This window comes from Cololabis saira, chromosome 16, assembly GCF_033807715.1.
Source record: "Cololabis saira isolate AMF1-May2022 chromosome 16, fColSai1.1, whole genome shotgun sequence".
Lineage (NCBI taxonomy): Eukaryota > Metazoa > Chordata > Actinopteri > Beloniformes > Belonidae > Cololabis > Cololabis saira.
Window position 1 is genome coordinate 4,861,510 of NC_084602.1, and position 111,493 is coordinate 4,973,002.

General features: G+C 43.7%; 2 protein-coding genes and 1 pseudogene across 17 annotated transcripts; 1 reads left to right on the forward strand and 2 right to left on the reverse strand.

The window, feature by feature from the left end:
- The first annotated feature begins 3,743 nt into the window (after positions 1-3,743).
- On the forward strand, positions 3,744-7,727 carry ckba (creatine kinase, brain a). Its single transcript, XM_061742817.1, has 8 exons — positions 3,744-3,897; positions 4,341-4,542; positions 5,305-5,459; positions 5,533-5,665; positions 6,657-6,828; positions 6,921-7,044; positions 7,125-7,314; positions 7,398-7,727. Exons 2-8 carry the CDS (start codon positions 4,350-4,352, stop codon positions 7,574-7,576), a joined length of 1,146 nt encoding a protein of 381 aa, XP_061598801.1. The 5' UTR covers positions 3,744-3,897; positions 4,341-4,349; the 3' UTR covers positions 7,577-7,727.
- Positions 7,728-8,521: 794 nt separating this feature from the next.
- On the reverse strand, positions 8,522-97,438 carry mark3a (MAP/microtubule affinity-regulating kinase 3a). Of its 16 annotated transcripts, none has more exons than XM_061742801.1 (19): positions 96,835-97,438; positions 89,134-89,316; positions 84,698-84,751; positions 70,349-70,397; positions 67,603-67,668; positions 59,399-59,469; positions 56,977-57,033; positions 55,443-55,679; positions 52,707-52,826; positions 50,055-50,154; positions 41,279-41,391; positions 40,062-40,209; positions 35,845-36,062; positions 34,120-34,223; positions 33,737-33,916; positions 28,689-28,958; positions 24,468-24,494; positions 11,131-11,175; positions 8,522-9,352 (listed from the first exon to the last, which is right to left on the reverse strand). In XM_061742801.1, the coding sequence occupies exons 1-19, from the start codon at positions 96,883-96,885 to the stop codon at positions 9,007-9,009; spliced, it is 2,439 nt and encodes an 812-aa protein (XP_061598785.1). In that variant the 5' UTR covers positions 96,886-97,438; the 3' UTR covers positions 8,522-9,006. The 16 variants fall into 16 exon arrangements, with proteins under 16 accessions (XP_061598785.1, XP_061598783.1, XP_061598784.1 ...); XM_061742799.1 differs by having other exon boundaries at positions 52,686-52,826; XM_061742800.1 differs by lacking the exon at positions 96,835-97,438 and adding an exon at positions 92,263-92,402 and having other exon boundaries at positions 52,686-52,826.
- A 2,869-nt stretch (positions 97,439-100,307) lies between these two features.
- Positions 100,308-104,465, reverse strand: LOC133462435 (eukaryotic translation initiation factor 5-like; annotated as a pseudogene).
- Positions 104,466-111,493: the final 7,028 nt, after the last annotated feature.

A 111,493-nucleotide genomic window follows, 5' to 3' on the forward strand; every position in this document is an offset into this window, starting at 1 on the left:
TTAACTAGAAATTAAAATGTGCTTGACACAAATGAAAGTTCAATTGAAACACGTGGGAAAAACACCTAACCTTTTAAGTGATGTGTGTTATCAGGTGTAATGGCATTTTTAGGTTAGAAATAAGAACATTTCTTGGTAAGATCCTTAGTTTTTTGAGTGAAGGCAGTGAATTTGGTCAACTGGTGTAAGTTCAGGGTTTTTAAATGCACAGCCATGAATTTTCAGTAGAATACTCGATTACTAAAATATTCGATAGCTGCGAACCTAATGCTATTGCACCCATATATTATTAGAAAAAAAATCCATCAGCTCAACAGTGATTGACAGTTATTCACACCACATTGTGATAAACTTAATTTAATCTCTTCAAAATATCTTACAATGACATTACATCTTACAAAATGAACTGTAAGATCCTTCTATGTGAACTGTAGGGTCAACTTTTGGGTCATAGATTTTCCCTGAAACAATGATTCCTGTAGTGTTTGACTTTAAATCTTGGTTACTTAAAAACTGTCATGGTCAACTAATTATTATTGAATTATTTGAAGGGAAGGGGTTTCTTTCCCTTTTAAACAGCGAAAAAGGTGGATTTACTGATTTTACGAATTTATTTGATGTTCAAAAAATACATAAAAGAGAGGGAGAACGCAACTTCTGTTACTATGAACTTTGTTGTGGTATCATTCAAACATAAAGATCATCTCCCGTTGACTGCCGGTGCCGCGGTTACCATGGTGACTGCGGGAGCCGCGGTTACCATGGCGACCGCTGCGGCCGTTACCGTTAGGATCAGTTAAAGTTAAAGTTAAAGTTAAAGTCAGTCTAACTGGACAAGAGACGACGGTGCAGTAACTTACTGAACAAGGAGAAAAACCAACAAGACTACTTCATTATCATTCATTATGTCTGATAACATCGAGAAAATGTAAGTCAGATGAATTAGTCGTTACAGTTTTCATGTTTTATTAAGAATATCGTATTTCAGTCGATGAAAAGTAGCTCCGTTCTTGGAGGATTTTATAGTTACAGTTACTGTTAGGTTTAACTAAATCCACCGTTTGGATACTTTTAGGTGATACACAGGTAAAAAAGTACTGATTTACAGCTGATTAACGATTAATTAAGTACAGTTTTTGAAGTTTATACACAAAAACTTTTGCAATTTAATATACAATATAAAATGATATATGTATAAATTAATAAAATAAAAATATCTATAAATTAATTTAGTTTAATCAAGCAAGACAGAAAAAGTCCTCTCTAATATAACAATGTGTGTTCGCTCTTTTGGTTTGACATACGTTTAAGGGAGTCCATTTATAAATTAAAATCTCCAAGGAAAACGTTGAAATTTGGGAGTGACTTTGAGAATTTTAGGATTTACTATGTAACTTTATGTTTTTTTGTCAGATTTAAACTGAGTTGATAACATCTTTAGCCATAATTGTTATAGAAAAGTTAGTTTTACTATGTATAAAATTCTCCAAATCAGTCCAAAACGCAACAAATTTGGATATTAATTCGTTACAAGGATAGATAGTGTAAATTTTTTTAATGAATTTCTGTTATCTTATTAGAGATATAATTTTAAAAGGGACACAACCGAGCTTTACGCCTGTTAATGTTGTCTAATTGTCAGTTGGCTGAATGTTCTAAATCTCTAAAATGTTCAATAAAAAAAATCTGTTTTTGACGTTAAAAAACAGCAAGGTTTACAAATTCAACCATCGCAACGGGTCACAGTGGAAACAGCAGTCAAGTGTTGGTACAGGACCGAGATTTTAACGTTTAAACGGTTCCAGCTCCAGACGTTTGTGCTAAGCTAACGCAGCTAGGTTCCCTGACCGTTGAGCCTGATTTATGGTTGCACGTTAAATCGACGACGTAGCCTACGGCCGACGGCGTAACCGTTCTTTGCGCGTCGCCGCGTAACCTACGCCGTAGGCTCTGCGTTGGTGTGACGCGGAACCATAAATCAGCCGTTAAAGTGAACGGAACCCAGCTATGTGCTAAGCTAACGCAGCTAGGTTCCATGACCGTTGGTGAATGGAACCAGGAACCGTTAGGAACCGTTAGGAACCGTTGGGCTGTGGCCGGGACCTCGCGGGCCCTGGGCTTACCTACTCCAGCAGGGCTCGTTACCCGCCCAGGTGAAGCCGGTGAACCATACACGCCGGTGCTAAAGCTGAAGCTGCAGCTCCACGTGTGCTGCTACACACGTGCGTTTGTTTTGGGAGGAAGTGAGGAGGCGGATGGGGAGGAGCAGATGGAGAAGCTGACCTGCCCACACCCCCCCGGACCCCGGACCCCAGACCCCGGACCATAATAGATCCATGCCCCGGACCCGGCCTGGATCCTGGACCCCGGATCCGGCCTGGACCCTCCCCAGCAGGGGCGGCTCCAAAACTGTTTCCTAGGGGGGGCAGATGGGGCCACTTCAATTCTCGGGGTGGAACCAAAACTAAAAGCCATCAGGACAGGACTTTATTATTCTGTTGTAGTATACAGGCTCAGAAATACTTTTTATTATTTTATATATATTTATATATTTATATATTTTATTTATTTATTTATTTATTTATTTATTTATTTATTTATTTATTTTTTACTTTCTAACTTGTCTGCATATATATTAATGGTTAATACCATGTTGGTAAAAACCTAAGGCATATATATATATATATATATATATATATATATATATGTGTGTATATATGTAATATATATCATATATATTTTTTATATGTCATATATATTTATTTTATTAATTAGTTCCAGCCGGTCACTAAACCAGCTCCTCTGCAGGTAGATGGTCGTTAGTGAAAACACCTGTCCTAAATGTACAGGCTGATCCACAGGTGTATGTTTTAATGAGCAAATATCAGCTTAATGTAAAGAAAATTATTTGACTAATGGTGCTTTGAGACTGACCCCATTTCAAAATTGGTCTTAATTTAAGATTGATTCAAAACTATTTTTTATTTTGTAAAAAAAGAAAAAAAAAACATTGAAGCACATTCCAGAGGTGTATAATCCAAGTGCCATAAAGTAAAAATGCTGCTGTGTTTCTGGATCAGCCTGCCTGTACATTTAGAACAGGTGTTTTCACTAACAACCATTTACCTGCAGAGGAGCTGGTTTTAGTATCTGGTTGGAACAACTGTTGGACAGGATTTTTACTTTATGGATTATACACCTCTGATTTAAAATGACTCTGATTTAATTTCTCCTAAATCTGAGAAATACCTTGGTGAACCACTTTCATCCTGAAACTATGGAAGCCCATTTCCGCCAGTAAAAGAAAAAAATAAGACGAAATCTTAGCCTTAAAAATAAAAATATCCGAAATTATGAGATAGAAAGTCGAAATTATGAGATAGAAAGTCGAAATTATGAGATAAAAAGTCATAATTATGAGATGGAAAAGTCGAAATGAGATAAAGAGTCATAATTATGAGATAGAAAAATCGAAATTATGAGATAGAAAGTCATAATTATGAGATAAAAAGTCCTAATTATGACTTTCTATCTCATAATTTCGACGTTCTATCTCATAATTATGAATTATCGTGGGGATATTTTTATTCTTAAGGCTACATTTTCATCTTATTATTATTTTTTTCTTTTACTGGCGGAAATGTGAAAGAAACTGTACGTTTAGTTGACAGAAATATGAATGAGTTGAGTGAAGCGCAGAGGGAATGTGCGTCCAATTGGCCGAATGGGCTCCCGGTCCCGGCCAATGGGAGCGCGGCTGGCCGGGTATAAAGCCCCGCTCCGCTGGGACCGGCCCGGAGAGCTGCTGGACCCACTGCTGACTCTCACTCCTCCGGCGGAAACATAGGGATCTTCGTCTCATCCCCCAGTAGTAGTAGTAATAGTCCGCAGGAACAGGTAGGGGCTTCCAACCAGCTTCATTCATTTACCTTCATGATTACAGTCTGGCTGAGCGGTACAGGCAGAGTGTGTGTGCATTTAAAGGCTGATTTATGGTTCCGCGTTACACCGACGCAGAGCCTACGGCGTACGGTACGCGGCGATGCGCACCGTACGGTGCGCGTCGCCGCGTACACTACGCCGTCGATTAAACGCGTAACCATAAATCAGGCTTTAAATGTAACCGATGACTTCCGTAACTATTTGTGTAGTTTAAAAAAAATCAACAATCGAGAAAATGTTTTCCGGACATGTTTTTGATAATTTAACGTTTCGTGAAGGCGGTGTAATCGTTAAGCTGCTCTATGCAGCCCTAGTCGTCGGTGATCGCTGCAGACTCGCTGCTTTCTTTCTTTTCCTCTGCCAGTCTTTTCACCGTGTCTCCCTCCATCACCGCCCAGGGCGCAGTCATGCCGTTCGGTAACACGCACAACCAGATGAAGATGAAATACGCTTCGAAGCAGGAGTACCCGGACCTCAGTAAACACAACAATCACATGGCGAAGATCCTGACTCCGGCCGTGTACGAGCGGCTGAGGAGCAAACAGACTCCCAGCGGATTTACCCTGGATGATGTGATCCAGACCGGGGTGGATAACCCAGGTAAAAACCCAACATCAACTTCTAGATCTGCTGTTCAGACCACGGCGGCTCCCAGAGCCCAGACCAGAGTCTCTGCAGGGAAACACTTGACTGCTTTCTGCACTGTGACCTGTCATCATGGGGATGAAATATTCCCAGCACTGTCTTCCACACACATGGAGAGCTGAAGCTGCTGATTCTGATCCCCTGAACGGGCCTCTATAATCGGAGCAATATTGCACAACTTCCCAGCAAATGCTAAAGATTATCAGTTACATAATAATCCATGAAATGCAGCAGCTGATAATCCTCTGCTGCTTTAAGGTTTCTTATGTTGGTTGGTATAACTGCAAGTGTGGACTAATGTAAACTTGTGCAGAACTGGGCTGTAATCTGTTAAGTATGGCAAGCGGCTCACCTTACTGTGTAGACCATGTTTGTGTTCAGCTCTGAGAGTATGGCCAAGCTGACTCTGAAGAGGCTGTCAGCTGAGGATGAGTATCCAGACCTCAGTCTGCACAACAACCACATGGCCAAGTACTTGACCCTGGATATGTACAAGGAGCTGAGAGAGAGGGCCACGCCCAACGGCTTCACCGTAGACGGTGTCATTCAGACAGGGGTTGATAATCCTGGTACAGTAACGGCTCCATCCTGAGACTTGATGACACTTAAGTTGGCACATTGTGGTCGTGTGCGTGTGTGTGTGTGTGTGTGTGTGTGTGTGTGTGTGTGTGCGCACTGTTCAACGTTCCCTCGTGAGCCGGCTGACTCTCTGTGCAGGCCACCCTTTTATTATGACCGTGGGCTGCGTGGCTGGAGACGAGGAGACGTACGAAGTGTTCAAGGAGCTGCTGGATCCCGTGATCGAGGACAGACACGGAGGATACAAACCCAGTGACAAGCACAAGACTGACATCAACTCAGACAATCTGAAGGTACTGCAGTTCTTCATCTGCAGATCATAAGAGGTGAACCTGAACTGACCCTAATGTGCTCGTCTCTGCTCAGGGCGGCGACGACCTGGACCCCAACTACGTCCTGAGCTCCCGAGTGAGAACTGGCCGCAGCATCCGTGGCTTCTGTCTGCCCCCACACTGCAGCCGGGGAGAGAGGCGGGCTGTGGAGAAGCTCTCCATTGAAGGTAGGGACCAGGGGGAACTGGGGGGTTGTCTGTTTGAACAAAGTGCCTCCATTCTGAGAAGGAAACATGGCTGCAGAAAGGGAAAGTAAAAGACACGGGTCTGGCCTGAGATCAGTGAGGTAAAAGCTCATCCTGGGGCAGTGGATTCCCTCTAGTGGCAACAGATGGAAGAACAGCCATTCATGGGAGCAGTAGAAATATACAACATCTGCAATTAATGTTTAGATCAGAATTGAAGTTATTTTCAGTGTTTTTTGTTAAGTTATTTATATTTTAACACTTTTCTTGGCTCCAGAACAGGGAGACAAATGGTTAATTAATAAGATTTAAACTTTGATGGCTTTAATATTCAATGTGAACTATTTTATTTCTTTTGTGTTTTTACGGAAGAGTATTAGGGCCACGCAGGAGAAAAAATATTTGGGGACATTTTTTTATTTTTTTATTGAGCACTTTGAGAAAAATGTAGAGATGAAGTACAATTTCAAGAATAAAGTTGAAATTTCACCTTTTTTTTCAACATTTCAACTTTCATACTCTTCCGTAGTGGTTTAAAGTCTTAATAGCAGTAAATTAGCGATGTGACGGTCTTGGACTGGGATGGCGCTCGCTCAGGACGCAGGATCAGATCAGAACAGGCTCTGATGCAAACCTGCTGGATTCCTTAGCGACGCCATTAGTAGTTATTTCATCTGCTTTGTCTTAACTGGACTCATTTGGAGTTTAATTTTTGTTTTTAAGCTTTCTGTGTTTTTCATAGATTATCCAGAAGTTCTTTGTTTGATAAAATTTCCAGGGATGTAATCCCAATTTTATATTCTAAATCCATAGTACAAAGAAAAGCACGTACTGCAGTTGGAAAGGTGAAGCCAGGGATTACTGTGCAGTTTTCCAACAGTTATCATACAATATGCTGAAGTTGCAGCTTAGCTTTGTCTTAAGACTTATTTTTTTTTATTGTATATAAACATGTGTCCTTCAAATGTTCCAGCTCTGGACTCTCTGAGTGGAGACCTGAAGGGGAAATACTTTGCACTGAAGAACATGACTGATGCTGAGCAGCAGCAGCTCATTGATGACCACTTCCTGTTTGATAAGCCCGTGTCTCCCCTCCTCCTGGCCTCCGGGATGGCCCGGGACTGGCCCGACGCCAGAGGCATCTGGTACGACTCGATTAGGATGGTTCTGTTTCCACAAGTCTCTTTGCCTTGCCATTGTTGAACCTAACGTGGAAGTAAACTTGTATTTCTTCCAGGCACAACGATAACAAGACCTTCCTGGTGTGGGTGAACGAGGAGGATCATCTCCGTGTCATCTCCATGCAGAAAGGAGGCAACATGAAGGAAGTGTTCACTCGCTTCTGTACCGGACTCACCAAGGTGACCTTTTCTTTTATAATTATTAACTCTGACTATCCATTTGCATGAATAAAACTAAAATGGTCTCTAAACTGTCCTAGATCGAGACCCTGTTCAAGGAGAGGGGCCATGCTTTCATGTGGAACGAGCACCTGGGCTACGTCCTCACCTGCCCGTCCAACCTGGGCACCGGCCTGCGCGCTGGGGTGCACGTCAAGCTGCCACACCTCAGCAAACACGCCAAGTTTGAGGAGGCTCTCAAGAGACTGAGGCTGCAGAAACGTGGAACTGGTGAGTGCAGGCGCCGCCGTGTGGAGCTGCTGCTCCTGCAACACTGCTCCACAGGGAGACTAACTTCATCCATCTCTTCTCAGGCGGCGTGGACACGGCTGCCGTGGGCGGAGTGTTCGACATCTCCAACGCCGACCGGCTGGGCTTCTCCGAGGTGGAGCTGGTGCAGATGGTGGTGGACGGCGTCAGGCTGATGGTGGAGATGGAGAAGAAGCTGGAGAAGGGCCAGGCCATCGACGACATGATGCCTGCCCAGAAGTAAAGTGTCCCAAAACCATTCCTGCCCCACTGTTCCCTTTTCCCCTCCTCCCGAACCACTGCCCAGGAATGCACTTACGGTCTGGATTTGTGTATTTAAGATGAAAACCTTCCAGTGATGAACATCTGAAATAAAAGTTATGGTTCAAGCAGAACTTGGTAGTGATCTTTGTGTTGGAGCTGAGCATTAAATGTATATATATTGTTGAAGTATCCAGATTTAATACATATTGCAGATTAAAGTTTGTTTTTTTTCTGCTATAAAATGTTCCTATTAGGGCTGTGGTTCCATTGAAATCAATTTGGTTACAAATTATACAGATTATCCTTAAACCTGAGCAATAAGCCAACCTGCACTGCAGGTGTTAACTTGTGCAAATGTGTGAAAACTGGTGATGAAAAATACTGGAACATTAGTTTAAACCTCATGTGAGATGTTTGACCAGCTGGAATTAAGCCAGATCTGATACTCGCACCCATGAAGAGGTTCCACTTCTACAGGACTGTCTCAGAATATTGTGATAAAGTTCTTTATTTTCTGTAATGCAATTTAAAAACTAAAATGTCGTACATTCTGGATTCATTACAAATCAACTGAAATATTGCAAGCCTATTTTAATATTGCTGATTATGGTTTACAGTTTAAGATTCCCAGAATAATCTAATTTTTTGAGATAGGATATTTGAGTCTTAAGCTGTAAACCATGATCAGCAATATTAAAATAATAAAAGGCTTGCAATATTTCAGTTGATTTGTAATGAATCCAGAATGTATGACTTTTTTTAATTGCATTACAGAAAATAAAGAACTTCATCACAATATTCTAATTTTCAGAGACAGTCCTGTATACTGGATGCTACATAAAAGTACAGTTGTCCCATTTTAAAGTTTGGAAACATGTTGGGCCCGACTCCAGAGTCTTATGTAAATCCAGTACAAAGCAGACGGTTTCAAGTCGACAGACACTTTAATCGAGACATGAGTGACCCTTAACCATGTGGGCATTTACATGGACTCATCTCTACTTTTAACAAAATACAAAAAAAAGGGAAAAGAATTAGTATGGTGAAGCCATCTTGAAAGTAACATACATTATTTACAAAGAAAACAGAACGCTACATCTTCCTTCTTACAGGAGAGAGGAAAAATAATGAAATAAATAAGACCAGAATTTTTTTGTCTTTTTGTCAACATTCACAGCATGACAAATCATACTCGGCTTGTTAATGCTGACCCGCGTGGTCAGAACAGATATTAGTAGGTAACTCAGTGATTATTGCCAAAAGCCATTATCTATACATTATAATATTCAATACATACTCTGTATCTTGTTTAAAAAAGGAGACATTTGGAAACTGCTACTTGGATGATTGTACAGCTTAAATACCTCTCAATATATATATTTATAAATGTATAATTTTAAACCCTTTTGTTCATAGCTTTAACTCGTTGGCAACTTTGGAAGCAATATTTTTGAAAGCGATCGATGATCCTGATATCCTTTTGAACCTGACGCCGTTGAGGGAGAGTCTGGGCAGCTTGCAAACCTCCATCTCCCACTGCACCAGGTTTTCCGCTCGCCCGTCTCCGTGGACGCAAAGAAGCAGGAAATTCTCTTGCTGTTCGTAGTCGCAGTTGTTGGCGTCGAGGACCTTGCGAATCTCCCGCATGATATCGCAAGGCTCCATGGAGCTGGTCGTCCTCATACTCCAAGTGAATCTGAGGGAGCGGGGTTTACCGTCTTTATTTTCCCCTTTTTGATCCCCAGGTACATGGCGACTGTGGAGAGGAGGGAAAAAAAACAAGGAAAAGTTTTCAGAGCTGCTGGACGATGTGGTGAAATACAAGTAGTGTCTCGTGGATTCGTGCGACAGCCGATGCAGCTGGTAGTTAGTCAGAGTTAAAATAAGGAGGAAATAAGGCTGCAGTGTTTCCACCGGAGACGCCATTCTAGCTCCAGTTTTAGACATTTAACAAACTGACAAAATGTAGTGAAAAGGTTGTGAATTAATTCACCTGGATTAAAGTAAGATCTAATTCTGCTCATCTTGTTTCTAAAACTTATTTAAGGGGACATTTGAGCCATCTACAGCTTCTTTTCATTGACCTGTTACATTTTAACGTCTGGTTTTTACTACATTTTGTCTGTGATTTCAAACTTAATGTTTTTTTTTTTTGGAGAAAAACAAAAAGTTATCTTTGAAAAACCCAGAAGATTTCAGGAACTCTCTCCGTCATCATCATTTACGTACTATTAATCTAAATCCTCTCAAATATCTAAATGTCTGATTCCTCAAACTTTCACATGCGTTTCTCATCGTTTTTGTTCAAATGTTTTGAAACATGCATATTTAATTATTCTTTTTAACATTTTAATTTCTTAAAATCTGTAAAATATGTATGGAACAGTTAGTAGAAATATACAACTTATCTGCAATTAATGTTTAGATCAGATTTGATGTTATTTTCTGCATTTTTATTAAAAGTTATTTATATTTTAACACTTTTCATGGCTCCAGAACAGCGGAGACAAATAAATGGTTCATTTGTAGGATTTAAACTTTAATGGCTTTAATATTCAATGTGAACTTTTTTGTTTCTTTTGTGTTTTTACGGAAGAGTATTAGGGCCATCCAGGAGAAAAAATATTTGAGGGGAAGTTTTTTTTTTATTGTGCACTTCCAGAAAAAAGTCGAAATGTCGAGATTAATGTTGAAATACAATTTCAAGAATAAAGTCGAAATTTCGTGAATAAAGTCGAAATTTCACCTTTTTTTCAACATTTCAACTTTATTCAAGAAATTGACTTTTTTTTTTTTTTTTTTTTAAATTGTACTTCAACATTAATCTCGACATTTCGACTTTTTTCTCGAAGTGCATAGTGAAAAAAAAATCTTTCTCCTAAAATATTATTTTTATTGTTCTCCTGCCTGGCCCTAATACTCTTCTGTAGTGTTTTAAAGTCTTAATACCAGTAAACTAGTGATGTGACGGTCTTGGACTGGGATGGCGCTCACGCAGGACGCAGGATCGGATCAGAACAAGGCTCTGATGCAAACCTGCTGGATTCCTCAGCGAGGACATTAGTAGTTATTATTTCTACCTGCTTTGTATAAACTGGACTCATTTGGAGTTTAATTTTGTTTTTAAGCTTTCTGGGTTTTTCATAGATTATCCAAAAGGTCTTTATTTGATGAAATTTCAGGTGAACTGGAGCTAAACGTCTCCGCTCCGCCAGGTTTCAGCGGGATTCTTAACGCTGGTGACATCACAGACATGCCATGCTCAACAGAACAGCAGACGAGCAGAGCCATGCAGCCGGGAACACAACAACAACAGCCACACGGGTCAGACAGGCCAAGCTGGGAATGCTGGGAAATTCAGACACCTCAGGAAAAATAAAACACCAAAACATTACAAACAAAAACAAAAAAAAGGGATTGAATGCACCAGTCTGGGTGAAGCAACTACAACGAAGCACGGTGGAGGAAGACAGACTGAAGCCTACACACACCCCAGCGGGGAGGGGGGGGTACTGGGGGGGCCGGCAGCCTCACCTTGAGCCCTCAAGTCTCCCGTTTCTCTCAAACTCGGTTGAGACTCTGAAGTGTTGGAGTAGATGGACACGGACGTGAGGGAGCGTGGGGAAGACAGAGCAAAAAACAAAAACAAATGTGGATTTGTGCACAACATTACCAACTTTGATCAATCAAGAGGACGTGAACGACGGCGTGAGCCACCACCAAAACAAGAAGAACAGATGGAGAGGAAGGACGTCCAGTGAGTGGTGGGGAGAGAGCAGCGGCGGCGGAGGTCGCTCGTCCCCGACCGGGACGGCAGAAGGGAAATGCGGCGACGGCGTCTCAACCCAAACAGAGCCAAGCAGCAGGAGGACAGAAGCGGCGCCCAGATCTGCTGCGTTTCCTTCACCCGAACATCTAGATGCAGGAGAGCTGCTCGCCGCTCATCCTTTTATGGAGCTTTTCCACCAGTACCTACTCAGCCCGACTCCAGTCGGTTTGGTTCTTTTCCACTAGGGGTCTAACGTGCCGAGTACCGGTAGATACTTTTCTGTAACTACTCTGTCATTGGACCTCCTTAAAGTCGTGAGATTCACAAAGAAGTATAGTGAATAAAACTAAATAATAAAACTGAGACGTATCTAAAGCCACATTTCCAGCTTGTGGGTTCTTCATTGGGTTCATGGCAGAAAGTAAACTCTTTTGCATAAGAAAGAAAAACATTGTTTCACATCGCTCAAATAACTTCATAACCAGCCCTGCAAAAATGACTATTGGCGCTTTTCCACCAGTACCTACTCAGCCCGACTCGACGCTCCTCTAGGGGTCTAACGTGCCGAGTAGATACTTTTCTGTAACTATTCTGCAGAGGTTCTAAGCTGCTGAGTCGGCTGTATCTGACATCATCACACTACAGACCACCGATTGGTCGGGGGGTTGGAGTCAGACGTCTGAGTCAGGAGGAGGAAATCAGAGAAAGAGACTCTGACGGATTCTGGTTCATTTTATTCAACAGCAATGGCAGCAAAAGTCTGTTTCTGATCCAACTCTGAGGGTCAGATGTTCATAAACCTGGTGCTGAGGAGAGAATTAAAAAGACCTAGACGGAGATAAGGAACGACCAGATCTACCAGGAGCTCTGTCTCTTCATAGCTGCTCACGGCTCCAGCTGACTTTTCAGCAGTGCTAAAAAAAAATTAAAAAGCGTCGCCGCTTGAAGCTTCTCTCACTCTCATTTTTTAACTTGATATCAAACACAAGCCACAGATCCAGCAGCACATCTATCATCTCCTCCAGGTTCTACATCTTTAGTGTTGTTGTCTTCTTCATTTAGATACACAATCAAATACGTCACAGCAGCTTCTCCAACCTCCTACTTCTGCTCCAGGTGCTGAATTGTTGTGGAAAAGAAACCAGGCCCAGTTGAGATGAGTAGAGCAGAGTAGGTGCTGGTGGAAAAGCTCCATTACAGAGGTCAGCGTTTGGACCAGGATAACAACCTTTTCATACGTTTCATGTCATTTAAGAGAATGTGCCCGACCTCCAGGACGACGTCTGCACTTCACTAGATGTACTGATGCCCGTCTGTTTCAACTATTTCTGTGATGAGTCTCCGTCTGTGAGGATGTTGATGAACCTCAGATACGAGGTCAGGCTTTTACACACGCTGGATTCGGTGGAACAACCACCCTAACACACGCTGCTCCTGCTCCTGCGGTGAGCGGCTGACAGGACCTGATCACCGGCAGCTGGAGCTCAACTCCATTTAACTGAAACGAGAGAGGATCAGTCACGGTTCAGTTCTGGATCCTTCTTGGACCAACTTTTCACCAAGTCCGGGCCTCTTTTACCTGAAAACTCATCTATTTTAGGGTCAAACTGCAATTATCACAGAGAAACTGACGCTGTCAATCACTCGGCAGGTCAGTTTTATACTTTCCCGTCTGATTGTGATGTCAGCTGTAATATCTGATGTTTAATACAAAAGCATGCAATCCCCTTTCTGAGTTTAAGCACAACGATCCTGGTGAAGTCTGAGATAAAACACGTCTGTGTTGTAGTTCAGTCTTTTTTTTTAACCCACTGTGCCTCTAAGTAACTAACTGTTCCTCATCTAATTGTTTTATTCAAACCATTTTGTTAAAAAAGGAATAGTGTGTGAGACTGTAGGTTAAAGTATCCAAACGTACCGTGGAAACACCAAGACAAAGAGGAGAAATACAGGACTGTGTCAGAAAATTAGAATATTGTGATTTTCTGTAATGCAATTAAAAAAATAAAAATGTCATACATTCTGGATTCATTACAAATCAACTGAAATATTGCAAGCCTTTTATTATTGTAATATTGCTGATCATGGCTTACAGGTTAAAGGGGACCTCTAATACCTATTTTAAACAGGCTTTGAATGTCTTAAAAACAAGCTTTTGATTGTTTTTGCTAAATAAATTAGAAATTCAGCCTCTGATCCATGTCTTTATCTTCCCATTCTCTAACCTCATTATCTATGCAGGATTCTGAGTGGGCGGGGCTATGATAATGAGGCTCTGTGCTGATTGGCTGCCTGACGCGATGATGCGATACACCGCTACGAAAAAATGGCGGAAGCTCCGGCCGGCGTAGTTAGTAGTGGGCCTGGTTTTAAGCATCGCTCCTGTCGTTACGTAACGACGGGAGCAGAATCTTATTGTCTCGTAGATCCACATCACACTGGACGGCTCATCCGGGCGGCTGTACAGACACTGCAGAATTTGGTTTCTTTCCTCCTTCTCTGAGTTGGCAGGCTGAGGGGAGACCACTTTATATATGTTAAAGCAAGAAAAAAACCTGTTTTTCATAATAGGTCCCCTTTAAGAAAACTTAAATATCCTATCTCAAAAAATCTGAATATTCTGGGAATCTTAATCTTAAACTGTAATCAGCAATATTAAAATAATAAAAGGCTTGCAATATTTCACTTGATTTGTAATGAATCCAGAATGTATGACATTTTTTTTTTTTTTTTTTTTTTTAAATTGCATTACAGAAAATAAAGAACTTTATCACAATATTCTAATTCTCTGAGACAGTCCTGTAAGTGCAGTCATGTCCCAGAACTGCTGAGACAGCTACAGAGTTAGGGTGAAGCAGACCCAGCCGTGCAGCACCAGCTCCTGCCATGTGTGGCGCTAGCGAGCAACTGCTGGGGTTCCTGTCAGTCACGTGGGAACCGCCCAACACCAACCATCTTACTGCTGGGTGGAGGTGCATGCACAACTAGGCATAGCTGCAGTTCCCCAACTGGCCACTAGAGGCCGCTGTTAAAATGCCCAACTTCAGAGCAGAGAAATAAACATTTAACAAATGTTTTGGTTGGGGTTCTGGATCGCTCAGTGGGTTGCGCCGGCGCCATTTGTAGAGGCTATAGTCCTCGTGCGTCTGTCCTGCAATGCCCCCCCCCCTCTCTACGACCGTTTACTGTCTACCTACTTTCTCAGTAAAGGCCACTAGTGCCACAAACACCTTCAAATAAATGTTTTGGTCTCAATCGTACAACAACTCTCTGGGGGGTAATATGTTTGGACCACACCGGGAGAGTTTACAGCAAGCAGTAAATATCTTTCTAATAAGACTGATTGGCAGTCAGCTCGCCCAATTGCTAACCGCCATCATGTCCTCATCCGTAGTCTTCATGCCAACCCCCTTGGTGAAGCAGCTGCCGCTCTATTATGGCACTTTTCCACTAGTACCTACTCAGCCCGACTCGCCTCGCCTTGGCGCTTTTCCACTAGGGGTTTAACGTGCCGAGTAGATACTTTTCTGTATCTATTCTGCTGAGGTTCTAAGCTGCTGAGTCGGCTGTATCTGACATCATCACACTACAGGACACTGATTGGTCGGGGGGTTGGAGTCAGACGTCTGAGTCAGGAGGAGGAAATCAGAGAAAGAGACTCTGACGGATTCTGGTTCATTTTATTCAACCAGCAATGACAGCAAAAGTCTGTTTCATGATCCAACTCTGAGGTGCAGATGTTCATAAACCTGGTGCTGAGGAGAGAATTAAAAAGGGATCTAGACGGAGATAAGGAACGACCAGATCTACCAGGAGCTCTGTCTCTTCATAGCTGCTCACGGCTCCAGCTGACTTTTCAGCAGTGCAGAGACAAACAAAGAAAAGGAGCGTCGTCGCTTGAAGTTTCTCTCACTCTCATTTTTTAACTTGATATTGAACACAAGCCACAGACCCAGCAGCACATCTATCATCTCCTCCAGGTTCTACATCTTTAGTGTTGTTGTCTTGTTCATTTAGATCACACTAGGGGTGGGCGATATGACCTAAAATTAATATCACGGTATTTTTCATCTTTTGAACGGTGACGGTATAATATCACGGTATTTTTTGGTACGTTTTGGGAGGAGTAGCCTGTCCTGTCCCTTTATGTGAATAAGGTTAATATTTTTATAATATAATAAGTAAATGGTAGTATCCTTATCAAAAAGAGACATGGGAGAGTATTATGCATTCTCAACATATTTATTTGGCAAAAAACCTAAAGATCATATATATATATATATATATATATATATATATATATATATATATATATATATATATATATTATATTATATTTATTTTTATTATATTATATTTTAAATATTTTGTAAACCTGTCTTAAAATGTAATACTGGACCTCGGTTGGGCTGGTTGGACAGAGGGTGGTGGAAAATGTCCCTTAATTTTAAATCCAAAACTTGACAGGTTTATGCCATGAGTATTCATATACAGTAATCCCTTGTTTTTCGAGAGGGTTACGTTCTAAAAAGAACCCGTGATAAGTGATATTCACATAGTAGCAACCTTTTTTTTTTACAATTATTATACAAAGCTTCAGATTGCGGAGATCAGCACCGCCTCGCACGTATTTCACTGCTGTTCTGATGCTGCCCGACTCGCGCTGCAGCGTCTTTTTCTTCTAAAGCCCGCGGTACAGGTGTGTTTTTTCGAGAGAAGAACATGGTTATGGGTATTTTTTTGTCACTCTTTTTTTTCTTCTGGGCAAAAAGATTCTTTTAAACCGACATTCATTAATTTTTTCTCCATCTTGAAGTCGGTGATTCGTATTCCGGCAGGTTGAAACAGCGCTCTGCGCTCCGCTGCCGTCAAAGACCCGCCCAGCTCTACTTCTGATTGGCTGGTGTTAGTTTGGTTGAGCGCCAGAGCTGCTTTCCTCTCATTCCATTGGTAGACGAACTCGGTTGACTCAAACTTTTTTTTCTCTCTCAAACCTTTTTTTTTTTTTTTTTAAAGCAGTCAAACTCGCACGCCGAGAAAAAAACTCCGTACACCGGAGATCCGGCACGGTGCCGGAATACTTTAAGCCCTGCATTTCTTACTACTCTTGTCGTAAGGTGTAGCAGCAGTAAACGATGCCTGCATTGAAAGCTGTAGTCTTGGGACGTGCTCCGCTCAGCAGCACCAGCGGAGCAGCGGTCCCAGCGGGACCAGCTGCTGGTCCCACTTGCGCTCGTTTTGGCCCGGGTTGCCTCTTCATATTCACGGGCGTGCGTGTTTTTTAAGTGATGAAACAGGTTGCTTGTGTTTCAACCTCTTGCTGTCACAACACGGCAGCAAACCTTGCATATCACCGACGTTTTTAATGCCTTATTTAGGCTTATTATTTTATAATTGATTTATTACGGTATTGACGGTATTGCAAAATCCATGTCGTGGCGCAGTGTCACACCGGTGATGACTATGACACCGGTGTACCGCCCACCCCTAGATCACACAATCAAATACGTCACAGCAGCTTCACTCCAACCTCCTACTTCTGATCCAGGTGCTGGATTGTAGTGGAAAAGAAACCAGGCCGAGTTGAGTTGAGTAGAGCCGAGTAGGTACTGGTGGAAAAGCGGTCAGCGTTTGGACCAGGATAACAACCTTTTCATACGTTTCATGTCATTTAAGAGAATGTGCCCGATCTCCAGGACGGCGTCTGCACTTCACTAGATATACTGATGCCTGCATGTCTGTTTCAACTATTTCTGTGATGAGTCTTGACTAGGTCACGAGTTGAGTCGAGCTGAGCTGAGCTGAGTCGAGTAGGTACTGGTGGAAAAGCTCCATATTAGTCCAGCATCGGCTAACTGCCATGGTCACCTTGGTTTCAGCGTCACCACCTTAGACGGTGAACCTGCTGGGACGTCTGAGGCAGCTCTGCACGGATTGCGGCGGGTTAAAGATGTTGATGTCTTGGCTAGTGTTTTGATCCGCTGTACGTTTATGGTTGGACTGACGAGGAGGGAGTCCACGTTTTCTCGGGGAGAACAACTCTGCAGTGTGGAGCCGTTACACATAGCTCCTTCAATGTTTTACATGTTTACCTCTTTTGTGCCTTCCAGGGCAAACTGACAAAACAGAAGAACTTGTGTTGGTGTGCGTCTGTGCTCACTGTCTGGTGGGGGGTTACGACACAAAAACAGACCACTGAGGACAAAAACTCCATCACAACAAAGGAATAGTGCCACCCTGATGTCACATTAGCAGTTTTTAAAGAAGCGTCATCCATAAGTTCCCTGCTCATCTGACAAAGTCTGGTGTCATGCTCCCATCATGCACTGCAGCTTAAACAACAGAGAAACACAGGAGGGTGGAGGAGCAACACACCGACACCTGGTGGCTCCAGACACGACGACAGGGGGACGAGTGAACGGACAGGACTGACAGCAGGACCCGGGTCACCTAGAGGGGGCCTCCTCCCGGGTCGCCCCCAGAGGGAACCTCCCGGGTCGCCCCCAGGGGGGACCTCCCGGGGGGGACCTCCACAGGTCCCCCGTGGGGGCAACCCGGGAGGGGTTGCCCCCACGGGGGGACCTCCCGGGTCCCGGGTCGCCCCCAGAGGAACCTCCCGGGTCGCCCCCAGAGGAACCTCCCGGGTCGCCCCCAGAGGGGACCTCCCGGGTCGCCCCCAGAGGGGACCTCCCGGGTCGCCCCCCAGAGGGACCTCCCGGGTCGCCCCCCAGAGGGGGGGCCTCCCGGGTCGCCCAGAGACCTGTGAGATCCACCAGACCTCCCGGGTCGCCCCCAGAGGGGACCTCCCGGGTCGCCCCCAGAGGGGACCTCCCGGGTCGCCCCCAGAGGGGAACCTCCCGGGTCGCCCCCAGGGGGAACCTCCCGGGTCGCCCCCAGGGGGAACCTCCCGGGTCGCCCCCAGAGGGAGCCTCCCGGGTCGCCCCCAGAGGGAACCTCCCGGGTCGCCCCCAGAGGGAACCTCCCGGGTCGCCCCCAGAGGGAACCTCCCGGGTCGCCCCCAGAGGAACCTCCCGGGTCGCCCCCAGAGGGGACCTCCCGGGTTGCCCCCAGAGGAACCTCCCGGGTCGCCCCCCAGAGGGGAGCCTCCCGGGTCGCCCCCAGAGGGGGCCTCCCGGGTCGCCCCCAGAGGGGGCCTCCCGGGTCGCCCAGAGACCTGTGAGATCCACCAGACCTCCCGGGTCGCCCCCAGAGGGGGGCCTCCCGGGTCGCCCCCAGGGGGAACCTCCCGGGTCGCCCCCAGAGGGGACCTCCCGGGTCGCCCCCAGAGGGAACCTCCCGGGTCGCCCCCAGAGGGGATCTCCCGGGTCGCCCCCAGAGGGGATCTCCCGGGTCGCCCCCAGAGGGGGCCTCCCGGGTCGCCCAGAGAGCTGTGAGATCCACCAGACCTCCCGGGTCGCCCCCCCAGAGGGGACCTCCCGGGTCGCCCCCCCAGAGGGGACCTCCCGGGTCGCCCCCCCAGAGGGGACCTCCCGGGTCGCCCCCCCAGAGGGGACCTCCCGGGTCGCCCCCAGAGGGAACCTCCCGGGTCGCCCCCAGAGGGGATCTCCCGGGTCGCCCCCAGAGGGGATCTCCCGGGTCGCCCCCAGAGGGGGCCTCCCGGGTCGCCCAGAGAGCTGTGAGATCCACCAGACCTCCCGGGTCGCCCCCCCAGAGGGGACCTCCCGGGTCGCCCCCAGAGGGAACCTCCCGGGTCGCCCCCAGAGGGGATCTCCCGGGTCGCCCCCAGAGGGGATCTCCCGGGTCGCCCCCAGAGGGGGCCTCCCGGGTCGCCCAGAGAGCTGTGAGATCCACCAGACCTCCCAGGTCGCCCCCAGAGGGGGTTGTGAAAAGCACCAGACCAGGGCGTGAAGCGAGCAAGGAGGCAAGTGTCCAACCAGACTGTTCTCCCTCTGGAGAGAAACTGAAGGATTCAAACAGCCCTTACTCTAGATCTTCATCTCTTTACAACTCTCTATATCTTCTGCTCGTGAATCTGAAAGAAAAAAATGGGAATCTGAGGAAACGGCGGAAAATCTCAATGGATTTATGAGAGAAAAAAAGAGAGAGGGGAAAAGAATATCTTAATGAGTGGCATGAGGACAGGGCAAAAGAGGGGGAAACATGGAAGGAGGATGAGAAGGAAGGAAGGAGGGAAAGGTTGATAGAAAGTGAAGGGCAGAGGACTTACTAAGGGTCTTTCCTCCCTGGGCAGTAGGGTTGGCAGGCCCCGTTTTGGCCGCCTGCCGTTTGGTCGGGTCAATAGTGACCCTGAGCAGAGAGGAAGAGCAGCAAGAGGTAAAGGTTAAGAACACAAGAAGGTAAGAAAGACAAAAAAAAACAAAAACATACAAACTCTGAGGAGAGGAACAAAGATGGGAGTGTGAGGTGAGCGAATCCAAGACGTCCTGAAGAGGACGGAGGTGACAAAAAGTGGCTGATGAGGTCCTGGGATGAGGTGGGGAGTACACACCAGAAAGACACGGAGACCCAGAGGGGACAAAAATGTAGTAAACGCTTCCAAGAAGAGTTGGAAAGTAACATTAAAAAAACCCAAATGTTTCCATGAGGACGAATGGTGAAAGTATGACGATGTTTGACACCTTTTACAACATCTCTTCATGTCGGAGGCTCCACAGTGAAAGAACTCAGTGAGATTTGGAGACTAGCTCACGACCACGCTGCTGCATGAAAAGGAAAACAGAACGGCCACCAGAGGGCGCCGTGGAGCTCCAGTGAGGCCCTCACCCGCGCCGCGTCACTAGTGACACCACGGACGCTTGACCTCAGTCGTCTTTCCTGAACTCAGATTCCCGGAAAACAAAACAGACCCCTGCCTCGTGCTCGTGTCGCTTTGCTGCACGTATGGAAGAGTTCCAGTGTCTTGGTTTTCCAAACCTTGCTGCAATAGCAACAACAAGACCTTCCTATTCCATCTTTTTATACTTAATACTTTCGTGACCATATGAAAATCTGCCATCAAGCCGGACTCACATGACTGACAGAAACATCTACTAATAATTCATCCATGTGTCATTTAAGTAGCACAAGAGCTCAAGTTAAAATAAGGTTATTTACCTCGTGAAAAGGGGCGGGACGACAAGATATTTTTAGTGCTTGTTTATGGAGCAAAACCTTGTGAATTCAGTCAACACATATTTCTAATGAAGGAAATAAGAACAATACCTTGACCAAGGCTCCCTCAGTTTCACGGCTGGACAACGGCAGCACCAGGAAACCATCTGCTAACGATTTCCTTCCACACAATCCGCTCGCTGCTCGGCTACATTTCATTTAACATCCACCATTTCCTTCAAAAGCAAATGTTGTTGCGGGAGCCTCGGGACGCGCGCGGCGTTCCAGGCGTCCGCACAACCCCGCCGTCATCACAGCTCCGACCCCGGCGCGATGCAACACCCCGCACGGACACAGCGCCGCTTACAACACACAATCCATCAGGAATAATGACCTGAGCCGGCGCTGAGGATGGAAACTCACAAATAAGCCAAAAACAAAGCCCACTTCGCTTCCACTTCACTGTATTTAAGCACGGTTACACTTGTACCACTTCTGGGGCTTTTCTACTTGTAAAATAAATAAAAAGGTGAAGCGGATTTTCCAATTCTAAATCGATTCTCATATTAATTCCTAAAAATCGATTTTTCTTTCTTCATTAGAAATGTTGGTATTTTTTTGTTTATGCCCAAAAAAAGGAATGTTTTGTTGGACACAAGAATAACTGGTGCCATGTTTTTGTCTTTTAATATGTTTAAAGGTATGAAAACATTAAAGTTTTCAGTTATAATCGCATAAATTGTCTATATTTCATTACTTTATATACTGTCTTGGGGTGACATTTGCATAAAATGCTAAAAACCAAATTTTCAAAAATTTAAAACTGAAATAGACCGAAAATGGAAAAAAATAAAACGGAATGTGTTAAAAAATAAAACCGATTTCATACATCTCTGTTTGGTAATTCTGCCCCACGATGTTTCTGAAAGCAGTTCTATCAGCATTCTGGGAGCTGATTGGTCCTTACAGCATCATTAGCTGCAATACTTGCTGTTGAATCTCAATATAATACTAGTATTAATATGTTGCAGAACTACAGTCATATAATTCATGCAACAGCTCAAAAAAACAGTTTTAATAACACTAACCCAAATCAATAACGGAATCGGATCTAATCGGATCAAATCTTGGTAATCGATTCTGAATCTTAAGAATCAGAATGGAATCGATTCTTGACATTTGAATGGATCCCCAGCCCTGGTTGTGGGAGCAGACTGAACCTCCAACGTCAGCCCAAGGCCCAAAACGCTCAGCACAAACTTCCTGTGGGAGGTTTTCAGTTTCAGCAAGATCATCATATTTAACTGGATTGTCCATCGTTAAAGATTAAGTTCAACACAAACAATTCTACTAATATAAAAAGGTTGTTTCTACAAATTAAAACACTGATTTCTTAATTGATCAGAAATATAGAAGGAAAATATTCTGAACTTGGGCGAAGGTACATCTGAGCCAAAAGAGAGAGAGAGGTTTGTGAGTAATGAATGAAGCAGCAGAACGATGCTGGAGCATCTATCAAGAGAATAGTTTAGTCATTAACAGTCGTCGTGGCGACGAAACAAACATGACCAATGGCAGCCGAAAGAAGCAACCCGCGCATGCAACGGCAGCCTGGCAGCTGATTAGTGGCGCGCTGCTCCTCGTGGCGGTTCCTGGTTACACCCCGGTTGATTCCCTTAAATATGAAGCCACAACGAGCTCATCGGGACGGTGGTATCAACTATCACTCTGGGTCAGAACCTGCAGCCTGGTCCAGCCAGTACTGGAGTTGAGGGGGGATGAGGGGGGATGGCACGGATTTTCACTTGAAATGAGTAGAAAAATCTGCCAGTGGGACAAGATTTATCTTCTCATTACAAGCAAAGAAATCTTGTTCCACTGGCAGATTTTTCTACTTATTTCAAGTGAAAATCGACTTGAAAAAGGTGAAAATTGTTGTTTTTTCCAGTGATGTTGTTTTAAGTGTAACGAGATTTTTTTTACTAAAATGAGACATTTTAACTAGAAATAAGACAAATATTCTTGTTAAGATTGTGAGTTTTTGCAGTGATCCATGTTACTTATCCTGTGAAGGACAGAGTCATATTGATAAGTTCAGAAAACAGTTTTTTATTGTTGTGTTTTGATGTATTTGATGTAAGCCCAGTGGATATTTAAAGCTTACAGAAGGCTGCATTTAACTGCTGCTATGTCATTCCTGCAGTATTTCTGCAGCTGTTTTGGTCACTGCTATTATTTGTAATATATTATATTATTTGTAATCAGCACAAATTATCTGTCCCCATTTCAACTTCAGTACTGGCTACAGGTCTCAGGTGGGTTTGCAGTCAAAGACCCGACCCGACCCCCCCTTAAACCCTGAGCTGAGCGTCGCCCACCCAAGTGCCCGGCTGGTTCTGTCCGGCTCAGACACATGTGCGTGCTGTCAGATCAGACTTGTGTGTTGGTCAAATAAAACCATCCTCCAATGATCCAAACGTTGGAAGAAATCTTCCCAAGTGGTTGATGGTAGGGGTGCAACGGTACGGACTCCCACGTGAGCAGCCGTAACGGCTGCTGCCAACACCAGGCCGGAGCTGGAACACCCTCCCTCTTCTTTGATGAACAATGGACAAATGGTGCTTTTCCACTAGTACCTACTCAGCCCGACTCCACTCGCCTTTGTGTTTTCCCACCAGGGGTCTAATGTGCAGAGTAGATACTTTTCTGTATCTATTCTGCCGAGGTTCTAAGCTGCTGAGTCGTCTGTATCTGACATCATCACACTACAGACCACCGATTGGTCGGGGGGTTGGAGTCAGACGTCTGAGTCAGGAGGAGGAAATCAGAGAAAGAGACTCTGACGGATTCTGGTTCATTTTATTCAACAGCAATGGCAGAAAAAGTCTGTTTCTGATCCAACTCTGAGGGTCAGATGTTCATAAACCTGGTGCTGAGGAGAGAATTAAAAAGGGATCTAGACGGAGATAAGGAACGACCAGATCTACCAGGAGCTCTGTCTCTTCATAGCTGCTCATGGCTCCAGCTGACTTTTCAGCAGCGCTAAAAAAAATTAAAAAGCGTTGCCGCTTGAAGCTTCTCTCACTCTCATTTTTTAACTTGATATCAAACACAAGCCCCAGACCCAGCAACACATCTATCATCTCCTCCAGGTTCTACATCTTTAGTGTTGTTGTCTTCTTCATTTAGATACACAATCAAATACGTCCCAGCAGCTTCTCCAACCTCCTACTTCTGATCTGGGTGTTGAAAAGAAACAAGGGCGAGTCGAGTCGGGCTGAGTAGGTACTAGTGGAAAAACGCCAAAAGACAAGTAGATCAGACGAGAGCAGGGTGCGACATTGTTCACCAGCAACCGGCATGTTTCTGGCACCACCCAAACCTCCTAACGCATCTGAAACCAGGCGAACATCGCTGCCGCGAGGAAAGACAGCACCGTGTACACGCTGCTACTTGTGGCATCTACACAGGCTTTAAACACATTTATATTTTTGTTTAATTTGAGACTATTTTATTTGTCAGAGGAGTTGGTAATAGATTTAATACTCAATTTTACTCTTGAATTTTTCAATTTTGTAAGAAAATGTATAAACCGTTGTTTGCAAAAGTTGAAAATTAATGGAAAAGCAGTTTTGATACTAGTTGTTTTTTCCCTTACGGTACCAAAAATGAACCGAACCGTGACCTTAGAAGCGAAGTCCGTACCAAACCCAGATGTGCGTGTACCGTTGCACCCCTAGTTTTAAACAGGAAGTGCTGCGGCCGCAGCAGCGTTTGCTACGTAACTCGTTAACTCGTTGTGGCTTCAAGTTTAATTGAAATATGTGACTCTTTTCAGACTTGAAGGAACCAGTTTGTGACAGCAGTTCCCGTGTGAGTGCGCCCAGAGAGCCGTGCTCCGGCAGCAGCGTGTTAGTTAGTGGGGTGCCAGCAGCGCCGCACGTCTGACGGGTCCACACGACACCGTCAGTGTGGCCGTTCCGGTTATTCTCCGGTACGGAGAGCGGAAGTAGCAGTACAGGAGTCCTACCTTTTGGTAAACCTGAATGACATGTTTCTACAACAGAATCAGACAAAGAAACAGTGAGAATGGTGAAAGAAGAGTGGGAGGAGGAGGAGGGGGTGGGGGGCATCATGAGGAATCAATGGATGAACAAAAATGGGGTGATTGGAATCATCAACAGTGGTGATTCAGTTCTGTTTGTTCTAAATCATCTGATTTGACGTCGATGTCGCTGGCCTGGCCGCCGCCTCACAGCTCTTTATTTGTGGTCTCGTCAACATCCAACATCTTATGGTCAGAACCGTTTGCTGGACCAACGGTCCCAACTGCAGAACATAGCTTAAAAACAGAAACTTATCATTTGTATTTTACCTCCTGTTACCACTTTTCTCATTTATTACTAGAGGTGGGTGCAATTCATCGATGTGTCGATGCATCGCGATGCGTCACGTGACGATTTGGAATCGATTAATTAAAAAATATATATATATATATATATATATATATTTTTTTTTTTTTCTAGTTATCCTATCCAGATTCCAGACTGAATAAGCTGCTGAATCATTTCATTTTCAAAAATGCACATTTCTTATTTTTCACTTGAAATATGGCAGATATGTTTACACTAAATACATTTGATGGAAGTACATATATCTTGTTTACTTGAATTAATGAACTCATTAAATCCAGGGCTTGACCGTTTTCAGTGTTTTCCGCCAATAGAGGGCGCTCTCATGCAAGTGCAGCTTTCTCTGGTCAAAGTTAAGTAAGTCAAAGAGCAAATGTTTACATAGTCATAAAATACATTATTTCGTGTCTTTGAAAAATACATGTCAAATGTTCAAAAAAACCTTGTTATTTACTTAATGAGTGTTGTTAGAGGAACTGAGTTCATTGATTGGCTATTTATTTACAAATGTAGCCACAGATGAAGACAAAATCAATCTTGTATGGAAAAAAGCATTAAAAATCACAATAATCGAAGAATCGTGGCACCAATAATCGAATCGAAAATCGTTATAATCGAAGAATCGAAGCTCCAATAATTGAAATCGAATCGAATCGTGAGGTACCCTTGTTTGCACACCCCTATTTATTACGTGTTAACGCAAAGAAACAGGGACTAAAGCAAACGGCCGTTAAGTATATACTTCCCCCAGCCGTCACTGATTGTACAAATGTGGTATTATTTCAGACTAGAGGCTTTTTGCGTTTTTTTTTTAAATCTCTTGTTCTCGCCAGAAACCCTTTATATCAGGGGTGTCCAAAGTCGGTCCTCGAGGGCCGGTGTCCTGCATGTTTTACTTGTTTCCCTGCATCAACACACCTGATTGTAATTAACGGTCGTCACCACCTTGTCATCAGTCTGGATAGTTCTGTGGATGACCAAGCTCCTTGTATCACAGTTTAATCAAAAAAGGGACACATTAAAACATGCAGGACACCGGCCCTCGAGGACCCACTTTGGACACCCCTGCTTTAAATGCTCTTCAGCACCTTCAGCTCCAGTGGAAGCTCCTCCTCCAAGAGATTTGGGGGAGGAGCTTCAACTGGAGTCGGCCCAACTTCAAAAAGGTTCCCAGTGCGTCCAACGCCCTCATCAGCTGACTCTTTGTTCTATGTCCCAAGGTTTAGACCTATTGGTTCAATATATTCAGTTTAATATCCAAAATACTTCACATACAGCTAGAGACCAATCCATTCATTATTATTTTAGGAACATCGAATTATGTTATAAAGTTGAGCAACTTCCAACAATGTTTCCTCTCCTATAGTATTATTATTGCAAAAAAGTTACTTCTCATGCACTGGAAGGAAAAAGATGTTCCCACCACAAAGATGTGGCTCAGTGACCTCACTAACACACTCCACTTAGAAAGAATAAGATATTCTCTTCTGCATAAACTCACTTACTTTGAAAAGATTTGGTCCCCTCTCATTGATTATCTCACACCTCCTATCAGAAATGGACATTTCCCCTTCACGTTAACAAAGTAGTGAACAGACGGAAGAGTAAGACTGGCTGGGGGGGGCTGTTTATGTATTTTTATCTTTATTTTATTTATTTATTTTTATTCACTCATTTATTTATCTATTGTTATTTTTAGCTATTTTTCTTTCTTTGTATTTCGCATTCCACATTTTATATCAGTTTATTTATTATGTTCTATGAAAACAAAAAAGTGCACTATGAACTGTACTGTAAATTTGCAACTGTATTTTAATGTGCTCTAATAAAACACACGTGATTAAATCAGCCGACTTGTCATTTTGTAAAACGCAGTAAAGCCCTGGAGGTAATGCCAACAGTTTGATTTTACTGTGTGTGTGTGTGTGTTTAAGTGACTTTTCATCTGGTTCTTCCAACATGTTCAGCAGTCGTGTTGCTCCAGCAAACCTGACCACGGTTAGGGAGCTGTAACGGCTGAAACCATCAGAGCAGGAGCCACTTGTGGACCACGTCAATTGGCGCTTTTGCATTAGTATCAGTTTAGCTCGGTTCTACCCGTTTTGCGCTTTCGCACTAGGGCTGAGACGAGTAGAGCCGCTCCAAGCCGGTACCTTTTTCTGTAACCATTTCAGTGAGGTTCTGAAAGCGGTCTGAGCAGGGACTATTTCTGACGTCACCACCTCCTCGCCACCGATTGGTCGGGGGGCGGGGACGTCACCACCCTCCACGCCTCTGATTGGTCGGGGGGCGGGGCCGGCAGACGTTTGAATCAGGAAGCGGGAGTCAGCCGATCCATGGAGTCAGCGCGAGGGGACTCGCGGCGATTTTATTATAAAGCGCAAAACGTCTGTTTGGTGATCCAACTCTGAGGTGCAGATGTTCATAAACCTGGTGGCTGTCGAGAAAAAATTAAAAAAGCGATGTAGACGGGCTGTTTTACTCTCAGCCGCTCCCGGCTCCAGCTGATTTCTCATCAGCGCCGACATGAATAAAGCGGTTGCGCAATCGAGTACGTCACAGCAGCTTCACCCAAACCTGCCCGCTTCTCCCCTGGCAGTGCGAAAACACATGTGTGGAACCGTGTAAAGCCGCGCCGAGCCGTGCCGGGCTGAACTGATACTAGTGGAAAAGTGCCTAGTGATGTCAGAGCACGACATCTGCGGCTCTTTCTGAGCCCTTTTAGTTTCTCTGGGAGGCAGCCAGGCAGCGACAGATAAACAATTTAGACTTGAGGGTAAATTAAAGCCAAAAGGACAGTGAAGAGTTCCCGCACCCCGTCCCCAATCATCACCTCAGGGACTCAGACAACTGAATGATTAGAGTTCGGCTGGAGTCTACACTTCTTCTCTTACAGCTTAAACATTTAAATCAACTTCAAAAAAGCCAGTCATGGTTTGAAAACTCTGATCTTTAATCAGGATGAACCGAAGGATAGAAAGCCCCAGCCTGCGGTTCATCTCTAAAGCTGGGCAGACACTGTGTGATATTTTAAATCGTTTGATTCAGCTCCATCTCAAACTGCACGACTAGATCGCTGAGTTCAAAAGTTCACAGCCCACGATTTATGGTCTCATACTGTACGTCGCGATGCTCGGATGCTCCGTCTGCTCACACTTTACGTTCATAATTCTCACGTCGGAGTTCTGTTACTGGAACTGCAACGTCAAAAAGAAGTGGAAGAGGAGGAACCCCGAAGTGGGAGACACGGAAGATGCTCAGCAAAAACAAACACGCTGCCTTAAACCTGAATTATAGTTCTGCGTTAAATCGACGGTGTTACCGTACGGTGCGGGTCGCCGCGTACCCTACGGCGTAGGCTCTGCGTTGGTGTAACGCGGAACCATAAATCAGCCTTTAGCAATTTGTGCCATTCTGTGTGGCGATAAATGAAAAAAGATGAGACAACGTTGTGATTGGACAAGCAATTGGCTGGGCAGACGTTGGAAATGCGGTCTTTTTTTTCTGCTATTAAAACATGATTTGTAATGTGAATTTGCAACACTTTAAACTACAAATAATAGTTTTCAATGTGACATCAGAGATTGTGCATGCTCTCTGTGAAAGGATGAGCTGCTTCAACTGTGTGATTCCTTCACGAGGAGCGACCAGGATTTCAAACACGTTTGATTTTCTTGCGAGCACACGATTCGTGATTGGTCGTGCACGAGGCACGACCAACGTTTGGGTCGAAATCCGTCCCGATCCAAAAAATAGTTGCACGACTGGAAAATCGGTTCAAAAGGAGCTGATAATCGCACAGTGTCTGCCCGGCTTTAAGGGGGGGGGTCCGTGCTTACCTGCGCGTGAGCTTGGATGTGAGCTTGGAGAAGAGGGTGCTGGTTCCACGGCTGCGGGTCTGGGACAGGGGGGTGGTGTCGTGGGAGAGCGTGGGCGAGGCCGGCGGGCCGTTGTACGTGGCCGTGCGGCGGTCCCTCAGCTGCGGGCCGTGGAAGGTGCTGCGGCTGGCCGTGCCCCGGGGGAAGCGGAGCCGGTCCGGGGTGGTGCTGTTGGAGATGCTGTGGGTGGACGCCACCGGGTTCCTCTGGCCGCCGGGGGACACGGCCACGCTGGGGGGAACACGGAACACAGTTACAATCACAGTTACAACAACCTCCCCAGTGCAGACTGGAAGCTTGTTGGTGGGGATTATTCCCGTCTTTGATTCACCAACCCGTCCACGAAACCCAACAATCTACATTCAGCTGGAAGCGTTAGTAGCTCCTCTTAGACACGGAGAAGGAACCATGGGATCATGGGGCGTCCTGGCAAACACAACTCTCTTCACCCACCAGGATCTGTTTAAAGGAATAACGCCAAAGACAGAAAACCACGTGGGCAATACCAAGTACCAGCTGCTTCAACTCATTTAGGTTTTAGACATCAACTACTACGACTTAAACACTCAGTTATCCGTCGTTCAATAATGTCCTGGAACTCTTTACCTCCTCACATATCTCGCTCACAAAACAAATTAACTTTTAAAAAACAACTTAAGGCTCACCTAATGCTGCAGACCACAGGACTGTCTCAGAAAATTAGAATATTGTGATAAAGTTCTTTATTCTCTGTAATGCAATTAAGAAAACAAAAATGTCATACATTCTGGATTCATTACAAATCAACTGAAATATTGCAAGCCTTTTATTATTTTAATATTGCTGATTATGGTTTACAGTTTAAGATAAAGATTCCCAGAATATTCTAATTTTTTGAGATAGGATATTTTAGTTTTCTTAAGCTGTAAGCCATGATCAGCAATATTAAAATAATAAAAGGCTTGCAATATTTCAGTTGATTTGTAATGAATCCAGAATGTTTGACATTTTTGCATTACAGAAAATAAAGGACTTTATCACAATATTCTAATTTTCTGAAATTAGTAGAATTATTATAATGAAAGCAGTGACTGAAAATATATTACTAATGTAATATATTATGATATTATGCATATATAACTGATGTGTGTAAGTGTGTGTGTATTACTGTTGTTATTATTATAAGTGTAGTTATGCTAGGAATGTATGACTGTATGTATTTATGTCTTAGATGGTATCATTTATGTAATATTTTATGTACTTTATGGACCCCAGGAAGATTATTGGTCGCCAAGACGACAGCTAATGTGGATCCATCCACATCCATCCATCCTGTAGAGCATCTTATCTGTTTATGTCTGGACTACTGCAGTCCAAACTCCACTGTTCTGGTGTAAATGTGTTGACTAGCTTGGGATCAACGTGGATCTAAGGTGTGAGCCAACCAGTTCCACCTGTCAGACCTGACACACATTTGCTTCCTAACCCCTCCCAGACTGATCTGCAGCAAGATAACTCCTCTACAACAACGGCTTATATCAATCCCACTGTGCGTTGCATTACCACCCCTCCTTTACCACCCCCCTACAGGGCTGGACTTGGTATTCACCACACCTTTTTCTTCCCTTTGGGCTCCCTCTGGTGCTGTTGTTTGAGGTTGTATTTACCCGATACCGAGCGCCGATGATCACAGTTGTGATGTTTCACACAGACGTAGGACTGAGAGAGCGGCTGCTGACGTTTGCACGAGACTGCAGAAGTCTAAGGACAAGGACTCATCACACACAGATACACCCGGATACACATGGAGGATGCTCCCAGGAGCAGCATCCCCGTCCCCATCCCTAAAACGCCAGCAGGTTATTCCTGCGTGGACGTGCAGGTCTTGGATGTCAACAGGGTGGGAAACATATCGTCCTGGTCACATGACCCAGTTCAGCACTTCAGTTTACAGAAACAAGGTGTACGTGTCCTCCCAGCAGCCCGGCCATTCATGATTTTAATCAACACAAGTGTCAACGACTGGGATGGGTTACTGGCATCATCATGCCAGTAATCATGCCATCGCTCCCATGAGCCACAGGAAAGGTGACCATGTCTTATTTCCTGTGTACGCTTTGTTGATGAGATGCTTTGTTGTGTTTTTTGAGAGCGGCCGGGTGACGAGCTGCCGTCAGATCACACGCTGGACGCCCCGTCAGAGATCCCAGGATATGTACCGCTAAACTTCAAGACTCCTGACCAAAAGTCGTCATTTTCCACCTGAAAACGACTTCAGTCTTGAAGCTGTTATTCAGATCCTGCAGAGGAGCAGACTTTTGGGGGATTCGCAGGAATCAAGAAGCTACAGAGATCTCAACCCCTCAGATAACGGATCAGAAAACCCAGAAACCCTAACAAGTAAAAGAGTTTAGTTGAGACGTTGAAGAAAGGAGATGCACAAAGCCCTACAGGATATCTTCAAGTGCGAAATACCCCTCGAGAGTAAGACCATATTTTTTGGACACATACCTCAAAAAGAGATAAATATTTAATGAATATCCTACTAGTGGCCTGTAAAAAGACTGTTACAAGCAAATGTTTATCACAGGAGAGCCTAACTTTAAAGGTATGGATAGAAATTACAATGGACATTTATAAAATGGAGAAGATAACGGCATTTATTAATTGTAAATTGGAAAAATTCATCTCATATTGGGAAAACCGGGTCAACTACGTCACGCTCCATAGGCCTGATTTTATTTTCTCAAGTCAATGATTGTGTTATGTTGAACAGATCACTCCCTACTTGTACATACCGTATTGGCCCGAATATAAGACGACCCTGATTATAAGACGACCCCCTCTTTTTCAAGACTTAAGTTTGAAAAAAGTTCAAAAACTTTTTGAACACCATATTCAATTTTTATACAGAAAATAATTACAGTACATCTGGAACAAATGATTATAACAATATATTCAAGAGAAAAAGCATGTTATTTTGCCTCATTCAAATCATCATCTTGAAGTTTGCATCATAACTTCTCCTCAGCTGCCGGTTCACCTGCCGAACTTCAACCAGATTTTCTCCAGATTGTCGCTAAGTTTCTCCATTTTCTGTTATCTCTTCTCTTATTTTCTTCTCTTTTCCTTTTTACCGCAGTTTTTTATTTTTCTTCTTTGTGACATGTGTTCGCTTTCGCCTGGGGAGTTAAGTTCAGCATTCGCTTTAAAGATATCTGGCGCTATCTAGCGGTGTGAATGGGTATAACGTCTAGACCCCGAATGTAAGACATCCCCCACTTTTTAAGTCTTATTTCAATGCAAAAAACCCTGTCTTATATTCGGGCCAATGCGGTAGTAGTTTTTGGTGGTTTGTCTTTCTTTTCATTGTTTGGACATAAAACAAAAACATGATTCCGACATTCCGACAGACAACAGATGTAAGATACATGATGTACCGGAGGTGAACGTCTTATGCTGAATGTCAATAAAATGAAACTTAAAAAGAAAAGAAAAAGAAGAAGAACTGTTCCCACCCTGAACATCAAGCTTCAGTTTAATATAGAAGTATGATAATAGATGGGTAGCGAGGGGCAGAGTATGGACAGAGGGTGCTGGGACAGCAGGGGGGCCGGTACAGCTCCACCTCCGGCCAGGGGGGGGTCCAGGAGGAGAGTTCACAGCAGGATGGAGGTGAGATCAGGAGCAGGGCAGTGATGAGTTGGTTATTAACGGCTTCAGCGGAGCACCACATCCTCTGGTCGGTGATTGGCAAAATAGTGGCGGAAAAATACCATCGCACACAGAGTTTCTGCAAAGTCACGCGTGGAAACGCAGGTGTGGATACATATTTTTCTCTGACTGTTTCTCTGGTTTTATCAGCGTCTGAAATCAAAGCTCAGCATGTCAAAGTGAAAAGGTCCTTCAATTCTGGCTCACATCAGGGCGTGGCTTTTTTATTATTATTATCATTATTATTACTGATTACTTATTAATTATTTTTTTATTGTGCACTTCGAGAAAAAAGTCGAAATGTCGAAATTAATGTTGAAATACAATTTCAAGAATAAAGTCGAAATTTCTTGAATAAAGTCGAAATTCCTTGAATAAAGTCGAACTTTTTACTTTTTTTCCACATTTCGACTTTTTTCTCAAAGCGCACAATAAAAAAAAAAAACCTTCCTCGTCTAACAGTCAGTTGTTTGTTTTTTTGGAGGAATTCTTGGTGATTTTTGTTTTTCCATCTTGAATAATTTGGACTGCGTTGACACGACTACGATCAACTGAATACAGGTACAGGACTGTCTAAGAAAACTAGAATATTGTTATAAAGTTCTTTATTTTCTGTAACGCAAATAAAAAAACAAAAATGTCATACATTCTGGATTCATTACAAATCAACTGAAATATTGCAAGCCTTTTATTATTTTAATATTGCTGATTATGGCTTACAGTTTAAGATTAAGATTCCCAGAATATTCAAATTTTTTGAGATATGATATTTGAGTTTTCATAAGCTGTAAGCCATGATCAGCAATATTAAAATAATAAAAGGCTTGAATTGATTTGTAATGAATCCAGAATGTATGATATTTTTGTTTTTGTAATTGCATTACCGAAAATCACAATATTCTAATTTTCTGAGACAGTCCTGTATGATCATTTTCCAAGGCATCTATCATAGCACCATGAAAACTTCAATTCAAACTAAAATAAACATTTAGCTTTAGGGAACCTTGTTGGGGGAAAGTGCAGCGGTTCCACTGAATCCTCATCCATTTGGCCGTTTGTCCAGCGTCTGCTTATTATACCCCCCATTGAGCAAGTGTAACAGTAAAACTGTAAATGTTTGTTCAGTATCTCCTCCGTACTGGCCGGCTCAGACGCTCAGCACAGATTTCAGACCGTCACCAGAAACCAGTGTTTGCTAATCTCTGTAGAAGCGATGCCGGTGCTGTAGCTGTGTTAGAGTGAAGCCGGCTGGATGTGAGGGTTAGGGCCAGGGCTGAGACATGAGGAGACAGACGGGGGGGGCCCGGCCGTCTTACTTGGGCGAGCAGTAGTCCAGAGCGTAGTAGGAGTGGGGCAGCGTGGCCCAGCCCGCCTTGCTAGCGTACAGCGGGCCGGCGGCCTGGTGCGTCAGCCGCACCGAGCTGGACGAGGCGCCGAACGCGGCGGCGGCAAAGGCAGAAGAAGAGGGGCTAGTGGCACAAGCCATCTCAGTCATGCTGGTCATGCACCAACGGGGGGGACGGTAGATAGAAAAAAACAGCACATCCCCAGTCACAGAGTAAACAGGCAGAAACCCAGAGTGAGAGCAGAACAGGGGGAAGAAAGAAAGCAGAAGAAAAGAGGACGGGTAGAAGAAAGTCAGCGGCTGAACAGGTGAATGTTGTGCAGGAAGGGGCTGCGGCGGACGCCGGGCTCATACCTGTTCTCCTTGCCGTTGGGGATGACGGAGAGACGCTCAGCGTTGTTCCTGTCGCTGCACACGTACGTGTTCCTCCGGGTCATGCCGGCCGAGGCCGTGGTGTTCTGCAGAGAAAACAGACACGCTGATCCACAAACCAGAGGTGGTAGTAACCAGTTACATTTACTCTGTTACATTTAGTAAGTTTTGGGAAATGTTGTACTTTTAGGAGTAGTTTTGAATCACTATACTTTTTACTTTTACTTGAGTAGATTTGTGAAGAAGAAACTGTTCCTCTTCCTCCGCTACATTAGGCTACGTTGAGCTGTTACTTTTCTTTTATCCCTTTTATCCACGTACACGTCAATCTCATGACATCACTGAGTGATTCTTTGGGAAAAATGTTTGTGTAAATGTGACAAAACATGCAAAAACAGACTCAAACACACACAGAGTTTCTATGAGTTCATGTTTGTTCTAGTTCTGCCTGGTTAAAAAAGAAAAATACAAAGGCTTGAATTTTTGTGCTACTTGTGCGTAATTTATTTTTTTATTCTGTTATTATTTTATTATTTATTAAAGTACTTGAATTTACTTTAAGATTATTTTAATTTAAGCTATTTTTTATTTGTTATTAATTTTAATTAATTTTATTGATTTATTTTGTACTTTTGTCTGTTTGAATGGTTGTGTTAAAAAAATAAATCAGACGTTACTCAACAGTTACTCAGTACTTGAGTAGTTTTTTCACCAAGTCCTTTTTTACTTTTACTCAAGTAATTATTTGGACTTGAGTCATTTTATTCTGAAGTAACAGTACTTTTACTTAAGTACATTTTTTGGCTCCTCTACCCAGCTGCTGCCACAAACCCGTCAGCTCTGCAACATCTCCCTACAGCGCAGGTGGTTCTGCTCAGTGACTGCAGGAGGAGCCAGGACGACCGGGAGGACAACGGACCTCACAGTTTTACGTCTGTCAGGCTGCTGGCTTTGTTGCCCCCAGAGAAACCCTCTGGAGCTCGTGCAGAGAGCTCAGGATGTCTGCGTCAAACTAAATCCCAACTACATATGTCTAGATTTGTTACAGACAACTTTGATTTCACTCAAATTCAGTCTAAGGGTTCTTTCAGACCTGTTGCCCGTTTGTTTTGTTCCGATTCAGGGGCTAAATCGATGCAGTTGTTTCGTTTTTCGTTTGTGGCGTTTGTGTTCACAAGACAACCGTCTGTAGCGGTTCAAAGCTGTTAACAAATGCCATGAAATGGTCAGAAATTAACGTGGAAGGAGTTTCCTCTTCCGTACCCCGGGAAAAACAACAACTATGGAGCATCGTAAGCGAGTGTGGCTAGTGTGTTTCTGTGTGTTTATGTTCTCACTGCAAATTAACCGATCTTTAGGGGGAAACGCTCCCTGTTTGGGAACAACTGCTCCAAACGGGACAGGTGTGAAAGCTCCCTAAGTGACTGTAAACATGTTAAAACAACCAAAACTGGGTCGCTCGGTGGTGCAGTGGGTTAATCAAGCAGCTCATATTCTGAGGCTAATCCTCCTGCAGGGGTCGCAGGTTTGAATCCTGGCCTGCGCACCTTTGCTGCGTGTCATCCCCATTCTCTCTCTCTACCCCCTTCCTGTCTGCATAAATAAAGGGCCACTAGAGCCACAAAAAAAAACCCCCAAACAACCAAAACTAGTAAATCCAAAGGGGTTCACATACTTTTTCTAGCCCCTGCACAGGAAATGACTCACGGTTGGGCCGGTGGTTCCTCCTTTCCGGCGGTCGGGGATGTCGGCCTTGTTGGGGTTGTTGGCGTTGCCCAGCAGGGGGCTGGCGGGCGGGGCACCGCGGCTCCCGTGGGTGCCGGGTTTACGCAGCTGGACCCCGCCCTCGTCCTTGCCGGCGTTGTCTGCCGTGCTGGTCTGACTCCTCTTGGGGTGGGCCATCCCCGGAGGCACGTTCTGGCCCGCTGGACACAGAAACGGGCATTGGGTGAGCCACAACACACTGCAACTCTGTCCACAAATCCACCTAGGAGAGGACCTTAAATGGGTCAAATAAATAAGCGGGGCCAGAGAAGACGATCATTTTCCCTGTCACCATGGGTGACGGGGCCTTTAGTGTCTCTGGAATCCCCCCCCCCCCGACAACCTTAGGGCACCACAAACCAGACAATTTTAAAAGAGGACTAAAAATCCTTTTTTAGCAAAGCATTTTATCCCTAAACAATGCTGTTGGGTTTTTTTCCCTAGTTGCTGTTTTTAATTGTTTTATTCTCTTTTCTGCCATGTCTTGACTTTTTATCCCTTTTATCTCTTATCTTGATTTTATTATTTCTGTTTCCTTTTAATTATCAAAGTCTAGCACTTTGAGATTCTCATTAATATACAGGACTGTCTCAGAAAATTAGAATATTGTGATAAAAGTTCTTTATTTTCTGTAATGCAATTAAAAAAACAAAAATGTCATACATTCTGGATTCATTACAAATCAACTGAAATATTGCAAGCCTTTTATTATTTTAATATTGCTGATTTTGGCTTACAGTTTAAGATTAAGATTCCCAGAATATTCTAATTTTTAGAGATAGGATATTTGAGTTTTCTTAAGCTGTAAGCCATGATCAGCAATATTAAAATAATAAAAGGCTTGTAATATTTCAGTTGATTTGTAATAAATCCAGAATGTATGACATTTTTGTTTTTGTAATTGCATTACAGAAAATCACAATATTCTAATTTTCTGAGACAGTCATGTAAAGTGCATTATAAATAAAATGTATTATTATTATTATTTATTTTTTTTTTTTAATAAAAGTTTCTATAGACCGCAGGAAAAAGCAGCGCTCCTAATCTACATCCAACCAAACTAACGTGGAGGCCAAGATGTGCCAGGAACCAGAGCTGTGCCTGAGCCGAGCTCGTCTAACAACCACACGGCAGGAAGCTTCGGGGATCAGTTCAAAACTCAGTCAAATGAAAAACAAGCAAAAACCCTTGGATGATTAGATACACATCATTAGCTTCTGGATGAGACCAACAGGTCGGCTGATGGCTGAGCTGAGCGAGACCGGCAGGCTGTTAGCCGCGGCGGCGGCTCCTGTGGTGCGGGTGTGGGACCAGCTGGAGCTAAAGCCTGAATTCTGGTTCTGCGTTAAACCTACACCGTAGGGTACGCGGCTACGCGGGAGGATCTCCGTAGCCTACACCCAATACTGGAGTTGAGGGGGGATGGCATCCCTCCTAAATAAAAACGGTCCAAATCATCCCCCCTGTAAAACTGCCATCCCCCCTTTCCATCCCTTATGTCATTTCATCAATGAATGTGGTTTTACTGCTATTTCAACATTTAGAGTCATCACCAGAAAAATAACACCAGAAAAATAACTTATTTGACAATTTTCACCTGTTTCAAGTAAATTTACACTTGAAATAAGTAGAAAAATCTGCCAGTGGGACAAGATTTATCTTCTTATTACAAGCAAAAAAATCTTCAAAATACTTCAAGTGAAAATCTACGGAGCCCCTAAAGGGACACGGATTTTTTATTTTTTTTATAATGAGTTTTACGCGCGTGCGTAAAACCTTTAAGTGAGCACGTAAAACGTTTATACACTCACTAAAAAGTTTCACGCGCTCTCGCAAAACTTATAAGTGAGCGCCTAAAAGTTGTTCTACGTGAGCGCGTAAAAACAAGTACCGGTACAAGGGAGTATTGCTGGAACAGGAGACCATCAAGTTGCGCCCTGCTCTGTTTATGAATGGAAATGACATTACAGGATTTAGCTGAGCTATATTTTTTAACCTGGGACTCCATTCTAAGGACATTACCACTTTGCTTGCAAGTAAACAACTTTACGTGCTCACTTAAAGGTTGTACGCGCGCGCGTACAACTAAAAAAAATAAAAATCCATGTCCCTTTAGGGGCTCCGTAAAAATCTACTAGAAACAGGTGAAAATTGTTTTTTCCAGTGATGAGTCTTGTTTTAAGTGTAATGAGATTTTTTTACTAAAATGAGACATTTTAACTAGAAATAAGACAAATATTCTTGTTAAGATTGTGAGTTTTTGCAGTGATCCATGTTACTTATCCTGTGAAGGACAGAGTCATATTGATAAGTTCAGAAAAGTGTTTTTTATTGTTGTGTTTTGATGTATTTGATGTAAGCCCAGTGGATATTTAAAGCTTACAGAAGGCTGCATTTAACTGCTGCTATGTCATTCCTGCAGTATTTCTGCAGGTGTTTTGGTCAGTGCTATTATTTGTAATATATTATATTATTTGTAATCGGCACAAATTATCTGTCCCCATATGATAAAATCCACCATACCCCCTGATTTTTTTTTACAACTCGAGTACTGTCTACGCCGTAGGGTACTCCGCTACGTGGGAGTCTCTCCGTAGCTTACGCCGTAGCCTGACCTGCACCTCCCAAAATTGTAACTACGCGTCGAGGCGACGCAGACCCAACGCAGACCGAGAGGGCTGTGATTGGTTTGCTTGGTAGCAACGCATTTCCGGTTCCGGTTCGTGAAGCAGTCGTGAACGAGGCTGTGAGTGGCTCAAATAACACTAATAAATAAACAAAGTTAACGAAGGAAACTAATTGATTTAACAAATGAATGACTTGGCCAAGATGCTCCACAGACACTAAACGCAGTTTCTCCAAATATCTGACTTGCTTTACTTTGTCTTTGTTTTGTAAAGACCTTGTTTGAGGTTCTTTTCCACGTCCTTGATTTCCATCTTGTCACTAGGCTACAACCTGATCCCGCAGTGTTTTTTTTAGCCGCCCGCAGCAAAATTCAAACATCCCGCTCCTGCCAGATCTGCGTTGGGTCCCGAGGGACCCGGCGGGACCCAATCCCCATCTCTAGCTCCCCCCGGCTCCACCCGGCTGACCCGAGTGGTCGGGTCAGTCGGGTGCAGCACGCGCTCCCACATCCTCAGGGCTGTTCTGATAACGGCAGGAAGGTCCAAAGTTTACCTGTACCCAGAGTTCAGTGACCCCTAAGGGGAACACTCTGAACACAGCGCCTGTACCGGACATCACCGTCAACATTGTTGTGAACTGCTGCACTTTAATAAAGAGAAACATCCACAGTGATCCTATCGATGCTGATGTAACAGAAAGGAAGCAACGCTTATTGACAGAGCGTTACGTAAGGGCTCGTTATATCACAGCTGTTTGGAACTGAGCTGCACAACCAAGCACAAGGCTGGAGTGGACGTCCAGTCAGTCCCTGGTGTTATCCAACACCGTCCTCCGTTCTGAAAGCACTCGTCATTAGGCCTGTGTTGAAAAAAAATCGATTTTCCGATTCTAAATCGATCGATCATATTAATTCCTAAAAATCAATTCGTATGTCTAAATATCAATTTATTTTTTTCATCATTACATTACAACCGATTTTTTGGTTTATTCCCAAAAAAGGAATGTTTTGTTGGACAAAAGCATAAATAGTGCCATGTTTTTGCCTTTAAATAGGGTTTAAAAGTAGGAAAACATTAAAGTTTCCAGTTATAATTGCATAAATTGTCTATATTTATTTGCTTTATATACTGTATTGGGGTTACATTTGCAAAAAATGCTAAAAACCAAATTCTCGAAAGTGGGAGAAAATGAAACCGATTTCATAGTTCCTGTTTCCTCCCTGGATTTGTTTGGTAATTCTACCACACGATGTTTCTGAAAGCAGTTCTATCAGCATTCTGGGAGCTGATTGGTCCTTACAGCATCATTAGCTGCAATACTTGCTGTTGAATCTCAATATAATACTAGTATTAATATGTTGCAGAACTACACAGTCATATAATTCATGCAACAGCTCAAAAACAGTTTTAATAACACTAACCCCAATCAATATCGGAATCGAATCGTATCGAATCAAAGCGTGATAATAGTTTCTGAATCTTAAGAATGGGAATGGAATGTTGACATTTGAATGGATCCCCAGCCCTACTCACCTTGCTCACTGTAACGCCTCTGCTTGTGGCTGGAGGACACGCTCCTCTGGACCTTGAGGTGTGACGGCGACTGGCCGTTCAGCTCACTGTTGGGTCTGGCCTTGGCCAGAGACAGGTTGCTGCTGGAGGCCGACTCGCTGGGCTCCAGCTGAGGACACAGACACAGCCGCTCAGTCCTGTAGCAGTTTATCTCACAGACTGTGGTAAGAAACAAAACAGTAACCCTAGATTCACACTGAAAGCGTCACAAATCGCCTGTGGAGGTTCAGGATTCCTGCATCGCTGCTGGCCGACGCCTGTCCACGCCTGCAGAGGACGGGGCTAAAGCTGTGCTGCAGAACTGGAGGGAAACAAGTGCATATAGTCTACATATATCTATATATACTGTAGCTGTACATCTTCAGTTTCCTCTTTCACCATGGATCACACTTTGGGAAGCCTTCTTTATATTTTAGCGTTATTTCTGCGTAGATAAGAATGAGTTTGATGCTCCTTAACCAGGTCGGTCCTGGATCAACATCAACCATCATCGTTGGTCCCGGTGAAGCTGCAGTCTGTCTGCGGTGAACACTGACACACCGGGTCAGAGCGGATTTGGTCATGATGTTTAAACTGTGTTTTGTGATTAATAAGCACGGTTTTTAATTATTTTGTGTTGGATCAATGTAGCAAATAAAATAATTCAGACCATCCAGCTCCTCAACCATCAGTTACGTGTTTCACATGAGCAGTTCAGGTAAAAACGGCAGTCAAATCAGCAAATATGTCATTTTGCTGGAGGAAATAGATTAATTCCTGATAAAATAAGTGTATTAGTGCACAGCTCTGCTCATGTACGCATGTGAATGATTGTACGTTTGTGTGAACATGAAAGTACAATCTGCATTGAGGCTTCGTGCTTCAGGAATCCCGGTCTGTGATTGGACGCTGCCTCGGCGTCACCGCTGCTCATTTGTATAAAGTTGAGTTCTCTCAACCTCAAATTGACGCTCTGACGCCTCTCGCAGCGAGCTTTCATAGAAAATTAATGGCAGCCAGACGCCTGTGACGCCTGTGACGCTTTCAGTGTGAATCCAGGGTAAGAGTGAAGCGACTGTGGGCAGGAGTCACTGGAGCTGGAAAGCCCAGTCCAGAACCGCCGGAGCTCTTGTCCTGTGAGTCCTGCTCACAGTTTGGCTCCCACTTGCACAGAGACGGTAACACTTGGATGTTGGCACCTCAGACGCCTTCCTGCCCAGCAGCAAGTAGGTAGCCGTGATCTCGTCGTACTTCATCTTGGCCAGAGACTCCTGGATCTCCTCCAGGTTGTAGCCCATGCCCACCATCACATCTGCAGGGACAGGACACACAGATACTCCCGTTAAACACGCAACAAGATGTTCAAACTTGTGATAATCATCAGGAAGGTGAAGTGTTGGCACGAGATTGACAGGAATGGGACAATTACTCCTGCTGAGGTACAGCCTTCAAAATAAAAGACCCAGCTGCTAAAGCAACCAGAGAGCAGCTCCCTACTGGCACTTTTCCACTAGTACCTGCTGAGTCGTCTGTATCTGACATCATCACACTACAGACCACCGATTGGTCGGGGGGTTGGAGTCAGACGTCTGAGTCAGGAGGAGGAAATCAGAGAAAGAGACTCTGACGGATTCTGGTTCATTTTATTCAACCAGCAATGGCAGTAAAAGTCTGTTTCATGATCCAACTCTGAGAGTCAGATGTTCATAAACCTGGTGCTGAGGAGAGAATTAAAAAGGGATCTAGACGGAGATAATGAACGACCAGATCTACCAGGAGCTCTGTCTCTTCATAGCTGCTCACGGCTCCAGCTGACTTTTCAGCAAACAGAGACAAACTAACAAAAAAAAGAAAAAAAGCATCGCCGCTTGAAGCTTCTCTCTCTCTCATTTTTTAACTTGATATCAAACACAAGCCACAGACCCAGCAGCACATCTATCAGAGGTCTGCAACCAAAAATGTTGAAAGAGCCATATTGGACCAAAAACACAAAAAACAAATATGTCTGGAGCTGCAAAAAATGAAAATTCTTGTATAAGCTTTAGAATGAACGCAACACATGCTGCATGTATCCATATTAGTTAGTAGTTTTTCGTTATGCACTTTGAGAAAAAAGTTGAAATGTCGAGAAAAAAGTCGAAATTTCATGAAAAAAGACGAAATGTTGAGAAAAAAGTCAAAATGTCAAGATTAAAAAGGAAAGGAAAAAGAGCTCAAACATTTTTGAAAAAGCTCCAGGGAGCCACTGGGGCGGCGCTAAAGAGCCGCATGCGGCTCTAGAGCCGCGGGTTGCCGACCCCTGACATCTATCATCTCCTCCAGGTTCTACATCTTTAGTGTTGTTGTCTTCTTCGTTTAGATACACAATCAAATACGTCACAGCAGCTTCACTCCAACCTCCTACTTCTGCTCCAGGTGCTGAATTGTTATGGAAAAGAAACCAGGCCCAGTTGAGATGAGTCGAGCAGAGTAGGTGCTGGTTGAAAAGCTCCATAAGTGGCGGATCACTCTGCTCTCCCGGGATGATGAACAGGAATAACCTGCAGCTCCGGCAGACGGGGCCTCCCACCCACAAGCCTCAGCCTGACACGGCGGGGAGGTTAGTCATGACTCGGTAACTGGGATCACGGGGCTGTACTAATGCGAGCGACAGAGTCACACAGGAACTCAGAGTCCCGCCTTTGTGCAGGATCCCAACCTTGGCAGCTACGTGCCAGACCTTGCTTTGAAGCTCAGACGGAAACATTTTCCCTCCCATTCTCTGCTTCCAGCGGCCCTTTATGAGTGGAGAGATTAAAAAGCTCTGCCCGGTCTTATCACGGCGCTGGCTGGAACAGTTTAAAGGCCGGCTGAGGGAGCACTCAGCGCCTGACCCACAGCCTTCCCTTCATCTCACCGTGTTTCCTGCGGACATTTCAAGTCAGACGAGCCGTCCCCGAGGAGGGACTGGTGGGGACTGACTGACGGATCAACAGCTCACCAGGGCGTCCAACCACCACGTTAGCGTAAGCAATGTCCCAGCTCAGCTCAACCCGAGCCCATATGAACACTAATGGCGCTTTTCCACTAGTACCTACTCAGCCCGACTCCATCCGCCTCGCCTTTTCCACAAGGGGTCTAACGTGCCGAGTAGATACTTTTTCTGTATCTATTCTGCTGAGGTTCTAAGCGCAGAGCCTACGCCGTAGGGTACACGTCGTACCAGAGGTGTCAAGTAAGGAAGTACAAATACTTCGTTACCTTACTTAAGTAGAAATGTTGGTTATCTATACTTCACTGGAGTAATTATTTTTCAGACGACTTTTTTACTTTTACTCCTTACAATTTCACACAATTATCTGTACTTTTTACTCCTTACATTTTAAAAACAGCCTCGTTACTCTATTTCATTTGGGCCTTTAATAAAAACTATCCAGTTAAATTGCTCCATCCGGATAGAGTGAATTTGGTTGTGGTTGTTTCAGATGTTCTTGTCCAGTTTTGTTCTTACATCCGTTCCCTCAGATTCCTGCAACTAAACTTGGATGTACATTCCAATAAAGGTTAGGATAAATGATAACATGCCTCTGAAGTTTGACTTTTTGCACCATTACAATACTTATAGGCAACTAGTCATCATATCTGCTGCTCTCTGAAACACATGTTAATGCTCAATAGTACACATATATGGTTCTTTAATATATTTGGACTATACTAAGATACATTCATTTTCAATGGCTTTTGTCCTTAATGACTTTTTTCCCCCTTACATTACTTTTATACTTTAAGTAGTTTTGAAACCAGTACTTTTATACTTTTACTTGAGTAAAAAACTTGAGTTGATACTTCAACTTCTACAGGAGTATTTTTAAACTCTAGTATCTATACTTCTACCTGAGTAATGAATGTGAATACTTTTGATGCCTCTGCGTCGTACCCTGACCTGCACCTCCCAAAAATTGGAACTACGTGTTGCAGACCCAACGCAGACCGAGAGGCTGTGATTGGTTTGCTTGGTAGCAACGCATTTCCGGTTCCAGTTCGTGAAGCAGTAGTGAACTTTCAGCGCTCTTTTCTTCGTGTGTGTGTGATTTTTTTTTGGAGTTGTTTTGTATTTTTGCACAATAGTTGTCCTTATCTCTTTGATTCACTGTGACCGGAAAAACCTGAAGCTAAACAAAGTATCAACTAGCGCTCTGGGGGGTACTGCACCGCAGAGAAATGGAGTGATGGAGACGTCTGAAGGATTCATGACGGCGTCACGGCAACGGCGTAGGCTCTATGTTGGTTTAACGCGTAATCATAATTCAGGCTTAAGTCGGGCTGTATCTGACGTCATCACACTACAGGCCACCGATTGGTCGGGGGGTTGGAGTCAGACGTCTGAGTCAGGATGTGACATCAGCGAAAGAGACTCTGACGGATTCTTGTTCATTTTATTCAACAGGCAATGGCAGAAAATAGTCTGTTTCATGATCCAACTCTGAGGTGCAGATGTTCATAAACCTAAGGAGAGTGTTTTGGTGCCGCTGTAATAAATATCTTAGATCTTATACAATAAACGGATGAGATAGTGGTGGTAAGCGTAGATTTTTTTTCTCTGCCGTGCATATTAAAAATGGATTTAGCACCTAGTATCTCCCCCTCAGGCTCAGAACTGTGATAAATGTAGTTTTAAACAGATAAACAGTGGTTCCTGCAGCCGGAGAGACGTCAGCGGTGCGTTCTTAACTCGTCGTTGGAATCAATAGTTGAGTGAAGCAGCCGGGAACATTTATGTAAGTGATCTGACCTTTTGTTGCACCAGCAGCTTGGCAGTGCAGTGACCGACCCGTAAATCATGGCAGCGGCGTTACACGTGAAGGCCCACCCACATCTAATGCCTTTCCCTTCTGTTTCCCCTTTTTTCTTCATTTGCTATCAAATGTTCAGATGTTATTGGAACTGTTTAGTCCCCCCCCGGGAGAAAAGCTCTTAACAACCCAACAAAAGCACCGTACTCAAGTGTGAAGCAGGGAAAAGTGGAGAAGTGTGAAAGACTGAGCCGAGGGAGGACAGCAGTCGCTCCCGCCTGGACGGCCTCTTTGTTTCCTTTTCACTTGGTTTGTCAACATCCTTCACCAGTTTTCTATTGAACCATTCCTGCTGACATCGTCTTCTTTTCTTAAACGTATCAGTCTGTCCGAGGTGTTGCTTTACTCTGCCGCGTCCACGCTTGCGTGTACAGAGGGTTAGTTCTGTTCCGTTAGTTGACAGCGGTCCTTTGTTAAAGAGCAGCCTAAAAACCACCGTGACTTCACTGTCACATGATAATCAGGAGATGATCCTAGAGGCCACAGAGCGGTTCCTCTGGCCCGGGCCCCAGTGCTTATGGCACCTTTACCAGCACCTACTCGGCTCTGCTCCACTCGGCTCGACCTGGTTTCTTTTCCATAACAATCAGCACCTGGAGCAGAAGTAGGAGGTTGGAGTGAAGCTGCCGTGACGTATTTGATTGTGTGATCTAAACAAAGAAGACAACACTAAGGCCCAATCCCAATACACCCCCTACTTTCTACCACTAGCCCTCCCTCACTACCACTAGCCCTAAAAAAGAAGCCACAGATTTTAGGGCACTTGAAATCTTCCCAGATCTGTCCCAATACTCCCACTACTCCTACTTTCAGCACCAGCCCTAAAATCAGGAAGCTGAGAGCCAAAAGCTGTTTTAATTTCAGCTGTAGCGCTGTTAATATGCCACTTTATTAAGTTTTAATATTTTTTCAGGCGTAAAAGTAACCGTCAAGATCCCCAACCTGGGCTCAGTTTATCCAAATAACGCCTGTTAAGAAATTTGATCTGATGTTTTAGGCGATGAGAAGAGCCGCCGGCTCGGAGCAGCAGCAGCAGCAGCAGCAGCTCACGGCCGGAGTACAGACGTGATCGCCGGGTCAACCTGCGCCGTCGTCCCGGGGAGAAACCTGCAGCTCTGTGGAGAATTACCGCTGGCTGAAATAAATCATTTAGGAACATAAATGTTGGTTTAATAGATGAAATCTAACAGTTGTAGCTACGACTCTTAAGAAATTTGCTCCGAAAAATTCGAGATTTCTGCCTGCCGGCTCCGGAGCTGATTTATGGTTCCGCGTTAAATCGGCGCAGAGCCTACAACGTAGGTTACGTAACCTTCTGCGTTGGTGTAACGCGGAACCATAAATCAGCCTTTATTCTGGCGTGATCTTCGCAACAACGGGCAAGCGAGTGATTATGTACATTCACTGAGTGAATATTATGAAAGTAAAATATATATTTCTCGCTAGAAATGTAATCAAAACGCATTTTTATGCAGAAACTAACTCAAAATATTGATTTTATTCACTAAAAAATAAGAAATGTCCGCCATGTTTTTTTTTTTTGATTCAGTCCGCAAATGACGACGAAAAGCATTCTGGGAAATTTTTCTGGCCCTAGATCAGCTAGTGAGGATCGGAAATCCCTAAATCCGTAGGGACAGATTCATAGCCACTACACTCGTTTTCTCCACTACCCCTAGATGAAAAGAGGAATTGGGACACCACTACCCTCACGGGAACGCGCAAAATGTAGAGGTAGGGCTGAAAAGTAGGACTAGGGGGGGATTGGGACTGGGCCTAAAGATGTAGAACCTGGAGCAGATGATAGATGTGCTGCTGGGTCTGTGGTTTGTGTTTGATATCAAGTTAAAAAATGAGAGTGAGAGAAACTTCAAGCGGCGACGATTTTTAATTTTTGTTTTTGTCTCGGTGCTGCTGAAAAGTCAGCAGGAGCCGTGAGCAGCTATGAAGTGACAGATCTCCTGGTAGATCTGGTCGTTCCTTATCTCCGTCTAGATCCCTTTTTAATTCTGTCCTCAGTAGGGTTGGGCACCGAGAACCGGTTCCAAATAGGGACCGGTTACTTACGTCCGGTTCCGGAACCGTTAAGAAGATGTTTGCATTTCAATTCTTTTATTCGATTCTCAAATGTCCGCACTGGTTTGTTTACGAAGTTTGTATTACTCTGCCTGCCGCGCTCCGTTTGTTTTGTATTACTCCGCCTGCCGCGCTCGGTTTATTTTGTATTACTCCGCCCACCGTGCTCCGTTTATTTTGTATTACTCCGCCTGCCGCGCTCCATTTATTTTGTATTACTCTGCCTGCCGCGCTCCGTTTATTTTGTATTACTCCGCCTGCCGCGCTCCGTTTATTTTGTATTACTCCGCCCACCGCGCTCCGTTTATTTTGTATTACTCCGCCTGCCGCGCTCCGTTTATTTTGTATTATTGATCCGCCCGGCGTGCGTCGCTTGAACGAAGCCACTACTCTGTGCGGAGCGCTCTCGCTTGCTGCCTGAGAAGGCAGACATGATAATCTTCCTGAACAAGAATTGTTTCTGAACTGTCACATGACATTGTCAATGCTCCAGGGTTTGTTTTATTTTATTTTCCAGCTGGGGTGCAGCTCTTTGTTTTTTTAGACTGCTACCAACTTGTGTGTTTCAGCAATTCAGCAGTTAGTTAGGGCCCCTCCTTGTATTTGAATACCCTAGTTACAGTACAGCAAACAAATTAAACTGTATCAAGTCAACTGGCAATGTGAATAAATAAAAATGGCCTGTGTAAAGGCGTTTTTTAAATGAAAAAAAATTCTCTTGTGAAATATTTGTGACCGGTTGACCTGCACCTCAAAGAATCGGAATCAAGAATCGTTTAGAACAGGAATCGAAATTGAGAATCGGATTCGTTAAAATGCAAACGATGCCCAACCCAGCACCAGGTTTATGAACATCTGCACCTCAGAGTTGGATCATGACACAGACTTTTGCTGCCATTGCTGGTTGAATAAAATGAACAAGAATCCGTCAGAGTCTCTTTCTCTGATTTCCTCCTCCTGACTCAGACGTCTGACTCCAACCCCCCGACCAATCGGTGGCCTGTAGTGTGATGATGTCAGATACAGCCGACTCAGCAGCTTAGAACCTCGGCAGAATAGTTACAGAAAAGTATCTACTCGGCACGTTAGACCCCTAGTGAAGAAGCACAAAACCGAGGCGAGTCGAGTCGGGCTGAATAGGTACTAGTGGAAAAGCACCAAAATGCTGTTCAAATATTAACTAAGATGAAGTCAGATTTGTCGTCATCTGTGCTGTGGCTGCAGCGATGGCGGCTGAAAGCCTCTCTTCCCCCTCTCTTCTAACAGTCATCCTCTTCCGTTAGTGGGGAAGGTCAGGCAGAGTTGTGCATGGAGCGTTCAGGACTCAGATACTCTGCAGCGCTCGTGTTCCCTCTCCAGCGTTCTGTTTCTGGGTGACCTGGAGCTGCACCGACACGTGCAGCACAGCCAACCACAGCTGCTGTTACGCAAGCCCCCGCTCCGGCCTGCAGTGCCACGGGGAGCCTGCTGTCATCTTCAGCTGCTCCTGTTCACGGATTCATCCTTTCCTTCACTTCCTTATCGGTGGAACTGTGACTGCGTTTCCATGCATCAATAACCCTTTTAAAACCCGAATATTATCAATAACCCGAATTTGCACGGCCATGTAAACACCAATAACTCCTTTCAATAACCCGAATTTAATCATATTCGGGTTTTTAAAAACCCCAATATGACCCCTGGGTTACTCCTTTTAAAACCCTAATATTGGGTCATGTAAACGCCAAACGGAATATCCCCATCAAACGGAACATGAATTTGTTTTCTGCACATGCTCTGTTCACAAGGAATCCAGGGGCCGGATTCACAAAACATTCTTAAGAAGAAAAATCTTCTTAAGGGTCATTTTTTTCTTAAGTTCAGTCTTAAGAAGAAAAAAGAGAAGAAGTCCTATTCTCCAAAAAAGTTCTTAAGTATTTTCTCAACTTTCTTGTTAAGTTTCTTCTTAAGAAAAAACTTAGGAATAAATGGTATTCTTGAAATAAAAGTTCTCAAATTTGTTCTTGACTTTTTTCTTAACTTTAAGACAACCTTGACCTGTCTTAAAATGTATTCTATGAAAAGGTAAAACTCTAATATCACCTTTTTCAACACATTTTAGACTAGAGTTTAGACTAGTAGGTCATAGTTTGGGGATATACTTTGTAATTAATTACACAAAGAGCCTGTTAACTGTTTGTTAGCATGTTAGTTAGCGTGGTAGTTAATTATTATTAATTTTCCCAATAGTATTTTTTTTCTCACATTAATCTCATCCCCCATAACCTTGAAAAGTTCCTGCATCTCTTTTTCTCCTTCTCCATGTTTAGTGAGTGACTGACGGTTAAGACCAAACTACCTGTATAAATGTTGTTTGTTGGCGCGTGCAATGCAATAACATATTTTAAGAAGTTCTTAAGTAGGAAAAATAATACATTTGTAAGAAATGACAGATCTTAAGACGGTTCTTAAGAAAATATTGAGGAATTGGACTTAAGAACTTTCTTATGAACTTCTTAATTTTAGATCTTAAGACATTTCTTAAGATCATTCTTAAGAACATATTGGTGAATCCGGCCCCAGGTCTTTTGAGTCCAGGAAGTTCTTATAAACACGGAGAAACGCAAGACCAGGAGGAGACTAATCACTTCATAAATGTAATGAAGGATATGAACATTTCTGCATTTGTAGACGGTAGAAAGTACCGGGATAGAAGATTTACAAGAAGGTGAGAGAAAAGTTGCGCGAAGCAGCATTTGTTTTGAATTTGGATACAGGAAGAAGAAGCGGGAATTGCTTCATGATGTTCTCCGTGCGTCGCTGGTTTGATCCAGATATCCCAAATGATTAATAACCATTTAAAATGAATATTCCAAATGTTTCAGTAACCGGAATATTAGCAATAACCTGAATTTTGACTGCATGTAAACGTAGTCAATGAGACTGCTGGTGATCAATGTTGTCAAAATAAACAAATAAAATGCTGAAAGGTTTTAGCACAAAACACAGATGAAGTTGTGGGATTCTGTAACAACATCCGGAGGTTTGGCGTGTTGGACGTCTGTCCCGTTGTCTTTCATCTCCTTACCTATTCTCTTCTGGTCCGTGATGTCCAGTTCAGGTTCCAAGTACGGCTTGAGCTCGTCCTCGTCGAAGCCTGCGTTGATCCAGCGATCCTTCATGATTTGCTACAAAAATCAAGAGCGCGCATGAGTTTTAAACACTTCTTTATGCACAACATAAACACAAAAACTAGATTCTGGCTGCACACACGTACACGGTAATGCTTCATGAATAAAGGCTTCACAAGTGTCTTAAATCTCACTAAAAGCCCTTAGATATGACCCAGCGAAGTCTAAATGACCACCCTGCCCCTTCACACCCACATCTCTGAGCACCTTTCCCTCCAACATTAGGGATGGGAATGGAAAACCGGTTCTTGTTCAGAACCGGTTCCCCAGTGTTTCAATTCCTTGGAATCGTTTGTAAATTTTGTAAACGATTCCCTTTTCCATTCCAGTGGGCATGAATGACGTCAGCACATACGTTGCTAAGCAACATGTGTAAGCCAGCCCTAGCAATACAAACGCTCAAAAGTCTGGTTACATTTCAGTAAAAAAAAAAAGAGGATGACAGGGAAACTTGCAATACCGGACTGTCTCAGAAAATTAGAATATTGTGATAAAGTTCTTTATTTGCTGTAATGCAATTAAAAAAACAATGTCATACATTCTGGATTCATTACAAATCAACTGAAATATTGCAAGCCTTTTATTATTTTAATATTGCTGATTATGGTTTACAGTTTAAGATTAAGATTCACAGAATATTCTAATTTTTGGAGATAGGATATTTGAGTTTTCTTAAGCTGTAAGCCATGATCAGCAATATTAAAATAATAAAAGGCTTGCAATATTTCAGTTGATTTGTAATGAATCCAGAATGTATGACATTTTTGCATTATAGAAAATAAAGGACTTTATCACAATATTCTAATTTTCTGAGACAGTCCTGTATAGTCGAAGGGAAAAAAATACTATCAACATGCTAAAACATTTGTGCAAACAGCAACCAATAACAATCAATAAATGTAACGTTTTCAATCCGCTCCGGACCAACGTCAGTAATTCTCAACCCAGCAGCAACGTTACTACAGGTAACTAGTTAACAAATGAACACTGCCTATCATATTAGCGCCATTTGCCTCATTGTTGTCTATTTTTTTCCTCAAATGAGACATCAATAAGGGAATCGATAAAGAACCGAATCATTAAGCAGAATCGAAAATGGAATTTGAATCCTAAAAATCTTATCAATTCCCATCCCTATCCAACATGCAGCTGATCAACTGCTCTCTGGGTTTTAATAATGATTGAACCAAAAACTCCAAAAGCTCCAAAAATGTCCAAGAAATAGAGGCTTTATTACTCGATTTCTTGCCCTTAAGCTCAGCTCAGGCAGCGGCTGTCGTTTATGGACCCAGTTTTGTTTTTCATCTCGGAGCGCCTCGTTTACCAAAACAACACTGCAAAAATACAAAGGTCTCTGCAGGGGGAAGAGAATCCATGCATGTGTTATTTCAAGAGCAGACAATTCTGCAATAAGGGAATCCCATTTTAGTCACATTAAGATCTCTCCGAGGCTTTTCAGAGAACTGCGTTGCTAGTTAGCGTCGTGTCTGTAAATCTCAGAAGAATTACTCGCCTGAGCACTTAGCTATCACACAGACATGTGCTGTTCCACCTCGGGGCTGGAAAGTCTCAAACTTACAAGCAAATGTTTTAGCATTTGCTTCCCTGCTTGCACGGAGACTTATACTTTTTAACTGGAAATCAAATGTAGCCCCGTCATTCCTGCAGTGGTTGAGGGATGTACCAAAGCTTCACTTTGGCCCGGAGTCCATTTGTAGAATTTGTGGAAAGTTTTTGCTTTTAGTTTAGTTTAGTTTTTTGTATCTACAGGACTGTCTCAGAAAATTTGAATATTGTGATAAAGTTCTTTATTTTCTGTAATGCAATTACAAAAAAAAAAAAGTCATACATTCTGGATTCATTACAAATCAACTGAAATATTGCAAGCCTTTTATTATTTTAATATTGCTGATCATGGCTTACAGTTTAAGAAAACTCAAATATCCTATCTCAAAAAAATAGAATATTCTGGGAATCTTAATCTTAAACTGTAAGCCATAATCAGCAATATTAAAATAATAAAAGGCTTGCAATATTTCAGTTGATTTGTAATGAATCCAGAATGTATGACATTTTTGCTTTTGCATTACAGAAAATAAAGAACTTTATCACAATATTCAAATTTTCTGAGACAGTCCTGTATGTCCACGTTTGTAAGTTTGATGTTTGTTAACACAAAAACTGCAAAATAAAGTAAAAAAAAAAAAATTAATTATTGGTCCGGTGATCCTTTGAGAATTGTGCTGGAAAATGAACAAGACATGTTGGAGGGAGTTTCATGGCCCAGCTGCACCGCTGATCACCACTCAGACCAAGGCAAAGAAGTGAACATTCACATTCAGCGTCATTCACGGTGACAACATGAAGAGGAGAGGAGAGTGTGGACCGGGGACCGGGGGCAGCAGGAACAAGGAGACACCTCGGGGATCAGAGGAGATGATGTGGGGGGAGCAGAGGAGAGGAGGGTGGAGGATAGATGGCATTCTCCCACTGTGCAGTCGTGCATTAAGAACCAAAGGTATATTTACATTTTCTGCGTCCTCCCTCACCTCGAGAGTACCACGCTTGGCTGGGTTGAGCACCAGGAAGCGTTTCAGGAGGTTCTCGCAGTCTGTGGACATGTAGAAAGGAATGCGGTACTTCCCTCTGAGTACGCGCTCCCGCAACTCCTGCAGAGGACGGAGAAGCAGCAGGTCAGCAAAGCACAGCATCGTCCCAGAGTCACCTCCAACTAGGACATGGATCTTAAGCCTCATCAGATTAGAACAACCTACCCATCAATACAAGAGAACTCAATTCATTACATCTTAAAAACTCCCTATTTTACAATCTCAATAAACCATGTAGTTGCCATCATCTCAGCATCATGTCAGCATCAGCATCCTCTCAGCATAATCTCAGCATCATCATCATCTCAGCATCCTCTCAGCATAATCTCAGCATCATCATCATCTCAGCATCATCATCCTCACAGCATCATCATCTCAGCATCATCACAGCATCATCATCTCAGCATCATCACAGCATCATCATCTCAGCATCATCACAGCATCATCACAGCATCATCATCATCTCAGCATCATCTCAGCATCATCTCAGCATCATCTCAGCATCATCTCAGCATCATCTCAGCATCATCATCATCTCAGCATCATCTCAGCATCATCTCAGCATCATCTCAGCATCATCATCATCTCAGCATCATCTCAGCATCATCTCAGCATCATCACAGCATCATCACAGCATCATCACAGCATCATCACAGCATCATCATCCTCTCAGCATCATCATCCTCACAGCATCATCTCAGCATCATCATCCTCACAGCATCATCTCAGCATCATCATCATCTCAGCATCCTCTCAGCATCATCACCATCTCAGCATCCTCTCAGCATCCTCATCCTCTCAGCATCATCATCCTCACAGCATCATCTCAGCATCATCATCATCTCAGCATCCTCTCAGCATCATCACCATCTCAGCATCATCTCAGCATCCTCATCCTCTCAGCATCATCATCATCTCAGCATCATCTCAGCATCATCTCAGCATCATCTCAGCATCCTCATCCTCTCAGCATCATCTCAGCATCAGCATCATCACAGCATCATCTCAGCATCATCTCAGCATCATCTCAGCATCCTCATCCTCTCAGCATCATCATCATCTCAGCATCCTCTCAGCATCATCACCATCTCAGCATCATCTCAGCATCCTCATCCTCTCAGCATCCTCATCATCTCAGCATCCTCTCAGCATCATCACCATCTCAGCATCATCTCAGCATCCTCATCCTCTCAGCATCATCATCATCTCAGCATCCTCTCAGCATCATCACCATCTCAGCATCATCTCAGCATCCTCATCATCTCAGCATCATCACAGCATCATCTCAGCATCATCACAGCATCATCTCAGCATCATCTCAGCATCATCTCAGCATCCTCATCCTCTCAGCATCATCATCATCTCAGCATCATCTCAGCATCAGCATCATCTCAGCATCATCTCAGCATCCTCATCCTCTCAGCATCATCATCCTCTCAGCATCATCTCAGCATCATCTCAGCATCAGCATCATCACAGCATCATCTCAGCATCATCACAGCATCATCTCAGCATCATCACAGCATCATCTCAGCATCATCTCAGCATCCTCATCCTCTCAGCATCATCATCCTCACAGCATCATCTCAGCATCATCATCATCTCAGCATCATCTCAGCATCATCATCATCTCAGCATCATCTCAGCATCAGCATCATCACAGCATCATCTCAGCATCCTCACAGCATCATCATCTCAGCATCCTCACAGCATCATCACAGCATCATCTTCATCTCAGCATCACCACAGCATCATCACAGCATCATCATCATCTCAGCATCACCACAGCATCATCACAGCATCATCTTCATCTCAGCATCATCATCCTCACAGCATCATCTCAGCATCATCACAGCATCATCTCAGCATCACCACAGCATCATCACAGCATCATCTTCATCTCAGCATCATCATCCTCACAGCATCATCTCAGCATCATCTCAGCATCATCTCAGCATCATCTCAGCATCATCTCAGCATCCTCATCCTCTCAGCATCATCATCCTCACAGCATCATCTCAGCATCATCTCAGCATCAGCATCCTCTCAGCATCATCTTCATCTCAGCATCATCATCCTCACAGCATCATCTCAGCATCCTCACAGCATCATCTCAGCATCCTCTCAGCATCATCTCAGCATCATCTCAGCATCAGCATCATCACAGCATCATCTCAGCATCATCTCAGCATCATCTCAGCATCAGCATCATCTCAGCATCCTCTCAGCATCATCTCAGCATCATCTCAGCATCCTCATCCTCTCAGCATCATCATCCTCACAGCATCATCTCAGCATCATCTCAGCATCATCTCAGCATCCTCTCAGCATCATCTTCATCTCAGCATCATCATCATCACAGCATCATCTCAGCATCCTCTCAGCATCATCTCAGCATCATCTCAGCATCAGCATCATCACAGCATCATCTCAGCATCATCACAGCATCATCTCAGCATCATCATCCTCTCAGCATCATCTCAGCATCATCATCCTCTCAGCATCATCATCTCAGCATCCTCTCAGCATCCTCACAGCATCATCATTTCAGCATCCTCACAGCATCATCATCTCAGCATCACCACAGCATCATCACAGCATCATCTTCATCTCAGCATCATCATCCTCACAGCATCATCTCAGCATCCTCTCAGCATCATCACGGCAGCGTCCCACCTTGAGGTTCTGTCCGTCGAAGGGCAGCGAGCCGCTGACCAGCGTGTACAGGATCACCCCCAGACTCCACACGTCCACCTCCGGCCCGTCGTACTTCTTCCCTTGGAAAAGTTCTGGCGCGGCGTAGGGCGGGGAGCCGCAGAACGTGTCCAGCTTGTTTCCCATCGTAAACTCGTTGCTGAAGCCGAAGTCGGCTATCTTGATGTTCATGTCTGCGTCCAGGAGCAGGTTCTCCGCCTGCGGACACACAGAAGTTGATGGAGCTTTATTTGGGGTTTGCAGGACACTGAACACTCAGCAGTCCTTAAAAGACCATCACACGGGGCTCTTTTAACTCAGATTTTTGGAGGAATATTAAATCAGGAAGATCAGTGGCAGGATAAACTGTTGGCGACGTGAGTAATGTGACTCTGAGAGAAGACGTTTGTGGACGCCTTTAGAAAATAAAGAGATAAAGACGGGAAACAGTCAGCACTTGTATGGAAGCGTTTCATCCTCGTGAGTCAACTTGGAGGAGCTGCAGATTCAGGGGAACGGTTCCAGTTCTGGGGCCTCATTTATAAAGCTTGCGTGCGCAGAAAAACAGGGCTTGAAAGATACGCACGCCACCTTATACGCAAAGGTTGGGATTAAAAAAAAATAACTTAACGGGAAAATGTGCGTATCCCTACGAACATTTTGAAGATATGGAGAACTGGCGACGCAGACGGTGAGGTGGTGAAATGAAGCCAGATTCATGTCATACTTTTAATGTCATCACATATCAGACTTATAATATAATAGCGCTGATCGTGTCCCTCTGTGTTTGAAGCTCAGTGTCAGCGCTTGGATCACTCTGGTTCTGCAGCCGCGGTGCAGGACACGCCTCCTTGTCACCCACGGTATTTCTTTGTTTATGCCCAAAAAAGGAATGTTTTTTGGACACCAGAATAACTAGTGCCATGTTTTTGCCTTTAAATATGTTTAAAAGTATGAAAACATTAAAGTTTTCAGTTACAATTGCATAAATTGTCTATATTTCCTTACTTTAAATTATATACTGTCTAAGTGTTACATTTGCATAAAATGCTAAAAACCAAATTCTCAAAGATTTTAAACTGAAATACCAAAATTGCTGCCCTGGATGTGTTTGATAATTCTACCACACGATGTTTCTGAAAGCAGTTCTATCAGCATTCTGGGAGCTGATTGGTCCTTACAGCATCATTAGCTGCAATACTTGCTGTTGAATCTACATATAATACTAGTATTCATATGTTGCATAACTACACAGTAATATAATTAATGCAACAGCTCAACAGTTTTAATAACACTAAACCAAATCGATATCGGAATCGGATTGAATCAAATCCTGATAATCGATTCTGAATCTTGACATTTGAATGGATTCCCAGCCCTAGTTGCAAGTGGACACCCCGGAGTCCTGCACAATAATGTGGATGCTCTTCATTCAGGTCTAGTCTTCTATCTAGGCAGGAGCTGGGCCTCCTCTGACATCACTTCCTCCAAAGCAGCGAAGCTTCTGTGAACGTACCTTGAGGTCTCTGTGAACGATGTGCTTCTGGTGGCAGTACTGAACCGCTGACACGATCTGCACAGGGGAAGGACAAGCACAGATCAGTAGGCGTCTGCTGTTGTGCTCGCAGACTGTGACAGAGGATGTGGTGGAGGAGGAGATGTCGTTGACACCAACAGGAAGGATGGTTAGAGCACAAAAGGGTGAGAAAACAGGTTTTCCTCTGTGAGGAGGCTCCTTTCAGCTGGCAGGCCATGCAAGAGCATCTAAACTGTTCCAGCAGCTGTGTAGTTCTGCTGAAGACCATGCCACCCGTCTACACTGCTGAGAAAAGCTGCTGCTGCAGCGTCGTTTGTGTGGATCCCTTCACACAGACCATCCCCAGATCCACAGAAATACTGACAGAGGACACTGGAACACCAACAAAACCTGACACTACCAGTCAGAAGAAACTAAAGCCGTTATAGAGGGTCTGCATTGACGTCACTTCCCCACTGGACCAGCCCCCTTACTCACACTGAGTGGTAAAAACAGCTGCAACTAGTGGAGAAGACGGGATAACAGCTGATTATCAGCTTAAATTAAAGGCAGTTGGACTTGACAGTGACCTGTACAGTTACCCCAAGAACCAGTGGTCCATGGACATTAATATTTGGTACAGTTACCCCAAGAACCAGTGGTCCATGGACATTAATATTTGGTACAGTTACCAAGAACCAGTGGTCCATGGACATTAATATTTGGTACAGTTACCAAGAACCAGTGGTCCATGGACATTAATATTTGGTACAGTTACCAAGAACCAGTGGTCCATGGACATTAATATTTGGTACAGTTACCAAGAACCAGTGGTTCATGGACATTAATATTTGGTACAGTTACCAAGAACCAGTGGTCCATGGACATTAATATTTGGTACAGTTACCAAGAACCAGTGGTCCATGGACATTAATATTTGGTACAGTTACCAAGAACCAGTGGTTCATGGACATTAATATTTGGTACAGTTACCAAGAACCAGTGGTCCATGGACATTAATATTTGGTACAGTTACCAAGAACCAGTGGTCCATGGACATTAATATTTGGTACAGTTACCCCAGAACCAGTGGTCCATGGACACCAATCCAGTTTCCTGATATTTATATGAACTTAATTTCTACGCCGGGGAAATACATGAAGCAAAGCTTGAATGAATACAAAAGTCTTGACGCTTGGTCCGACTTCAAGGCAGGATTTGTTGTAGAAATTAAAGTGAGGAGGACACGGAACTTTATGATTTGACCGTTTAACGTTAGCTACCCAAAAATCCAACATTACCTGATACAAAATGGGAACCGAAAATCCACGTTTCGGTGCCTGGAATCCAGTTGTTTCTGTGAATTGCAGTGATCCATTTGTCTCTCTTAAGCTTATTTTTCAGCAGTCTGTAAAACGATAACTCAGATTTCTTGCTAAATCTATGAGTACAGTCGATCCCACAACAGCTCTTTCCCATTTTAGATGTTTTCCAGTTGCTCAAACTGAAAGTTTACGCTGCCACTCAGTCTTTCTGACACTCAGTCTTTCCGACACTCAGTCTTTCCGACACTCAGTCTTTCCGACACTCAGTCTTTCCGACACTCAGTCTTTCCGACACTCAGTCTTTCCGACACTCAGTCTTTCCGACACTCAGTCTTTCCGACACTCAGTCTTTCCGACACTCAGTGGGCGTAACCCGCTGTGAAGTCGCATCTGTGACGTCATGCGCATTCCCTCTCTAGCTCCATAAAAATGAAAAGCTCCAGATTACGTTGTTTTGTTTTCATTCCAGACAGACTTGAAGTCGACACTTTTCCCCGTTTTAACTTCACTTCTGAATCACCTTCGGCAAGAAACAATTTAAAGAAAAGCCAAACTGCTGTTTTACTTTGAAACAACGCGGGACTGAAACTAAGCCGGGATTCAATTAAACTTCATTCTAAAAGAAAAGGGCTTTGATGGTTTCTGTATGCTGGCTGTTCTTCAGAAACCACGCACTAGTAAACGCAGCCAAGACAGTTAAATTGTTTTGTATCAAGTATGAATTGAATTAAGTGGATAAGTGATCAGCGTCTCTGATAAACGCTGTGCCCTTTCCCATAACCACATTTCTCTGAACGAGTGAGCCTAAACGAAGTTAGTGAACGGCCAACTGACAACAGCACATTTGCCTGGTACAAAGGATGAAACAGGACGTGCTGCAGCTGCAACATGACAACTGAATAAGTGTCACAATTGTGATGTATGGAGCAAATTAACGACAGACAATATGAGGAATCCTTCTTTCACACAGCTGTCAACGGTCTGCTGACGGAGACGCGAGCGTCCTCTGAGACGCAGCAGAGGACGGCGTCTGGTCCGAGCAGAGCTGAGAGCAGAGGTGTGAAACCAGAACACTGCAGGGGGAGAAAGCTGCGTACCTGTCTAAATTTAGCTCTGGCCTCTTTTTCCTTCATTCTTCCATGTGCAACCAGGTAATCAAATACCTCTCCTGCAAAACACAGAAAGAGAAAGGGAATTAGAACAAAAAGAGTTTCAACTGAAGAAAGCACAAAAGAATAAAGCAAATAAAAAACACATTTTCTCTGCTGCTGGCATACGGAAACCAGCATGTGGACTGTTTGAGGACACGGCTTGACCGCTGAGGCACGGTTGGCGCTGCTTCCTCCCAGTGGCGTAGGAAGAAATATTGTTTTGGGTGGGCCAGGACAAAAATGGGTGGGCCATATTGTCCCAGAAAAAGTGGACTTATAAAAACTTTTAAGCAGAAAACATGACCGTCAGCTCCGCTGGGGAAGTGTCCGCACATTTGACAGAAAATCGCGTCCTTGTTTAAACTGTATTCCAACCAAGAAAATTGTCCATTCCACTTTGAGAATCATCTTGATTTTCCATTCTTGACAGTGCTTGGAAATACATCCAAACTTGGCCGTGAAGGTGGTTCATCGATTGCGGATAAATGGAGGGGTGAAGAAGAGGGCTGGGTGGACTCAGTCCGAGGCCCTGGCAGAGTCTTCTTCAAGTTTTTTTTTTTTTTTTAAATAACTAATCCATGAATCTGTTTAGCCGTTGTTGTGGTGATAAAGTCGGCTGCAACGCCGGCTAGCTTGCTGGCTAAAGGCAGCTCAGTCTGTCGGAACCAGAGCCATCAATTATGTCCCGAGTCTCCAACAACTTGTTTCAAAAGTTCCTTTTTAATCAGAAGAAAAAAAAAATGAAGGCTGAACTTAAGTCAACAACAAATCACTTTTATATTTATACTATTGGTGGGACGATAAAAAAAATTTATCTAATTAATTAGAGGCTTTGTAATTTATTAATCTCAATTAATCGCAAATCAATATTTGACACGAGAAGCAACATTTTTCAATTTAAATGGATTTTGGTATATGACTGAATCATTGAATTGACACATAAATGAGCTTAAACAACAAAATTGTGTGTATTTTGATAACTGAGTGTTAACAAGTGCAATGTGAATAATAGGAATATGATTGCATTGTCCACAAGGCACAAACTTAAATTCAAGTTAGTTGTACTCAAGCTTTTTCAGGAATTTTGTCTGTCTATGTCTTAAACACATTTGTTTTTGTTTAGTAAAATTAAAGCAGTACCATGCATCAGTATTACGGGGAACTTATACCGGGAACTCGTGCAATAAGAAACGTTCCGCACTGTTTGGAGTGCAAAAGTAAATTGCGATTAAATGCGTTTTTTTTTTTTGTCGCGTTATTTTTCTGTAATTAATTAATCGTAATTAATGTGATAAAGTCCCAGCCCTAATTTATACCTTTTGTCATATAATTTTTTAGAATATGTTTACAGGACTGTCTCAGAAAATTAGAATATTTTGATAAAGTTCTTTATTTTCTGTAATGCAATTAAAAAAACAAAAATGTCATACATTCTGGATTCATTACAAATCAACTGAAATATTGCAAGCCTTTTATTATTTTAATATTGCTGATTTGTAATGAATCCAGAATGTATGACTTTTTTGCATTACAGAAAATAAAGGACTTTCATAATATTCAATATTCTAATTTTCTGAGACAGTCCTGTATGTGGAACCTGTATTTTGATCAAAGTTCCCTGGGAGGGCCAGTGAGTGATGTGGGTGGGCCGGTGCCGGCCCGGCCTGCTTCCTCCTCACCTCACCTCCTGCAGGAGGAAGCTCCGTCTGAGCTCCAGCAACAACCACTTCTGCACACCGGCCACCACCAGCGTGACCGCTGCTGCTCACGTGCCAGACGGTGGTGAATGCAAGTGTATGCCCATACTAGCGCAGAAACTGAACTAAATACCCGACAAGACTTCCCTCTGAACGCTCCCAGCCCTCCCACTGGCTCAGCGCGGACCTGCAGAGCTGGGGAGAGTGCAGTTCCGGAAGAGCAACAATTCATCTGCGTCGTCTGACTCATCTGCTAAAGACAGAACGAGCCAGCTCACGCTGTCGGAGTGAAAGGTCACACTGAACGCTGCACAGATGAGACCAGGGGACTAAACTGGAAGGCAAGTTTTTTGTGCCTGATCCAGGGCTGCATCCAGGTCCTCCCTTGAGACACTCAATGCGTTTATATGGGAAGTTTAATTCCTCTTTAATTCAGAATTAAAATGAAATCCAATTTAAAATGAGTAAAAATTACCATGTAAACACCTAATTCCTAATGAAAATGGCCATTCCGAATTAAACTTACTTCCAAGGTAAGTGGCTGATTTATTCTGATTTTAAATCCTAATAGAATAATTCCAGATCATGTTTACACTCATTCTGCTTTAAATTAATCCCGCTCTTTCTTTCTGCTCGTTCCCTCGCCCGTCCGTCTCCATGACGCTTATATTCCACGCTGGGCTGGTTTTCCTAACAAAGTTTCAAGATGCAGCACGCAGTAAACGCTGGTCAAGAGCAGAGACCATTTATTTAATAAATAGCTTGGAGGACCTGGAAATAATTAAAAGAACAGATGAGAGGAAACATAAAAACTGTGAGCTTTTCAAAGTTGTAGCGGCTAAATTTGTTTTTCTTCCGGTAGTTTAACTTCCGGCCCCCCCCCCCCCTATCCAATCAGAACCTTCCCAACCCCCAGACCTGGAGAGGAATTGGAGACAGACCATCAAACGTGTTTTCCATGTAAACCTCAATTCAGAATTACTATTTCCGTGTAAACTCGAAGGAAAATAGTTTAATTCTAAATTATTTAATTCGGAATAATTCAAAAACGTCATGTAACCTTGGCCACAGAGGCAGATTCCCCCCCTTATTTTGGTCATCCATAACAGCAGTCGCACCTTCTAACGTAAAATTCATCATAAGTAAAAGATTCATTCTTCCCTGTGAGGTGACTAGTATTTAGAGGTGACAGAACCGCAGGCTTGATGATAAACACTGCGTCCTGTATTGCATTAGCTTGCTCATCAGAGGTTTGGCGAGTCATGTGGCCACTAAGAATGTGCTAAGGTGTGTTTCAAGATAAAGAAATCAATGTCAAATCAGCTAAAAGAGACGAAGGTTCATCTATAAGCACACGAGGTGCATATGCATTAGCAGGAGTTCCGGGGGGTTCTTTGGGGCAGGATCCTTGATGCACGTGTCCATTATCAGGAACGGCCTGCAGAAATGGTTTTCAGGAACCTTTGCGGAGCGAAAAACCTTCCTGTAGTAGGAGAGGTACTCCTACTTCCTGTCGGGGGGGGGGGGGGCCCTGCTAATCGGGATTTCTAAATTACGTTCAGCATTCTCACGTGAACATAAACCATGTGGCCACAACTCATTTGAACCTACTGGACCAGAAGCCAGTACATTTGATGAAGATGGACATCACAGGATTAAAACAAATGATAGATGGACCAACTAGACTAGAAGTTCAGCGGGAGGTTTCTTTTAATTTCAATAGAGTGTGTGTTTAAAAAAGTAGCGTCCCTTATTTACATCTTTCTTCCTCTCTTTCTTCTTTTTGCTCAATTCTTTTGTCTCCTTTTATTCTGCTGTAAATGGCGCTACGTTGTAATTAGCGCTGCGCGTTGCCAAAGACCTCACAATGAGATACTTGAGTCACGATACGATATTGCGATAACCAAATTTTGTGATATACAATAATCCCTCGTTTTCCGCGGGGGTTACGTTCCAAATAGAACCCGTTATAGGTGAAATCCACCAAGTAGCAACTTTTTTTTTTTTTACAATTATTATACAAGGCTTCAAATAGCGGAGATCAGCCCCGCCGTGACCCGATTAATTGGATTTGAACGGGAGAAAATGAAAAATTATTATGAAAAAAAATACAATAAGTACAGTAGGACAAATGGTCACTGGTGTGTATTTCTCTGCTCTTCTGATGCTGCTGCATCCTGACTCGCTCTGTAGCGTCTTTTCCTCCTAAAGCCGCGGTGCAGGTGTGTTTTTTCCAGAGAAGAACATAGTTATGGGTCGTTGTTGTCGCTCTTTTTTCTTCTGGGCAACAAGATTCTTCTAAACCGACACCATGGATTATATCTGAGACTGTAATGAACGATTCATCAAAGGTCCCGTTCTTGAGCAGCTGAAGCTCATTGGCCGTTCTCAGCTTGTTGCTAAGCAACCAACGTAATTGACACAGGAAGTGAAGAAGCAGGGAGACTGTTTAGCCAATCAGAATGCAGAACACGATGCACAATTCAAATCCGTGAAGCAGTGAGACGTGAAAAGTGAACCGCGTTACAGCGAGATATTACTGTACTGAGATACAGAAAGGAATGTTGAAAGAGCATCTATCCCATCTTGTGAGTTTATCCTTTCAACATTCCTTTTTCTGTCAGAATCAAAGTTCCTGGGGGGAAAAAAAAAAACACGCCGTCCTAAATCAGAGCTGTAAGACGATCTCTTGCATAAAAGGAGCAAGCTGGAGCGTTATTGTGTGATTCTGTAAGACTTCTAAGAAAGGCTAATGGCTACAAGGGAAGATATATTAGATTTAAGTGATTATAATCTAATGCAACGGGCTTGTGATCAGAGTCCAGGTCTCAGCAGGAAAGTGACCCATTTCTTCACAAACAAGTCCTCAGGATTTGATGTCTCTTCAATGTTTACGAGTAACAACGTTGGTTCTGTGTGGTACTGTATTAAATATGAAATTAGGAAAACTTCCTCCAGTCGAGTCATTGAAAGAAAAGAAGCTGGGATATTTGCATTTTTTGACCCAGAAAAGTCATAAATATGACCAATAATTTGGCGGAATTTTTACGTGATGGTGAAATGTAAATAATCAGTTCATCTTGAAGGTTTCACAGCAAATCTGTTGGGACTGAGGAGCTCCATTCCTCATTCATCTTCATCTGCTTCAGAGCAAAAGCTCTCAGCGATAGCGTCGATGGACAACGTGTGTGGGATGAATAGGATGTAGTACACCAAATACTTAGCTAGTACACTGTTTACAACAAGTCGTTCTGGTTAATGGTACTGCAGGTGGTACCAGTATGTACTTTGGCCTAAAGAGTTGGCACAAAGCCTGGTGAACAAGGGTTTCAGGTGAAACGTTTCATCAGAGCCGTCTACATCTATGCAGAGCAATAGAGGGTCTACATTGACGTTTCTTCCCCACTGGACCAGCCCCCTTACTCACACTGAGTGGTAAAAACAGCAGTAACTAATGGAGAAGACGGGATAACAGCTGATTATGGGCTTAAATTAAAGGCAGTTGGACTTGACAGTGACCCGTACAGTTACCCCAAGAACCAGTGGTCCATGGACATTAATATTTGGTACAGTTACCCCAAGAACCAGTGGTCCATGGACATTAATATTTGGTACAGTTACCCCAAGAACCAGTGGTCCATGGACATTAATATTTGGTACAGTTACCCCAAGAACCAGTGGTCCATGGACATTAATATTTGGTACAGTTACCCCAAGAACCAGTGGTCCATGGACATTAATATTTGGTACAGTTACCAAGAACCAGTGGTCCATGGACATTAATATTTGGTACAGTTACCCCAAGAACCAGTGGTCCATGGACATTAATATTTGGTACAGTTACCAAGAACCAGTGGTCCATGGACATTAATATTTGGCCACGAATCCAGTTTCCTGATATTTATATGTACTTAATTTCTACACCGGGGAAATACACGAAGCAAAGCTTGAAGGCTTACAAAAGTCTTGACGCTTGGTCCGACTTCAAGGCAGGATTTGTTGTAGAAATTAAAGTAATGAGGACACCGAACTTTAGGATTTGACCGTTTAACGTTAGCTACCCAAAAATCCAACATTACCTGATACAAAATGGGAACCGCAAATCCACTTTTTGGTGCCTGGAATCCAGTTGTTTCTGTGAATTGCAGCGATCCATTTGTCTCTCTTAAGCTTATTTTTCATCAGTCTGTTAAACGATAACTCCGATTTCTTGCTAAATCTATGAGTACAGTCGATCGCACAACAGCTCTTTCCCATTTTAGATGTTTTCCAGTTGCTCAAACTGAAAGTTTACGCTGACACTCAGTCTTTCTGACACTCAGTCTTTCTGACACTCAGTCTTTCTGACACTCAGTCTTTCTGACACTCAGTCTTTCTGACACTCAGTCTTTCTGACACTCAGTCTTTCTGACACTCAGTCTTTCTGACACTCAGTGGGCGTAACCCGCTGTGAAGTCGCATCTGTGACGTCATGCACATTCCCTCTATAGTATTGGACGCATTATCTTTAAATATGGCATTGTTGCTTTCAGAGGGACAAACATCATTCCAGTGAAGTAGGATACATGTCAACACCCTGAACATGTTCTGTCATCCATAGCGGACCTGGCATGTGTTAACAGACCAACAAAGCCAGAAAGTAAAGGTCCAGGGCGCCCTGAACAAATTATTCATGTTGCAACTGAAAGCTGTGGAAATGCAGCCGTACTCCCAACGCTGAAACGTGCAGCAGCTTTGAGCAGAAGGTGCAAGACCGCGCTAGAGCTCCAGCTGATAACAATTCAGCATTGATTGCTCAAAAATAAATAAATACAGTTTGAAAAAAGTGAAATGTACTGAAGCCAGCGGCAGCAGAGCCGTTTTGACACCTCGTTACTGAGGCACGTCTGCAGTCGTTAGTTCAGCGTGAAATATATCAGCTTTTCAGGTGATTAAATATTTACTCGGGTTTTAAAAATGGAACCCATTTTTCATCAAGGTTAGGAGTAAGAGGGGGGGGGGGCTGTTAAGGAATGGTCAAAGCGTTGTCCAAATGAGTTCAGAAAGATTACAGAAAAACTCATGTTCAACTGGCTGGATGAAACAACACTTTTACATTCTTCCTTCCAGATTCCTGCCTGCAGACTACATGCTTCCTCCGAGAGGTATAAAATATTAACATGCACATTTATCACATTTGGCGTTAATAAATTATAGTTGGGACCTCGGGGGAAGCAAACCATGTTCAGATTTTACGTATTAGTCGGTCTCCTGCGCTGAATTTGTTTCTACACTTTGCATTTCCAGCCAATCTTTGTTGTTTCCACTCTGGCGTGGGGACACGGGGTTGCTGGGTAAGGAAACCCCGCCCACTCCTCCAATTCTGCTCATTCTTCAGATATTAGAACTGCTAAGAGACTAAAAGTGCACAAACTTCATGATTTTGCGTGGACCTCCATTTATAACGCTACATTGAAACGGCATACAAACTCGTTTTAATTATAGATGCAATTCATTTTGTTGTCAACAAAAACCGATAATGTGTTTAATATGAGGTGTTTGGTGGTTAGATCCCGTCTGAGTTCAGGTGACGGAGGTTCAGTCTGAGCTGATCTTCTGCTTGTTTCATGTGACATAAACTTTACAACAAAAATAAAGATATGGTGTGTCCGAAATGCCATACTAAACAGTATATAGTCAAAAAGTATACTTAAGTTCGGCACACTTTTGAGTAAATATCAGAAGTATGCATTAATTGGGACGTACTACTCAGAGCCACACGACACTTCCTGCCGTTGGGAGGGGGAGTTGTTACCATGGTAACAGCAGCAATAGCAGCACCGCTCCACGCTTTCCCCTTTATCCTGGCCCAAACAAGATGACATTTCTCCTGCGCTGTGTGGTTTTATTCTTATTATTTATAAATGATGAACTGATCTGGTTAATATCTTACAGAAACCAAATCGAAATCACACCTAATTCCTCACATTTGAATTGTAGCGTGATGATGCTGCTGCAGCTTTGCTTGGTACCGGTAACGTTATCCTCCATTTTTGTTGGTTGCTAAGTATCTGCAACACTTAGCAACCAAACACCGCTGCATTGCATTGTGGGAAGTTTCTGCTTAGCTAGTGTCCATCAATCCATACTAATACATTTCTCCAGAATGAGTATGGATAGAGCACATTATTGAGTACGTACTAATGTTTCGGATGCAGTAAAAAATCTCACATACTGTTTTTGCTACTCATTAGGGAGGAAGTGTGGGATTTTGGACGCAGCTCTTGTATCTGCTTCCAACTGTGATGCTATGCTACAGTTAACAGACGTAGATCAATCCAGAGGGCTAGAACATCAGATTAAGAGGACAATGACAGAGAAAAGTTCAGTTTTTTTTTCCTTTTCTAAACCATCTCAAATTGACAGGTTTTTCCATTTAATTCCCAACCGGGGACGTTAAGTGTGCTCTCTCACCTCCACTTGCGTACTCCATCACCAGGTAGAGCGTCCTCTCCGTCTCAATCACTTCAAACAGCTTGACTGCAGGAGGAAAGACACGCAGAGAAAAATGATCAAATTCAATTAAGTTGAGAAAGCTGTGTGGAGAATCCTGATGGAGGGAGTGATGAATTCACGGACATGAACAGGAAACCGTGTTTCCAAACACGGAGAGCCCAGAATAGTGGAGTCACATGGCTCCGTGTGTCGTGACCGTGTCAGCGCTGCATAATCGAGCCGAGCGGCCCTCAATGTTTACTGTGGAGTCCTAAAGATTGTTTATTTTTACCGCAGCAGCTTGCAGATATGAAAGCTGGTGTGATGAGCAGCTGAGAGCTACACCTGCTAAATATAGGAAAGGTGCAGTAGAAGACAAAGAGAGAGGGAGGATAAGGAGATAAATGGATGGTATGAACCGGTAATCGCTGGTTATTCTGATCACATTCCTGCAGAAGAAATCAGAGAGAGGGGAACAGAAATGTTCATTTAATTATCAGGGGTCTGCAAGCAAAAAAGGAAAAAAGTGACCTTTTGGGCCCTGCTAAAGGCTTACTAGCATAATCAAAAGAACGTAAAATCAAAATCAAAGACGTTACGTTTTTAAGTTGCTTTGGAGCTGGTAGGACCAAGTTCTCATCCGAAACAGCGTTTATTTCTCACCAATATGATCCATGAAACAGCCGTTCACAACAAATGATATCATTGATTTTATATCTGAATATTTAGTTTAGTTTAGTTTTTTATTTCATTAATTAAAAGAAAGAAAAAAAACAGTTCAATATAATTACAACAAATCTATTTCCTTGAATGAAAGGGAACAGAAAGAAGACTAAGCTTATTTTAAATCAAATTTCAATTAATGTAATAATAATAAAAAAAAAAAAAAAGACAAATTATGCAATTTAAAAAACACTTTCCAATAAACGTAATTTAATAAAAATAAAAAAAACTACAACAAAGTTATAAAATAACACAAAATAGCTGTCGTCAAACACAGTCGTATTCTTTTCTGATTCAAACGAAAAAATATGACAATGGTGCTAAAAAGAGAGAAAAAAAAGAAAACCCACCGAACCTAACAATTATGATATTTCTTCATCAAACTGGCTTTAGTTTTATTATTCTTTTAAATGTAATGTTTGATTTGCATTCTTTGGCTTCTGTATCCAGATTGTTCCATAAACTGATACCTTTTACAGAAACACAACGTTCCATTAATTTTGTCCTGAATTTTGATGTTTTAAAGATCTCTGTTCCTTTTAAGTTATACTTATTTTCTCTTTTTTTTCCTGTATATTGATTGGCAAAATTTTCTTATGAGCTTTCCACATCATTTGCAGAATTCTGTGGTCCACTAATTCAAGAAATTTCAACAATTTTTACTGAAGGAATAATGGATTTGAAGGATGACTATATTGTTTTCTACTAATTATTCTTATGGCTTTTTTTAAATTTTTTTATGACCCGATAGTGTCACGTTTAAACTCTCCGTTGCTACGAACAGTCAGGCTCTCAGCAAGTGTGGTTTTGGTGCATTTCCTCTTGCGGATCACGGCCGTGCTCGTGTTTGCTACTGCTGCTTCTGGCAGCGTGCTCGCACATGCCGCCGCGGCTCAGGAGTTAGTGCATGTCGTCCTCTGATCGGACATTCAGCGGCTCCTCCGGCTCGCAGGTCGCGTCCTTCAGGGCATAATGAACCCTGCGTTGCCAGGTTGGGTTCACCCACGTGTGGCGTGACGTGTTAAGTGCTGTCAGTGATCAGTAAGACTAGACCTGTTTGACCAGGTGGATGTTTCTGTGCACACCAGGCTGCAGCTGCCACATGCATTTCAATAAAACAGCTCAGACACCAACATCTGCTCCAATCTTCTCTGATAACTGCGTTAACTGAAAATAAGGCTGCCTCAAAACGTCTTCTATATTAAATACAGCAGGGTAGCAGCTCGGTGGTGGAAGACGAGGTCCAACAGCAGGAGAGACAATGTTCTGAGCAGGGCCTGGGATCCATTCAAATGTCAAGATTTGATTTGATTCGATTCTGATTCTTAAGATTCAGAATCGATTATCAAGATTTGATTCGGTCCGATTCCGATATTGATTTGGGTTAGTGTTATTAAAACTGTTTGAGCTGTTGCATGAATTATATGACTGTGTAGTTATGCAACATATTAATACTAGTATTATATTGAGATTCAACAGCAAGTATTGCAGCTACAGATTCAGGGCAGCAAACAGAGGACAAATGAAATCGCTTTTAGTTTTTCTACATTGCATTTTTATTTTGTTCATTTTCGAGTTTTTTTGGTTTTTCATTTTTGAGAATTTGGTTTTTAGCATTTTAAGCAACTGTAACCCCAAGACAGTATATAAAGTGAACTATAGACAATTTATGCAATTATAACTGAAAACTTTAATGTTTTCATACCTTTAAACATATTTAAAGGCAAAAACATGGCACCAGTTATTCTCGTGTCCAACAAAACATTCCTTTTTTGGGCATAAACGAAAAAAATAAATAAATAAATACATTTTTTTTTTTTAATCGATCTTTAGACATATGAATCGATTTTTAGGAATTAATATGAGAATCGATTTAGAATCGGAAAATCGATTTTTTCAACACAGGCCTAGTTCTGAGCCCAGTTGGATCAAATGTTTGACTTCCTGTTAGTGGAAACCTTTACCATTCAAGTCTTAGTGATCGTCATGATAGAACACTCACCGATATTAGGGTGATTCAAGATCTTCATTATTCTGACTTCCCTGAAGAGCTGAAAAAGACGAGAAGAAATAAGGATGTTAGATTTAACAGTTAAAACGTGGGCACTGATACTTTAGCTAAAAGGAATAGACAAAACAAGGGCGGGAAAACACGTCATTAAATCATCAGTCTCTCAGCAGCCCAGAAGAAAAGAATAAAAGACCTTCCCCATGAAATATCACTCAAACTTTAAACACTTAATACAGTTAGTTTTTGTGTATAGCCATAGGAACACACCAAACCAGAATTAAAAGAAGTGCATGTTCAGACATCTTAATTAAAAACTCCATAATGCATCTCATGTCTGGAAAAAAGATCTTTCAAGGAGATGTGATCATTTAGAAATCACCGTGAACACAACAGCATCACGACAACATGAGTCTCGTCATGAAAGAAGACGTAAATTCAAACAACAAATCTCCTCACGCTCATGTTAAACTGCTAGTTCCTGGTGGGCAGAACAGCGCACGTGTGACGCCACAAACCCTTTGGATTTGTGCTGCACGAGGCCCAAACAGCAGCGGAGCCTTCTATTATTGATCAGCTGCTAACTACACTCCCCACCCTCCCAGGAAAACAGAAAAAGGCATCAATCTTTCATACGCTGCAAAAAGCCGGCGTGCAGTAGATGCTGTATGTTCACTGATCAAAGAAGACCAGTGGTGCAGAAGAAGAAAAGAAATTAAATAACAAAACACAGACTGAAATGCCTTCAACCAAATGAGTACCAAGTTTACGCGGCAGGAAATGGAGTTTAGAGCATTACTTTTAAATCACATAGCGGAACAAACCCTACGGAAGAGTATTACAGAAAATAAAAATAATATTTTAGAAGAGGAAGATTTTTTTTTCATTATGCACTTTGAGAAAAAAGCCGAAATGTCAAGAAAAAAGTCGAAATATCGAAAAGCCAAAATTTCGACTTTATTCTTGAAATTGTATTTCAACATTAATCTCCACATTTCAACTTTTCAACAAGTGCATGATAAAAAAAAAATCTTCCTCTCAAATATTTTTTTCTCCTGCAAGGCCCTAATACTCTTCTGTAACCATGTCATAACAAAAATCTTTATTTTTTCAAGACCTGAAGAAACTGTTTCAAGTTTTAAAAAAAACAACAAAAAAATTATTTTGCTCAAACTCAATGGTTTATTGTTTATAATCAAGTAAAAGAACCAAAGCAACGGTGACTAACCTCAACAGCCACCCATAAATACTCCTTAAATACTCAGAGTATTCAACACAACAGTGATGAAACCCACCGTTTACATTACTGTCAACACAGTGGAAGGAAAACCAGTGATGCACTCGCAGAGGCTTATTATACCAAAATGACTAAAACTCTGCTGATAATGTCACTTTGCTCTGATAATGGACTGCTGCTTATTTGTGGATTTGTGTGGTTTACGTTGAGGCTTAATCTGCTCCCTGAGCGGGGTGTGAAGGGCATAGCAGCAGCTACCGGGGAGTCTGAGTGACAGCAGGAATTGAACTACCTCCCGCCCGAACCCTGCACGGCTGGAGTCGCCTCAGTGGCAAACGGATGGCCACAGACAGCGGGGGCCATTTTTTAAATTCAGTAATGGCACTTTTACACCAGTACCTACTCGGCTCTACTCATCTCAACTCGGCCTGGTTTCTTTTCCACAACAATCCAGGATCTGGATCAGAAGTAGGAGGTTGGAGTGAAGCTGCTGTGACGTATTTGATTGTGTATCTAAATGAAGAAGACAACAACACTAAAGATGTAGAACCTGGAGGAGATGATAGATGTGCTGCTGGGTCTGTGGCTTGTGTTGGATATCAAGTTAAAAAATGAGAGTGAGAGAAGTTTCAAGCGGCGGCGCTTTAAAAATTTTTTGTTAGTTTGTCTCTGTGCTGCTGAAAAGTCAGCTGGAGCCGTGATCAGCTATGAAGAGACAGAGTTCCTGGTAGATCTGGTCGTTCCTTATCTCCGTCTAGATCCCTTTTTAATTCTCTCCTCAGCACCAGGTTTATGAACATCTGACCCTCAGAGTTGGATCATGGAACAGACTTTTGTCTGTTGAATAAAATGAACCAGAATCCGTCAGAGTCTCTTTCTCTGATTTCCTCCTCCTGACTCAGACGTCTGACTCCAACCCCCCGACCAATCGGTGGTCTGTAGTGTGATGATGTCAGATACAGCAGACTCAGCTACTTAGAACCTCGGCAGAATAGATACAGAAAAGTATCTACTCAGCACGTTAGACCCCTGGTGGAAAAGAACCAAACCGAGGAGAGTCGGGCTGAGTAGGTACTAGTGGAAAAGCGCCATAACTATGTACGCCAGGCTGCCTGAAACGTTCATGTTAATGTGCAGAAATAATCTGACCGCTAACTGAAATGTTGAAATGAAGTATGTTAATTAAGTGTAAAACTAAAGTTCCAGCTGACTTAAAGAAAGGAGACAAAGAAGCCCCAAATCATCTAGTGAATTACATCCTACTATGAAATCCAACTTTTCAGTCGCACTCATTGTTTTCAGGCCAGAAGGTTCACGTTCCGCTGCAGCAGCACAACATGGACCCTGCCATCAAGACAAAACACCGATAACATGGTACCCATGAAGCATTATACTCAAAGTGGCTTCTTCAGAAACAAAAACAGGAATAGACTGTGATTCAAGTCCAGGCTGCAATCGGATCTGTAAAACAGAGGAATAGAGGGAATGTGCATGATGTCACAGATGAGACTTCACAGCGGGTTACACTCACTGAGTGTCAGAAAGACTGAGTGGCAGCGTAAACTTTCAGTTTGAGCAACGGGAATACATCTAAAATGGGAAAGAGCTGTTGTGGGATCGACTGAGTTATCGTTTTACAGACTGCCGAAAAAGAAGATTAAGAGAGACAAATGGATCGCTGCAATTCACAGAAACAACTGGATTCCAGGGACCGAAAAGTGGATTTGTGGTTCCCATTTTGTATCAGGTAATGTTGGATTTTTGGGTAGCCAACGTTAAACGGTCAAATCATAAATTTCGGTGTCCTCATCACTTTAATTTCTACAACAAATCCTGCCTTGAAGTCGGACCAAACGTCAAGACTTTTGTTTGCCTTCAAGCTTTGCTTCGTGTATTTCCCCGGCGTAGAAATAAAGTACATATAAATATCAGGAAACTGGATTTGTGGCCAAATATTAATGTCCATGGACCACTGGTTCTTGGTAACTGTACGGGTCACTGTCAACTGCCTTTAATTTAAGCCGATAATCAGCTGTTATCCCGTCTTCTCCACTAGTTGCAGCTGTTTTAGATGATGTTTTACCACTCAGTGTGAGTAAGGGGGCTGGTCCAGTGGGGAAGTGACGTCAATGCAGACCCTCTATTATGGGGGTTTTTAACCGACACATCCTAAAGATCTGTGCCAGTTCAACATGACTCCTGAAGGGGTTGCTGCCTTAAAGGAGGAATCAGCATCGTCTGCTCGTGAAGAATTTATGCCTGTATTTCATGGTAGCGTGCAGTAATAATGTACTTCAGGAGGTAATGGGAATAAATAGTCTGTGCAAGGCTGTGAGGAGAGGCCCGTCCTGCAGAGGGGTGGGGGAGCCCGGCTCCCCCCCCCTAACTGCTGTGAGCAGAGCTGGCAGCATGTTGACACATGGATGAAACAGGAAGATCTGCATGTTTCACCAAAGCATAGCATTAACACTTCATTTAGATCTCAGGAAACTGCACCAACAAAATGAGCTGAATCCCTCTCCTTTGCGGTGGTGAAGCCTTCGGGGACCACGTGGAAGCCACACCGACAGAGTCAACCCTGACGTCTGCTGCCAACGAGGAGGTGGACAAGATCTATGGGGCCAGTTGCCTTCTCACTGTCATTACACCGACTCCTCTCTGCCCATCATTACGCTGAAAATACTCTCTCCAGCTCTCAGAAAGTACAGGGGAATAAATCTGGGCTGCTTTTCAGTGACAGTGGAAACTCCTCGCTGCCGCGCAGAAACAACCCCTCGTTTCTGGTTCCGACGGAAGAAGCTGCTCCGAACTAATCCGGCCAACAATCCCTTCACGTAGAAAACCGTCCGACATGAAAACCCTCACATCCCACAGCAAATACAATTAATGGTTAAAACATGCAGGGGGGGGTTGGCACAAACCTGCCAGCGTTCCCGTCACAATGCTTCAAATGATGCACAGCTGTCCTGATTACGCAATGCATCTTGTGATGAGACGCGGCGCCTTCGGGCCAAAGCACACGAGACTGAAATCACACCTACAGCTTTGGAGAGTTCAAAATCTTTTAACAGCTTCCTGTCGAGAATAAAACCGCATCCATCACAAGTGAGGCTTTATTAACACTCTGGAGCGGCCGTTAGATAATATATTTCTGTTTTATTTATATTCATCCACCCATCGAGCTTTGACATGAGTCACATCCGCTGTAATGGCACTTTTCCACCAGTACCTACTCAGTCCGACTCGCCTCGTCCCGGCTCCACCCACTTTGTCCTCGTTTGTTTTTCCACAGCCAGGTGAGAAGTGGGCAGGTTGGGGTGAAGCGGCTGTGACGTACTCGATTGCGCAACACCTTTGTTCGTGTCGGTGCAGATGAGAAATCAGCTGGAGCCGCGAGCGACTGAGAGTAAAACAGGGGCCTGGTAGATCTGATCGTTCCTTATCGCCCGTCTACATCCCTTTTTAATTCTCTCCTCAGCACCAGGTTTATGAACATCTGACCCTCAGAGTTGGATCATGAAACAGACTTTTGCTGCCGTTGCCTGTTGAATAAAATGAACAAGAATCCGTCAGTCTCTTTCTCTGATTTCCTCCTCCTGACTCAGACGTCTGACTCCAACCCCCCGACCAATCGGTGGCCCACCAAACAGACGTTTGCGCTGTATAATAAAATCGCCGCAAGTCGCTCTCGCGCTGACTCCCGCTTCCTGATTCAAACGTCTGACGGCCCCCCGACCAATCAGTGGCGTGGAGGGTGGTGACGTCAGAAATAGTCCCGGCTCAGCCCGGTTAGAACCTTGGCAGAATGGTTACAGAAAAAGTATCTACTTGGAGCGGCTCCACCCACCTCGGCCCGTAGTGGAAAAGTGCAAGACGGGGGCGTGGGGGGTAGAAGCGAGCTGAGTAGGTACTAGTGGAAAAGGGCCATAAGAGTCGGCAATATCTGACATCATCACACTACAGGCTAGGGCTGTGCGATAATCGATTTTAAATCTAAATCGGATTTATTAATCAAAATCGATGTTAAAAAAGGAAAATCGGAAAATCGATTTTCCTTTTTTACAGCTGGCTGCATTACAGACAGAGCTCGTCTAGTCATCTTTGTTTGGTCAAGAAAATTGTAAATGTTGTCACTTTACTAAACTCAAGTAGGATTTACAGGATCTTTCAATTGCACTTCATTCCCAATAGGTACATTTGTTTGCTATTTTTCTTTAAAAATAAAGATAAAATATTTGAAACAATTTATTCCATTGTCTTTTGTAGTTTTACCAAAAAAAAAAATCGGGTTTTCAGAGAAAAAAATCAGGATTTTTTTTTTGTCCAAAATCGCCCAGCCCTACTACAGGCCACCGATTGGTCAGAGGGTTGGAGTCAGACGTCTGAGTCAGGATGTGACATCAGCAAAAGAGCGACTCTGACGGATTCTTGTTCATTTTATTCAACAGGCAATGGCAGCAAAAGTCTGTTTCTGATCCAACTCTGAGGGTCAGATGTTCATAAACCTGGTGCTGAGGAGAGAATTAAAAAGGGATCTAGACGGAGATAAGGAACGACCAGGGGCCTGTACTACGAAGCAAGTTCAACATATCCAGGATATCTTTTCCTTATCCAGATTCACTAAGCGGGACAATTGCAATCACGCTAAGCGGTCACACGACGGCGGTTATCAACTCGGTATATCAACCCAGGTTTCTCCAATCTGGATATGAGCGCGTGCACATAAAAGGGGCGGTGTTTTCAGCGCATGACCAATCGCAAGCATGGAGAAGTCCGCTGTCAGAGCCGCTTATTTCAGTAGCGAAGAGCAAACAATAATTTTACGGAAATATGATGAGTATAGGCATATAATACAGGCAAAAAGCAACACAGTTGCAGCTGCAAAATGCAGGAAAGACAGCTGGCAAAAGATCGCTGACTGTATAAATGCGTAAATTCATAGGGATATAAACATATATTTGAATATTCTGGGAATCTTAATCTTAAACTGTAAACCATGATCAGCAATATTAAAATAATAAAAGGCTTGCAATATTTCAGTTGATTTGTAATGAATCCAGAATGTATGACATTTTTTTTGTTTTTGTGTTTGCATTACAGAAAATCACAATATTCTAATTTTCTGAGACAGTCTGTATATATTGGTTCTATAACTATTGTTGTTGACCGATAACTTGTGCTGATGCTGTACCAAAGAATTGGGTTTTTTTATTTATTTTATTTAATTTTTTATTTTTTCAGGAGGGGGGTATTTAGTATTTTAAAGTGACTTCTCAGAATGTTCGAGGGACGAAATTGAAAATCCCTTTTTTGCTATCCCCTTACAAATGCATCTTCTTTTTCATTTCTTCTTGATTTATTTATTTAATTGGTATTAGTTTTGGATTGACTGTATATCGGATTTTGGGTGATGATTTGTTTTATTTATTCATTGATTGATTTATTTTTTATTTTCTCCTCCACCTCTTTTTTCTTTTTTTCCTTTTTTTTTGGATCGTTCATACAGGTACTCATCAGGGAAAGCAAAGGGGTTTTGGTGGTCCCTGAATACGCGTTCTCTTCGGAGGGATCCTCTCACGATCCGCGCACCAAGCTCCACTGGATTCTCTTCGAAAGGGCATGTCATTTTCCAAGAGAGCTGATTGGTCAGTGGGCGGTGCTTTTATACCCGGCGATCTGTATCTCGAACATAACCTGCTCCGGAGCAGGTTAGCTGTTCAGCATAAGTTACCATGGCGATGTGCCCCGCTAAGAAGTGAACCACCGTCGTAGTCCTGAAAACCCAGGGTTAAACCTGAAGTTACCTCGCTAACCCCAAATCCCGCTTCGTAGTACAGGCCCCAGATCTACCAGGAGCTCTGTCTCTTCATAGCTGCTCACGGCTCCAGCTAGAAACTTCTCTCACTCTCATTTTTTAACTTGATATCAAACAAGCCACAGACCCAGCAGCACATCTATCATCTCCTCCAGGTTCTACATCTTTAGTGTTGTTGTCTTCTTCCTTTAGATCACACAATCAAATACGTCACAGCAGCTTCTCTCCAACCTCCTACTTCTGCTCCAGGTGCTGAATTGTTACGGAAAAGAAACTTGGCCGAGTTGAGATGAGTAGGTGCTAGTGGGAAAGTGCCATTACTTTTCCACAGTCCAGCACTGAAGCCTTCTGCACAGCTGACGATACAACAACAACAACAACAATAACAAAGCTACAGCCTCCATCACAGACGGAGGTTCAGGCTTCTGTTTACATTTAATCACAAATTCCAACAGTTGCACCTCTCCTTAACCTTTTACCTCAGTGACAACAGATCTGCAGTGTCACCTCAGCTCTGCTGCGGCAGAGAGCTGAAAGTTAACAATTAACACTTAAATTAATTAATGACATCCTCCTTATGGTTTCCAAGGAGTCGATTTAAACGTTTTACCAAGTTTGTCTGTTTTTTCTTATCATCCAACAAGAGAGACCACATTATTCAGCGTAGTGTGTCCGGTTACAAGCACGGGCTATGATAACTGGATAAGTTTATAGTTCCACTTGAAAAAGAGGAAAACAGTCCATTAGTTGAGGATGTTTTTCAAAGCAGTCTCCTGGTGAGTTCTGATCAATCACTGATCAATGGCCAGCGGGACACGGAGGTGCCTCCCTAATAACGTGCACCCTGCTCTGCTGCACACGAGGACACAGGGAGAGAGAGCGGGGGCTGACAGTGGGCTCAAGGGGGGGGCGTCAGCATCCTCCGGTCCCCCGCTGGCTCCAGCAGAACCAGACCAGGGGCCGGATTCACAAAACATTCTTAAGAAAAAATATATTCTTAAGTGTCATTTTTTTTCTCATTTTTTTCTTGTCTTAAGAAGAAAAAAGAGAAGAAGACATATTCTCCAAAAATGTTCTTAAGTATTTTCTCAACTTTCTTCTTAAGTTTATTCTTAAGAAAAAATTTAAGAATAAATGGTATTCTTGAAATAAAAGTTCTCAAATTTGTTCTTGACTTTTTTCTTAACTTTAAGACAACCTTGACCTGTCTTAAAATTTCTTCTGTGAAAAGGTAAAACTCTGATATCACCTTTTTCAACACATTTGCACAAACAAAGACCTGCAATATTGTGGAGCAATGCATCGGTGTAGTGAAGTCTCGCTTCAGGTGCATGACTGAATATAATGAAATGAATAATAATAATAATAATAATATAAATATAATATAATTCTGGGATACTTGGCTGCTCCTGCTGTGTGAACGGTCTGCTGGAGCGGCTACTGAATCCTTCATTTAGTATGCAGTATACAGTACATACTGATGCAGTATGTAGCATGTAGTACTTAGTATGTGATTTCGGATACAGCCATATTTTAAGAAGTTCTTAAATAGGAAAAATATGAAATTCGTAAGAAATGACAGTTCTTAAGACGGTTCTTAAGATAAAATTGAGGAATTGCACTTAAGAACTTTCTTATGAACTTCTTAATTTTAGATCTTAAGACATTTCTTAAGATCGTTCTGAAGAACATATTGGTGAATCCAGCCCCTGGTCCAGGGAAGCTGGGACAGACATGTGAGCTTGACGGGTTTTCCAAAGGGTTCAGCTCAGGAGGAATCACGGCATCACCGGCTCCTTCCACCAGCGTCCCTAAACCAGGATCATCCGTGGACCCGGATCATCCGTGGACCCACAGCGTCCCCGGATCATCCCTGGACCCGCAGCGTCCCCGGATCATCCCTGGACCCGCAGCGTCCCCGGATCATCCCCGGATCCGCAGCGTCCCTGCAAAACCTCATCCAGCATCCAAACCATCAAACCCCAGATCAAGAAACTCTGACGTCAGCGCATTAATGTCAGCGAACAAACTTAAACTGATTAAAATAAAGAAATAAAAGAAAGAAAGGCAGCCTGGCTCTGAGCCCAGGACTGTTCTGATTGAAGAAAACATATTGCATAAGTTTCTAATAATAATGGACAACACTGTCTACACATGCGCTACATGAACAATGAGACCCTCATTAGGTAATAAATGCAGACATCAATAGCAGTATTTATTTATTCACCCTATCTGATCATTTCTGCTCCCAGATCCAAGTGTGACAATGACCGACAGGATGGTGTATAAGAGTATAAAAGTAACCATCTGGCGTCAATGTCATTTATTAATCCCCATATTCATTATTTCTACCACAACAACATGATTTCATGTGAATGTGATGGGTTAGCTGTTTGGTCAGGAACCAGATGAGCGGGTCAGCGCCGCTGACCCGTGTAAAGAGAACATCTTCATCCGGCTGTCAGCTACCAGGATGACTTGGCTTAACGGCTGGAGGGGGGGGAGCCGTTAGTCCAGCCTACCGCCAACCAACACCTCTGAAGCACACAAATACCTCACAGCCTATTTACTTAATCCCACACAAGAACAACCCTGTCAGCGGGGGGTTGGCAGGGAACCGGTGCACAGTCTGCTTCACCTGTTCTGATTATTTTCACACGTCAAAGTCGGGGATGTTCAGGAAAACAGCCAAACTATTTGGCTGACATTAATTCTGCGCTTGCTTTTCACACGTGTAATTCACAGTGTTTCATTTTTCTGCTGGAGATCTGTTCTCGCAGCATGAAATGTAAAGGAAGGAGGTGCAGGGGGCGGGATCCGTCTCCAGAGCCCAGGAGACAAGACACGATGCGAAAACTGTGCTGCGTTTCCTGCACTGGATGAGGAGAATGAAGAATAATGGCGCTTTTCCACCAGTACCTACTCAGCCCGACTCCACTCGCCTTGGTTCTTTCCCACTAGAGGTCTAACGTGCTGAGTAGATACTTTTCTGTATCTATTCTTGCCGAGGTTCTAAGCTGCTGAGTCGGCTGTATCTGACATCATCACACTACAGGCCACCGATTGGTCGGGGGGTTGGAGTCAGACGTCTGAGTCAGGAGGAGGAAATCAGAGAAAGAGACTCTGACGGATTCTGGTTCATTTTATTCAACCAGCAATGGCAGCAGAAGTCTGTTTCATGATCCAACTCTGAGGGTCAGATGTTCATAAACCTGGTGCTGAGGAGAGAATTAAAAAGGGATCTAGACGGAGATAAGGAACGACCAGATCTACCAGGAGCTCTGTCTCTTCATAGCTGCTCACGGCTCCAGCTGACTTTTCAGCAGCACAGAGACAAACTAACAAAAAAAAAAATGTTTTTAACTTGATATGGAACACAAGTCACAGATCCAGCAGCACATCTATCATCCCCTCCAGGTTCTACATCTTTAGTGTTGTTGTCTTCTTCGTTTAGATACACAATCAAATACGTCACAGCAGCTTCTCTCCAACCTCCTACTTCTGATCTGGGTGTTGAAAAGAAACCAGGGCAAGGTGAGTGGAGGCAAGTCGGGCTGAGTAGGTACTAGTGTAAAAGCGCCAATACACATCATCTATAATATTACGGAGAGGGGGGAAAGCAATATAGATACAAAATAACAGAGCAGCAGCTCTTATCAATGCACGTATACAATAAATGCTCCTTAAAAAGGGGACCTATTATGGCATCTAATATCTATTTTAAACAGGCCTTGAATGTCCTAAATACAAGCTTTTGATTGTTTTTGCTAAATAAATTAGAAATTCAGCCTCTGATCCATGTCTTTATCTTCCCATTCTCTAACCTCATTATCTATGCAGGATTCTGAGTGGGCGGGGCTATGATAATGAGGCTCTGTGCTGATTGGCTGCATGAATGACCTGTAGCAGGGGAGGGAACAAAGCACCGCTTGTGTTGGTTTTTACAACCAACAACAGAGCAATTCGCATGTCTAGCTCAAACAGACGCCATCACGATGCACCGCTACGGAAAAATGTTGTTGTTGTTGTTCCGGCCAGAGTTAGTTGTGGGCGTGGTTTCACGCATCTCTCCCGTTGTTACGTAACAACGGGAGCAGAATCTTATTGGCTCGTAGATCCACATCACACTGGACGGCTCATCCGGGCGGCTGTACAGACACTGCAGAATTTGGTTTCTTTCCTCCTTCTCTGAGTTGGCAGGCTGAGGGGAGACCACTTTATATATGTTAAAGACAGAAAAAACCTGTTTTTCATAATAGGTCCCCTTTAAGATAATTCTCAGCCACTCATATTCCCAACAGTTTACTGCAACGCTGGGTGATACAATTATCCCCAGAAAATACTGGTGCCAGCTGCGCCAACGTGCACCACCTCAGAACAGCTCTACAACCCTCCCAAACTACCCAAACTCGTGCCCGGCTGGCATCATATGGAGCCAAATCAAGGCAAAAACTTTTGCTAATTTGAAAATAAAATTGTAATTGAAAAACTTTTTTTTGCAGTATCAGATCTTTTTATTTCAGTTTCAGATCTTTTTTTTCAGTTTCAGATCTTTTTTTCAGTTTCAGACTTTTGGCCCTGATCTGGCGTAGTGGGCGTGGCATCAACTGAGAGGGGCGTGGTATCAACTGAGAGGGGCGTGGCATCAACTGAGAGGGGCGTGGCATCATGAGTGACAGCATAACAGAGAAGGCGGGGGACGTTCCTCAGTCATGTTGCCTTCAGGAAACGTAGGTTGCAGAACTTATCAGTAGAAGTATGATTCAACACTCTACACTATATTCACGTGATTGGCAGTGGAAAAAACAGATACTAGTGACACATTTCTGTTTAAAAAGCTGTTTTAGACCGTACTTGGCACCAATCGCAGTATAAAAGCGATAAACTATGCCAGACTGTACAGTTCAACAGCCACACTTTAAAGTTTGACATTTCCCACTTCCACATACTACCGTGAACGCATCGCAGTATCGTTTGCGATGCCAAAACAGTTTTTTAAACAGAAATATGTCACTAATATCAGTTGTCAACTGAATCAGTTGTCAACTGAAAAAAAGATTTGAAACTGAAAAAAAAAAAAACTGAAACTGTAAAAAAATAAGTTCATTATCAAAACTTGAATTTCCAGGTTCAAATCTTAGTTTTTCAATTACAATTTTATTTTCAAATTAGCAAAACTTTTGGCCTTGATTTGGCTCCATAGCATCACCGCTCGTATGTGACAGAAACACAGATCGTCTCTTGGCTGCATGAATGTGGTATTTGTTTTATGAAACATTTTTCACTCTACGTTTTCCAGCTCCCCAAACCCTAGTACCTCGCAGACCTGAGGCCCGCGGGATCAGGACCGGGTTGAAATAATGAACTCATCTAATCCACATCAGGATTTCCTTGAACTCAATGAAAATAGAACAGAACAAAAAGTCAAGGTTTGCCTATAAATGGAAAGGTCGCCGAAATAGGTGTTTAATCTGTCAAAAACTAGTGCTGTGAGCTTTTCACAAGCACGCTCCTCGTCCTTAAAATAAACATTAGAAGGCATCAAACTCTCTTATGGAGCAGCAGGGAAAAAATTTAATCCAATAAAAGGCTTAAAAAAAAAAAAAAATCTCCTTGATGACAGCCACCTGAAAACAACGAGGCTCCACAACAAAGCCTTGCACCCGCGTCTCTGTTATGACTCAGGCTTTTTCTGTCGGCCCAGCGTCCCGGGCAACGCCACCGGGCCTGGGCCTCCCACGTACAATAGCCATGATCAATGGAGCTTTGGAAAAACTGATGGAAAACCACTGGCTGACCTGAGAAGGTGGGGGGGCAGCCGGGCCCGAGCTGATGCTCTCTGCCTCGCCATCCCTTGTTCTTCTGACAACTAGGGCTGTCAGTTTAGCGCGTTAGATTAATTACACTGCTAATTAACGCATTATGAAAATTAACGCAATTAATTATGAGTGGCAAAATGCGTGAGCATTTTAAATGTGTCCCATTGAGGGACCCGTAGGCCACTACTTCCCTCCTGCTGCTGGTCAAACTAACAAAGCAGTGACAGACCTGGACAACTCAGGGGAGCCACTCAGCAAATCTTTGCTGGGCCTTTGAACGGCAAGTTTATGTATGAAAAGAAAGATGACAGGACTATCAACAAGAACGCGGTGATTTGTACATTTTGTAAAAAATAATTTTCCTCTCAGCGGAGCTGCTCCAGTATGAATTATCATTTAAACACTAAACATTACCGGACAAGTTCCACTGTAAACGTTACAGCTACTAGTACTTGAATTGCTGTATTGACTCAGATTTAGTTTTAATTTTGAATTGAGAGTCTGCTTAAGTGCCTATTTGAGACTCAGCCGTATTTTATGACTTTTATTTAGCTGTATTTGTATTGCATTTTTGAATAATGCACCTGGCCTAATTGGTTTGCTGATGTGCTTGAGCTTTTTCTTTTGAATTTCATTTATGAAACACTTCACCAATAAAAATGTGGATTTTAAATCTTCTCTTCTTAGTGTATTCAATTGATCAGTCATGCACTGCAATTTTGTAATGTCCTAGAATTATAATTCTTTATTTGGGGACCTTTAGCAGATATGAGATTAAAATGCGATTAATTCGATTAATTAATTATAAATCCTGTAATTAATTACATACATGTTTTTAATGGCCAGACTACTGACAACCAAGCAAACAGAAAGAAAAGAAGCCTCCGAAGCTGCAGGGACGGAGCCGGTGCTGCTCCGACTTCCAGGCCAGTAGACAGAGCCAAAACACACAACGCTGCGGATCAAAACAACGACAGCAGCACACCTCCCTTGCTAATGAGCGTGCAGCCAAAGAAAAAAGGAAGAGAGACATATGGGCAGCTTGTCCTCAACTGCTCAGTGAAACTGCTCTTCGCTGGAGAGAAAAGGGAGTCTGGGAAATGTGCATTTTAAAAGCAGACCCACTTCCTGACTGGGTGCATTAAAGGAGGAAAACAAAAGCGCCGCTCCCAGTCCAGTGACAACTGAGCAGCAGGAAGGACACAAAAACGGAAACTTTGCTCGTCTTTAGAAATAATACAGTCGGGCCTGAAGTAAGAAATATCTATATATTTAAATGCATTACACTGTAGTCAGTGTCCTGAGCTAAACTGGATCCACTGCAGAAGACTAAAAATATAAAATCTCTTAATTGACAACAGAAACCTCTGAAGAACATGTCTCCTCCCCGTTGACGGGTAAAAGCCCATCCGTCGTGCTTCATGAATTAGTAAAGCTTCAGCAGAAAGTGCAGCAGCAGAGATGGGACCTACCTTCTGGAGGCTGTTGGGATTCAGCTGTGTCTTGTCTATTATCTTAATCGCCACCTGCAAAGGCAGAGAAAATAGAAAAGTGTCACAAAAATGTCATAAAAAGAGGCCATGTGAAGGAATGGAGGATTTAAAACGGTACATGATGCAGACGCTTTCTCCTTTTGAAAACCATAACCGAGCGCTCGAGTGCTCGGGAGCAGTGGCTCGTCCTGTAAAACGGCCTCAAGTGGAAACGTACAGCTCCATCTGCGAGGCAGCAGAACTGGATATCGTTAGCACTTTCCTCGTGCAACACGGCACTGATTTAGCAAAAGCACCTCTTTGTAAAAGTCGCCTGATATTTTGTCAGAATCAAAAAAGAAGGGAAGCATGTTTCCATGGCTGTGTAAAGCCCCCCCAAAGCAGATCACTGGATCAGCCCGGCATTCAGCCACAAGGGCAGAACGCTGCACAACGCTCTTCTTCTTCACCATCACAACTTCTCGCAGTTGATGGAATAAGAAAAGTGCCCAAAGTGTCACTGCACATCTGCACGCTTAAAGAGTTGATGGCCAACGTCCTCGTGTCATGTACGACTGTGGAAACGAGCTGGCTTTCATCAGGCAGTCGTATTCGTACATTTCACTGGAACTGCACCAAACAAATGTTCTGTCTTCTCCTCACCCTACACAGACTGATGACTCATCCCTGAACATCACTTTCATCCCTTCATCCCCAGCCCGGGATCGCTCCGCTACAGCCCACCCACCGCTACAGCTCACCCACCGCTGTAGCCCACCCACCGCTACAGCCCACCGCTACAGCTCACCCACCGCTACAGCCCACCGCTACAGCTCACCCACCGCTACAGCTCACCCACCGCTACAGCCCACCCACCGCTACAGCTCACCGCTACAGCCCACCGCTACAGCTCACCCACCGCTACAGCCCACCGCTACAGCACCACCCACCGCTACAGCCCACCGCTACAGCCCACCCACCGCTACAGCCCACCCACCGCTACAGCTCACCCACCGCTACAGCTCACCCACCGCTACAGCTCGCCCACCGCTACAGCCCACCCACTGCTACAGCCCACCGCTACAGCTCACCCACCGCTACAGCCCACCGACCGCTACAGCTCACCCACCGCTACAGTCCACCCACCGCTACAGCCCACCGCTACAGCTCACCCACCGCTACAGCCAACTGCTACAGCTCACCCACATCTAGAGCCCACCGCTACAGCTCACCCACCGCTACAGCTCACCCACCGCTACAGCCCACCCACCACTACAGCCCACCGCTACAGCTCACCCGCCGCTACAGCCCACCGCTACAGCTCACCCACTGCTACAGCCCACCCACCGCTACAGTCCACCGCTACAGCCTACCCACCACTACAGCCCACCGCTACAGCTCACCCACCGCTACAGCCCACCCACCACTACAGCCCACCGCTACAGCTCACCCACCGCTACAACTCACCCACCGCTACAGCTCACCCACCGCTACAGTCCACCGCTACAGCCTACCCACTGCTACAGCCCACCGCTACAGCTCACCCACCGCTACAGCCAACTGCTACAGCTCACCCACTGCTACAGCCCACCGCTACAGCTCACCCACCGCTACAGCCCACCGCTACAGCCCACCCACCGCTACAGCCCACCCACCGCTACAGTCCACCGCTACAGCCCACCCACCGCTACAGTCCACCCACCGCTACAGTCCACCGCTACAGCCCACCCACCGCTACAGCACCGCCCACCGCTACAGCCCACCCAAAGTCCCATTTCAGTCCCTCAGCACGTTATAGTTCAGGCACAAAGACCAACTCCTGCTTCTACCCACTTGTTTTTCCATTTATGTTAGGGTGCATTTCCTATTTCAGACACATTGCTTTGAGTTTTCACTTAATTTCGCCAAGTCCACAACTTGAACTAGTGCAGAATGCAGCTGCCCGTCTCTTAACTAACACGAAAAGACGTGAGCACATTACTCCGGTCCTCTATTCACTCCATTGGCTTCCTGTCCATTTTAGAATTGATTTTAAACTTTTAATGTTTGTTTTTAAAGCACTCACCAGCCTTGCCGCACCCCATTTATCAGAGCTTTTAACGGTATTTTCTGACAAATTGACTTGAATGTTTTATTTGAGATTTGCACAAATGGTTTGTTATTTGCACAACTGTCAACCTCAGTGGAAAATTCTGCCTGTTACTGTCTACATTGTATTAATTGCACATTGTATTTTAATTGAATTGTTATGCAGGAAAGGGATATTTGTTTTATTTCATTCAAGAAGCATTTTTATTCTATATATGCAGGCAGTTTATTTTTATTTCATTTGTTTTATACATTTTGATATTGTGCAGACCGGCCGTTGTGGCAAAGGGTGGCGCTAATGAGTCTCATTTCTTAAAAGGAGCCTCATGCTCATGCTAATAAAAGGTACCTGTGTGATATTTGGCACGAGGCTTTGTATTAAAACTGACTGTTTTTTTAAGAGTTTGCCTCAGAAAAAAATTAAGCTAACAGAGATGCTATGCTATAATGCTTTGGGGGAAACCCCAATTATAGCACAGAAAAAATATCAATATATATCGAGTATCGCCATTCAGCTAGAAAATATCGAGATATGACTTTTGGTCCATATCGCCCAGCCCTAGTGTGTGTGTGTGTGTGTGTGTGCGGAAATAAAACAGTTAAAAGAACAGCTTGCCAGACAGGTGATGCCCGGGGTTGTACAGAGCTTATTCCCACATACACCGGGTCAGCATGGGCGTTAATGAGGTTCACATCCTCAGACTTTGGTTATGAGCCCAATAACATCCCGCCCCTTCAAGTGGCCAGGCATCAGCTCATTAGCCGTTTGAAGGAGCTGTAAACACCGAAGTGTGTGTTTATGCAACGTGCATAGGTGCTTCAGCTTGTTTTCTTAAGGACACCGTTGGTGAGTCCAACATGCCCCTCCCTCTACCACAATAGAAAAGGCAAGATGAGCAGCTTTGTGTGAGCGACGCAGTCAAAACAAGCATTTACAGTATGAATCTTCTTTTACACACTGACTTCACTTATAAACTGGGTTTAGTAGATTCTTCTTTGTTGAGCTCATTTCAACTTCAACGGCATCAATTTAAACCTCCTATCTAAAATTATTCATCTATCTACTCGGTGTCTATCATTTGAATGTAGGGCTGGGGATCCATTCAAATGTCAAGAATAGATTTGATTCTGATTCAGAATCGATTATCAAGATTTGATTGGATCCGATTCAATTCTGATATTGATTTGGGTTAGTGTTATTAAAACTGTTGTTTGAGCTGTTTCATGAATTATATGACTGTAGTTCTGCAACATATTAACACTAGTATTATATTGAGATTCAACAGCAAGTATTGCAGCTAATGATGTTGTAAGGACCAATCAGCTCCCAGAATGCTGATAGAACTGCTTTCAGAAACATCGTGGGGCAGAATTACCAAACAGATCCAAAGCAGCAAACAGAGACGTATGAAATCGGTTTTATTTTTTCCCAGATTCCATTTAAATTTTTTCCATTTTCGGTCTATTTCGGTTTTTTAATTTTTGAGAAATTGGTTTTTAGCATTTTATGCAAATGTAACCCCAAGACAGTATATAAAGTAATGAAATATAGACAATTTATGCAATTATAACTGAAAACTTTAATGTTTTCAGACCTTTAAACTTACCGTATTTTCTGGACTATAAGCCGCACCTGTATATAAGCCGCATCCGCTCTATTTAAAAAAAAAAAAAAGATATGCAAGTCGCAGATATTTATGTTGTTAGATTAGATATCTACTACATGTACAGAATGATTTTGAACTGTAAATGATGTACATTAATGTACCTAAATAGATCCTTTCCTAACAGTGTCTTTTAACACTGCAGCTGATTAAAACTGGACAGAACCAAGAGAAAATAACCGGTATTTATTTATCTATTTATCTGTTTGAAATCTGCTTCTACCTACTTCTATCTGCTAAAGAAGAAGTAGCGTATTCTTCTTTGCATTTATTTTGTCCTAGTTTTTATTCTAATTCCGGTTAGCACCCCCCCTAGCGGTGGAAAAAAAATCCACAGAATGGCCGCACCTTTGTATAAGCCGCATGGTTCAAAACCTATGAAAAAAGTAGCGGCTTATAGTCCAGAAAATACGGTATTTAAAGGCAAAAACATGGCATTAGTTATGCTCATGTCCAACAAAACATTCCTTTTTTAGGCATAAACAAAAGAATACCAAAAGTTGTGACGTAATGATGAAAAATGATGAAAAAAAATATCGATCTTTAGATATACAAATCGATTTTTAGGAATTAATATGAGAATCGATTTAGAATCGGAAGATTGATTTTTTCATCACAGGCCTATTTGAATCAAACGTGCTGTGAAATGTGAGGATAAAGAGCTCCTGCGTCTCTGCGTCTCACCTCTCTGCCGGTGAGAATGTGCCGTGCCAGCTTCACTTTGGCGAAGTTTCCCTTGCCGATGGTCTTCAGCAGCCGGTAGTTTCCTACGTGGGGCTGCTGGGGCTCGTCGTTGCTGCGGGCCCGGACGCCGGTCCGGCCCGAGCGCGTGCCCAGCTCTGTGCGCCCATTGCTGTGAGACGTGTGCTGTGGAAGAGACATGCCGTTAGACGAGAGCAGCTCCTTGGTCTTCTCTCACCGTGGAAGATCTGTCCACGGTGAGTCATGTGGACACGCTGCACACACACACACACACACACACACACACACTTTGCCTCAGCACAAAATGATCAAATACATAAAAATAACCGCAGCTATTTATATTACTGCATCCAGCTTTTCTTCCGTCACCAAATATCTGACAAACGCTGCTTTCAGATAAGCTGAAATCGATTCAGGCATTCAAAAATTACACTAAACTCTCATTTGCATCAATTGAAATCATGAATAAATCATTAAACCCCACACACACACACCTAATCTGTGACGAAGGGTTGCTGCACGCTGCCACCCAGATGGCCCAGAAGGACAGGCCTGTAACTGGTAAACCAGAGCAGAGACTCCAGCTGGCCGACAACAACGTAAACCAGAAACATGTGACCGATACGAGCAGCAGGAACAATTACTGAAATTGCAGACCTCCGTTTACTGATTTTTCTGATACTTTTGCCATATATCCTGCTTTTTTGTCTCGCTCTGTCTGAAAACTACGTTTAGTAGCGAGTTAGCTACCGTGAAAACCCTGCAGATAAGAAAGCGACCATTCTTCACTCATTCGTGCCTTATTTTCTGTTCGTGGCAGCAGAACTTTATTCTCTGCTTTAATCTGCGTTCAAAAACGCTCAGATCTCCCTACAAAAGAAAAAAAAGAAGTTGATTTTGGGTTCAGAGAGGTTACTCAAAGTTAAAAGGCTGATGAATAACATTAGTTTGAGAAGTAAAACACGCTCTTTCATAAAGTACTATTAAGATGTGACGTAGCAGGTCAGAGTCCAGTTCACGGGTCATCTTTATTCCCTCACACTGGCCACGGTTACATGATGGTTTTTAATTCTGAAGTAATTATTTCGAATTAAATAATTCAGAATTAAACTATTTTCCTTCGAGTTTACATGGAAATAGTAATTCCGAATTGAGGTTTACATGGAAAACATGTTTGATCGGCTTTCTCCAATTCCTCTTCAGGTCTGGGGGTTGGGAAGGTTCTGATTGGATAGGGGGGGGACCGGAAGTTACGTCTACCGGAAGAAAAACAAACTAAGCCGCTAGAACTTTGAAAAGCTCACAATTTTTATGTTTCCTGCTAGGGCTGTTCGATTTTGCCCAAAAATAAAATCTCGATTTTTTTCTCTCAAAATCCAATTTTCGATTACGATTACGATTATTTTGTGAATTGACAAAAGGCAAAGAAATGATTTCAAATATGCAGTTTTTTTATTGAACATTTGCCCCATTGGGCTTTAAGTGCAAACTTTGCTCTTATTAAACCAAAAATGAATGAATAAAGTGCAAAACTCTGTAAAATAAGTTGAAAAAAAGTTTTAAAAAATATAATTAAATATAAAAGTTTTATCTCTGAAAAAAAAAAATCTGCAAATCAGCACTTGCAAACATACAGTAAGTTATATTTCCAATTAAATAAAACAAGACATTTTCTAATTAAACTAAACTGGGTCTTTGCATGCTAAATAATAATGCAACCCATGAAGGAGGTAGAGGTGTGTAATGTCAGTCATTACATTTGCTATTCACATTTGCAAGTTTTTTGCAAGGAACACGAGCCGGTCCTCCAAGCTATTTATTAAATAAATGGTATCTGCTCTTGACCAGCGTTTACTGCTGCTGCCATCTTGAAACTTTGTTTGGAAAACGGGATATAAGCGTCATGGAGACAGACGGGCGAGGGAACGAGCAGCGCAGAAAGACCGGAATTAATTTAAAGAGATATGAGTGTATACATGATCTGGAATTATTCTATTCGGATTTAAAATCAGAATAAACCAGCCACTTACTTCGGAATTACGTTTAATTCAGAATGGCCATTTTCATTCGGAATTAGGTGTTCACATGGTAATTTTTACTCATTTTAAATAGGATTTCATTTTAATTCTGAATTAAACTTCCCATGTAAACGCACTCAATGTGGACGTCACCGGAGCCATGTCTTTCTGTCCTGTCTGGATCTACGTTGGGAAATTAAGCTCTTTAAAAAAAAGGTGGAAGGGAAAAACTAACATAGTCAAGACTGTTGCAAACAAACAAACAGGGCTGAGCGACTGCAACACTGCATCTTTACTGTACAAGCAAAGATAAAACGCTCAGCTGACTTTAGTGTTGCGATATTGTGGTGACAATGCCGCCAATGGACGGATTGATTGTTTCGGCTGATGAGCTCAAAAGCCCCCCTCTGTCTGGAAAAAGAGCAGGGGGGGTGGGGGGGGCTGACAGATACTCAGAGCGGCTCGGTATCGACCACCCGACTGATGCCTCATGAACTGAGCTGGCTGCCCCGCCCGGCCCGGCCACCCCGGCCCGGCCCGTCTCTACCCACCTCAACCCCTCCCAGCCCCAGCCAAACTGACCCCATTCCCCCAGCGGACACACCGACAATGAGGGAAAAAGGAGTGGGAACTTTTAAATATATGAAAACGAAAGGTCACCAGTAAGAGTGGCAGTTGTCAAACTGTTCTGGAAAACATTCAGCAAGTAATAAACGGAAAATACCACCCGGAGTGCAACAAGAGGAACATTGTTTGCACCAGAAAGACCACAGACACAGCCGAGGGTCGTGTTAACGTCACAGAGCAACACGGATGCATTTTGAGTCACTACAGGAATATTTTGGGAGTCCTACAGTGATGGCAGGGGAGATAAAAATATCTCCAAGTAGGATAAGGTCACTGTTGAATAACACAGAAAAAAGAGCCAGCGACAGCATCAGGACAAAGTCCTCATTGATCCGACAATTACAACGCATGGAGATATCTACAACGCTCAAAACAATCTGCCCCGTCTAGTTCGTAACTTCCTGGAAGAGGAAACACAAAAAGAAAAGATTTAAATGGCCCCTTTTCCTTGTCGGTGGTTACTCACAAAGCTGCGTTGCCTCCTGGCTGCCTGCGAGCCCGTCATGTTTCAGCAGGAGAGGGATGCAAAGGCCCGCTGGCGATGACCCCAGAGATTCCCACCACACCAGATTTTCCCAACTCAAAGCCCAACCACCACAGAGAGGAAGACAACAGGAGGTCTGGTCCCGGTCAAGTCTGCAGCAGGCAGACACGCCCAGACCGGAAGCCAAGCACCACCCTTTCAAAATAAAAGCTTCTTGCTGAGTTGTGTTTCAATACGGCGCTTTAGAAGCGCTGCTCCACTTCCAGAAGTGTTTGCTCGGACTAAATGAGCAGTACCGGGCGGTCGAGGGTGGCATCGCTGCCGTCGTGTTTAACGGGGATTTAGGCACCGACTTGTCCCTCGCTGGCTTATTTTCGTGTGACAGGGTGTGCAGGTTCCAGTGGATGCATGTGCTGACCCAGAAACAGATTTGAATCAGCAGACAATCGAGTCTACTTGATTACCTTTAATTGCTGTTCAAATCTTATCTAAGTTATTTTTATCAATGATTAGTCAACTTCTGCTCATTAGCTCTAGTAAGGTGGTTAAGAGTATCCTCCGTAAGGTCATTACATAGCTCTTGCAGCTACCGGAGACACATTCCTCTCGTTTGATTGTTTTATTTAGGATCCCCCATTAGCATTAGCTATTCTTCCTGAGATCTCACATACACACAACACACAAATTAACACTTAATACATAACAGACATACATTATACATGACAAACAAAACAATAATAGACACAACTCCCTCTATGGAACCGGATCCAGCACCGGCCTAAAAGACCATTTGGAGTTGGCTGAAAAGCCCTATTAGACAGTTTATCACATTTGCATAGAAACACTTGGTGGTCCAAGGAAAAAAGAATAAAGTAAATTAAAAAAATACTGTAAACCAAAGATTGAAAGTGCAATAACCTTCGCCCGCTAAATACCTCACGTATTTTTGCACAAGTAAATATTATCCGTTTTTTGGGTTTACTATTTTTCTCTTGCTCATTTTTCTACATTTTATATTGCTCTTTTTTTTTAATTATTTTGCTATTTATTGGTTATTTTTATTTAAATTTTTTTTAGGATATACTTTTTTATACCTTGTCATACTTTCATGTGTATTTGTATGAACTGTTGAGCGTGTGTGTGTTTTGCTGCTGCACAATTGAATTTCTCCTCTGGGAGATCAATAAAGTCTATTCTATTCTAGTCACAAACAACACAGAGGAGAACTAAATCACCATCATTCTCAGACATAAATACATAGAAATGAAATCAAATAAAACACCTTCATAAATATTTGCATTTCCATCGCAGCAACTTCAGGGTCTATTCTATTTTCTAAGACCTTTCTCACCACGAAGGGAACAATCAACTGCTCTGTGGTCGGTCAATACAAAGAAAAAAAGTGTGTCGATACCGTCAAATGGTACAAATGTACGCTTAATGGTTGGGCCAATCCTAAATCATCACTTGCTCCCACCTCTCACTCTCTCACTAAAGATGTAGAGATGGGTCCCCCCTGACTTAATAAACCCATATCTGTAACGGAGGAATTATGGCGTCGTTTCCACTGATCTGCCAGGCGGCGGCCTTGCCATCAGATCACTGCCATTCCTATCAGGGTAGGAATCTGAGGGAAAGCACACGACGGCATGCTGTCCTCCAGAGAGCTCCCATCTCCATGACCCTCACAGAAACCTCACTGTTCCGTCTAAATGTGCCGAGCGAGCAAAAGGCAGAATGAAAAGTCTGGCGGTTGTCAAACAGAAACATACCCACAAGGACAAATTAAGAATAAAAGAAAAACCCCCAATTTAAATCAGATCAACTTGTTATGGCAGGAGTGATTATATTATATTAGCCTTCAGTTTTCATTGTTTCCTCTGCTGATTCTGACAGTTTAATTACTAGCTGCTTATTCTCTGCAACAGACAGCAAAATGACCCAATTACCTCCGCAGGATCAATAGGATTTCACCACATCTTATCATCGGCACCCTGTTTGTGCAGCACAAGTCTCATGTCCAGCTGACTCTCTGCTGCTACCGAGACGAGTCATGAGACCGATGATATCACATGTAGACATTTAGGTCTTTGCAGTTAGACGCTAACCAGGATACTGGGACAAAAGGGGACGTATGGCGGAAACCCGGGAAAGCAGAGCATCTAAAACACAACATTTGCCTGATTCAGAGTCTGAACTGGAGCATGAAGGGCTTTGAAAAACATCTGTACAAACTGATCACACTTCAGGACAAGAGTTAAAAAAAAAAGAAGCTCACAAGTGCTAAAAGCATTGGTGAATTATCACAAATTGAGAGCGATTAATTTCAGTTATTTATCAAGCATTCGCTTCCTCTCATGTCCTATTTAACATGACATGAATTATATAAGTGATGTGTATATGCCGTTCAAGTCAGCATGTGAGGTATGTGCATTCTTATTTATGCTTGGTTTCAATGACAGTCGCGTTTCCATTGGACTTCTGTGCAAAAGAAAATCAAATATCTGAATGTGTGATGAGGGCAGCACTGCAGGGGGTCAGCCTTTCCTTTGAACCGCGTTTTTTCCTAATAAGCGTGATTCTCATAACTCTCCATGATCTCGTCCTGCGAGACTTCTCTTCAAAGCAACAAAAAAGAAAATCCCAACGTTGAAGAAGATGGACAAAAACCACGTAGAGGTAAAACCCCTACGTGATGCAGTAATGATTAAACAGTGTTATAGAACAACTTCATCGTATTAATGAGGCCAAAAATAGCCGTAAAACAAGATTTTGATGACATCACATGCAGCGCTGCCACAGATGTCCAAATGCAATAGGTGTTTACATTTTACTGTGGCGCTAAACCATTATCGATACGTCTGAAGAACCACCTCATGGAAGCGTTAAATAGGTTTTTATGATATTTGGCCATTTATTCAAATTAGAGATGGTTCAATTACATGTTTTTCTTTGAGATATTTAGGTTTTGCACTTGTGACATAAAAACGGTGTAAGGTCCCGGCTTTCCAGAGATCTCCAGCTAGTGGGAAAGGAAGCCAGTTCGACTTCCTTTCCCACTAGCTGGAGCTTTGTAGAACCTCTATGGAACCGGATCCAGCACCGGCCTAAAAGACCATTTGGAGTTGGCTGAAAAGCCCTATTAGACAGTTTATCACATTTGCATAGAAACACTTGGTGGTCCAAGGAAAAAAAGAATAAAGTGAATTAAAAAATACTGCAAACCAAAATGTGGACAGTGTCTCAAAGATGCGGGCCAAGACAGGACTGAGGTGAGCTTAGGGATTTATGGAGAGGGGGGGGGGGCATCCATCCCCCCTTTCCATCCATTATGTCTTTTCATCAATGAATGTGGTTTTACTGCTATTTCAACATTTAGAGTCATCACCAGAAAAATAACACCAGAAAAATAACAATTTTCACCTGTTTCAAGTAAATTTTCACTTGAAATAAGTAAGAAAATCTGCCAGTGGGACAAGATTTATCTTCTCATTACAAGCAAAAAAATCTTGTTCCACTGGCAGATTTTTCTACTAATTTCAAGTGAAAATCTACTTGAAACAGGTGAAAATTGTTGTTTTTTCCAGTGAAGAGTCTTGTTTTAGGTGTAATGAGATTTTTTTACTAAAATGAGACATTTTAACTAGAAATAAGACAAATATTCTTGTTAAGATTTTGAGTTTTTGCTGTGATCCATGTTACTTATCCTGTGAAGGACAGAGTCATATTGATAAGTTCAGAAAAGTGTTTTTTATTGTTGTGTTTTGATGTATTTGATGTAAGCCCAGTGGATATTTAAAGCTTACAGAAGGCTGCATTTAACTGCTGCTATGTCATTCCTGCAGTATTTCTGCAGGTGTTTTGGTCACTGCTATTATTTGTAATATATTATATTATTTGTAATCAGCACAAATTATCTGTCCCCATGTCATAAAATCCACCATCCCCCCTGATTTTTTTTTTTTTTTTACAACTCGAGTACTGGTTTACTTGCTGAAAAACTGCCTTTTATTCCTTAAATTGTGAAAATCCTCACCGGAAGTTGCTATGGTCGTGGTAAAACCGGCTAAACAAGCTTCTTTTTCTACACACATTCAACCCTGTCGCTAGGGGGCGGGACTAACGGGGCTGAAATGTGAACGCTGATTGGAGGAAAGCTTTGAGTGACAGCCGGGGGAGCCAATCGGCAGCCAGGACAGAAACTACTGTTGCCTGCCAGAACCAGTCCAGCAGGCAAAGTACTGTAGTTTTGTCCGAGGTTGGGCCTTAATATCCTGACTGCATCCTAAATACCGTTAGTCACAACAAAGCGACTATTCCATCAGCAATAAAAAAAATACCAAGCACTGCGTAAAGCCCTTTATAAAATCTAATCATAAACGCAGGGTTTGTTCAAGATAGTTTTTGCTTTTTTTACGGTTTCAACCCTTCCAATGAGCCACAAAACACTACAGAATGAAAACAAATTATTGCTGTCCCAAAAGCATTTAAAAAAAGAAGATATTTCAAAGGTATTTCCTAGCAAATTGAGCAAAAACGGTGGTTTATACTCACACTTTCCGTCACCTTCTCGTTGACCGTCGGGAGAGGAGTTTTTGTTGACATCTTGTCTATTTCTCCTTAACCAGTGGTGCTCTGGTGTCCACAGCCTTTAGTCCAACACCGGGGGAATAAAGTGATCTCTTTTCTGAGCAGGTTTCTCTGGGGAAACAGCATGGATCGTGACTGTTTCCAAAGCAGACCGGACGTGACAGAATCCCCCACCTGAGCTGCTGGAGAGCGGAAAAAAAACGGACTGGAGAGAAAAAGAAGCTCGTTTTCAGCATTCACATGACGCATGTACACTGATACCGGCCTGGGCTCCCACTAAAGCAGGCAGAGGGAATCAGTGCGGGCTCGGGTGTGAGTTTGATCACTAAACTAACGCCAGGGCGCAGTCGGGCTCACTTACAACAACCACCGAGGGCTTTTCTGCCCCCCACAAAAACAATCTCTTTAGGAAAAAAATATAAAATATATATGGCATCGAGTGTCAGTGGTGGGTGTCTGGGAGAGGGGTTTTCCAGGTCCAGGGGGGTGAAACACTCGCCGCCGGCTCGGTTTCTCCCATCTCCTCGGGGCCGGAGTGAAGGCTGTTTTAGGTGGGACCAAAATGGCTCCGCGGCGCTGGCTGGATTAGGACGCGTTCAGGGACCGCGAGCAGGCTCCGGAAAACAGGGCTCTCAACCAAGTTAAGGCTTTGTTTTTACACGATTAGATGATTACCGTGTCTACCACGGAGTATTAGGGCCAAACTACGACAAAAAAAAAGAAGGAAATTACGAGAATAAAGTCGTAAAATGATGAGAATACAGTCGTAATATTACGAGAATAAAGTCGTAATATTACGAGAATAAAGTTGTAATATTACAAGAATAAAGTCATAATATAATGAGAATAAAGTCGTAAAATCACGAGAATAAAGTCGTAATATCACGAGAATAAAGTCGTAATATTACAAGAATAAAGTCGTAACATTATGAGAATAAAGTCGTAATATTACGAGAATAAAGTCGTAACATTGCGAGAATAAAGTCGTCATATTATGAGAATAAAGTCGTAACATTACGAGAATAAAGTTGTAACATTACAAGAATAAAGTGGTAATTTATGAGAATAAAGTCGTAACATTACGAGAATAAAGTCATATTACGAGAATAAAGTCGTAACATTACGAGAATGTCGTAATTTATGAGAATAAAGTTGTAATATTACGAGAATAAAGTCGTAACATAACGACAATAAAGTCACAATATAATGAGAATAAAGTCGTAAAATCACGAGAATAAAGTCATAATGTTGCGAGAATAAGGTGGTAATTGAATAAAGTTGTAACATTATGAGAATAAAGTCGTAATATTACTAGAATAAAGTCGTAACATTGCGAGAATAAAGTCGTCATATTACGAGAATAAAGTCGTAACATTACGAGAATAAAGTCGTCATATTACGAGAATAAAGTTGTAACATTACAAGAATAAAGTGGTAATTTATGAGAATAAAGTCGTAACATTACGAGAATAAAGTCGTAACATTACGAGAATAAAGTCGTAATTTATGAGAATAAAGTTGTAATATTACAAGAATAAAGTGTTAATTTATGAGAACTCTAACAGGAAGAGTGTGTTAAAATGTTGAATATTGAGTATCTTGTGACGTTATATTTATATATTTATAATATATTTAATATTACGATTTTATTCTCGTAATATTACGACTTTATTCTGGTAATATTACGAATTTATTCTCGTAATATGACAACCTTATTCTCGCAATGTTACGACTTTATTCTCACAACATTATGACTTTATTCTCGTAATTTTACAAGTTTATTCTCATATTATTATGATTTTATTTTCTTAATTTCCTTTTTTTTTGCCCTAATACTCCGTCGTACCGTGTCAGTGTTCAATTTCCGATGAGATTTAGGGACTAAATTGTGGAATGATTTTTTCCACCTGGCAAAGAGCTCTTCCTCTTTGAAATGTTATAAAAGGCGTTTGAAGGAACTTGACTGCTGTTTTGTAACTGTTTTCCCAACGTATTGTTGTACATATATCCATGTTTTATTGTTTTTTTTGTGTTTCACTCATAGTGACGTGATCATTTCTACCATTAGACTTATTTCTCAGGAATCAATAGAAGTTGTAAAAACAATATCCCATGCACACTCACACTTTTTTTTGTCTTTATTCTTTATTATTATCTATATATTGCATTATTAGTTTGCCATCACTTTTGTGTAGTTATTCCTTTTTGTTTTTGTATGTCAATCTTGTGCTCTTTATAACATGTGACATTTTAATAACTTCGGTGGAGGCTTCAAATAAGCCCATTGGGTTTTTTGCCTCTTCCTGCACTGTATAGTATTTATCTTTGATATTTTCTTGTAAACCTTTAAAACTGTGCTAAACAATAAACTAAACTAATTACCGTGTCAGCGTTGAAAAGCATATACGACTCAAGAATTATAAAAACATTAAGAAAATTTTAGCTATACTTAAAAGATGCTTGTGAAGGTACACATCCTCATTGCAATTTAATCTACATGATTTCCTCTCATTTATTTGAGTCAAGTGAAAACAAAACGTTGCTTAATAGATCATACATATAAACTGATTTGAAATAAAGCTTATGACAAAAAGAATACAAATATTTAAAGAATGTTGTTTTTTTTTTCCTTAATACAGTCAGAAAAAAAGTTGACTGTAGACCTACGGGAGAGCAAAGTTACTATTGCCGACAGCACGTGAAGGCAGCACGAGCGGCTCCAGCTGAACGGTGGAAATGAGGAAACTGTCTGACCTCCGTCCCGCTGGAGCACGACCAGAGGAAACGCTGATTTATGGTCCCGCGTTGCACCAACGCAGAGCCTACGACGAAGGGTACGCGGAGACGCGCGCTACGCCGTAGGTATGCCGTAACCATACGGCATAGCTGTGCGTCGATTTAACGCAGAACCATAATTCAGGCTTAATGTGGTCTGCTTCAAAAGGAAAACGTCTGCGCCGTTTCTGACCCTCACGAATTCAAATAATGAGGTTTAGACCGATAAGAAGAAATACAATTCTGGGAAACCTAGTTTTATTGCGTCTAGAAATATCTGCATCAAGCGTTTAACTTCATGTCCAGTTTATCGTTCAAATTTAGCAATTCAGGTGAATTAAGGAAAATAATTTGTAACAAATGCTCTAATTTCTTAAAATGGCTTGATTACCTTAGTTACATCGTTGATTGCTTAATGTCATATTTTTAGCCCTGTTCATCTGCTCCAAAGAAATTGTCCAGAAAGACAGAAACTTATGTTAGTGAGTGACTAACTTTAAAAAAAAAAAAAGGTCCTACCAAGAATGTAAAAAAAAAAAAAAATAATTAATTAATTAAAGAAGTTCAACTTTTCAGAAAAGACAACTGAAAAATCAAAGGGGACACTGAAGTGAGGTGGATAGCAAAACATTCTTTATTGACCGGAAAAATACAAGGAACCCCCAACAAATGAAAAAACAAAAAAAACAAAAGTGCAGTTAAAATGATCCCAAAAACACCAATGATTAAAATCCCCAAAGCGACTTCATTTAGCCAACTAAATAAATCTCAAATTACAGAATTACTGTGTAGCAAGTAAAGCGCTATATTAAGTCATGCCATAAAGCAGAGCAGGATTTGCAGAGTGATGGGATGAGGAAGGGAAAAGGCCAGCCATTTAGGTCATACAGAGTCAAAGCCTCAAAACAAAAGCATCATCAGTCTCAGATCGCGTCAATGTCAATGTCGTCCTCTTCTTTCTCGGGTGTGTCTGGTTTCACAGTCTCCACTTTGAGTACCCGGGCCGAGGAAGAGTACACCACCTGATGGAGGACACATTTACATTCATCAAGGTCTTTACGGAGGTCATGACAGCCTTTCAAATGCTCAACTTCAGTCTGGTAGAGTTTATGCATCATCATGTTGCACTACAAGAGTGCTTTAAGTTTATTAACGGGATAGCAGGTATACATTTGTCTACACAAAGTGGTAAATACTGTTATTTTCAAAACATGTGAAAGTTCCATGATGGGAGCAAGAGCTATTTTCCTTTTCCAAGTCATCACCAACTACACATCTCATCATCATTATGAGGGTGTTGTGTCTCAGAAGGGCCTGATTGTTAATTTAATTATTCAGAAGAACAATCTTAAAAATTGGGAGATTGGGAGGAACGGCCTCCCCGATCTGAACCCGAACGGTGTTTTGTTGTTGGACTTCTGTGCTAGTCACAGTTTGTCCATAACGAACACCATGTCCAGGCATAAGGGTGTCCATCAGTGCACGTGGCACCAGGACACCCTAGGCCGGAGGTCAATGATCGACTTTGTTGTCGTTTCATCTGACCTTCGGCCGCATGTCTTGGACACTCGGGTGAAGAGAGGGGCTGAGCTGTCAACTGATCACCACCTGGTGGTGAGTTGGATGCGCTGGCGGAGGAGGAGGTTGGACAGACCGGGCAGACCCAAACGGATTGTGAGGGTCTGTTGGGAACGTCTGGCCGAGCCCTCTGTCAGGGATATCTTCAACTCCCACCTCCGGGAGAGCTTCTCTCAGATCCCGGAGGAGGCGGGGGACATTGAGTCAGAGTGGACCATGTTCTCTGCCTCCATTGTCAACGCGGCGGCTCGAAGCTGTGGACGCAAGGTGCCTGTCGTGGCGGCAATCCTAGAACCCGGTGGTGGACACCGGAAGTACAGGATGCCGTCAGACTGAAGAAGGAGTCCTACTGGGCTATGTTGGCCGGTGGGACTCCTGACGCAGTAGATGGGTACTGGCAGGCCAAGCGAGCCGATGCTTGGGCAGTCCTGGAGGCAAAAACTTGGGTCTGGGAGGAGTTCGGTGAGGCCATGGAGGAAGACTTTCGGTCGGCCTCGAGGAAATTCTGGAGGACCGTTCGGCGCCTCAGAAGGGGGAAGCAGTACTCTGCCGGCACCGTTTATGGTGCGGGTGGGGAGCTGTTGACCTCGACTGGGGACATCGTCGGACGGTGGAAGGAATACTTCGAGGATCTCCTTAACCCGACTGACATGCCTTCCACTGAGGAAGCAGAGGGTTGGGGCTCGGAGGCGTGCTCATCCATCACCCAAACCGAGGTCACTGAGGTGGTTCGTAAGCTCCTCAGTGGCACCGGGGGTGGATGAGATTCGCCCTGAGTACCTCAAGTCTCTGGATGTCGTAGGGCTGTCTTGGTTGACACGCCTCTGTGACATTGCATGGAGGAAGGGGACAGTACCGCTGGAGTGGCAAACCGGGGTGGTGATCCCTCTGTTTAAAAAGGGGGACCGGAGAGTGTGTTCCAACTATAGGGGGATCACACCTCTCAGCCTCCCCGGGAAAGTCTACGCCAGGGTACTGGAGAGGAGAATACGGCCGATAGTTGAACCTCGGATTCAGGAGGAACAATGCGGTTTTCGTCCCGGTCGCGGAACACTGGACCAGCTCTACACCCTCCACAGGGTGCTCGAGGGTTCATGGGAATTTGCCCAACCAGTCTACATGTGTTTTGTGGATCTGGAGAAGGCATTTGACCGTGTCCCTCGTGCCATTCTGTGAGGGGTGCTCAGTGAGTCTGGGGTCCGGGGCCCTCTATTAAGGGCTGTCCGGTCTCTGTATGATCGGAGCAGGAGTTTGGTTCGCATTGCCGGCAGTAGATCAGACTTGTTCCCAGTGCATGTTGGACTCCAGCAGGGCTGCCCTTTGTCACCGGTCCTGTTCATAATTTTTATGGACAGGATTTCTAGGCGCAGCCAGGGGCCGGAGGGGATCCGGTTTGGGAACCACAGGATTTCATCTCTGCTTTTTGCAGATGATGTTGTCCTGTTGGCTTCATCTAACCGGGACCTTCAGCATGTGCTGGGGCGGTTTGAGGCCGAGTGCGACGCGGCAGGATGAGAATCAGCACCTCCAAAACCGAGGCCATGGTTCTCCACCGGGAAAGGGTGGCATGCCTTCTCCGGGTGGGTGGAGAAGTCCTGCCTCAGGTGGAGGAGTTCAAGTATCTCGGGGTCTTGTTTACGAGTGAGGGAACGATGGAGCATGAGATTGACAGACGGATGGGTGCAGCGTCCGTAGTTATGCGGTCGATGTACTGGACCGTCGTGGTGAAGAAGGAGCTGAGTCGAAAGGCGAAGCTCTCGATTTACCCGTCAATCTACGCCCCTACCCTCACCTATGGTCATAAACTTTGGGTAGTGACCGAAAAGACAAGATCGCGGATACAAGCGGCCAAGATGAGTTTCCTCCGCAGGGTGGCTGGACGCTCCCTTAGAGATAAGGTGAGGAGTTCGGTCACCCGGAAGGAGCTCAGAGTCGAGACGCTTCTCCTTCACATTGAGAGGAGTCAGCTGAGGTGGCTTGGACATCTGTACCGGATCCTCCTGGACGCCTCCCTAGGGTGTTCCAGTCATGTCCCTCCTCCCTAGGGAGGTGTTCCAGGCATGTCCCTCCTACCTAGGGAGGAGTTCCAGGCATGTCCCTCCTCCCTAGGGAGGTGTTCCAGGCATGTCCCTCCTCCCTAGGGAGGTGTTCCAGGCATGTCCCTCCTCCCTAGGGAGGTGTTCCAGGCATGTCCCACCGGAAGACCCAGGACACGCTGGAGAGACTATGTCTCTCGGCCGGCCTGGGAACGCCTCGGACTCCCCTCGGAAGAGCTGGAGGAAGAGATGGAGGAAGAGATGGAGGAAGAGATGGAGGAAGAGCTGGAGGAAGAGCTGGAGGAAGTGTCTGGGGTGAAGGAAGTCTGGGCATCTCTGCGGAGGCTGCTGCCCCCGCGACCCGGGAACGAATAAGCAGCGGACGATGGATGGATGGATGGATGGATGGACGGATCTTAAAAAAACTGTACCTCAACGTTTTCATGATCTTCCTCCTCTTCCTCGCTCCCCTCCCTCTCCTTTAGGCATTTAACAAAAGGAGCAGCCTTGGCATGGATCTCTTCGGCAAGTTCCTTGGAGACGTACTTCTTAGAAACCTGGCGGGGAGGAAACGGCTTATTAAAAGAGCGGCATTGGAATCAAAAAAGACAATTCAGAACAAAAACTGATCAAGTAAATAAGATGTCAACACAAAAAAGGTCAGTTCAATGCAAAAACGTTCCCCCTCAGAGTTTCAGTCAATTCAGTCACATATTTCTTTAGCCAGGAGAAAACCAGCAGCGCGGCATGTGGCCTCACCTTCTCCGCCCAGGCAAAGATGACGTCCTCCTCCACCAGGTCGGCATCTTAAAGGTCCTTGAGGATGATGGCCACGCGCGGCAGCAGCTGCACCTGATGCAGCTTCACCACGCACTCAAAGCCTCCCAACAGATACTTCTGGGCCTTTTTGTTGTTGTGGCAGAACTGAAAAAGGACAACATTTAAACACTTATGAGAATATATAACAAAAACATTGTAAAAATCACCAAGACAAGAGTTTTTAAAGCATAAACCTAAAATTTTACACATAATTTACAAAAACGTGCATAATAAAATCTACATGAGTGAGAAGAGCTGAACAACACAATGTCAACATCTGTAGTGGTAAAGTCGTTGGCATGGCAACCAGCTCCAATAAACTCCCTTACTGCAAAAACAACTGCCGTCAAGAAATCCTAATATTTTTCACATGTAGCTCAGAACTCAATAGCAACATTGAGCCACTCTGCTCTGGTGAACTTCAGTAGATTCCATTCCTCAAACAAACATATTTCTGTCCATCAGCTCAACTCCTGCCTCTTATCCAAACATGCTCACTTCTTTAACAAGTGTTATTGAGAAGCAGACAAAGGCTGCACCAGATGTGCTTTGTTGGCATAAAACTCTTGGTCCAGTATCACCATGGGCACGTTGGAATAGTGAATAAATTACCTCATGTCTCTGTAATACTTGATAATGGTCAGGAGGATTTAGCAGGCGGTCATTAAGAGAGCCACACTGAGGGAAATGTGGCAGATAATGGTTAAGAGCTCAGCCACAAGATACGCTTCAGTAAAGACAAAAACTGCTGGTTGCAGGTAACATGGTATGAAACACTACTGGGTTCCTGCAGCTCAGCTGCTCAGTAACTGGAGGTTGACGCATTGGTCACTGTATCAGCGATAATGTTGGTAAAAGTCGATTCATTCTTGTCTGCCTGCAATACTGCCGGATTGGGAAAAACGGTTCCCGAGAACAACCAGCGATTTCCTTTCCATAGCTTACACTAGTCTTGTTTTGAAAAAAATTGATGTTCCGATTCTAAATCGATTGTCATATTAATTCCTAAAAATAGATTTATATGTCTAAAGATCAAATTTCTTTTTTCATCATGACATTACAGCTTTTGGTATTTTTTTGTCTATGCCCAAAAAAGGAATGTTTTGTTGGACATGAGCATAACTAGTGCCATGTTTTTGCCTTTAAATATGTTTAAAGGTATGAAAACATTAAAGTTTTCAGTTATAATTGCATAAATTGTCTATATTTCTTGTTTTATATACTGTCTTGGAGTTACTTTTACATAAAACGCTAAAACCCAAATTCTCAAAAATGGGAAAAAATAAAACTGATTTCATACATCTCTGTTTGCCCTGGATCTATTTGATAATTCTGACCCACACGATTTTTCTGAAAGCAGTTACAAAAGCATTCTGGGAGGTGATTGGTCCTTACAGCATCATTAGCTGCCAATACTTGCTGTTGAATTTCAATATAATACTAGTATTAATATGTTGTATAACTACAGTCATATAATTCATGCAACAGCTGAAAAAACATTTTTAATAACACTAACCCAATTCAATATCGGAATCGAATCGGATTGAATCAAAGCGTGATAATCGATTCTGAATCTTAAGAATCTGAATTGAATCTTGACATTTGAATCGATCCCCAACCCTCGCTTACACTGCGTTTGGGAGGTGATGCTGTAGTTAAAGCTGCAATGTCATACGACATGCTATGTTGAAGTGAACCAGCGTTTCCTTTTCCTCCAGGGATGCTGCCCTACGTGTTTTAGACGTTTCCCAGCTTCAACATACCCGATTCAAAAGAACGGATTTCACAAATCTCTGAATAATCCATTTATTTGAAGCAGGAAAAGGCCTTAAACATGCAGGGATCACAACCCTGCAGGAAACTATAGAGCTGGACCCCGTCGCTCACTGCAGGATATTTGACCACAGCCAATGTCTTTTCTGGGGAAGAGTATCAGAATTAACAAACTAACAAGTGGCCTACACTGAAGTCCCTTTACCTGTTTGACACCACCTCTAGGAGAGTTAGAAACGTAGATGTGTCTGTAGAAGTGCAGCACAAATAGAGCTGACAGAATTATGCCACGAAGACAACATCCCACACAGGATGGTCTCTGCAGATTTTTACCATCGTAGTTTTCCAAATACACATGACAATTAAGTCACTGTGAGATCACACAAGCAACACTTGTAGTTGCAATTCAAGGGACTTAAAGGTATAGTCTGTAATCGTATTCAAGAACATTTATTGTTATACTGGGTGAAATGGTCCTTCCATTCTGAGAGTAGCAGGTGAATAATGTGTTCTGAAAAAGGAAAGAAAAAAATCTGACCTCTCTGACAGCTTTAATCCTGTAAAAACTCTAACCAATCTGTTTTTTGCTTCAGAGGACCAGAGGCTTGGCAGGGGGGAAAGAACCAATCAGATGCCTTCATTTTAAGTCCTGCCCACGCCCCCCTCTGTTCCATGCGCGCACTCGTCACGTCGAAAATCTTGCCGGAAAACTTCACACACTCGAGTCACGTTTGCTGAAGAATGCCGCAGAAAACGAGAAAACGCAGCCAAAAATACCATCTCCAGCGTTACTTGTAACGGCTCGTCCTGCTAAAAAGGCTAAAAAAAGAAAGCAAAAGTGCGATTCTGCCGCACAGGTTGTCCGCTACTGGTGGTCTGGTCTCTGGAGGCGTCTCCATCCCGGCGAGGGTGGAGAGCGCCAGTGGCGGTGTGGTGTGGTGTTGTGCAGGCTCTGTTGCATCGGCTATGCCGTAAGGTACGGCGTAGCCTACGCGTCGACGCGAACCATTCTGTGTTGGTGTTACGCGGAACCATAAATCAGCCTTCAGTGTGTGCTCTGTGTGCTGTTCTGAACACTTCTGTGTTGTGCTCATTTTGCTGGGACGTTGGGTCCCTCCGCCGAGACACAACTTTTGCAGTATGCGTTCATTGTTGTGTCTAAAAATGATGCGCAGTGCCCACCCAATCAGAAACGGTACACATATTCTGTGATATTTTTTTATATTTATAAAAAAATTAAATTATAAAAAAATAAAGGATCCCCATAACTTTGATTGGGTGGGCAGGACGCACGTTTGGACGCACGTTTGGTAGGACACAGCCCACCCCTGCCCCCCCCTAAAACCGGCCTCGCTTAAAGGTGAATGAGACACGGGGTAGTTTTGTTGAAAATGTGCTGTCCAAAATGTCCTGGAAACGCAAATGCACGTTCCCCAAAGTTTTTGGGGGCGTGGCTTTGGACGGAGCGCTGATGGGAGGGGGAGGAGGGGGCGGGGCTTAGAGGAGGTGCCTCTTTCAAATCTTGCTAGCTCGCCAACATTACTGACTATACCTTTAACAGAGAGTTTTACATGATTGGGTAAAGAATTCTATTCTTTCATTCCTCTATACAGGACTGTACGTTTGATGGCATTAGATCTAACCTTAGGTATTGTAACATTTCCAACAGTTGCATGTCTAGTGTTGTGACAGTGATTTTCTGCACTAAAAGAGAGGTTTTTAAACAAATCATATGGCTTTTTTAAAAACAGATATGTTTCTTATCACAATCAAGAGTGAGTATATGAGTCTGTCTTTGACCAATAACCAGTTGAGTTTCTTGTGCATTGAGATGATATTTGTCCTATTGTCGCACTTGAGAATAGTGCGGGCAGCTCTGTTTTGTATATATTGTAAAGCATTCAACATTTCACCATTTGCACTGGACCAAACTGCTGGGCAATAGTCAAGGTTTGATAGTATAAGTGATTGGGGTCTCAGCGGGGTCCACAACATCAGACTGGCATAAGCTGGAGAAGGGAATCATCACTGGATGCACAATTTCAGTAATCCTCTTCACACTTGCCATGAACATGCTGTCGAAGTCTGTTGAGGTTCGAGTGCAGAGGACCCTGTATGGGAAAAACAACATGCTGAAGCTCCCCATCAGCAGCCTGAATGAAGAATTCAAGGTGAGCCGTACTAGGGAGGTGCTGCAATACAGAGAATTATTTGACCCAAAAGTCTCTCAAGCTGGGATTGAAGTCAGAACGGGGCGGAAATGGAGGGCAGCAGAGGCCGTGGATGTTGCTGAATCACGGCTGCGGCACAGGGCTCTGGTTGGGACAGTGGCTCGGGGAAGGGCAGGCCTGGGTAGCAGTACAACACCTCGCTACGACAAGACAGAGGGGAAGGACAGGAGAGCATTGCTTCAGGAAGAGGTGCGGGCAGCAGTGGAAGAAGAGCGAGCCAGCACAATGGTTGGAATGCGGCAGCAGGGAGCCTGGACGCGGTGGAAGCAGGCAGCAGAACGCAAAGTCACTTGGACTGAGCTGTGAAGAGACGAGCCCCAGCGCCTAAAATTCCTGATCCAGGCCGTCTATGACGTGCTGCCAAGCCCGTCTAACCTGTTCTGTTGGGGGAAGGTGGAGTCTCCAGCTTGCGCTCTGTGCCAGAAGAGAGGGACCCTGGAGCACATCTTGAGCTGCTGTCCGAGAGGCCTGAGCGAGGGGCGCTACCGCTGGCGTCATGACCAGGTCTTGAAGGCTATAGCGAACACCATCTGCAGCGGAATTGCCCACTGCAAGCGCCTCCGCCCAGAGAAGAAGACCATCTCCTTCATCAGAGCTGGAGAAGAACCACCAGCTGCTGCCAGGACCTCCTCCTCTGGCCTGCTATCAATGGCACAAGACTGGGAGCTGAAGGTTGATTTGGGGAAACAATTAAAGTTCCTCGACAACGTGGCCATAACATCACTATGGCCAGATGTGGTGCTGACCTCAGCAACCTCCAAGCAGGTCGTGCTCCTGGAGCTAACGGTCCCTTGGGAAGACCGCATCGAGGAGGCCAATGAGAGGAAGAGGGCTAAATACCAGGCTCTGGTGGAGGAGTGTCGGCTCAATGGGTGGCGAGCAAGATGTGAGCCCATTGAGGTGGGATGCCAACACATGGCCAACGTTCCAGGGGCTGTCCTGGGGACTGGGCAGACTGGAGAGACAGCTCGGGGGGGGCGTCCCCGAGGCCTAGGCCTGGGTCTTGGCGTGGGTCTTGGCGGGGGGCGTGACGGGGATTCTTGGCTGGGCTCGGGGACTTGGCTGGGCTTGGGGACTTGGCTGGGCTCGGGGACTTGACGTGGCTCGGGGACTTGACGTGGCTCGGGGACTTGATGTGGCTCGGGGACTTGACGTGGCTCGGGGACTTGACGTGGCTCGGGGGCTTGACGTGGCTCTGGAACTTGACATGGCTCTGGAACTTGACGTGGCTCTGGAACTTGACGTGGCTCTGGAACTTGACCTGGCTCTGGAACTTGACGTGGCTCTGGAACTTGACATGGCTCTGGAACTTGACATGGCGGCGGAGGTACCCGGGTCCGAGGCGCCGGCTGCGGGGGTACCCGGGTCCGAGGCACCGGCTGCGGGGGTACCCGGGTCCAGGGCGCCGGCTGCGGGGGTACCCGGGTCCGAGGCGCCAGCTTCTGGGGTACCCGGGTCCGGGGCGCCGGCTGCGGGGGTACCCGGGTCCGGGGCGCCCCCTCAAGGGACAGATCCCAGATGTCCCCACAGTCCACATCCAGGGCGGGCTGGGGGGGGACACGGGTCCTCGGAGCTGGCTGGGGGGCGACACAGGTCCTCGGAGCTGGCTGGGGGGGGTCCGGGACCATCACCGGAGCAGGGGCTGATGCGTCCGGGACCACCACAGGAACATGGGGAGGTGCGTCCGGGACCACCACAGGAACATGGACAGGTGCGTCCGGGACCACCACAGGAACATGGACAGGTGCGTCCGGGACCACCACAGGAACATGGACAGGTGCGTCCGAGACCACCACAGGAACATGGACAGGTGCGTCCGGGACCACCACTGGAACATGGGGAGGTGCGTTTGAGACCACCACAGGAACAGGGACAGGTGCGTCCGGGACCACCACTGGAACAGGGACAGGTGCGTCCGGGACCACCACTGGAACAGGGACAGGTGCGTCCGGGACCACCACTGGAACAGGGACAGGCTTTTCCGGGACCACCACTGGAACAGGGACAGGAGCAGGAGCTGGAGCCGGGACAAGCTGGGGCTGGCGCTGGCGCTGACGCCGTCGTCGTTGCCTCCCCTGAGCCTGCAGGCCCCTGGGCCCACCCAGAGCCTGGCATGTTCCCACAAAGGGGTCCAAATACTCCTCCTCCTCGGCCCAGCACAAAAACTCCATTAGCGTGAGGCGCTCTCCCGCTGGGTCCATCTGGTCGGTCCGTTCTGTTATGATTGGTTAGCTGAGGACCCAAGCGCAGGAGAGCAGAGTAGGAGGCAGGAGTTCTCAACAAAAAAGGTTTATTTACCAAAAACAAATCAAATCAAATCAAATCAAACTTTATTTATATAGCACTTCTCATACAAATAATGCAACACAAAGTGCTTAACATAAAACAAATAAACATAAAACTTATTAATGCCCTGCCCCCCTCCCCCCTCCCCCCTCCCCGCAGACACAAGCACACTCCAATTGACTTAGGTTATACACACAGACACACACACAGACACACGGTGCAGACATGGCTAGGCACAGAGGATCCAGGTGAGGAAACGGTAACAGGGAGCCGTCCACGCCAGGAGGTCCCATAGCCCGCAGCTACAAGGGGGGCCACAGAGACCATCCCGACCCGGACGGATAGAGGAGTCCACACCACAGCGGTGAAGCCGTGGTGCAGAGCTCCACAACCATCCAGGCCAGAACCACCCCCAGGACGACACCCCTGCAGGCCAGAGTCACTCCCAGCATGGAGGCTCCCCATGAGGAAACACTGGAGCTAAAAGCTACAAGAAAGCAGGATAAAATACACTAAAGGAGTTTAAAAGAGTATGACATAACATAAAATCCTAAAAGTATGTCTAGAAAGCAAGACATTAAAAACTAAAAGAATAAGACAGTAGAATGTATAAAATAGACCATAAATAACGACTAAAATATTTAGATAAAACATGAGATTAAACAAAAATAAAATATGATAAAAAAGTTTAAACTAAATATAAAACAGAGCAGTAAGATCCAATAAAAATAAGGGTGAGCATAAGAAATTTAAAAGAGTTAAATGAGTCAGTTAAAAGCCTGATTAAAGAGATCGGTCTTGAGCCTCTTTTTAAAAACATCAACAGTCTCTGCGGCCCTGAGGTTCTCCGGGAGGCTGTTCCACAATCGGGGACCATAAAAACTGAATGCCGCCTCCCCGTGTGTCCTGGTTCTTTCTAACTTTTGGTATGGTTAAAAGGCCAGCACCGGAGGACCTCAGGGTCCGTGAGGGTCGATAGGGTAAAAGTAGTGCAGACAAATAAGAAGGCCCAAGACCATTAAGACACTTAAAAAGCAGTAAAAGAACCTTAAAATCGGTCCTGAAGCGCACGGGGAGCCAATGCAGCGATTTTAAAACAGGTGTAATGTGCTCCCGCCCTCTGGT

Excerpts from the sequence above, each read along its gene's own strand:
- ckba (XM_061742817.1), top strand. The coding sequence starts at position 4,350 with ATGCCGTTCGGTAACACGCACAACCAGATGAAGATGAAATACGCTTCG. Across the intron at positions 5,666-6,656 it reads GGAGAAGCTCTCCATTGAAG|CTCTGGACTCTCTGAGTGGA; the intron begins GTAGGGACCAGG and ends CAAATGTTCCAG. Across the intron at positions 6,829-6,920 it reads CCCGACGCCAGAGGCATCTG|GCACAACGATAACAAGACCT; the intron begins GTACGACTCGAT and ends TATTTCTTCCAG.
- mark3a (XM_061742799.1), bottom strand. The coding sequence starts at position 96,885 with ATGTCAACAAAAACTCCTCTCCCGACGGTCAACGAGAAGGTGACGGAA. Across the intron at positions 40,210-41,278 it reads TGGGCAGGAAGGCGTCTGAG|CTGGAGCCCAGCGAGTCGGC; the intron begins GTGCCAACATCC and ends CTGTGTCCTCAG. Across the intron at positions 9,353-11,130 it reads GGGAGACTTGAGGGCTCAAG|TCGCCATGTACCTGGGGATC; the intron begins GTGAGGCTGCCG and ends TCCTCTCCACAG.